This window comes from Amia ocellicauda, chromosome 17, assembly GCF_036373705.1.
Source record: "Amia ocellicauda isolate fAmiCal2 chromosome 17, fAmiCal2.hap1, whole genome shotgun sequence".
In the NCBI taxonomy this organism is placed as follows: Eukaryota; Metazoa; Chordata; class Actinopteri; order Amiiformes; family Amiidae; genus Amia; species Amia ocellicauda.
Genome location: NC_089866.1, coordinates 3,470,514 through 3,600,000, shown reverse-complemented (window position 1 = coordinate 3,600,000; position 129,487 = coordinate 3,470,514). Strand labels below are relative to the sequence as shown.

The 129,487-nt window shown below is 40.9% G+C and overlaps 1 protein-coding gene across 1 annotated transcript; it reads left to right on the top strand.

The window, feature by feature from the left end:
• Positions 1-8,138: 8,138 nt before the first annotated feature.
• On the top strand, positions 8,139-90,975 carry hs3st4 (heparan sulfate (glucosamine) 3-O-sulfotransferase 4). Its single transcript, XM_066689903.1, has 2 exons — positions 8,139-9,253; positions 90,342-90,975. Exons 1-2 carry the CDS (start codon positions 8,592-8,594, stop codon positions 90,973-90,975), a joined length of 1,296 nt encoding a protein of 431 aa, XP_066546000.1. The 5' UTR covers positions 8,139-8,591.
• Positions 90,976-129,487: the final 38,512 nt, after the last annotated feature.

The window sequence follows — 129,487 nt, the reverse complement described above, 5'->3', positions numbered from 1 at the left end:
ATCCTTCATCCTTCATCCAGCGTATTGATATGGGCTAGTGCTGATGGTGATGTCTTCATATATATGTATATCTACATACGTAAGAAGTGCCCATCAAGCCAATCCAACTTGTGGGAGGTGCTTCAGGAAGCATGGGGTGAAATCTCTTCAGATGACTAAAACAAATTCACAACTAGAATGCCAAAGGTCTGCAAGGCTGTAATTGGAGGATTCTTTGACGAAAGCAAAGTTTGAAGGACACAATTATTATTTAAATTAAAAATCATTATTTCTAACCTTGTCAATGACTATATTTCCTATTCATTTTGCTATATTTCCTATTCAAACTCATTCCATGTATGTTTTCATGGAAAACAAGAACATTTCAAAGTGACCCCAAACTTTGTGTGTGTATATATATATATATATAACATTTCTGTTTGGAAAGGCTAGGTTTGTTTATTAACCTCTGTAGAGAAGCTGTTCTTCTTTTCAGGGAGGCACTGGAAAGACTTCTCTGCACCTGGTATCTCACATCTAATCAAAGTGTTCTCTCCTAAAACCAAAACATTAAAACAGACAGAAGTTGGATCAACTCCTAAATCACTGTTGTACTTTGTGTGGCATGTTCCCGCACTAGAGCATCTCCCTTGTTTACACCAGAGATGTGTTTAACCTTGAAACACCTACAGCCAGACGGTTCCCCGCTGCTGTAATGAACTCCGACTGGTTTATTCGGGCTGGATATTGACTGACCATATAGGCTCCGCACATCTCCAGACTTAACTTTAGCAGAATGCCAATAGTTTTAATGCCATTTTGCATCTGTATATGAAACAATGCTGTGCATGGAAAAGGAAGGGGAAAGATATAACAAAGGCAACTACTTTAAAGTTTTTTAAATTACTTACCTGTTAAGAAATCACAATTGGCAATTTTTGTAAATGTGAAACATTACTTTTTGTTGTTTTATCATGTTTTTCTTCAGGAAAAAGGGGGGAAATACGCATTAGATGAATGAATTAACATATTCCACTTTAAATTTCACTGTGCATTTTAGTGCTTTGCAATTATGGTCCATTTGTCAGAACGTATCACATCAGTAAATGTGTTTTAAGAGCAATATACAGGGAATCATGAATTGTGTCTGATATGAAAGCTGTAGTTTGGTTTCTGTGTTCTGGATTTGACCTGAAATATCCTGCATTTGAAGGTGTCACACACAGATGGGTCCCAATCACTTCCTCATTGTGCCTAAGCACATGTTGCTCCAGCTTTTTACGAAACGATCATGTGATTGTTTTGTTTCGCTGTCTACATCCTGACCTGAATGTTTTTCAACTCTGAAGTCCAGCAATGTCCAGGAAATGCAATTATAAGATGTCACCCTGTGCTTGTGCGGAGGTTGTGTTTCTCAAGGCTGCCTTCATTGTATGGTATGATAGAGAGATTGTAGAGACTCTCGTGACCTCAGACACAACGCCTCCTTAAAAATGAATCCCTACACGCGTCTCTCTTAAAGATGGACCTACAGCTTTCGGTGCAAAGTTAGTCACGATCATATTATATTACCTAAACCCTCGAACAACACGGGGTGATGGGGGTAAAGCCACTATCTGTATCACCCTGCTGTGTCTTTGCTAATAGTTACTATTTTCTATTGGCAGTTGAGTGTTCATCGCTAATTTCCTGATACACAATGCGTGGCATTATAATGACTCTGTTCTAGGACATCTAGGTCCTGATAGATGGGATAGTCTTATAGATGTGAGCATCTCTTCAGTGACATTTAATGTATTTCCCCCCCATTCATTTCCTTATAGGACATAATGCTAAACCTTCAGAATATTATTAATTTAGTAAATAATAGAGACTGTCACCCAGCTCTGGAAATATGGCCTCCACCGTCTTCTTACTAATGAGCGTAATTCCAGAACAGAATAAATCATCACAGGAGGGATAGTGACAAAGAACTAGAAACAGTCACCACAATATGCTCTCTGGATATGTACACCTGTTCTTTGCAATTGTAATATAATTAACACCATTTTCCTTTTAAAATCGGAGGTCTAGGGTACATTTTTCCTCTGGATGGTGCGGTCTTTTCAGTGCCGGACAATAGCAGCGGTACAGACCCTGCACCTGCTGTGTTACATGCTTTGACAAACGTGTTATTTGTTTGACTGTGAATAATTATTTTTTCATCAGGATTGTTTCCTTGTTTACTAGAAGATGCTGCAGTGCCTGAAAACCTTTACGTTTGGTAAAATATCACCCCTCTTCAGACGTACCATTTTAATTAAGGTTCTGGAACAGGTTGTGGCTTCTCAGTTGATTAACCAACTTAAATAATTTAATTTGTATGAAACACTCCACTGGGGCCTGTGTGCTGACTATAGATTTGAAACAGCCCTAATGCATGGCGCTAATGACATCCTAACTCGGAGGATGGAGGGGACTTTGCCACTAATGATATTATTATATCTGTATGCAGCCTTATCAGGGCTTGCTGCCTAATTGTCTAGAAATCTTGATTGTTTTTCTTCTTGTGCTGTCCTTTTAGGGTTTAAATGTAATCTTTCTTCTAGAGGAATTGTACACACACGCTGAATTGATTCAGGACGGTTTGTGGAGCCATTGTCAGTTAATGGTTGTATGCAGTCTCTCTGGGTGATTAACCATCCATGACATCCGTCTTTCTTAAAATATAAATCTCTTATGATGCCAACACCTACCTACAGTGTAAGCAGTCATGTAGAAGTCAGACATCTCTGTGTGTAGTTTCAGCTTCTCGGGAGGAAAACAGATCTTTTTCTCCTCTACTAGACTTCGATCAACCAGAGTAAAGCCATGTGCGTCACGTCATCTTCTCTCCCTGTTTCTGGCTCTGGGTCCTGTGGAGACCCTGAACTGAGGTGTTTGGCGTTTCAGAGATGTCTGTGTCAGTTGAGTCTGAGGAAGGAGGCCGTACGCTTCCTTCTGCTCGGTGCGACGGCTGCGTTTTCATCTTGCTGTTGTGTTACATCTCGTATTGATTACTTCTCCTCACAAATAAATAAAAAGGTCTACAGATATATATCTCTAAGTTTAGCATGTCACCACTGTGAAAATAAATAAATAAAGATGATAAACTCTAGACTAGTAGAACGAGAGACTTCTATGAAATTGGACAGTGAGGTTTCTGATCTCTCGGTTGAGTATCACACACTTATTAAATATTGGAATGCAGGTCTTTGCTTGTGCATCATATCAGTCCCTGGAGGCGGGAGTCTGTCTCCTCCCTCATCTCTCAATCCACCTCGCAGTCGGTGCGGATTTCAGTGAGAACCGAAACATTGACTATCACTATAGCACTATAGTTTTCGAGGCAAATGTAGAGGGAAGGTTGTTTCTGTATTGTCTTATTTCCCCCACACCTGTCACTTGCCTTTATTTTCCTCTATCATATAAAGAGAAACTGGAAAGATGTTTGTGAAAATTCAGAGGAAAGGAATTCGGAAATCATTTGGTACAATGTTTGACTTTGGAGGTTCAGCAAAAGGAGGCGGTATATAAAATCCTCTTGGAGATCCTGGATGAATAAACTTTAGAAAAATTGTGTCACCAACTTTATTCTGTAAAGGCTGTGTGATACTGATAAGTAAAAACTTCTGTCTGTTTTTTCTTTCATGTTGTTTGTTTGTCTACAAGAGTCACAAAGAGACAAAGTTTGGGGGATTCACAATGTAGACATTCCTTTAAACCTTCTTTATAGATGAAACATAAATCGTTGAGTTATTATGCCTATAAACTGGCATTGATTTATCTTATTATTCAGTATTGGGAAGAAATTAAACATAAGCATACAACAATTCAACACATTTCAGATTATCACTACCTTAATTCATTCTACTTCATGTGCTTGTATATAGCATGTTTAATCCTTCACTGACTTATTTATTTTTTATAGCAGTCTCGCTGCACGGGCCTGGAATCGTCTGCAGAATCCTCGTGTTATCCCCGAATATTTTTAACGGTTTCAGAAGCTGTTTACAAGAAGATTACCAGTAATCGCAGTTTAAGGAGAGCAAATACTATGGAGCCAGTTTCTCGCATCATAGGAATAACATCTGTATGTTGGCTCTGCGTTGTCAGTGTAGCGCTGGAAATGACAGAAGCGAGTGCACTTGTAAGTCAAGCAAGACATGCCTGTCTGTTGCCTACTTCTGTCAGGGCAGCCCCTTGGATGGCATTCAGCTTTGCCATCCGTCTCCACACGTGGACACGAAGCGAACCTCGCCCCTCTCGTGAAAGAAGCAGCCACGTTGCTGTCATGTTGCGAGAGTGTATTTATGCAGAGAGCGCTTGAAGTATTTGAACAGCCGTCTCCAGCTGCATAAACAAAACTCCCATCGAGTACGGCTTTGTTTGCCCATCACATTAACCCCAGAGGAACTATTCTGTATGGAGAAGGAGGTTGTGCTAATGTGCTCTGAAGCTGCAGCACCAACCCACAGCAGGACTCTGATGTGTGTGTCTGCTAGATTTCCTGTTACTGGAGCTCAGCCAGTTTTTTATGAGCGTTGAAGATCAGTGTTGCTTCTCTGCCCCAGTTAATTACAGCTCTGTCTTCTTTGGGGAGAAGGGGGTTGTGCATGAGGTATTCACTTTTGCTGTCAAGAATCGAGTTCCAGTCAAACTTACAACCAGCATAAATACTGATTTGCATTTAATGGGAGCCCAAATTCACTAATGAAGTCTGGGAATCATCATGAAACCAAAAAGAAAAGTCTTTGAACTTTGATCCATGCATTTATTTCCTTATCATATTTAATTTCATTTACTCAACCCCTTATGCTGAGGAAAGTTAGAAACCTTACCTGTTACTGAGCAGAACTTAGCAACAACAAGGACCGGCGCTTCAGTGCAGATGCTAATGGTGTCTCTCTCAGCCACCCTGCTGCTTTTCTTGAGAAGGGTTAAAATGATGCTTAAAGAAATCCTTGTTTGTAATGGGAGCGTAGCATGGAGCATCTGGTGAGCCACATGCTGGGAACATGGTCGATTGGCGCTCAGTTCCAGCGCAGGTTTGTGTCTGGGGTTGGGGTGTGAAGAGAGAACAGAACCGCTGATCACGTCCTCAAGGGCTCGAAGGGGGGAATCATTGCTGGTTGATTCGAGTCGTCGTCTCGGAGCGACCCCCGTCGAGCAGGCCTGTGAGGAGGCATGTTGATGACCCAGGTGGATGGTAGTGTTTGATGGGAGTGTTTTGACAAAGAAGTCGCAATTGAAGTCAGAAAAGAAAGGTTTTTTTTTTTTTTATCAACGTATATGTATTGTATATATATTGTATTTGTACATTTCGAAAAAGCTCCAGTTTCAAAGTGTTTTGGGGGCACACCACCCCATTGCGCTAGCAGTGTCCTCTGTGAACTGTCCATTGTGAAAGACATACTTCCACTGTAATAACCTGGATTCTGGCATTTGTAAGTTTTACTGTATTCACAAAGCCTGTGTTTTTGTATATTGGCTTCAAATTAGCCCTATGTCTGTTTCTACTATAAAATATCTGGTTGATCATGCCTTCAATAATTCTGTCTTAAACCATTAAGCTGCCGATGTCTTCTCGTTCAATTTTCCTCGATAAAGGGGCTTATTTTAGCTTAAGGCTGCCTTTAAAGTTGTCCTTTTAATTTCCATTGAAAGTGCTGTTAATCTGCACAATTCTTGTCATTGCAACTCTCTCCTGGGTCCCTGTGACTGACTTTGCACAACATCACTGCGACATCAAATTGCTTTCTCATCCTAATGCGTCCACCTGCACCAGGAGCGATTTTCACTACGTCGGCGGATCCCAAACTCTCCCAATGTGGCCCTGTGGTACCTTATACCTGGGGGCCTGTAATGATGTGATACAATTGGTTACAGTGAAGTGTCTCTCCTTTCTGCACTGCAGTGTAGGAGCACAGTTCAGAATTAAGATCTAAAACCTTGATTTAGGTTTGAGGCTGATTAATTGCCATCTGTATTAAGTGAAGTTTTGGATGTTTCACAATTCACAATCAGGAAATGTGCCCAAGCTAAGTTTTAAAACTACTTTAGGAGCCCAGATTGCTGCAGGCCTTATGCTGACAGTAGAGACACAGTGAAGATGTCTTTAATCAAAGGTGAGACAGACAAAAATGCAGTCCTGCTGGCACAACCAAAATTTATTAAATACCATTTGGTGGACCCCGTTGTAAAGCTATCAAAAAGCTATTTTCTAACTTCTTCATTAGATCTGTAAAGGTGGATATTTCATTTCCCTGGATTGATTCTGACCAGCTAATTTCTCATTTTCACCTGAGCAATTCATTTGCTTTAAATGATTATTCCATTTACAAAAAGAAATGCCTTACTGAGAAATATGTGGCTTTACGACCGGAGGCTCTGGGTGAAAATGAGCTCTCAGGCATTCATGCGTGGTATTTCATTATCGCAGATATATGTAACACAGACATGAAAAGGTGATTATAAATGACTCTAAAGTGAATAAACAACTGCAATACATTTATTTACAGGCCCGTATAAAGTGATCTTGTGAAATTTACAGCTGCCTGCAAAGTTATTGAAGCTAATTTATTCATAAATTGCTAATGGTAGGGCATTATGTGGGTTCATTATTATGATATTAGCATCCGGAATACATCTGAATGAACATTAAAGAAAATATGGTAAATTAAAACAAAGCTGCATCCTCGTCCAAGTCTTTGATGCTGAGAGCCTTTAAACAAATAAATCACAGAATAAAAAAGCATGAAATGGTTACCAACCAGTACAGACGTATGTGTTTCTCTGTAGTTTTTCATATGAGAAGTGGGCAACATCAGGTGTTTTATTTTTTATTTTATTTTTTGCAATTAAAGTAAAAAGGGAAGCAGTTTTAATCAGTTTGGCACAAACGGAGAGTAAGTGCTTGCAGTTAATGACGTTGACGAATCTTCACCCAACAGAAGGAATAATAGAATAACTCCACAATGGAAAATGACTGAGGTCAGTATAAACACCCCTGCGCATTGAACGGGGTGCTACAACACCTTCATTATGTGACGAGTCCAGCAGGGCAGCGTGCAGATCTGCATTACGACACTGATGGTGATTCTGCCAGGGCTGCGATGTGTGTCTGCATACATGATTTCATGCTGCTGGGTTGTCTGTTGCACCGGGTTCACGTTCATAATCCTCGGCAACACGAATCTCTTCTGTATCTTGTTGCAGCGTTTGCCGGACAGCAGCAGTAGTTGGCATGGAGATCACAGCGCAGAGAAACCCAGTAGCTGCTGTTCCTGACAAGACCAGCAGAGAGCAGGAGTGAACTTCTGTCAACATCTGGCAGCAAATGCCCCACTATGCAGGGCTGGAAGGTACCCAGCATCGATTACTATGTACCTGTATTATTATTATAATTATTATTAATAATAATGCGGTTATCCTACTCGACTCACGGCCTTTAAAACATTTTTTGTTGAACATCTGTTAAGATTTTTTTTTGTTCATTTGTTTGTAATCGCTTGCAGTTCCTTCCGTGGAGATACTGGAGATGTTCTTGACTAACATTTGCAAACACAGAGCATTGTAGAAACTGTAGATGAGGTATAATCATGCATTTTACACTGGCAAGCTGGTCTTTTTGCACCACAATTCCGGTGCATAATTGATACACCTTCTATAATGCGCTGTTTTTTCTGTAATTAAGTTGGTTAAAGGTAACCAAAAGGGGGTATTGAAAGAGTAAGCCCCCCAGTTCATCGCACTGGGGTTAAGTATAGATTGCGGCGGCGACAGAGACGGGTGAGCCCCGCGGTGAAGGCGCTGTTCACACGGCGGTGGTGCTGATCTGCTGAGCTCACTTTGCTGATGCACGGATCCCATCTACCAATCAACCAGCGGCAACACTCCCAACTAGTGGAGAAGGGCAATGCATATTAATACGGAGGCAGTTCACTTTCATCTGCACAAAGTTAGCAGCTTATCAAAGGCGTAGGGCTGTCAGCGGAGCCGGGTTCATGAAAATCGCATCATCACATGTGGAGATTCTCCGTCGGTCCTTTTCGGATCAGATTCCGTGCGCACGACAGACAGAGGGGCTAATCAGGGCTGCCAGGGACGTGCAGCCGGCGAAGACGTGTCTGCCTCGGCACACCACTTCCCAGACTTTGGCGATTGCTAGGGTTGCCTCTTTACAATGTCAAGACTTGGTCCATCGCGCCGTGTCCAGTGCCAGCGGTGCTGCTCGTTGGGAAGGAGGCAAGATCGCAGCCTCTCTGATCTAAAGCCCTGGAAACTGTGACACAGGCTGTCAGCGTTCAGATCAATCGATATGCAAGAATGCGGAGCGATATTCTTCTAGAATCTTAACCATCGTTCTTTTTTCTTTTTGTGGGTTCTTTTTTTTTGTTTGTTTGTTTTAACTGGCTTGTGCGTATAGGGATTTTTTTTGGGGGGGGGAGGTGAGTGGTCCAGCTATACTTGCCGCTTCAGCAGACACTGTGCTGATACTGTAGAGACAGATTATTATTGCTGAGGGTCCATGCGAGACTTGGGGGGTGAAAACATGTCTGGCCACTTCTCTGTGAGGATCACTGCTATCAGAGATGGCACTTTGGTCCAGCACTTCAGTCTTCACCTCTAAAGTTCCTCGGAAGATCCTCTTCATGTTCACTCTCTCCCTCTCGGTCACCTATCTCTTCTACAGCTTGGTGAGCTGCTACAACTCGCTGCAGTTCCCCTTGCAGGAAAACTATCTGTACCAAGGCAGGCTGGTGACCGAGGAGACAACTTTCGTGGCGCTGAGAGAGAAACTTTACTCCGCCACCTCCCAGGGCTATTTCGGCGAGGACGTGGTCGACAGGACAGCCACGGAGCAGACCTTCGCGGGGTATGCGGCCTCTCCTGTGGACCAGGCAGGGCATGTTGAGCTTGAGCAGAGGGCCACCGAGTGGACGAGGACCCAGCTGGCTCCCACGGAGATGATCACGGGGGGACAGCATGTCATTTTGGAGAGGGAGCACCAGGAATCCAGCACCACGGACGACGAGCTCAGCCGCAGGGGGAATAGCACCCCGGATTACGGGGAGAAGAAATTGCCCCAAGCCATCATCATCGGAGTGAAGAAGGGAGGTACCAGGGCGCTGTTGGAAGCCCTGAGGGTCCACCCGGACGTCAGGGCGGTCGGGGTTGAGCCCCATTTCTTTGACAGGCACTACGAGAAGGGCCTCGATTGGTACAGGTGCGCGCTGTCCCCGTCCTCCTTTACGTGTGTGTGTGTGTGTGTGTGTGTGAGGGGCTGTGTGTGGGTATGTGTGTGTGTGTGTGTGTGCAAGTGCGTGGACTTCATCTGCTCTTATGAACACCGAGATGGACTCGCAATGGTTTGGTTTGACAGGGGTGGTGAGAAGTTGTGGACACTTATCGGAGGGGATGTGTTTCAGCGGTGCAGACAGAAACACATGCACATTTCTCATCTGCTAACATCATAAGGACGCCTTTTTAAAAAGCTGGCTACAATAACTAAAAATGCCTATGGACAAAAAACGAGATTTATTATTATTATTATTATTATTATTATTATTAATAATAATAATAATAATAATAATAATAATAATACATATAAGAAGTTCTGAATAAACTAAGGCACATATCCACATAGAAAACTTTCAGGACTTGTAAAGGCTCGGTGTAAATCGTAATGAACTCTTGCAGTCAGATATCTACCCTATCCATTATAAAGCATTAGATCTCTGTGCAGATAAGTGTCAACTAAGTTATTTGCCACCTTGAACGGGAAATTAAATCGCTGCGACGCCGTATATTCATGATGTGGCCCAGGATTGATGTATGTGCAAGTGGATCTCGCAGTCAATATGTGTCAGGTCTGGAGGCACAGAGAGGAATAATTGGTACAATATAGTCACTGCTTGAGATGCACCTGTGGATGCGTGCCGTCTGCTTCAAATGCGCAGAAACAGGCGGCTGCCGAGTCAATGAGGTTTAAAGTGCACTCAGGACAAATGGAGAATCTCGCTCTATCATTGTGCAGGGAGATGCTTTTGCGTCTTTTTTATTGTATTATTATGATCAACATATTTGTATTATGTATGCATGTGTACATACATACCTACATCACCGTGTTAAACGTGTCACTAAATCCATACAATATCAAATATGAATCGGCAATACGGACGCTTTTGCGGTTGTATTTTGTTTCTGCACAGCACAAGACATGAAGTGAAAATATAATGTATATCTGTAGAACATTAACCTGTTTTTATTTGTAACCGTTTGGGGGTAGATTTTAATACTGATCTAGGTGGGTAAATAATTTAATTTGATATGTTATATACATTTTATCGTTGTTGAGTAAAAATCTATTTATTTTGTGTTTATATATTCTTTCTTATTTAGGAGAATGTAAGTGCTCCAGTCCTGCCTGCGATGAATAGCAACACAGAAAGTCTCATCAGTTCACAGTATATAAAAGCATTTTTATTTGTATAGATTTTTAATAACAAAGGAAGTCGACACCATTTACAGGCACCTGCATCTTCAATACTTTTTCCGTTTCACATTGGTGCAATGCATTAAAACTAATCTGGAATTGTTTAATTAATGGCATTTACCTTTAAGGCTTTCCAAAATGTCTTGACAGGCTGTTCATTGACAGGCATGGAGTAGAACAGAAGTTGTCTTTAAAGCAGGCTGGGGAGAACAGCACCAAGGAGAGCTTTTCCACACTATAAAAGAAGGAAAGGAATATCATTTTGCTCTGATGGGGGCAGATACAATAACCTGAGTCCCACATTTTAACACTTCAATAACACACAGCCTGTGTCTTTTGGATGATGGGACTCAACAGAGTGGGACTCCATACAGAAGTAATTCATGTATCTCCAGCTGCCCTGAAGCCAGGCACGTTGTTTTGAAAGTTGACGCTTCGGGATGTCGTGTGTGGGGCCTGTTTCAGCACAGAGCCCAGTCGGGGGGGTCCCACCTGAATTCCACGCTACGGATCATTGTCATGGGGACGTGTCCCTCCCCTGACTTATTACATCCAGCGTTTCAGCAGGAAAGTTATTGCTTAGGGGCTAAAGGGACTCATGAGACATTTCTCGACACTCCTCGTGTAATACAAAGCGGTGATTTATCTCCTGTGATTTTAGCTCGGGGTATTTCCTGATGTTGGGGGAGTGGGGGCGAGGGTTGCGAAAAGCAATTTATGCACATGTATATTTTGACGCTGAATGATTATACATTATGAGAAGCTCGGTCCCTGTCATGGTGTTGGGTGCCCATAAAAGGAGATTACTTTGCCAAGCAGGAAGCATTGCACTGCTATTTTATGTATTTCAGACCAGTGGGAGATTGAATATAAGAGCTGACCTGTCTGTTCTCGTTGCTTGTTTCGTCACCAGCTCTTCAGATCAGTGTTGAAGGCACAGGCAAAATTAACACGGCAAAGCACTTATCCGGCAGGATATATTGAAACACAGATGGGCCCGACTGTTTAAATCTTCCTCAGGGGTGATGAGCAGGCATATTCAACAACACTGGGAAGGCCAGGATGCTTGTATTGAGCAACCAATAATTTAGAATCAAAATTAAACATGTCTGACTATCTCTCTCTCTCTCTCTCTCTCTCTCTCTCTCTCTCTCTCTCTCTCTGTCTTCCTCTCCATCTTATCAATATAGATGGTTAGATACCTTTCTTATAAAAAAATGTAGAATCTAACATTGGCTAATGAGTTAAGAAATAATACAAGAATATGATGAGTTTTTTATTAAGACTCACTGATGTATTTGTCATAGACATTTAATGATACAGCAACATTTCATATCATTATAATATCAATATAAAATGATCTCTTTCTCTCTCTATATATATATATATCTACAGCTGGGCTGAATGAGGCTTTTTTTGTGTCTTGGTATCCCTGAAAATATCACATTGCCAGCATTTCGACAAAGCTTCTTACGGCAGTTCAGGCATCTGCAGGCACACGATCAGCCTGCAGCCTGAAAGAGAGAGGGGATATTTCAGATGCAATGCAAAGTTATTGAATCAAAGACACTGAATATGTCCTTACCACAGTCACTGAAAGAACACGCGTGGGAGATGCTTTTAGAGACCCTCAGTCTAAATCCATTGTGTGTGTATTTACCATCTTGAAGCATTAATAAAATGTGTTTTATTTTATAGTTTTGTATTTTAGCAAACACATCGAGTGAATAAACATGTCTGAGAATGTCAGTTAGGTTGAAGCTTCATCTAACACATATATTTGGCTTTGTAGTTTTGAGAATTTCCAGTGTTGTAGGAGCCATGTTTACAGACACTGAAACATCAAGGGGATCCGAGGCAGACAGGTCACCCTGACATCTGAGTAACAGCAATCTCACCCCCCTTTGGTTTAGTCCTCAGTCTGTTGCTTCTACCAAATAACACTTGGATTTCCACACTGATCTGTGTCTGAAGTGTGTGTGACCTCTCTGGATATTTAGCAGTGAGCTTTTGTGGCTGAAACTAATCTTTTGCTAATGAAACCTCAGATTAAAATAAGAATTCAGTCAACAAGGCTTTACTGTTCATATCTACCTGCTTAAGTGTCTTCTGAACTATATTCACTAACAATTGTTTTGGTTTACATTTTGTCAAGCATACGTGTTCACCGTAGGTTGTCCAAATTACGTATTCAATGAAAAAAAAGGTAAATTTGGAATATATTTAATACCTGGGTTACATAAAAACATGCACCAACTTGCCAATGGGAAATAAAACACTAAAACTCTAATGAATACAAATATCAAAACATTATTCATTGGCAGTGCTTAAAACCATTGTCAAGTAATTTATTTTCTATTTACCATGTATCAGAGAAATCTTCCCATTTGAATAGCTGATGTCATTCTTATAGAATGTATATTTAAAGTAATGGGCCATCATTTACAGTAATGGGCTCCAGTTCTTAACGACTTAATGTATGAATCCCACGGGATCAACACAGCAACGCCTCCTGCATGTCGATCACATGTAGAAGCCCTAACCTCAAATCTAGTCTGTAAGCCTACCGCTAACCCTGACGTTGTTATACACTCAAAATTCAGATGAAGTGCATAGATATTGTATGTTGTTCCTGCGGTATTCATACACTGTTTCATGAAGAGTGTTCACCCGTTATTCGTAGGTGGGTCCAATGTGTGTCGGAGAGCGTTTTCTCTTCGTATTCACACTTGATCAGGCCCTTTCTGAGCACAAGAAAAGTAAGGTTAAGGTGTCCTTTTCACGGATTTAATCCATCTTGCCGGCTAATTAAAGAAAATCTTGACAGCTCTTAACACTATTTAAGCATGAGCAGTTTTTAGCAGGAAATTACAACCGGCAAGGATCCGTGGGCCAAGATTACGCGGCAGAAGAGAAGCCACTCGAAATGAAAATTCAACTGTGCTGTATCAGTCCTGACACTGGCTCACTCTCCCAGGGTCAGTCATGCTCTGGACATTGTCCTGCCCGTAGCCTGATACCTGTGGACATTAACAGACTTAAGAGTTGGGCTTTGAGTCATTTGGTAAAGTCCCAAACAACTCCTTGCTCATCAGCCAGCATTCTGGTCATTCAGTTGAGCTCAAACACGGCGGCCATGTTGCTGAAAAGTGGTCTGCAAATGACAATACTGAATAAGTCACAATGAGGTTTCCAAGACCCCGTTCTGGGGCACAATGGCCGCAATATTCCACCGAGGGGCTAAAGTTATAGCATCTGCAGTTGGTCATTTGCTTGTTGATGACACGTGCCATTGCAGAAGGCTTTGATGTGCGGTTCTTCATGCTGAAGATGACAGGCTTATATAAATAACACCAGAGAATATTTATGCGGTTTTAAAACCCCTAGAATGAGCAAAATCCCTTAAGCAGTATTTTCTTTATTTATTTAATTTGGGTGTTTTTGGTACGTATTACATTACTTTAACCGCGCAATGACGTCCTGTTGAAATGATTCAAATGGCTTAGTTCCTGTGCATATGGGAACAATATCAAATCCCGTTAATCGCTTTTACCGCAAATTTCAAGTGCGTAGTAATGCTGTATAAAAATATGATACAATTAAATGCTTTCTCCCTGGTGTCGTTAAGCGAATAACAAAATACACAGTGAATGAAATATGAAAAATATACAACCTCGTTTTGTCATCAGTAGAAAACCTGATCTATACAGCAAATGGACACAATTGCCAGGTTTACTGTACCCTTGCAAAGTGCAGTCCTGCGATTGATACGGGATAAGCTTATTTTATACCTTTTAATGTTAATTCAGCTCTCACTCAGAAATCTCATCAGATGACTCAGCTAGGGATTGCGAAAACATTTTACTTGCAGTCTGAAAATAATGCGTGATATATTTAAACCTCAGCAAGATCACTATCAAAATACAACTAAAACCTTGTAATAGATTGTACCTCATGACAGGAATACAGTATTAAGGAACATACAGAATACAGTACAGTTTTCTTTCATTGTTATTAAAAAATCCTTAGTAGCAGAATGCTTATATTGCCACAGTTTAATTTTCTTTAAAAATAAATCAAACTGAAACTCTACTGCAAGAATAGAGTGTTCAAAAATGATTGGCATCTACAGATTTATCTACAGATTATTTAGTATTTCCTGTAACAAAAAGAAACATTCCTCTAACCTGCTTTTAGAGAACCACACATTTAGAGGTGCGTTTTAGAGAAGGCCTAGCCACTTGCCTTTTAAAAATACTTACTGCACTCACAAGAAGCTATCATTAGTTTTTTTGAGAAGCTATAATTTCTTGTTGGCAGATGATTATGCCTCTACAACCATTACATAAATTGCATTAGTGTTGTGAAGTCTCCACTGATGATAGGTACTGCATAAAAATAAAAATAAAGGTGTAACCAGATGTCACACAGTGATGGATTTATCTTATTTATGAAGAATTGTATCATTCAAAACAATACTAGCTGTTTATTATGCCTTTATTATTTTGGCACGGTTTTATTATGTATTGAGACTATCTGAGTTGACAGCTTTGAAGAAGCCCCTGAGAACAGCAAACTCTTGCGTTTACCGTTTAACAATACTCAATCCACTACCTGTCAACAATAAACTAACTTGCATTATGACAATAAATCCTTGTTGAAGGTTTTATTACCTTAACAGAGTCATTTGTGACTGTCCTGCAATTAAACACAAAGTAACCTATGGCCATGTTGGGTTCAAGCTGGTTTAAGGGTTGGGGACTTTTATCTTTGCAGACAGCTGCCGAGATCTTCTCATAGATTAGAGAGGTGTGTGTACAGGACATCAGAAACAGGTACAAATCAAAAACAGACACTGTGGCCCAACCCAGCTTGCTCGGATTGCAAATATTAATTAGGTCCCTGAGCAGCGCCGGCTCTTAAAGCGTGCCAGAGAATCATCTTTGAAAACACTGCTGGAAATCTGTGCCATTGCCATGGATGAGATGAAGGTATTCCAGCAGTACCTTCAGGCACAGACCTCCACCTGCGAAGACCAGCCTCGAATAAATAAACTGTCAAAAAGGCATTTAGTGCAATCTAAAAGAATGGAAGTTTTATGTGATTTGTTGCTTAGTGATATTGTTATTTACTTCTCTAACTTCACAGTTTCCATTAGTGTAATGGGTGCGAAGGGTTCATTATTTCCATGGAATTTTTCCACGTCTTATACTGAACATCTTTCCAGTCTACACAAGTCTGAAAGAAGGGTTTTGCTAACATTGTCCGGTCTTTGATTCCGAAAAAAATGAGTTGAGTGTTGAGTTTTACCATGCAAATGAAGCACAAAGTCCCCTTCTGTATGTAACAAACGTGTCAGGTCCAATATGTACTGCAAATTGGGATAGACTTCCTGTAAAAAATAGACCAGAGGTGATACAAATCAAATCCAGCTGTTAATTAGAAGTCTATAGCGCCAAAGCTGCGTTTAACACCTCTGTTGATTGATTCGAGCAGTATATCACTCCCCGGTACTAAAGCAAAGCTGAGCAAAGAGGACTTGTGCAGTAAGCCTGTATTCTCCTCGCAGGGAGCAAGGCACAGCAGCATTGCACCGCACTACAGCACAACCAATCTGCATGTGCAAGATAAGACCCGGCCGCAGCATGTCTGGATAAAGCTCACGGTGCTTTAAGCCAGCAGAGAAGGGCTGATATATATATATATATATAAGTTTTTTTTGGTGTAAATTAGGATTGAGTTTGGAACGCAGAACTGTGAGAGGTCGGTCTCTGGGTGCCTGTTGCGAATGCCCGACTGTTGCCAGCACCATTATAACTCACTTTTCCAGATCATTAAATTCACAAGCACTAAAAAATAATAATAAAGAATTCCCCAGTATCAAAAGCAGCCGCTTCCGACTATTTTTTTCCCCTTTCTATTTTGACCACATGTCGCTGTGACTTGGCAGCTGACCACAGTTGAAATTCAGCAGCCGCCCCCCCAACCTACACACACACAGAATGGAAGAAAAGAGAAAACATCTGAGACGTCATTTTACAGAAGGGGAGAGTAAATTAAAGTATAAAATATTGGTACACAATCCGCAACTTCAGCTGGCTCTCCTCCGAAATCTGCGTGATGAAAATCCACTTGTAAATGTGCTGAAAATTATGGAGATCCTACACCGGCATCAGGAGGATTTTTCTAATTTGCAAGGCTGGGAGTGAGACACAATACCGGGCATCTGTTTGAGAGCGGGCACAGAATGGGGGAAATGCATCACTTATTGAAGGAGAGTTCACTAATCAGCAAGAATGACCACAATCATGAAAGGCATCGACCACATCAAACCAGAGGAGCTTTTCCAGATCAGCAGGGACACACGCACCCGGGACACAAATGGAAATTGGGCTTCAAGGCATTCAAGACAGAAAACAGGAGACACTTCTTCACACAGAGAGGCGACACAATCTGAACAAACTCCCCAGCGATGTGGCTGAAGCTGAAAGTTTGGAAACATTTGAAAATAGACAGGATAGGATCCTTGGATCACTTAATTAATGGACATCAAACGAGCACGATGGGTTGAATGGCCTCCTCTCGATTCTAAACTTTTTTATGTTCTTATGTTCTTATGAATAAGTACGAAGTCCGGAGGTTGGTACCTCTTAAGAGACCTTGTTCAAATGGACTTGGACACCTTTCTGTCTTCCTCAGAACAGGCAGGACTCAGTATGATGTCCAGTCAGAGTTAAGAAGTGGCTGTTATTATTTCAAAGCTCTGGGTTTTGAAATGTGTTTCAAATTAACAAACGCATCTTCATCCCACTGCAGAGCGAAAGCTTTGCCTTTGAAAAGATTGCCTTGTTGGCCATCTTTCATTTTCCTCAACCGTTTCCATACATAAGCCATAATGTTTTCTCCATATTTCCTTTCACAGACTACAGACCCATCTGCTGCTGGATGGTTAAAACATCGAGTGACTCATTTCGGTAGTTGGAAATAAAGTATCTATTATTAATGAATTAATAATGGAAACGAGTATAATTTATCTGTACAGCTAGGAAAGCTGTATCTTGAATATCATGGGCTATATCCTTTACCAAATTGAAACCTTTGACCATCAGGGTAAAAGGACAACGCATCTTTCCAAACATGTGGCAGAGTGAGGGGCATTATGGGAAGAATTCAGAGTTCTCTCTCACCGATTAAGATGAACCCATTTGAAAGTCAATAGATTCGATAGAAGATTTACAAACTCTTGCTCAAAATAGTATTGGCTTTGTATACGTATTTATACCTGGGTAATTTATTTAGTCTTCGCCCAAAGCAAAATATGAGCTGAAATCCCCCGGAAGTCAAAGACGATCACTATCTCATACGGATTATTTAGCAGCAGCAGCAGCAACATTTTTATGATGTAACTCCAGTCAAGGGGAACACTGGCTCTATTCTGTGAAATGCTGACTTACAGGCATTTTAAATCCCCTGAAATAAGACTGTTGCCAGGCAGAATAAGCGTGTCAGTCATACTTGTCAGAATCCCGGTTCTCTTACAAGTCTCCTTTGACACATATCTTGTCCCGAACGCTTATCTCTCAGGAACACCGGCACGGCTGTTTTGTTTCAAAACAAAATTAAATAACCAACACTATTCATTGCACAACTCCAATGCTGCTACCTATGGCGCCAGGAACACCTGCTTGGCTTACTTTTGTATGGTTTAATGTTTTATATAAATATAATTTTAAACATTATTTTAAAGTATAAGAGAGATTGATCGATGTGTGCTTGAAAAGGCTTCTGTGTTTTATGCAGGGACCCAAAAGAACTGTGAATCTAAAAAATCGACACATAAATTGGATTTGAATTTAAATAATCTCACCAGTGAATTTGTCTTTGCCCCGCATCCAGGAGAAAGCCACTTGCTTATTGATGAACTCGGGCCCGTGTCTGAAATCAGGGGTTTGCCTCATGTGTGACGCATTCTCACCACAAGCCAAACGGCTTAATTCAATTACGGCATCGGGGCTGTATTGTTGTGAGTCCCTGGAGACGTGAGTTAATACTTTAGTTTAGACCACTAAGTCACCCTGTCACAAAACCAAGGCATTAGATGCTTAATGCATTAGCTGGGTTGGAGGAGCTTGTTTGCCACGATTAGGCTATTTGTTTTGTGTTTATTCCATTATTTATTCATGTATGTATGCATTTATTTATTTATTTACGCACTACTGTGGGGTATTCTACTTCCAGGCCTTTCCCAACAGGGTGTCAAGTTCCACTGGTTTTAGCTTAGTGTGGAACGATTCATCAGCATCGTATTAAATGCACACGCAGCGTTCGACCTGCTGCTTTACATAAAGATCTGGCAGGCCTGTATCATGGGGTTTAGGATAAGAAAAACAAGGCAGTCGGGGAGCTCCTAAAGGGCTTAAATTGTGTTAGAAATACAGCCCCACAGTGCGTGTGTTTAGGGTTAAGAGGCATCCTTTGCTCACTCACACAAAAAGGATTTTTCTACTGTTGTGGAACTTGCACAGTACTTGTATATTAGATGAAACTGTAGCATTAGCCGAGCTCCTTGGAGACCGGGGCTAAGCCAATAGGATACATTTGGAGGCTGTTTGTAATTATGCTAATTGGCATAGCTGGAGGTGATAATTTCTTGTTGGATAATTTGGATAACTGGCATTAACAAAGGATTAGGATACAGTTGATGTACTTTGCGACTTGGATAGGATTATTTACACTTCTCGATTGCTCAGGTGCATGTGTTTCATGGGGCCACCTCCAGTTGAACCCCCCCCGCCTCCCCGATTGTCAAAATATTCTCCATTTTGTTTTCACTTTTCAATCCCACATTTGAGGAGTTTCGGATTAAAGTCCATGCATGTATAGAATAAAGGGACGCGGTCGAGCTAGCCTGTGTGGACGCTTAGCTGTGAGTCAGTGTAGAATCAGCAGACGGTATCACAGAACAAATGAATGTCGGGATGCCAGGTTTCAATGCTCTTCTTTTATAAGCATGTGTCTGAAGTTATGGATGAAACACCCAGAGGCTGTTTTCACTTGGATTTGCGAGCCCGGCTTGGTTAATCATGCCATGAATTTTAATTGAGTTCACGATAACCCCAGTAATGATGTCCTCCGCTGCGATGATCAACCTCAAGTTTGTTTTATGTCCATAAGACTAGCAAAGAGAATCTTAAGTATTAATTGATTTTTAAATAAGCATATATTTAGCTCTTAGCACTCTGCAGTATATATTGGGTTGCGTTGTGCTGCAAACAAAGTATTTTAATTGATCCTGCTGATAAATAATGAAGGCAGGCCGTGCTGCAGTTGATTCAAGGTCACCGTTCAATCACTGCTCCTATATGGACTCCTTCAGCCGCTTAAAGGAGCCGCTAAACCTTGAATGAGCAACACAGGAAAGGTGAGAGTCTGTAAGTGCTGTAACTAATGTCTGCATTGCACTTAATTTACTGCACCACTGCTGTATAATAGCAGGAATTGTACTGGAGGAATAAGGCTGAGGTTACTGAGTCATATTTATTTCCCTATTTTACCTATTTTTCACCAAATAAATCTACCCTGGAGGTGCGTTTACGTGCCCTGTCCTGTACTAGCTAAAAAATCAGCAACACATTGGGAGAGACTTATGCCGAACTCGGAATGATTCCAGTGTGATAGGTATCTGTAAATATTTATTAATATAGTTAAAGGGAATCATTTTTCACAGGCCTACAAAATGCGTCGCACCCGGATGCCAAGGGAATATCAGGTTGTTGGTTCTGAAAATTGTGTTTAAACATGTCTGATCAGCTGTGATGGTTCTGTCATTTGACCGCTCCTCAGTGCAGAAACATTAACCCACACACAGACTTTAACTGTGGATGTAACCTTTATCCGATGTAAAGTTTGCATTTATATAATGTGCTCTCTTTGCCTGCAATTTTTAAAAGACAATTGAAGGAAATCTGTTTTGTATCTCTGGTGTGATTTGCCAAATGTAAATTACCAGCAGCACCTCGTTCTGTGTCTCTGTGCCCTTCTTTGAGCCTCCATTTACATCCAGTTTGCAATAAACTCCCTTTTCTGTAAGCCTAAATGTGTACCTGTGGTAAAGTCAGGAAACCCTCAAGATGTTGGCAGGGATTCGGCATATTAATTTGCAGATGAAAGTAACAGGGTTGCAGAAATAGCATCTGCAATACAGATTGTATTCTAGAGGTGTAATTTGATTTCCATTGGCCCTGCCTACACACACTCACACTCACGCACACACACACACACACACACACACACACACACGTAGATATAGAAGGGAAACTAACCCATTTAAATGCTTCAACATTTAAGGTTGTAACACAACAAAAAAAGTCCAAATCAAATGATATAGCACAGTTTGTTTGTTTAGCACATTTCCTGCACTGTGTATGCTCTGATATTACACTGATGTTACATTGATATTACATTGATATTACACAGTTATTACATAACACATATACTTGTCTGTACTCTTCTTTAACCTACGTATGATTATTTCTTGGTCACAATTAAAACAAAGTTACAGATGTTAGTTCTTGATTGCATATTAATGGTCAATGGGGGGAAAAATACATTGACTTTTCTTGGCAGCACAAAAGTAGTTAAATGTTATGTATATTTTTCAGTTTTAAATAATTATTTTTATCTGGACAGCATAAACAGCTGAAAGTTTTGATAAAAACAGTGATCAATCATAACTGACAGCTCCTCTTTTGCAATTAAAATCCATCACTACAAGTGGGAATGCAAATTATTTTTTTAATTGTGTTTTAAGTTTGTTTTAATTGGGTATTAGTTTTTTTTTTAATGAAGTTATGGCAGTAATTAGTTTAATTTTGCATACAACTATATACATAATATACATATACACACGATTCCAAACAGGTGGTGCTTTATAATGCTTTTATTTGTTATGGAAAGAGATCCTGTGTATGTTTGTATAACTACATCTATATATCTATATCTATTTATCTATCTATAACTATGTATTTAACGTTCCATATATTCCTCCTCAACATCATACAAGAAGCAAACATTCTACATATTTAAATTGTATTTGCATTTAGTGTTTTTTGTTTTAAGCTATTATAAATTATAATAAGCTGTGATAAGTTTGTTTCTGTGCTATTTCCTTTTGGAAACTATTTTAAAATGCAGACATTGGGGTTTATCGCTCCAGGCACTCAATTCAGTCCATATTTTAAGAATAGTGTCTGCTTATGGTTCCCTGCTTGGCTGGTTCAGACGCTCTTCCTGACAGCAGTGGAACCGTGTATTTCTGATTCATAGACTGCCTTTTCACGCTGAGTGTAATCTCAGAGTGTTTCACACTGAGTGATGTTGTAACAGGGCCGTGGCAAGAGTGCGCTGACAGAGTCACATTTCATATAGGAAAGCGCAATCAAGTAATCACAGAGTTTCAGAAATAAATTATTTGACTGTAATACATCAGAGATAAAGAACTCAAAATGCTGTAAAGGTCGAAGCATTTGTACAAAGTTTGATACGTTTTGAAGAATTTTTTGAAGGCAAAGTAAGATTGCAGCACAAAACGACTCGGGGTGGCTTAATCGAGGAAAAACAGCGCTAGCCGGGAAGAGGGAGTCATGTGAGATACAAATATCATGAGGCTCTCCTAACATTATATGTCAGAGATGCACAGTGAGAGGGCGATACAGCAGAAGAATGGCCATCCCCCGCAAAACACAACAAAAATCAAAAGAACAAAAGTGACCTAGTTATAGCTCCCAGCTGATGGCTCACAGATTTGGGTAACTCACTCCACTGAGTTTTTTTAAAGTGAAATATGTAAAGCAAAGCGGTTTGGAAATTCAATTCATTTCTTTTTTTCTTTGTTTATTCCTTTGTTCGGCTTCTTAGGCTGAAATATTGTCCCCTCATTTCCGATTTCCATTCATTCTATGTGTATTCGTTTATTTGATTCCCTACACCTCTCTTTTCCGAGATTTCTGTTCTCATTTGAAAGCTGTTTACTTTGTGCACAGTCACCCTGCTCTGTGTGGTAATTCCAGGTATCTGCCAATCTGCCTGCCTGTGAGCAGAAACCTTTCCCTCTGTAATTTTGTGCCTCTGTATTTCTTCTTTATTATTCGTTGAAGTTCTTTGAAAAGTGGCAGTCTGGTTTCTGTACACGTCTTGTGTGTTTTGTCACTAGCCTTCCTCCGTCACGCATTGATTTCCAGAAACAGCCAGGCTTTCATTCCAGGTACTTGCTTTCTTTTGTCGTGGTTCAGTCTTGCAGGCTTGTGATGTCAGAAGAGGAGAAATACATTTTTTGCCAGTTGAGAGCAGAAACAAATTAAAACACAGATTGTCTTTGAAGAGTCCTTCGCCCCCATTGCATTGACTCTCAGAATGAATCCAGACAGCAGCAGGGTTATAGAGAAGTGATGGTGGCAGGAAAGCACTGAGCCCACATAAACATCTCTCCCTATTGATAGGGGTCCTGTTTCATTGCAGCAGGTATATTGGAAGAAATATAAAACGTAGACATACCTGCATATAACTGCAGACTTTCCATTTGATGCCAGCAGGAAGTCTATAGAAAACTGAAAGCATCCTTTAAGCACCGAGATTTGAAATGTGCTGTTGTCAGCTGGGTTGAAGTGCTTTGTCCAAGCTTGGATTAAGTTTGAAGTCTCAAAACGTAAAACAGGCATCTCAATAAAAATAAATTGTTATTGTTGTTTTTGTTGTTGGTGTTAATAGTAATACTTATTATATATATGAATACTACTACTTATTATTATTATTATTATTATTATTATTATTATTATTATTATTATTATTATTATAATAATAATAATAATAATAATAAAGCAATTCCATATTAAAATACAATATTATGAATACATTATGAATATTACTTTTATTACATTTAATATTTGATCAATTGAAATGTGAAATACAGGTTATCATGGAACCACGGCTGTAATTATAGACTTTACTTCAAACAGCGTGGGAATATCGTATTTGAATGTGAGGTTTTGCTCCACAAATCTAAATGAGGACAGAACGAGATTTCTTTTTTTAAGCGTATGTATCAGACAGACAGTTTGGCAGCACTGTTTTCTCTGGGGCTGATACATTTTTAATAAGCTCAGCTTGTGAAAAGGTCATTAAAACAAACTTGCTGCCTTCATAGAAAGAGAGACCTGTCTTCTTGCAAATGTGTTTTTCCCCCTCATCCCCTCTTTACCTTTCAACTTTCTAAAGCGACAGTTAAAAGGAGATGTTACCGATCCTCAGAGATCAGTCATTAGCAGACGTTCCACAATCAAGGGAAACCCGGATTTAAGACGTCAATCCTTTGTTTGTAAGTCTTTAATACAGTCCAACTACAATATATGCAGGATAAAATTAATATTGTATTTTGATACATTATGTAACAGTGTTTCAAAAATACATGAAATACAGTTTCTTCTGCAGAAAATTTCAAATGTATTTTATGTGCCACGGTTTCTCAATGTCCCCGTCTTTCACGGCTGCCTTTTGACTCCTTTTGTAATTACATCTCTCTCATAACACTTCATTAAAAGCATTGTGTTCAGTGCTGGAGAAAACGGCTCCTTTTCTCCACGAAACGCACCGTTAAAAAAATACATGCAATGGAAATTAGCCCTGATTATACTTCAAGACGTTCACCCGACAATGAGGCTCGGCTGCTGGTGCTCCTGCCGTTCCCCGGCCTGGTGGACGGATGAGAAATGTTACAAACGGAATAATGCATACGCAGGAGCGAAACGCAACTGAGGAACCCGCGGAGGAGGTGCGCTCTCTTCAGTGGGCATGATTCTCCGGCATTATCGAGGTCAATCGAGTGAGGCGAATGCATGACGTCCTACTAAGGGGTGTGGTCAGATATATGCCGTTTGTTTTGTGAAGAAATAAATACAAAATAAAAAGTATTATTAGCCCCCTGATCATGTTAGTCATTTTGTTTCCTGCACTGGCCTTTATTTATGTCCATTACTGTGCTTTTGGATGATCTGTACCATGTTTTCTCTCGTCTCAAATCTGTTTAACCTCACCAGAGCCAGCCTGCCTCCTTTCTAATCTCAGACATACTTCACTGGTAGCCTGTCACTTGCACCTCTGTACAACTTGAGCCGGGACCTATTCTCAGAACCAGTGTTGACATAAATTGCGTCCTTTCCCAGAGGAACCTCACCATAGCTTGGGACAGCATCGCTACCTCCATTGACCTTGCGTGAAGAGTCCTGTGAAGGGTGGTCCGCAGCTCCGCGCACGGCCGCTCGCACTTCCTGTTTGTTTTTATCGCGGAAGTGCCCGGAATGGCTCGACGCCAGCTCTCGATATCAGTGGTGCCATAATACCATGATTTAAAGCTCAAGCCGAGAATTAAGTCCTCTCAGAGGTCAGATCTTGTGCAGGCAGGCACAGGACACGTTCCCCCTCTCACTGTCCCATTAATAATCGCAAATAAATCTGAGATGAGCTGTAAATTTCTGCCGTGGCATATTAGAGTTATCCGAGTGTGAAATGTAGACAGTTTTATAATGAAGAAGAAATATCGCACTTATGGTAATGTGAAGTCGGGTTCTTTACATGTTATAAGCATGTGGCGCATGTCACATTATATAAAAGGTTTCCTCTCTGTTGAGCAATAAGCTTTTGGATGTGCATCAACAGCACAGAGACCTTGGGTTATTCTTCTATAGGACAGATGAAAAGCTCTTTGCAACACCCAACCATGCAGTGTGCTAGGAGTACCATTATATATATATATATATATACACTCACCTAAAGGATTATTAGGAACACCTGTTCAATTTCTCATTAATACAATTATCTAACCAACCAATCACATGGCAGTTGCTTCAATGCATTTAGGGGTGTGGTCCTGGTCAAGACAATCTCCTGAACTCCAAACTGAATGTCTGAATGGGAAAGAAAGGTGATTTAAGCAATTTTGAGCGTGGCATGGTTGTTGGTGCCAGACGGGCCGGTCTGAGTATTTCACAATCTGCTCAGTTACTGGGATTTTCACGCACAACAAGTTCTAGGGATAACAAAGAATGGTGTGAAAAGGGAAAAACATCCAGTATGCAGCAGTCCTGTGGGCAAAAATGCCTTGTTGATGCTAGAGGTCAGAGGAGAATGGGCTGACTGATTCAAGCTGATAGAAGAGCAACTTTGACTGAAATAACCACTCGTTACAACCGAGGTATGCAGCAAAGCATTTGTGAAGCCACAACACGTACAACCTTGAGGCGGATGGGCTATAACAGCAGAAGACCCCACCGGGTACCACTCATCTCCACTACAAATAGGAAAAAGAGGCTACAATTTGCACAAGCTCACCAAAATTGGACGGTTGAAGACTGGAAAAATGTTGCCTGGTCTGATGAGTCTCGATTTCTGTTGAGACATTCAGATGGTAGAGTCAGAATTTGGCGTAAACAGAATGAGAACATGGATCCATCATGCCTTGTTACCACTGTGCAGGCTGGTGGTGGTGGTGTAATGGTGTGGGGGATGTTTTCTTGGCACACTTTAGGCCCCTTAGTGCCAATTGGGCATCGTTTAAATGCCACGGCCTACCTGAGCATTGTTTCTGACCATGTCCATCCCTTTATGACCACCATGTACCCATCCTCTGATGGCTACTTCCAGCAGGATAATGCACCATGTCACAAAGGTCGAATCATTTCAAATTGGTTTCTTGAACATGACAATGAGTTCACTGTACTAAACTGGCCCCCACAGTCACCAGATCTCAACCCAATAGAGCATCTTTGGGATGTGGTGGAACGGGAGCTTCGTGCCCTGGATGTGCATCCCACGAATCTCCATCAGCTGCAAGATGCTATCCTATCAATATGGGCCAACATTTCTAAAGAATGCTTTCAGCACCTTGTTGAATCAATGCCACGTAGAATTAAGGCAGTTCTGAAGGCGAAAGGGGGTCAAACACAGTATTAGTATGGTGTTCCTAATAATCCTTTAGGTGAGTGTATATAGGATGTAGTGCCCAAAGAAAGGTAATATTTCAAGTCTATAACCTTGAATCCTATCAGTTGATTCCCTTTCCCAACATAGAAAAATGCAAAGGGCATAATTTAACAGCAGATGCACAGAGGAATATGAGAGAAATCGACAGACCACAGCCCTGCGTGACAAATTCGAACGTGGAATTTGTGTCGCTTTCCATCAGTTCATTGAATTGGATTGTCTTTTCCCTCCATAAGACTCCAGTGTTCCGGTGAGGCATTGTAGTAAAATTGGTTCATGTATTTTACTCTGAGTCTGTAAAAACTCCCACTCTATCAAGATCATTGCATTCACACGAGAGATGAGACATTTGTCAAGCGTACGGGTGAACGAGTAGATGAGAATTGGGGGGCGGGGGGGGGTTTCCATAAGTAGTCTCTCTCGTTGCAGTCATGCTGGAGTGGAGCACGCCGTATCACTCCGGACCACCTGTGGTCGACAGTGAGAATCTGCAGGGGTCCCGCGACTGGCTGGGGCCCGGGCGGGGGGCAGGCTCTGGCAGTACTTTTATCTCTGTGGTGGAGAATTAAAGCAAGCATTTAAAAAGCATTAGGGATTTATAAGGATGGATTATGGAGTTCCACTGACAAGAATTATCCTAAACATGCCCATTATATCAGTTGTTCCAGAACGATCACTGCGGTAAAAAAAAGAACCGTGAACACCTTTTATTGTTCTCCTCACACTTGCAATTTTAGCACAACCTCCTAATGGACACCCTCCGATGATATGGCATCACTGTATTGCACGTGCAGATGTGGCAAAGAGGATTATTTACATTGGTCATGGTCTGATGTGGCTCTGCCATGTTATGGAAAATATTCAGTGCATTTATAGCTTGCCTTAATACTGTGAGGCTATAATTTCACATTTAATCCCTCACATGGAGGTAAATAGTCCACCAGAGACCCTGTGTGAGACCATAGACTAAAACCACAGGCCTTAATTTTTCTTTCTTGGGAGGAATATATAATATCTGGGCCGTGTTTTTAATGGAGATGTCGATTCAATGCAGACGGGCCATTACTGACAGAGGGTAGGGGAGGTCAGAGTATGGGCACATCCTTTAGTGCACTCGATCTGTCGGATTTGCATCACGTGCGTCATATGTGTCTTCACTTTGTGGGTAGAAAGCCTTAGTCATCTGGTACAGAGCTCCAAAACTTTGTCTATCTGATATCCAAGATGAAAAAGACGAAACGCAGAGCTTGAATAAATCATACAGATGAAGTAATGCTTTCTAATGAAGATCAACATCAAAGGTAGGGACAACATTAAGTGGAATCCTCAGAGAGGCCGTGATGGTTTGTGTGGGATAGGAAGGGTTTGTCAGACGGAGGGGGACGCCCGCTTGTCTCCTGTGATTCACAGTTTCTCCCTCTTGAGAGCGCAGCAGAGGGCTGGTCTGTGCCCATTACCCCCGCCTCATTGTGTATTCTGCCTGTCTCCCCTCACAACTGAAACCTAACTTGGCTGCTAAGTCTGCAGCAGGAGACACTTGATCAAAGTTGATTGGTTGTGGCCAATGCAATTATAGGCGTGTGTGTGTGAGGTTGTGTGTTTTGAGGTGGGGGGCTGGTCTTTTACATATAAGCAATTTGAATTATGTAAAACCTGCCTTCTGTAATATTCATGCTATAATGTATCTTTGTGTATTGTGAATATTTTAAAAGCATCAAGCATGATACCTGAATTATTTGCTACACCTCCCTCTGTGCTTCAGATATCCTTAATGCATATAGAAAGGTTATATATGATAACGCCAATGCCTTGAAAAAAAAATCCCTAATATACCGCGCCTTACTGGATATAATCTCTTCTTTTAGAAAATAAAAATCTAAATGATTTTGCAAGTTATTAGAATGGTTTTTCACATAGACACAGGACTTTTAATAATTACATTCTTCTGCAACCAAGGCTGAATTTTAATATGTCCAAGACAACTTCGTACCCTGATAAAAACAAGCCCACATGTTCTTGGTTGCATTGTTGCCCAGGGAGATGATGGGAGTTTAGTTTCAAACAAAACAAAGGGGGGATCCCATCCCCATTATAAGACACTTGACTAATTTGTGTCAGGTTTTGCCATCTGAGCTCTGAGCACAGAAGCTGTCAAATGGAGACTTTTAAGGCCGATTCAGCAAAAGATGATCCTTTGAAGCCGGGTCGTGGCGCTCACACTGGACTGTTCCCGTTATTACTAACTATATCCAATTTGTGCCGCCTCGGGGGAATGTTCCTTTGCTGACCTACTGTATGAGTTAATGAATCCCAGCTCTCTTTAAATTCAATTATTTTACATATCGATCATCTCTTTGCTTACACACCGAGTAAAAATGATTAAGCTTTGTTACTTTTTTTTTTTTAAGTATTAGTGATTCCCAACAGGTTGTTCCTCACATTGATTGAATTCCTCTCCAGGCTTTTATTTAAAAATGTTCCACTCAATAGGGGAAAGGTAAAACATTTTGTTGGGAGGTTTTAAAAATAAATAATTGATCACATAATGAAGAAAGCTTTTGGGCCTAGGGTTCTCAGAGCCTGTAGATTTGAACACATGCAGTTTTTATTTTTGAGTATTTTTGTTTATAATGTCAAAGTTTGACACTGTTTGACTTTTCTTCTTGAGTTTTTCTGTTGAAAGCCAAGACAGATGAGAAAAAATGTCATCTGGTATTTTTTAATCCACCCATTCAGATCAAAATGATCAATGATGTCACTTTACTCTCTCTGATTTGAGTTGGGGGATCCGTCACTTCCCTGAGAGGAGAGCTACTCTGTCGCCCCAGAGTCTACGCGGCGAGCGCCTCTCCCTGACACGAGTGCGGCGTCAAATCCGATGTCTCTTGCCGCCGTCGAACGGGAGCTAAAGTCGGTTAAATGCGCTGCCTTGGGGACGGCCTTGTTTACCCGTAAGGAGTTCAAACCTTTGACATATGTTTTTACTTTGCCTAATAAATCATTGAAGGTCTGATGTACATCAATGAAAATGCAGTGTCAATTTTGATGCTTGATTAGCATTTCTGTCACTTCCCTTTACACTCTACATAACTCCAGCTGGGCTAATCAATTCATCTTGCGCATTGGCATGACAATGAAGCACAATTCCTCAAACTGACAGCCTGTTTTGACAACTTGTCCACTGCGGTGGAATGAAATTGAAATCCCTGCTTGTTCAAAGTGTGCATCTCTGCCACAACACAGACCTTCCCCTGCCTAATTGGGCAAAATCGCGTGTGCTTACTGCGGAGTCGGCATCTTTACTTGCCTCGGTTACGGCGGAATCGCCTTTTTTGAATGCACGTTGTTCTGTCTGTCATGTTGCTCTTATGCAATGTCTCAGTTCATCTATTTTACCATTCACCTGCTAGCTTGTGTTCTGTTTCAATTGGGAGCAATGCATGTGAAGACGTCAGTGGGAAGACAACGCTCTCTTTTGTTGGAGACCACAGTCGTTTATGTTGACGACTGAGATGCGTTTTAAGGATGACACAGGATTCCTGGCGAATATCATGGAATTGATTTATCTTCGTCAGAAAGCGAAAGTAATGTACGACCATGGAAACAGCATTTGTATTGTAATTTTTTTGGAACCGATTAATTCTCTTTCAGTACTGATGGCTTGTGTGGATTGCACATGTGAAGTCAGTCTGCAGGTGGATGGAGCAGCAGAGACTGACATTCATTTTCATTTCAAACATGCTGTGTTCTGCTCCGGCCGCTGGGCAGTTATCGGCATGTGGATGTGCTGTTGATAGGGACCAGGCCAAGTCACTTTTTCAAGTATTGCACAGTGAAGTCTTTTGAACGTTTACTAGGCGAAATCTGCATTTTCCCCACGTTTGTCCTTCTTTCCTTGCCATACTTTTGCATCATGGTTTAATATCCTTCACCGTGATCGCTCTTTTCAACTTTGTGATTATTACCATGATGCTGTTCTTTGTACAATATGAATTTGTTCTCCGAATTGTGGTTATTCTTTATTTATGAAGAAAGAGTAATTAGACAAAATGCTCACAGTACCGCTTTCACATAATCATTACATCAATTGCATCTATTGTCTTTAGTTATTAGTTTCCAATGTGACAAAGAAAGCTTTTCACAATTAAAATCTATTTTCTTTCCTGCGGCATAAACATTACTAACTGGAACATGCATCCCCTTCTATTAGCTAGATTTACTCATGACATTTTCTTTCTGTTATTTACAGTTTGCCAGCTTTATAATGGAAAAAAGAAATATTATGCCATTGACAAGGGCTGGTGTTTTGCCAAATGACCATGAAGGACATACAAGGGATTTCAAGGTAGAGTAAACACCAGCTACAAGACTGTGCTTCACTGTGCGATGTAATGGACTTCGAACTTTCTTTGAAATACGTCAGACATGATGCTTTGGTTTCTCCTTTAGGTTTTATCCAGTCAACACCAAAACCACTAGTGCCACAGAAACAAAGCAGCAATCTGTGTGTTCTGAACTTTGCAACTTTTCATAAGTGTAAAAAAAAACGGACAAAACTAAAATGGTCAACATGGTGAAAGGCGAGTATTCTTGTTTGACTACTCTGGGCTTTACAGAGATGAATAGAAGTTATCAAAGCAGCCAAAGTCCGTCCCCTGAGCTTTACGCAGTCGTGCCGGCCCCCGCAGGACAGCTGGAGTGCGATTACACCGGGGTATATGACCTCTCACTTTGAGACTGCTGACCTACATTGTGTCGAATGAGGAGAATCCTCTTTTTTGTCTTTTCTTCTCCTGGGTTCTGCTGTCGGAAAATAAACATTTTTTGACAGGATAGCCCTAGGGTACTCCACGGTCATTCCTCAACAAAGACTGACTTGTGTACCAACTCCTTAATGCTAGCACATCAATTATGAATGTGTCTCGGCACATCCATACAAATTAAACTTTCAAATGGAATATTGTTCTTCGCAGGTCTTTCTTTTCCTCTGAAGCTCCTTATGTCTCTGCTGTCACTGTTTCATAATTACATGTCTCTTCCTTTATTCTAATTCCTTTTTATTATTTGTTATTGTTTTCCCAGTTTACAAATAGCTGTTTTTAAAAGCGCATTCCAAACGGGGCTTATATCTTGAGATTGAGAAGTGACAGGTAGTTGTTTAGGTTTACTTTTCTCGCTTTTTTATTTCACTGGTATGTAATAGTCAAAACTGGTATTTTAGTGGTCAAACAGGACCCAGCTGTACCACGCTTGATATTACTGAACTTGCTCTCGAAAACATCTTAATGACAACCAACTGCTTAAAAAATGAGAAGACCTTTATGTGATGGCATTCTTGGCATGCTTTAAAGGTCTGTGTCGAACAAAAGATCATCAGAGATTCACAACTTGAGCATAATTAAAACTTCTCTGACCTAACTAACCTGTGCAGTGATTCTGACTAATTGCATGTCAAAAATAGGCCCACTGACAGTAGACTACTGTACCAGAATGCAAAGGATGCAAATTAATAAGAATAGGACTGTGAAGATGGAATTGAATAATAATGTAAAGCCATATCCTTTTGATTGTGTGATATTAGCTTAGCTTCTATTAGTGCCAACAGGACAGGCGGGTTAAACTCTATAACTTTGGACTCGGTCGCTGCTCATTCTGAGATAAGGCGTTTACCGAATAATCTTTTAGCAGGCAGAATTGAGTATTCAGCAACTCCGGGACTGGACTCGAGGGTAGAGAACTTTGCAGGAGAAGCTGGGTTCCAGGGGGGTGAATGTTGATAAGGTGTTTAGTTTGCATTCCTCGTGGTGTTCAGTGCTTTAATTTCACGGCAGCGCCAGTCACAGCCTCTACGAACTGACAGCTGTAGCTCCACTACTCTGTTAGAGACGCTGGCAGCTCCATTATCTGGTGTGAGGAGGGAGTTTGCAATGCAAATCCCTCCAGCTCTCGCCTGGTTCTCAGGTTGAGCTTACAGCTGCTCGGGAGGAGCCGAGCGAGGCGTCTGGACCAAGGTGGGAGAGAAGAGGCTATTTCTAGCACAGTGGCACGAACATTGATGGTCATTTTATCTTTCCTACACTGATCTGTCAACCAGTTAGCCGGTACACAGGCAAGACCGACTGTGACCCAAAGCCATTAGTCATGATCTGTGCTCAATAATATTAGAACATTTCATACATTTCTGTACATTCTGTTCTAGTTTAAATGTTTAAACTATTACCGTCAGTGGATCCTGTGGGCTCAGGTGTATTTCCACTGTTGATGATTCAAATTTGAATACACACTCGTATCCCCAGCTAGATCATCTCGTGCAGAAGAGTTTCGTGACTTTTCAGTTTAACACCCTCACAGAGAGGCCATTGCCTTCCTTCCTTAAACACATCTCTGCTTCCATCGTTTATAACAGAATGATTTGTTCAGTGTTTTCAGATCCCAAAGAAGCTTGTTGTCATTGCTGACAGGCAGTTTAAGGTAGATTATCGCATTTCAGCTTGTCTCTGGACTCTCACTGGACCAGAAGAGGGCTCTCTACTGTATCACCCAGAAAGTACAGCCTAAACCTAGTGCAACTGGTCGTGTCCAGTTAAACAGACACATAAATGAAATAAAACTAACCGAACTAACGCACACTCCTCCCTGCCGAGATGGTCGTCCCCCGAAGGATTGGCAGGGGTCCCCCGATGAAAGGGCAGGGAAGCCGCTGGTGTCTGCCCCTATCCTGCTGTCTCGTGTGTGGGTGAACGCCGCTGTTCTGCCGGGTTCACACTTCCTCGTTTTAAAAAAAGAAATGAGTTGCACTACCCACACGCTAGAGGAACAACACGCCCGATATAGAGCAAAAGATGTTAATTTCTGCGCCAGCTCCCCGCGCTGCCTTCACATTCTCAAGCTGTCTTTATTTTTTATTTTTTTTTCCCTCTCTCTCTCGCCGCAATCAAATCCATTACGGCATACTTTTGTGTTAACATTGCGAGCTGAATTTTTTATAAATGTGCCGTTGAAGCAGCCTGTGAACGTCAGACTTTAGGCACAATCATGGAGGGGTTTCTGATTTCCCCGTGCACCTCAGACAGGGGGTCCGTGTGGAGAGGGAGGTCAGAGAAGTGTCCACATTTATACTTCCTATCTAATTAAGTGCACACACACACCCACACCCACACACATATATATACATACACTTGTAGGAATGTACAGACACATTGTCTTGTTAATTAACCATCCAAACTGGAAGTTCAAAGGAAGTTCACAGGCAGGAAGATGGAGCTAATGGCACCGGGCATGGGGATTAACAACTAACCTTCAGAGTCTGCTATTTATTTCCAGTCTTTTATTAGCAAGGTCTTTGCTCCTCGGAGTTAGAAAGTACCCGATGCAGACATGCAGAACAGATTTGGGACGGAGGGGATCTTGGGAGGCTTCCCAGTCTGAACAATAAGTACTCTGGGCTCGTGTCTGGTCTTTATGACGATTGTTAGCAAAGATGGACAGTATTTGGAGCTGTTGGTCCCAAAATTCATTCTGTTTTAGGTCAGTCGTGTAAACTGGTTATCCCTGTAGTGGAGGAATGGGTGCTGTGGCTTTTGGGTGTTTTTCTTTATTGCTCATTAAATTTGCAAAGGAGAAGATGATACTTGGAGCTTTTATAGATGTTGGGAGCACATGTGAGAGATGCAAAACTTTTGGTGATCAAGGTGATGCTTTTATGGGAGCGTAGCCAAAGCAGAAGCCAAATCTCAGATATTACAGTCAAAAGAAACGATTAACTATGAAGCTCATTTCAATGAATAATTGAATAAGGATGTCTTGCAAGATGTGTGTTAACATGAAATCTTGAGTTGGTAACGCTTTATGTTACACTGTCATTAATAAATGATTCGTAAATAGTTAATAAAACAGTTACGAACCATTATTAATCCCTGTATAAATGATCAATAAGATGTGATTTATCATTCATAAATTAGAAACACAATAGTGTCTTTAGGAGCTGCCAAAACACTAATTTGTTTCAAATCTATATTATGGGTGATAAATCTTAAAAAGGTTTATTGATCATTTATACATGGGGATAATAATGTTTTATAACCTATTTACCCATTTTTTTAATTAATAAGACTGTAATATACCCTTACATTTTATTGACCACTGACCAATTAAATGTGTTCAGTGGAATAAATTTCAAAGGCATTTAAAGCAGACTATAACTATCAAACTTCCTGTTGCCTGTCCTCGATCACATGCAGTGTTGAATGAAAACTAGACTTTGTGAATGGGAGGAAAACTGAAGAGAGCAACTTTTTCTTAATGTCTGAAAACATCCCCAAAAAAGTGTTTTTTAACAAATCTGCTGTAATGAAGAACGGGGAGGGGGGGGTAGAGTAGACAACATCTGTATGCTTTTGGTTGCACGTCTTAATAAGTCTCTTCCAGTCAGACAAGCTGTCCTGAATACTGAGGCTCAGTCAGCTGCTCGCGATGGTTAAATGGGAGAAACAGCTGCGGGCCTGAGACAAATCAGAATGCAGACTAATTTACTGGCTTCTTTGTATGCACTGATTAGCAGGTGTGTGTGTGCCATTCTGTAGACTGATTGACAGTCGGTCGCCGGGTCGTGTGTCTTGGCGCACCTTGTTCAGAGCGAGAGCGCCAACAGAACAGTTGATTCTTTCTGCCGCTGAAAGAGACCAGCGGGCCGGCGATATCCTTGGAGAGAAGATTCGGCTGCTCTCAAGGAGGGAGAGAAAAGCCCATTCTCATGCAGTATCATCCCTCATCTTAATGAAGACTTAAAATTCGCTAATCAGAATTCTGAATTCCTTTTCCTCTTTTAATCACACGGGCGCCAGGCGAGCCGTTGGAGTCAAGTGTCAGCATGAATGGCTCCTCTTCTGACTCAATAGTAATAGACAATGTTTAAAGCCTTATCAGTTAAAAGTGGTAGAAGGTAAAAGGAATTAAGGAATTTTGCGGTTTATTTTTATACGACCCATGTGGTTATATTTTTTGACGTTGCTCTGCTCTGGATGAGCCAGTAGATTTACTGTCCGATAGCAGTCCTACTTGATAGTCCAGATTTTTACAATATCAGTAACATTTTTTGGGCTGTGTGAATTTAGTTTCATCTTTGTTTCATCGAGTGCTGTTTGAAAGCATCCTCTTAATATCTGGATGGACTTATATCTGAAAGACAACTTTTTGAACAAGTTGCCCTCAGTCCAGATTTGACTCTTTGTCAGCTATAAAAATTATGTTGCCTGGCATACAAATCTGAAGAAAATACTAACTGCTGTTGTATGCTTTATGGAAATGTGTTGAATAAATTCAATAATAATAATAACTCTACAGCTCTCAACAATAGTCTACAGTAAAGTTTGTATTCAGCAGTATTTGAGTAAATATTTGCTGTCTTTTCTTGCCACCCCCTGTGGGCACGGTGTGGCTGTTTTGAATTGAGTTTCATGGTGTTTTATTTCCGTTCCTTGTGTTGTTTGTAGCTGAGCTTCCGGCCGCCTGCTCGGCACACGGGATCTCACGGCACCGGCGCTTGCACCTCCTGCGACTCTCACCGATTGGAAACGCAATGCTTGTTTCCGGTTTCTTATTATTTGTTTTTGTCCCCTGTCCAAATTCCTCCGCTCCTCCTCCTCCACCTTCTCTTCAGCAGACAAACCCCCTCTCCTCCCGGGGTGATGAATTATAAACCTCTCACCGTGCCATACTCCAGCTTTGACCTTGATACACTCAGTCCCGTTGCCAGTATTTAGCGCCAGCCCGCTCCTCCATCATTGTCAGATCGCAGCCTAATGAGCACAAGAGGCGAAGAAAGTCAATGGCTAAATTGATTCGCCTAATGAGAAGCATTCACCGCTAGCTACCAACTTATGGAGTGGTAAAATGTGCTTTCTCTGCGTTGACCCATCCCTGCCTTTCACTGGGGGTTGTGTGCCTGTGTTTTTTATCATGTCACTGTGCTTTCTGTGACCCTATTAACACAGACAATCCATGAAGCATATGGGATGCACTTCTCTCTCTCTCTCTCTCTCTCTCTCTCTCTCTCTCTCTCTCTCTCTCTCTTCCCCCCTCCTCCAAGCCCACGACTTCTGTGGCCTTTTGATGACTTTGTTCTCTTGCTGTCTCTGCTGTAACCCCTTGTTAGCCAAGCATGGGTACCATTTTCATCTCAGTCCCAGGTTGTGCTTTTTGATTTCTTGTATTATTGTTATTATTTGAACATTAAAATGGTGGCAGGGGGAGGAGGGGCAACAACCAGCCACTGGTTTATGGTAAGAGATGTAAGGAGACTACTATTAGAGTCAGTTACTCTACATGATGGAGCTAAACGAAGAATACATACTTAGAGTAGACCAGTACTTTCGGTTGCTTTGCTGCTCTAACCAGGTGGGGCTGCCATTTGAATGACCAGGTATAAACAGCACAGCGTTAGGCTTATGCCCGGTTGGTTGCCGTTCCTTCACAGAAGCTGCCAGTGAAACAAAGGCAGAGCGAGATTGAAATGGCCTCCCCGGCGATGCCACTCTGCTCCTCCAGTAGGTACCAGATTAATGTTTCCAGGCTAATTTACATATAATTACACAGCAGTTGCTAACAAAGTAGAGGGGCCATCTGTAATTGCCTAACTTTTACCTTGTAATTACAGAGCAATTTGTTCGCTATAATCTTAAATGCTACCAAAATTAATGTGTTAAAATATAATTCAAGGCGAAGGGTGGGAGTCATCTCAGCGCTGATTTCCTTCTGATTTGTATTGCTGGTCCCTGATTTTACTGTAGATTAAGGACTTCCAATGTAATATATATTTTTTTTATATGTGAGTAGGCAAGTAGGGGAATCTTTTTGTCTTTTTATAAATTTGTGCCAGTTTATTGAACCCTGTTTTAAAGATGTGGATATACAGTTTCACTTTGTGTACTTGCTGCGGCTGCAGACTCCTTAATGATTATTGTAGCTGAGTAGAGGGAAAATAAAGTAAATTCAAATATAAAGACATAACATAAGCAGCTATGGCTTTAAAAGGAGATCTGTAATAACATTTGGACAAAGCAGGATTTAAATACATGGCACTTTTCCGTTTGTGTATTTGCTGACACAAGTATTGTTTCCGTGCTCTGTACAGTTTATACCACGGTATAATTCAATAACTATAAACTGGAGAGGTTTAATCCCACTCTGAATGTGTAAATCTAAGGGATAAATACACAGTTTAAGGGCAATATTGTCAAGATCAATAAAACAAGCCTGTTCGTGCTCACTGGAAGTTAATTATTTTCTCTGTCAAAGCGCCTTGTGTTTTAATTAGACAAATATATGTTTGTGCACATGCAGGATGTCTAACCTGACCAGTCGGATATCTTTTTCGACTCCTTACTGAAAACGGAAAGATAAATGATCCTTAAAAGGGTCAGATTACTTCAGTTAAACGATAAGATCAAGAATATTGTACATTGTAATTCCACAGTGGGTGTTGAATTTGTTAATTTCCAAACTAAATTAGCAGAATGGGGTAATTGTGGAGAAATGTATTCTTAATATTATATAAAATACCACTTTATACAGCTTTAATGAATGAAATAGTTGGATAAGTTCCCTGTGATTCATAAGATTAGCATTTTTGCAATTTTAATAGGTAAAATTAATAACACAACTAATGATATGGAGTTTTTTTTTTTTATTTATCAACTGTGACTTGATGATTACATTGTGTGGCCTGTAAGTAACCATTAGATTACATTTTATCCAATTCATTTCCATATTAACTTCAGGCACAAATGAAAACCTAACTAACGAACCGCGTGGTATAATTGTTGTTTCCGTCCTCCGGCCCGAAAGACGTTTCTCAGAGAGTGCGTTATCAGCCAGTCACTTCCCTCACTTATCTCCATCTCCCTTTCAACTCGCTGAAAGCACTACCCACCTGTTGACCACGTTAATCTCCTGAAATTAATTATATATTTAACATATCGGCGCAGGGCTGAGCAGCTGCAGTTCAGAGACGCGTGCCTTATCTCCCGTCACTCAGCCGCCTCTCCCACAGTCACGTCTGCCTGCTGCGGCCCCTGCGCAGGAGCCCAGGGGCCCCACTGTGCGGAGAGGAGCTCTGCTTTCTCATTCCAGACACAGACCCGCTGCTGTGCTCTGGCTTCCCCCCCATCCCTGTCTGACTCTTAATAGTGGTATTGGCAGCTCTCGGGAAGATTGGCAGGAGGTGCAATCAATCTAGCCTTCCCAGAACCTGCCGTCATTGCCAAGGAGCCGCGGTGCGATCCAGGGGCTGGAAGGATGCACACAACTATTCAGGGCAGCAAAGCCGGTGGACCGGGTCTGCAGTGTTGTTGTTTGTTTTAATCTGCCGTTTTTAATGATGATATAATTACTTTATTTCTTGTAACCTTTCACTGTCATTCCAATGAAGTCTCCAGGACAGGGAGTGATTTGCTCTGTACGACTGAGTTCCCGCCAGGATAATTACATCAGAAGTTACCTTGGCATACTGGATATGGGGGGATAGCATTGCTCAGCAGCGCGTCCATCACAACAAACAATAGTGGGAGTCTGTTGTTCTTCCTGTGGACCATAGCTACCCTGCCCAGCCTGGCACCTGTAGTTTTGGGGAGAGGGCACAGACCAGATCGGTGACTTGTTTCTTACTTAGGGTGTTACCTGAGGGACAGACACAATTGTTTGTGTTCGTTAAACCATGAACGAGGCCCTGGTGTTTTTGATAGTGTTTTGATTTGTTCTTGTTGTTATTAACAAGAATCAGACAACCTTTTTTCTTTAAACACTTAAACTATGAAACACAATTACAAAGGCAACATGTATGGGTAAGCTGTTGTTTGATGCCCGCGGGGATGTGTATGAGTATAAAAACACGCCGCCGCCGTCGTCGTTGCTGTTGTTGTTTTTGCAGCGGCACACAGAATGGCGTGCTGTCTGTTTGTGCCGCCTCGCCGCGCCGCAGGTGTGCGCTGTGTTGTGAAGAGCTCTGGGGCTCGTGCTGCTATGGCGGATAACGAGAGTCTTGTTTTCCACCCGGGACTATCTAATGCAAAGTGCCGAAACAATGTCAGCATTAATAGGGAAGGCCTCCTCGGCTTCGAAACAGTGTCTGTCCCTGTTGGAGGGGTGAGGGTTGGCTGGGGGGGCAGGCGTTTGCGTGGGCGCCGTGCCAGGGAGCTCACAGAGGTGACATTTACAGTGTTCAGTCTGATGAGGAGCACAGCACGATTAACAATCATGTGACCCAGGTGAAGACCTCAACAAGGACTCTGGGTTTTTAGCTGGGTAAACACATTAGGGTCCTGTCAGAGAGGCCCTGTGATTTGCCTGTTTTCCATTCTGTTTTAAGAGATCGAATTTACAGTCTTTGATAAACAACTATTCACACGGACAGATAACCAATGCATGAAAAGACAGGCTAATGTTTCCCAGCATTTATTCTGTATGCTGAAACACAAAACAAAACAAAACAAACCCACTCATTCTCGAGAGCTGGTATCTAATTTCACTGTAATTCCATTATTTGATGCGTACCCAAGTTCCTCTGAAGGGATTATATCCCAGGTGAAATGATGAGATGATAAAATGGCATGCGAGGATCACAACACGAGATGAATCATAATCATAATGTTGATAAGATGAAGAAGAATTATGAGCTGTGCCCCTTTATTATTATTATCATAAGGAGCGGATTTCTACGGGTTAAAGCGAGATTAAAAGGTTGGTGGCTTTGCTCAGTTCTTTAATATCGCGGAACTGCTTGAACCAGTTAAGTGAAGTAATGAGCAGAGTAGGAAAAAAGGAGATTATATTTAGAAAATCACCTACCATGGTAAACATATTATTTTCTTTGCTGAGGTAATTAGTGTTTGTGAATATTAACAAGGCAATTATTTGTGTGTGTAAACACCAAGAGTCTCAAATCTATTAGGCCCGCTGCGTGCGTCGCTTACCTGACTCTGCGGGAAAGGAGCTAAAAAATATAAACACCTCTGCAAAAAGGCAGGCGGGCTTTAACTGAGGGGCCTTGATTGACACTGCGATAACCCTGGCATGCTCTGCTGTTTAGTGGGACTGCGCTGCCAAAACACAGCAGCAACAACAACAGCAGAAATGGACAACATAATTCCCTTTTTCTGTTTCTTTGGTGGTGTGCAGGCCAACTCTTTTAAATCCACGTGGCTGCTGTTATTGAATTTGTTAAAACCTAGGGTTGTTACTTCGAACACCATCTCATTAAGAAATTCAGTTGCGAATTAAATTAATTTCCATCCTCTTTTTTTATTGTGTTTGTGTCTTCATTGAGGCCCAGAGCAGCCCCCACGTTCCTGGCTCATCCCTCCTTTTCTGTTCACAAAAGCCAACGTTTCATGAGCTTTTTGCTTCCCCCTAACATTCAGTTTGACATTTGAATATATGGAATTTAACATTCATCTCGAATAAAGAAATGAAAGGCAAGAACAACGTGGGGACCATCACAGGCTTTTGTGTGTCCCGAAGTCATCCATCGCAACTAAAACTAGCTCACTGCCATCATTCATTGTCGATTCATCTAATATAACATCTCGCCAACCACACCAGAATGCTAATTTAAAGCTCGTCTCCCCCTGGATTGTGCTCCCTACCTTTGTTAGAACAATAACTAATTATGCACAATGAACTGCTGAAGCCACTTTAAAAAACACAGATGAATCTAAATTACCCCAAAAGCTTTAAAATTAAATCTGATCCAGTTAATTAAAAAAACAAAACTCTGTTAGACTTTAATATTCTATTATAATTAAGAGGAACCCTTCTTCTTCTGTTATCTTTTGTTGTAGGCTGGTGTTGAAAGAAGATAAGTTGCACGTCCAAAAGCGATTAATTAAGTTCCAAAGCGAGACGGGTAGAGGTCATCTTTAAAAGGAGGCTAACCTTTCATATTTAACTCCCTAGTTAGAATGTTAAATTGAGCTTCACTCAATTAGGTTTCATCAACTTACCAGGTGACATTTGCAGAATGTGTCTTTAGTGTGTCACCCACCATTACTTCACCCATTCTACCTGCAACAGGTTTTTGTTTGCAGTGTCTGAGCATGGCAGTTGAAACCAGTCTGATTCACACGAGTGTTTTATTGCCAAGATACGAGTTTGGACGCCTGCAGCCATAGCAGCTCCTGTTTGCATTGCTCTTGGTGTTAAACAGATTGAATGAACACACAGCTTTTACCAAGACGCATAATAACAGCATTTCCTACTTTTAAGTGATAGAGAAATCTATATCACTCCATATCAAGCCGTTAATAAACATTATTTCGTCTACTTTACCAGCTACGCTAAGAAAAATTCCTTGTTTATGATGTTTGTGTCCAAATTATGTTTATACGTGGAGTCCATCGGTTTGGGATTTTTGAAAAGGTGTAATTTTTGAAAAGGTAATTTTGTGATCCGGGGCGAAGCATCCCGATGTATCCGAACCCGGCTGTGCTTGGCCTGGTTGTTAGTCAATTTAAAAGCAGAAAGAGAGTTGAATGTAACTCGGCCAATATTGCATTGCAGCAAAACGGTAAAAGCCATGAAGTTATAAAGACACTCAAATTAATCTTAAGCCTGACCTGTGCTCAGCCAGTGCAGTTGGGACTGGGCCAGATGCTGTTTTGCTATGGATAGGCAAATTGTCCTTCCCCATCAGCTTTGCAGCTCGGCACCAAATGCTAACATAAGCAAGTCCTGATGCGCGGGGCAGGGTGGTTGTTTCTTTCGATTTATTAGTTTTTAGTTGGGCTCGAAGGTCGACGTTTACTGTATGTTTCCTGTAAACAATGTTGAGTGTCCACTTTAAAAGATAAATTGAGTGGGAAAATACAAAAAAAAAGAGAGAGAACACACTGGCTCCCTTCCCAAACGTTCTTAAAAGGGAGCACAGTTATATCTTTCTTCAATGAATTCGCTGAAAAACACCGGAAAACTTCAGAGGAATTCAATAACTTGTGATAATTTAGTTGACCCACTTTGAAGTGGCAATTTAAAAGACTGTGAAACTGCATTTAATTGTACCTCAGTGCCAAACTTAGTAACACTACACTGGTCCATTAGAGATCTTTATCTTTTTTTCTTTACTAAAATAATATAAATTGCAGGGTAAGCCAGTTTCGGTGTCGAATAATTAAGCTAATGCCTATTCTACCTGGATTCGCAAATATCTGGGCTACAGGGGGCTGAGTGACCTCTCACCGCTGGGCTTCCTTCATTACCACAAACACAGTAAATGAGCCTTCATATCCCCGATCGTGGCAGAGAGCGAGATCAGAAATGATGAGCGCAGTGCAGAAATGTGAGAAACGAGGCCAGGCTGTCGATAGCTTTGGAGTGCTTTCTTCTTTTTGATATCCTGTTGGCAGATTTCATATTGAATGTGACTGTTGACATTTCAGTAATTTCTCTTCGCGCACACACTCCCCCCCAAAAAAATCACAGTAAACAAAAGCAAGTTTTCTCCTGTATGAGACGGCTCCCGCGAGAGCAGGCAGGCTCCGCAGTCTCCGTACATTCACTTCACAGGAGTCTAGGCACTTCAAATATTCAGAGGAGCCCCGAGGCCATTCTGAACAGGTTTAGCTGGAGTGCATCACCTGTCAAGCAGCATCGATTCAGCCTCTGACTCAACTGAAATAAAAACAGACCTGATCGTGTACTTAAGAGAAGCTACACTCCACCGGCACGCTAGGCCTGCCGCGCGAGGGAAGCGCTTGCAGTGTGCTCAAGTCATTTACTCTGCTCATAAAACGTCTGCCTGGCTTTTTTTTTTGTATTCCTTGCTTTAGCACACAGATTCACTTTTCGGGGAATGAAAGCACGGCTGCGTGTATGCGGTGAGGGGCGAGGGACCCGAACCGTGTCGACAGCTGCGGCCAGGCAACCCGAAAGTACAGGTCCGCGGAAAGGTCTCGGTAATACAGAGATCACTGCGAAGTCATTCCTGACAGGGTCCTCTGCCAAAAGGCACTGTTCCAGGCGGCTGGTACCACTGGATAACTTTCCACTTCATGTTCCCTGAAAGAGAAGCTTTCTGATTTACTAGAAACAGTCTACTTACCTCTTAATAAGTATTACAAAAGCCATTGACATTCAGGGAATCTGCTACTGCTATTTCCGTATATATATGAAGCCATTTAATTTATGTACTGTGACGCTACTGCCCTTCTCTATTTATGAAATGGCAACCATTGACTTTCCTGGTCAGGAATACAATCAAGCAAGGGCAGAAAAGGCAGCAGAACAGAAATCTGATGTGTCGTGACCTCCAGGTAACCTGCACCACATTATGTATATATTTGAAATCCTGTACTCTCTTCCTATTCCTTAGTCTAGATATGGCATACGTTATAGAAATGAAGACTACACAGGCAGCTTCATTGATTTGATCAAGGGGTGGGGTGGACTATATTGGGTGGATGACCTGTGCCTGATTAAATAAAATGTTGTGACCCACTTGCTAATGGTAACTACAGACCTGAGCTGGGTAGTGGAAGTGGAAGAAAGGAACATCTGACCACACCACCGAGTTAAGGTTTGTAGTCAATCACATGCTCCCTCAAAACCTGAGAATTGAAATCCATAGATTGGAGCCCAAAAAATGTATTTCATTCGACTGATTTCCTTATGAACTGAAACTCTGTGAAATCTTTTTAATTGTCGCATGTTCTGTTTACATTTTTACTCATAGACACCCAGTTCCGATGACACGGGAGCCATCAAGTATCGCATGACACTATATCTAAAATCCCATTAGACTGAAATATTTATTAGCAATTGAATTTCGTGATAGCGGCATCTTAATGACTGCAATCATTATTTTTTATTGCGAATTTGCATTTTTGACCAGCACTTCACAGGGAAGATGGACTGCTTTGAAGAACAAAGTGATTTAAAAAAAGTCTTTTTTTAAATTATTTATTTATTTATCATTATTATCCGCAAGAATTGGAATTTACATAAGAAGCGAGAGAGTGCAAAGCGAGGCTGTTTACTGTGCAGATGAGAGTCCCGTGGAAATCCCAGGAGTGAGTTATTAAAATTAGGCAATGAAATGGATCTGACAACAAATAAAGTGAAACACCGCACACGCTTTATTTCTAACAAATTATGTTTTATGCCACTTTAAAAATGACTCGACGTGTTGAAGGAATTTAACTATTTGGGTTTCTTATACACCTCCGTTGACACCTCATAACAGTCCCTCTGTTTGGGCTGCATCCAGCCACAGATGAGTCAAAACATGCCAGAGAAATAATATTTAACTGACAACTGTTTGTCTTTTATAATAATAATACTTATTAATAATAAAATCTGTAATCTCTCACCCAGATCAAACTATCAAACGAAAACAGAGCAAGCTCTTAAAATAGCTTGTTTTGGTTCTTGGCAAATCATATTTCAGTGACACGTCGTAGGTTTGATTTCTCTGCAACAATCTCCTCTCTTGCAGAGGATCTTTTTTTATTCTTGAAGGGCTGTCACTGTTCATTTTCCTACCTTTTTTTTACCTTTTGAACCGTGTTATCACCTGTCATGGTGTTTGGTTAGTTGAAGTTATTGTTCTTGATGTGTTCTTTATTATTTTTACAATCTCCAGGTAGTAATGAAGCCTCCAGTTTGAGATTTCTGCATGGTTGTCAATATCTTTTGAAGCTCTGTAGAAAGAGAATAGAAAGCAGATCCATTCGATAGCTTCCTTTGTCCACCTTTGGTCTGTTCTTGCAATGTGTTCAGCCCATTGCCATCTTCCATTTTAGTATTTGTACTCTCTCAATGAGGTCACAATATTATTTGCATGTATGTGTTATATGTTTATAATACAATTAACACATATAAACATACATATAAACATAGTTTTCCATATGGGTATGTGGTAATATATCTAAAATATACAGAGAAACAAATTGTCTGGACATCAGTGATTGTTAACTGAGGCAATTAAAATTATTCCATGAAAACAATAGAGGATAATTCTCTCAAGCCTTCATTAGCACTTCATCTTTAAGAGACAAATGCCCTTTGATGTTCCAAGAGGAAAAAAAGAGACGCAATAATAGAGAGATGCCTCATTTTTTGAAAAATCAATAATAATTGTATTCATTTTTACATTTATACGTTATTTTCCATGCTGATTTTAGATCACCCTGTAAACCCTGGCTGACGGCTAAGCCATGCCTGGTCTGAGCAGGCCAATAAGATAGCTTGAATTCAGACCCGCAATATCTGACCTGTAGAGTTCAATTTCACCCGCTCTGGGGCCCCTATGCACCTATTTATTATAGTTTTAAATATTCATAAACTATGTTCTATCATTCAAAGGGGACACTTTTCAGTGAATTAACCTTTGTTCTTGGTGCTATAGAAGCATGAAGGAGCATCAGGCAGATATGGTTAAACCCTGTGATTAAAAGCCTCTCCGCACAGACTGATACCCCAGACAGAGTCGACCTGACACCCGCTCCCCTCCAGACTCCAGACTGTGTGCATTTTTAACAAGCTTTAAGTTGCCAATGCAGTGTGTCGGTGGAGGGGGGCTTTTGCTCTCTCCCTTTCCTGATTTATTTATTTATTTCCCAGTAAGTTGCTGTGTTTGCATTTAGAACAACCGAATGATGAATTTCAAGCAGCTCAACTTGTTCCCCCTCGCCGATAACCTTTTGGGTCTCATCCCTGCTTTCTCTCTCTTTGGGATTTGCGATAAAGGCCCCAGAAAGGGAATGTGTGCTTTTCTTCCAATCCTTACTTCCCTTCTACCCCCCCCACCACCTGAGAAAACATCTATTACTCCGACGCATTATCTTCTGTGCTGTTTTTCATCCACTAGGTCTTTTCTTGAGCCAACACACCACTTTAGCTTTTAGCTCTTCTTTACCTGAGGCACATTGCTTACAAGGTGGAAATGTAGTACATTTGTAAAAAATGCTGAAGGTATATTTCAGCTTTTATTCCGAGTGCCTTCTTTAAAGCCACTATGGCGGCTTTAGCTATATATATATATATGTCAATAAATACATTCTGTTCTTCAGTTTATACTAAAAACAGAGTGAAATCTAGCCTGTTCTCTCAAGGTGTCTCTATAAACGTGAGACTTGCCATCTGCATGAGACAGCTATGTAACACAAAACAGGCCGAAGTGCCGATCTGCTGAGCAGTCCTGACAGATGCAGGTTTTGTTCTTGTTTGTGAGTAAGTGCACGGGAGACAGCGACGCTGGGGGGCCAAACACTATATAGACGCCAGGGCAAGCACAGACGACACCGCAAAGACGCCGTAAAGTTGAGTGAAAAGATAAGGGTCGAGGCTTCTGAGAAAAGAGGCCAGTTAACTGGACCATTAGTGACAGGTTGGGGGAAATGTCAGTGTGCCGGTGCTTTGGATATTTTGAAATGAAACCAGATGGATTATTACCCTGGGGACGCGTGGAGAAAGATGACACAGGAACTGAGGCAAGGTGAAGGTGAACCACTGTGCGATGCGAGCGCTCGCTGTGAGAGGCAATCTCGCCAAGAACACCCAAGGTTTATACGATGTAATTGCTCTCTGATTACACAAGTTTGAGGAGACTCTTGCAGGAGGCGGGTGAAGGCTGCAGCACTTTGTTTTAGGCCGGTTCGCTGTTTTTCCATTAGGCCTTCTTGTCCCACATGGATTATGGGGAAATCCATTTGCCATAAGCAATTTTTAAATGGGCAATACATCAGTGGGAGCCTCTATATCTCCAGGAAGAAAAGGCGATTCCTCCCAAACAGTCCGGTAGGATATTAAAGAAATGTTGGGTCTGCTACTTTACAGATAATTAAAGAGTGGAAGAAAAAAAAAACATCATCCTGTGGGGTTTCATTAACAGCTGCGCTCAGATGTTTTGGATTTAATCTAAATTCTTATAATACCAAAGGTCAGCTTGTTCAATTTTTTTTCCCATTTTTGTGGTACGTGTAAATTTGACTCAGTTCTGTCTCTTCCTGCCCATCAGACGGCTTCGTCTCTTCAAGGTCGGCACCACAAAAGTTATGATGGCTGCCAACGTGCTTCTCAACAGGACCAGTCTAATCTCATTTACAGCACAGCTATGGCGTGCGCCGAATCAAAGAATAAAAGATGCCATTGAGGGGACGGGGGATAAATAAACTGAGCTGACACCTGGTTATTAATGTTTTTAGAGTTGATAATTTGTCATTGTGCACCAGCTGATTGGAGCCGTTTGATCCTCTGGAAGGGGTTTAATGACGCTGCTTCGGAGCAATCTTTACTCCAGTTGAATAATAGATACATTATACGCACTGAAAGCAGCGTATTAATATAATAATAAATACAATCAAACACGGTAATGATAACCACTTCCAGACATCATCTTCCACAATGATTCTTGGACACAAACAAATAATGCTGTTTGATACTGTGCATATTTTAATGTGGAACATAGTGGTGACATGTTTGTTATAATGGAAATTGACGCGTCCCACCAAACCAGTACCATTATCTGAGTCAAATTTAATATACTGGATGCTTACACAGATGCCAGGAGGACTCAGGAACTTGGTCTGAGGAACGTAAAATGACATGTGGTGAACCTAGTTGGAATTCACGAACTACGTGGTTCTTCCTCTGAGCTTCTAATCTGTGTCAAATGGAATCAATTGCTCAACTTTTTTATCTCATGTGGAGGTATAAGAACATAAGACAGTGTTCAATTGAGAGGAGGCCATTCACCCCATCGTGCTCGTTTGGTGTCCATTAATAACTAAGTGATCCAAGGATCCTCTCCAGTCTGTTTTTGAATTTTCCCAAATTGTCTCTTCAGCCACATCGCTGGGGAGTTTGTTCAGATTGTGACGCCTCTCTGTGTGAAGAAGTGTCTCCTGTTTTCTGTCTTGAATGCCTTGAAGCCCAATTTCCATCTGTGTCCCCGGGTGCGTGTGTCCCTGCTGATCTGGAAAAGCTCCTCTGGTTGATGTGGTCGATGCCTTTCATAATTTTGAAGACTTCATTTGGCCAAAAGCAAGATAGATAAAGAAGAATAATCATGTTGAGAAGTTCTCCCAGTGACTGATTTTAATAATTCGGATTGTTAGCCACTCTTAAATGAACAGTGGTTGGGGTGTGAACAGTTTAAGGTTAATTTAAACTGTGAACGAGTTTGCCGGCACCTTTAAACACTGACGAGAGGAAAGATTATGGTGCTGTCTGCGTTTATTCCTTCTTGCTGCAGTGCAGCACCTTCTGTTCACACGAATACCAGGTGTCACAACTGCCAGGATACACAAGAACATCCCGAGTCTCTCTCTTAATGGAGATCCTCTCGCAGGGCCACGCTGGGTCGAGGGGAATCTGTGAAACCAAGTGCTGTGACATTAGGCCATCTTCCTCTTCAAACGGGAAGACGTAAAAAAATTTTTCCCTGAAGTGAATGTGAAGAGGAGTCAAACTGTGTTAACACGGCTTCAAGATACTTTGTGCCTTTGATAGAACTGAGTAAGCAGCCACAGTCACACCCCACGCATGCCGGCGCTCTTTGGTTGAATTTATTTTAGTTTTTATTCCAACAGAAGCTGTAGCGCTACCCTGCCTCTGCAAGAGAAAGAGCACAACCACAGCTGCAGGGTACACTGTGGAAAGCTTACACCACAGATGTCTTTATTTGGAGAGAGTTGGGAAGTACACCAAGTTATGAGCCTCACTTACTTTACATAAACACAACGTTCTGGTGGAATGATCTAGAATGGCCTTCACCCCTGTGCTAAGTGAGTAGTTTCAGCAGTCAAAATGCACGGGAGTAGGGAAAATAAGCTTCACTGTCAAGGGCTGAGATCTTCTGAAGTGACAGCTCATGCTATTTCGTTAGAGTTGCACGAAGCCTGGAGATTCTTGACAAAAGTTAATTATAAGAAGAAGAAAAAAGTCCATCAATGCAATGAAATGCTTTATCAATCTCAAATGCCATTAACATTCCTGTGACCTTTATGTTCTTCCAGGGTAACGTTTTTATCTCTGTGGTTGCCTGATAGTCTTGTTCAGACTTGCATGCTTCACCCCGAGAAATCTGATTCTCTCGATGAGGTCGGAGCCAGTGACATTACAGCCGACCGCCCTGTTTCTCAGAGAACAGAAAATGAACTGTTATGTGCTACTGGTTTTCGTGTAATGCAGTGATTTGCAAGTCGTTTAACCCTTTGTGCAGCACACTAAAGACTTCCACTCCCTCCCTCCCGTTAAAACAAATAGAGTTGTGTCGTTCTGGTAGGAATTATGTATTGAACATTTATTTTTTATACTTTTTTTTTCTGAAATTCAATTTGACAAGGCTTCGTCTCGGGCAGTTTTGGGAACACAGCTTTGAGCTTTCAACCCCTGAAACTACAATGTGACGCATTATTCGCCACTGGAATACACCAGAGCTTTTCTCTGCACAACACACTACATTTCGGAGGTCTATTATCTATAATGTATGCATATAAATAAAACAGATTTGATTCTCTGTATTAGCCAAGTGGTAAGGCTCTTAATGAATAAAATGCATCATTTGAAAGCAAGGTGTAGACTGCCTCAGAGATTGAATTTGCATTAAGGAAGAGCTGCAGTTCCTATCAATTATATTTACATATGCTGGCCTTAAGTTTTAACTCCAGGAAGCCAGTCTGTTGATTTGTTTTACAGAACCAAAGCCCCAGAGAGGGGCGGATAAATGTTGTGGCTGATAATCAGAGACGGATGGATATACGGACACAACCTGCCGTCGGTTTTTGTCCTTATTAATGTGTTCTTGTATTTATAGTGTCGAATTGGCAATTACCTACTGTATATCAGTGAAGACCGTCCCAGGAGTGTCAATCGTATCTGGAATTTCATGTCAGGAGAAATGTTACACAGTACACACATCCATAAGCAATAGCTAGGAAGATTAGTGCCTATGTTGTGCTAGCTAACAATAATCTGGAAATCCATCCCACATTCATTAAATGAGAGTAAATTTCCCCCCCCCCCCCCAATATACATGTACTTTTAAAATGCTGTTAGGAAATCGTGTCCAGGTGGATGATACTAATTGTCCTATTCTTGTTGTTCGGCACACACCAGATATCAGTTTTATTTTTACAGTTATTCTTCTGCAGTATTAATCAGATAGTTTTGTCTTTTTCTTTTTTTTTTTGTTGTTGTTGTTAAGCAAAGGAATTAAAGTTGCCTTTATCTGATAGAATAAAACTATAAAACAAATAGTTAATATTTGTTGCAGATCTTCTTTATCCATCAGAAATTATGTTGAAAGATAATGAATAGAACGTGAATGCGACAGCGGCTCCAATAGTTATCTGTGTATCAAATTGAATTATGTAAGGAAATAAGATCAATAACAAACCAGAGGATGTCATCTGGCCCTTCGTGTGTCGGCGGTAGATAATCAGCGTCTGTTTCCTGAAGGATCCCTTTGGCCACTTTGACAACACGGTTGTGTCTTTGTTTCTCTGTGTGAAGATGTGTGCAGTTTTCACTCTCCCTGACCTCCACTTAACACAACATCTAGACCTCAGCGCTTCAGTTTGTCAGATATTGTTTTAATTATTAATTTAGCTGCCATGGGTTTACACCCTCTGACCCTCTCGATAGTGGCTCGGGTAAGTGTTCGAACACTTGACACCTGAGACACACAGACACAAGGCCCCTGTGTTTCTCTGATGACAGAAGCTTTCACATTTTCAAGGAGGTGTTTAGTCATACTTCATTTGGTTTGAAAATGCTCATCATGTTCAATTAATTAGGCTACCTTTTGATGTCATTCTTTTTATATATATAATTATTCAGCGTTGTTTAGGCTCAGATCACTTAATTAGCTTCTTCAGTTGAACATGGATTTTGCTCTAACCAAACTGTTGTTGTGTACATAAAATTACATCTGTACATTTTGCATATTTGTAGAACTGACATTTTATCAAAAAAACATGACTTCCTTAAAGATTGTGTTAACCTGTTGTTTTTGTGCCTGTGGTTGCCGTTAGTGTGTCAGCAGTATATTTTCTGGTGTTGTTGTAGAGTGTAAGTAGTGGAAAAATAGGCTAAACGGTTCATGGGAGACTCACTATATATATATATGCCCCTAATCTGGGATGACCTAGAGCCGATACAGCTGTGGTCTCTCGGCATCTCAAAGGGCTGCAGTCGTGACAGTTAACTTCTTGGTGTTTATGGGCACAAAGTCGTTCCAATAACTCTGATTCAATGTTGTCAAGCAGCCATGAATCAACATTACCAATGTGGCTGGTAACACTTGCCTTAACGTTATTAGGTTACTGCAGAAAAAACATTACATTTTATATTTACAAAAAACCATTGTTGGCTATAAACTGTACACCCCCCCCACCTTGTGTTACTCATTACTTGTGTTTTTGTTACTGTTGAATATATTTAAAGCCAGGATTTACTGAGCATTTTTAGATTTCTTGGCTTTTTTCTTTTCTTCTTCTCTTCTTTTCTGTTTCTTTGTGTGGTCGTTTGTTTTGTTGGTACAAGAATCACTTTCAGCTTTCTTGGACTACAGATAAAGTTGACGCATTATCATATAAATGAGCCATAAGAGATGAATTATCAAATTATTTTCTGTTGCTTTCAGCAAAAATATGTACTCTGCTTGAGTGCTTTATTTATGAAACTGTCACAATTATCAGGGAAACAATCCCGCATCTAAAGCTTATTAAAATTCCTAATAAATGCAATTAGTTTTAGCTGCCAAGAGAAGAGACGTGAGCTTTGATTAGAAACAAGGTTATAGATACTTTGCATTGTTTGCAGACATGTGACTCCAATAACCATCCGATTTCAGAACTGGTTAGATTAACATTTTCCCCAGATTAAAACATGATTGAATAATCACTAATTTGTCAGATATGCTTCATAATTTGAGAAAATGTAATATCTTTCCATCGCCGGGGGCTTCAATTTCAAACATGCCACTGGTTAATTGAAGCATAATTTTTTATGAGATGGAAGCCGACCCGTGATCTGCAGTACAGTGACCCGCATTTGTCGATATATTAAACTACAAACAGAGAGCATGGCGCAGGTACTGAGAATTAAATCATTCACCCTTTGAACTGTTTGTTTTGACAGCTGTAATATCATATGCGCTGATATAATTATATGTGCCTCTGAGGGGTTTGAATTTACTCGGCTCGTATCTTGTCTTATTATAGAATCATCATGAAAGAAAAAATATATTGTGCGAGATATGTATGAAAATATATACTTATACATTCAAATATATACATCTTTTGGTTTGGTTTGGATTATTATTAAAAATGTGAAATAATTGTGGAAAAAAACATTTAAAAAGTGTCAAAACAGCAAAACAGCAAAACAGCAAATCCTAGATGACCAGTGTAATTAGCACAAGCCTGTCCCCTGCTCTTCCAATGTCAAGAGACTGTTTACCCAATTAGAGAAGTGCGGCTACTTAAATATAGTTCCGGTCCCTACTTTGACTAGTTAGTTCAATATTGTAATGAGTTCTGTTTTGCAGGTTTCTTTCTTTAATGGCAAAATCAATGTGTGTATTTAGCGCCGGGCACTAGCTCAGCACAAACTGACAACAGATAAGTAGACTTACAGTGCGTTAATTGGCTCGTGCTTTGCATTTCTGCACTAATGAGGAAAACGGGGAACATTGGGGGCACTCAGAGTCGTGGCAGTTGTGGTTAAACAAAGTAGATGCTGTTTGTAAAGTTGAGTGATGTGTTCAGCTACTTGCTCTCCTGATTAGCGTTTGTCAAGTAGGATTTGGTTTTCTTGGCCTTCATGTACAGCGCAGTGTTTATTAGGATGTGGTCAACTTCGCTGGCCTTAGAAATGTGCTGCTATGTCTTTCAGCTTCACACGTATTCTGTTATGGTAACTTATCCATCTGGGCTTCGCCGACTCACTGCATTGATATCATAAATACAGTATTGTAAATAAAATAAATATCATAAGACTTCCAGAAACTACAAGAGGAGGGCTACCACGTCAACCATATAGTTTTTTACGGGGAAATCGAACAAGATGAGGACTAGACTCTTAACCTGTCTATCCACAGAAACAACTTTTGGCTTTTCAGTTACGGACTGTGTTTCCTATCCAGACACATTTCAGACGGAAAGGAGCTGATCAGGATTTTCATTAGTACGAAGCTACTGATCTTAATTTGTTTGTTTTCTTGAAGGAGGAGACATTTTTTCTCTTGAAAGCCATTCCTCTACTTTCTCCTTACTTTTTTGATATACAGTTCCCCCCCATCATCTTTAATGAGAAGAGAAAAGAAAACGAGATAAACCTGGCCTCCAAAACATCAGGCTATTCTCTGCTTTTGACACCTACAAGTCCAAAAGCCGACATATAGCCACAGAAGCTGCTGTTGTTCAGATAACTCGGATCCGCCTGACCCTTGGTGGCACTTGGCCCGGTTGTGAGTCGTCCCCGGGGAGTTCCCGGTCACAGCTGGCCAATGTGACGGCACAGACTTCAGCCGGCAATCTCTGGATTACAGACACCCAACCCACGATTTCTCTGATCGAGCCACTCAGGAGTTCTCATGGGTTATAAATTGAAGGAGTTGTTTTTTTTCCTCTCTCTCTCTCTTTGTAAATTTCAAGTACCCAACTTCACCCACACACGGAAAGTGCCAGAGTAAAGCGATTCATTTGATTGAAGATGATTGATTTAATTTCTAAATGAAAACAGCAGCTCGCTCTTTCCCATGGTTTTGTGGTCACATTTGGGCGTCCCTTATTAAGTTACACCAATTTCCTAGCTGCTTTTTGCCTTTTTTTTGTCAGTATAGATGCTCTGACGTCAGCCTCCTTCATTGTTACCTTGGTTACCACGTAGAATAGATGAAAGTTTTTAGAGAAGCTTCTGCATGCAGCCCCGTCTGTCTCAGGCAGGTGACATATATGCACAAAGACTGTACATATATTGTTATTTTTTAATATTATCTCTAAGGCCACAGTTCTCAGGTGAAGCTTTTAATTCTACACCTCCACTTCTTTTGTGGCAACCAATTTTTATCATTATGTAATGTTTTATCTTTTTATTATCATTAATTTTGATCACATTTGATTATACACTCACCTAAAGGATTATTAGGAACACCATACTAATACTGTGTTTGACCCCCTTTGGCCTTCAGAACTGCCTTAATTCTACGTGGCATTGATTCAACAAGGTGCTGAAAGCATTCTTTAGAAATATTGGCCCATATTGATACGATAGCATCTTGCAGTTGATGGAGATTTGTGGGATGCACATCCAGGGCACGAAGCTCCCGTTCCACCACATCCCAAAGATGCTCTATTGGGTTGAGATCTGGTGACTGTGGGGGCCAGTTTAGTACAGTGAACTCATTGTCATGTTCAAGAAACCAATTTGAAATGATTCGACCTTTGTGACATGGTGCATTATCCTGCTGGAAGTAGCCATCAGAGGATGGGTACATGGTGGTCATAAAGGGATGGACATGGTCAGAAACAATGCTCAGGTAGGCCGTGGCATTTAAACGATGCCCAATTGGCACTAAGGGGCCTAAAGTGTGCCAAGAAAACATCCCCCACACCATTACACCACCACCACCAGCCTGCACAGTGGTAACAAGGCATGATGGATCCATGTTCTCATTCTGTTTACGCCAAATTCTGACTCTACCATCTGAATGTCTCAACAGAAATCGAGACTCATCAGACCAGGCAACATTTTTCCAGTCTTCAACTGTCCAATTTTGGTGAGCTTGTGCAAATTGTAGCCTCTTTTTCCTATTTGTAGTGGAGATGAGTGGTACCCGGTGGGGTCTTCTGCTGTTGTAGCCCATCCGCCTCAAGGTTGTACGTGTTGTGGCTTCACAAATGCTTTGCTGCATACCTCGGTTGTAACGAGTGGTTATTTCAGTCAAAGTTGCTCTTCTATCAGCTTGAATCAGTCGGCCCATTCTCCTCTGACCTCTAGCATCAACAAGGCATTCTCGCCCACAGGACTGCCGCATACGGGATGTTTTTCCCTTTTCACGCCATTCTTTGTAAACCCTAGAAATGGTTGTGCGTGAAAATCCCAGTAACTGAGCAGATTGTGAAATACTCAGACCGGCCCGTCTGGCACCAACAACCATGCCACGCTCAAAATTGCTTAAATCACCTTTCTTTCCCATTCAGACATTCAGTTTGGAGTTCAGGAGATTGTCTTGACCAGGACCACACCCCTAAATGCATTGAAGCAACTGCCATGTGATTGGTTGGTTAGATAATTGCATTAATGAGAAATTGAACAGGTGTTCCTAATAATCCTTTAGGTGAGTGTATATACACTACCGTTCAAAAGTTTGGGGTCACTTTGAAATTTCCTAGTTTTCCATGAAAACATGCATGAAATAAATTTAAATAGGAAATATAGTCATTGGCAAGGTTAGAAAAATGATTTTTAATTTAAATAATAATTGTGTCCTTCAAACTTTGCTTTCGTCAAAGAATCCTCCATTTGCAGCAATTACAGCCTTGCAGACCTTCGGAATTCTAGTTGTCAATTTGTTGAGGTAATCTGAAGAGATTTCACCCCTTGCTTCCTGAAGCACCTCCCACAAGTTGGATTGACTTGATGGGCTCTTCTTACGTATCATACGGTCAAGCTGCTCCCACAACAGCTCAATAGGGTTGAGATCTGGTGACTGTGCTGGCCACTCCATTATAGACAGAATACCAGCTGACTGCTTCTTCCATAAATAGTTTGGAGCTGTGCTTTGGGTCATTGTCCTGTTGTAGGAAGAAATTGGCTCTAATCAAGTGTCATCCACAGGGTATGGCATGGCGTTGCAAAATGGAGTGATATCCTTCCTTCTTCAAGATCCCTTTTACCTTGTACAAAAATCCCACTTTACCACCACCAACGCACCCCCAGACCATCACATTGCCTCCTCCATGCTTGACAGATGGCGTCAAGCACTCCTCCAGCATCTTTTCATTTGGTCTGCGTCTCACGAATGTTCTTCTTTGTGATCCGAACACCTCAAACTTAGAGTTGTCTGTCCATAACACTTTTTTCCAGTCTTCCTCTGTGCAGTGTCTGTGTTCTTTTGCCCATCTTAATCGTTTCTTTTTATTGGCCAGTCTGATGTTTTCTTTGCATCAAAGAGTCGCCTCTTCACTGTTGACGTTGAGACTGGTGTTTTGCGGGTACTATTTAATGAAGTTGCCAGTTGAGGACCTGTGAGGCATCTGTTTCTCAAACTAGACACTCTAATGTATTTGTCCTCTTGCTCAGTTGTGCATCGGGGCCTCCCACTCCTCTTTCTATTCTGGTTAGAGCCAGTCTGCGCTGTTCTTTGAAGGGAGTAGGACACAGCGTTGTACGAGATCTTCAGTTTCTTGGCAATTTCTCGCATGGAATAGCCTTCATTTCTCAGAACAAGAATAGACTGACAAGTTTCAGAAGAAAGTTCTTTGTTTCTTTGTAATCGAACCCACAATTGCTGATGCTGCAGATACTCAACTAGTCTAAAGAAGGCCAGTTTTATTGCTTCTTTAATCAGCACAACAGTTTTCAGCTGTGCTAACATATTTGCAAATGGGTTTTCTAATGATCAGTTATCCTTTTAAAATGATAAACTTGAATTAGCAAACACAACGTGCCATTGGAACACAATGTCTACACTGTATTTCTGATCAATTTGATGTTATTTTAAAGGACAAAAAATTTGCTTTTCTTTCGAAAACAAGGACATTTCTACGTGACCCCAAACTTTTGAACGGTAGTGTATATACAAAACGTGTTGCATTTAAGGATAATAATGGCTCTTTTATTATGAGAACATTAAATCATAATCGTAAAGGTTAAATTAGAAAAGCAAACATCCAGATTCAGTAGCTTTTCTTGAGTGCATAATACATTTATAATCAATTTCTAAATGTAGAAATTAAACCACAAATATTGACTGTATAAAAAGTCAGGATAGACAACATCCTAAAAGGAGTTGACTCTCCATTGCCTTTGAAGTTCTTTTAAACAGTGTTTTATTGGTGAAATATGTCTTGTTGTCACCATTGCTTGTTGCTCGCTTCAGTATTAATCACTATCATTTGAAGGGAACGGGATGAGAAACATGTTTGTCCTGTTGAGTGTGGTTTCATTTTGTGAACTAATGACAATAATAACAACAACACAAGTTTGAAAGCCTCAGCCAGAGAGTGTAGCATTATATCCTGAGCTGCTGTAGAAATGCTCCTTTTGAACGTATTCTTGCATGCAATGTCTGACTCATTCTCCACACAAAAGAGATCTGAATGGTGTGTCATTCATATCAGGCCTCCGCTGTAGCCATCGCACTGCTGTTTACAACCCCCCGCCCCCCGCCCGTCTTTTGTCATGGGACACACACCAATGCATTTTATATTCGGTCTCGCGTATTAATATTTCATCAAATGCACCATTTCACTAAAATTAAACCATAAATATAATTCGAAAGCAGAGATATAAATTGTAAAATGGTGCGCGTTATCTACCGGGCCCGGGTTTGCTAATTATATTTATGAATGCATGTATTAATTTTGCCGATGAACTGCAGGGAGAGATCTTCTGTTCACTGAACCGGAGACCCAATTTATGTAAAAGCTCTCAGACGTATTTTACACCTCCAGCCAATTTTCATTTCCGTGTCTCTAGGTAAAAACAACCAGCTTGTTTGTTAGGGAGAAGAATTACGCAGTAGTCACGGGTGTGCAGCTATGTGCAGAGGAATAATTTGGTATCTTGTTACAGTTCTTTGCATCCTCTCCCCGTTTAATCAGCGGCGAGACGGGCCACCCAGGCGTCTAAAGTATGATGTCACTGCAGCGCCCTTACCTCACAGATCTGACTGGAGGTGTCACTCGGCTTACTCAATAATTTGTCAGGGATAGCAACAGCAAAGTACCCATGTGCTCTTATTGTTGAATATGTACACATGGAGTAAACAGCTGGATTTCCTCTAGGTGAGAGGGAAATCTTTTATAAGGCTGTATAAACACTGACTGTAGAGTGCATCTGATTGGCTGAGCCGGTGTTCTTCAGCCGCGGTCCTGAATCGCCACAGGGTGTCGGGGTATTAATTCCAACAGGGTGCTGATTAATACTTGCTTAATTACTCTGGATTAAGGAAATATGTAGACACTGATTGAAGACCATGATACAGCCAGAGGACAGGGTCTCTCTGCTGGACCACTGGGCTGCTATGTATCCTTGATTTAGCAAATACGGCACAGTGTTTTAATAGGTATGAGGGTTTGTGCACCGTTACAATTAAAGTGCCTGCAGTTGCTCTGGTTTAAGGGCTTTGCGTCTCACCCTTAATTAATAGGAGGAAATAGAATTGGTGCAAATGATCACTGCCCACAGGAAACACACATTGAAAGACAATAATAATGATCGATTCAAAGGCAGTCTGTTCTCGTCCTTCTGGTGTCCAAGCCCATAAAGATGAGGTCACCCATATTTGTTGTGGATCAGTTTTAATCAAGGGGCTAAATTGTTCAGAGCTAAGACAGTTAATATATAAATGTTCCCATCTATTGACTTTCATGGCAACATTGAATGACACTGAGTTAATATCTGCGTTTCTAAACCATTGGGGCTGTGCAAGTCCTATGCTTGATGGGCCTGTATTTTTGGGTATTTCAACACTGTGCTTCCTAATGAATAGTGTCGGGGAAGGGGAGTCATCTTAAGAAAATCTGTGATGGAAAACACATTCTCAACCTTCTGTTGTGTGCAGTGGAATGGGGTGGCATTGTCCTCTCAGTAACCACGTTGCGTCTCCGTACAGGGAAAGCTCTGATGTCACAGGGATTTGGATTCTGTGACACGTGAGAGGGTCGGGGTGAAGGTGTCAGCTCTTGAAGTCTCAGTCTACATCATTAGCCGGGTCCCGGTCTCAGACGCTGGTCTGGTTCCACGGCTTGCTTCGCTGCACATGCCTCTGTGTTGCACAGGTTTGATCGGGTCTCCGGGGTTCGTGGCACTTCTGTCGTCTCCCGCGAGGCTTTTAAAATAAAGTCAATGTGAAATGTGGCACTCTGTGTTGCTGAGAGGTGACAAACTGTATCTGTGTGTGTGTGTGTGTGTGTGTGTATGTGCGTGTGTGCGTGTGTGTATGTGTGTGTGTAGGTGTGTCTGTGTGTGGAAACACCTTTTCTGAATGATTAAGGCAAGCTGGATATCCCCATGGTTTTCTGTGCTGGTGTCTGTGTCCATACAGGACCTGCCAGCTGAACTGAAGCCATGTCCTTTTCAAGAGAAATGTGTTACAATCCTGATGTAACGCAGAAGGGAATCAATCCGGATAAAGTATTTAGATTTAGCATTAACTGGAAACGTTAGTTTGTCACACATTATAGCATAGGATGGTGTGTGGCTGTGTTGTTAAGGTCTCTGCATTATTGTCTCACCAATTAAGAAGGCAATTATCAGGGTTGTTTACATGATCTTTAAGCAAAACGACTGGACCGTTCACTCCAGCTCATGCTTTCTCCAACCACAACAGGCCTGTCAACACACTTTGTGCTTCACGTGTCACAGTTGTGTCTGAAGTATTTCTTTGGTTGGCTTCCCAGCCAGTTGGGTTTCTGCTTCACAGTAGCGCCAAAGTCAATTAACATTATTTAATCCTACCCGCATTCAGCACAGACAGAGAAACAGAGAGTGAAAAAAAGAAAAACGAAAAAAAGTGTTTATGCATTGTCTCACTCGCAAACATCCTCGACTGCATTTGCATTGTGTCACTGTCTCGCTGGCTGCGGCTGGGGAGTGATCAATTGGAGTTCATAATTCAGACGTTTATTGTATGAAGTCTCGGTGCGCGGAGCCCGTGTCTCTCTCTCTCTCTTTCTCTCTCTCTCTCTCTCTCTCTCTCTCTCTCTCTCTGTCTCTCTGTCTCTGGGCGTCAGAGATATAAAGCACTCCCAGAGGCGGGCGGAAACGAAGCATTAGTCTGCAAAAACAATTGACTGTTTTCCTGTTAAGTGAAAGTCCTGAAAATTAAATGCATGTTTCCAGTCTACCGACGCTGATCAGTGAGAGAACAACAGTGCCTTGTCATTTGCTTTTGTTTTTTTGTTTTTATCGGACTGGTGTGAGTCGAAGTTCTGGTGGAACACACGAAAACACAAACTAAAAATCTGATTTAACCGTTATTCAGGAGATTTTTTCATATGGGTGAGACACAGTTTTAAGTGTCGTTTACACAGTGAGTACTAAACAGTCACGTACACTATTTAAGATGCTGTGATGTACAATACACAGTTGTCGTCTTTAGCCTTTGTTGATCCACTGCTGGATGGAGGCCTCCTTCGGGAACCTCTGTCTTCAGCTCTGCATACCAGATTTCTAGGATAGAGACAGACAGAGACATATAACAACAGAAAGAGTCTGACATTGTAGCATCTTCTGTTGCCTGGACTGCATCTCCAGTTAATAGTATGGAAAGATTCCCTGAAGCAGTTTATCCACGTATCTCTGTAAAACTCTAATATTAATACTCTGATATAATGCTCTAATATCCCGTGTAACTGTATTAGATCAGCCGGTGAGAGCGATGAGATTGCTTTCTCTTGCTCGTGTTTGCATTCTCTGTTCTGTCTCCTGAGTTTCAGTCTTTCCATATTTCTTTGAAAACATGATTCAGTGTACTACCATCAATATTTCATGATTTTCTTTCTTCGGCATAACTCTCCCTGTTCCAGAGCTGAATTAGCCTTAATTGCAAGAGTAAGTGCCTTTTCTTCCATCGTGCAATCCGTATGATTTTTCCATCTGAGCAGTTGCTAATCTTGACTCTGAGCTTTTGTTCTGCTAGCGCTTAGATGGCTGGGGTGACTGGAAAAGCGCAAGACAATTACAAAATAGTAATTAATGTGGCACACAAATAAAGAAATGTAACCCACACACACAAGTCGATACACCGCAGGAACCGCACTGAAAGGTCACTATGGCATTGTGGGTCTGTGTTTTCTCTGGAAATAATACATCCTGGTTTTGTCGAAGGGCAGTGGTTGAAAAAAGGGATCGCGTTTAGATTTGTAAGTTGTTTCTGGTCGTTATTCATATTATTCACAGGAGATATGATGCCCAGTGAAAATGAACTACCTCAGCAATATCATCAGACGTTCTTCTTTTCTTAATTTGTATTTATTTTCTGTAGCGAATGGGTGATGGGGCTGGTTTTTGTTTGAATTTTGTCTCTGCGCCGCTCTCTCTATTTTCAGCTGACATTTCACTGGCGTTCATTCACTTTATTGTGCATAAGATATTACATGTCTGTCCTGGAAAAACATCAAAACACTTCTGCTTCTGTGGATAACGCCATTTTTTTATGATCACCAGAAATGCCTGTGCTGTGGAGCGTGCTGTAGTCATTTGTGACAGACATTAGGCAAAGAAAACATGGCACCAAGGTTACGATGATAAAAGCAAATCAATGAGGTTACTCTCCTACCAAGAGGTAGTTCTGATGCACATCAGACGCTACAAAAGAAATACATATGCAACAATGGCATCGCTTTAGAAAAATAGGCTGTTATCTCAGAGCACTCCCAAACTCTACCGACATCCTAGAACCGCAACATATACGTTTATCGGTTCTCATTCGTACAGTATTGAAGACAATTTCTTGGTTCGTCTTGTACCTCTGCTCTTCTCTTGCAGATCTATTTAGAATTGTGAAATAAGCCCTATAGGAACATAAGAAAGTTTACAGTCGAGAGGAGGCCATTCGCCCCATTGTCATGGTTTGTTGTCCGTTAATAACTAAGTGATCCAAGGATCCTATCCAGTCTGTTTGTGAATGTTCCCAAATTGTCTCTTCAGCCACATCACTGGGGAGTTTGTTCAGATTGTGACGCCTCTCTGTGTGAAGAAGTGTCTCCTGTTTTCTGTCTTGAATGCCTTGAAGCCCAATTTCCATTTGTGTCCCCGGGTGCGTGTGTCCCTGCTGATCTGGAAAAGCTCCTCTGGTTTGATGTGGTCGATGCCATTCATGATTTTGAAGACTTGAATCAAGTCCCCACATAGTCTTCTCTTAGAAGTTGGGTAATGTTTTTATTGACGTGGTAATGGAGGTATAACGGGGCTTATAGTGTATATCATTTCACTGTGTCGGGAGACTGGTCTTTTGGCATAGTGGGTTTGTCGCTCTGCTGGCAAGGCTCAGAGGTGTGCTTGAGAGACAGTGGTCAGCTCTGACCGTGCCGGCTACGGAGACGGTGAATAAATTTCCATTTTTGCTTGGTGCAGTATGTGTGTGTGTCTTTATGTGGATGAGGCACAAAGACTCCAAAGGCAGTTATGCTGAGGTTATGCTCATTCCACTGATTTTGTGAGCGACAGGGTTTGGACAAGACTGCTGTACGGCCGTTACAGTGAACGCCTCATTCTTTCATCTCCCCCCTCCCTCCCTATATAAGTAACTACAATTTCTTCTGAGGAGAGCTAGCCTTCTGTGTCACGATCGTAATGGTGACAGGCAGATGCAAGCTAACAGTTCTGTGAATGTGTTAGCTGTTTTGGATGGAAGCCCATCCCCAGACGATACAGAGGGACTTCTTCAAGTGCAATCATTTATACAGGAGCAGAGCGCGGGGGGAATTCTCACGGGGGACGATCAGGCTTCCTCACCATTGTTATGGGTCCTGACCTGTGAGTTCATTCGCAGGGCAAGGTGTGCGAAGAGAAAATTGTTTTTCATCTCGCTGCTGGTGAGCTCCCCTGTGCTCCAGGACCTGGACATCTCAGTCCTACTAAAGACGAAATCACATCACAGGCTGCGCTCAAGCGGTGGTCAATTCTTCAGTGTTTTATTCAATTTTGAGGAAGCGTTGGACTTAATTTACCTCTTGCCTCTTGGTAGGTCATTGCCGGGGCAGGACTAAAAAGAGACTCAACCCCCACCCCCTGTCTTTTCTAACAGTTGCTTCCCTCATTAGTGATTTTCACTGAAGTATGCTGTTTGATTGGAATAATGTATCATTAACTTGAAGTCAGTGGATTTCATAGTATAAGGTGAACTTATATGAAAAGAGAAGTGTAATTCCTCAAAGTCTAAATAGTTAAAAGTGTTGTAACAATCGTGACTTCCTCTCCTGGTGAATACATTATTTCCGGCACGGTATAAAAGAAGCTCCCATTATGTTAGCTTCCATAAAGTTAGCTCAAAAGTGTGATGAGTTGTGACGGGTAATGTCTCCTTTGAGCAACTATACTAATTCAATTATTGAAGCTCTAGATTTCGCTCTCGAGGCTGTCGTGAAAACAATTAAGATTGTATCACAAATAGCATCTAGTATATGTTCTGTAATCCAGTGCGGTTTCTCCTTTTTCGGCTGGTTGTTTCCGTCTGACACTGACCTTGCAATATGATTGCATTTTGTGTTTTTCTATACGTGCAATTATGCTCTTTGAATTACATGACTGCATTCCTTTTTTCTCCCACTCTCTCTGTTTTCAATCTGAAAGCATTAAGGACAAGTAATGCCAAAGACGGGGTTCTGTACTCTCCGCAGAGTAGCTAATAGCGAGGTATTTGTGCTCCTCTTCAGTTGTGTGCCTTGTTCCGGGAGGCTGTCAATCTCTTGTGTTGTGTGTCATTTCAATAAAAGAAGAGCCACCCCCCCGCTGTGCTTGCATCTTCCTGGGTGCGGTGATGTTTTCGGAGCATCAGACAGACTATGGATTTTCTTTTATTGACTTGAAGTGTATTTTCTTCAGGGTCCCCAATTGTTTCAAATCATCTTGCCTGGAAAAGAAAAAAGAAAGGAAGGGAAAAACCAGATAGCTCAATTTGGTTTCAAAGCCAGCCCAGATTAGACTGGGGCCCCGTGGTGGTGTTTAGTGTAATAACATTATGCAGAGGTTCAGGCTTAATTGAAAGCATCACACTCTTAAACACCCTATTAGGACTTCGCTAAGAGGAATCATTTCCATACCACGTGTGACACAGCAGAGGCGTCTCGTTAGGATGGGGCTGAACTTCGAGGAGAGATCCGTAAGGGCCGTAAGAAAATGATCTTGATTGAATTGTTCACGTTCCCATTGTTCTCCTATTGGTTTTGATATATTAATAAATATATAGCTGCAGAATTTATGAGGAAAATGCATTTTAATCGCCATATGACTGTAGCGAGTTACAACTCAATAATTATAGCTAAAGAACAGGAACATCCAAACATAAACGCCTCACCATAAAACGCACAATAAGCACAATCCATTTCAGGAGACATAATTTAACACATTGTCCGAAAGCCAGCAGGATAGTCAATGAAAATATAACTTTTATTTTGATAATATTTTTTATGGTGTGCTTCCTGAGTTTGTCCATTATATCCGTGTGTGTTTGATAATATCATATATATGACACAAAAAAACAGTTGAAATAAAATGTTCCTGGAAAGAGCTTTAATTAAACACTTATGAGTACTGAGGGGGTGTAATCAATTTAATGATTTCAGACATAGGGAATATATGTATTTGTGCAGCTATTAATATAGATAGTAATTTATAGCAACGTCTCATCTTGCGAGAATGCATCAATAGGCAATAAGGAAAATTAAGCACCAAATTTATTGACATATGGTTAGATTAAACTTCACAGTTAAGCTGAGAGAACATTAATCACGAGCCGGGGAGGGGTCTGTTATAGGAGGAAATGCTCTCGCTTCCAGCAGCATTAGCAAAATCACTTTGTAATCGTGGCATTCGACATGTAATTCTGATTCCCAACAGATTCCTTCCCCTCTGTTTCAATACTGTAGGCCTTTCTTAATGTAGCACTAATAGTTTGGAACGTACACCTCTACTGTAATTAAAGAAAGGAGATACAATTTAACCATTGTAGAACATATTTATTTATGTGTATATAACGTGGTAGAGATATTTATCAATCCCTTTTTTGAAACTTTAGGTTACAGGTCATCCCAGAAATAGTGATCAACTTTAAAACCCCATCTGCATCACCGAATGAATGCATCTGTGCGACACCACTACACAATGTTAACAGTTCAGTTCATATGTCACACTGCTGCACAACTGACAGTGGAATTGCACATTTCATAACTAGATCACACATCGTTCTCTATCAAGACAACAGCGAGTCGTTGCCGTCAATTGTCTTTATGACCGTTTTTGCATAAACGTGAATTATGCATTTCACCTCGGCCCTGTGTAAAACCCCTGCGAACCATATATTACATAAAAGAACGCACCACACCATGGGAAGACATGGAAGAATATGACCTTGCAGTCCTCATCAAAGCCTTAAAGACGGCTCAGCCCTGTTTCAGTAAAACAACTGCCAATGCCAAACGCTTTGATGACAACATGAAGGCCGTGAGTGTATATATTATTCAATACATTATACGATAGGTTGATTTAGAATACTAAAAAACACTCCCCGAACATAATTTCACTCCACTTTTTCTTGACAAGAGAAAAGTTTTTTAATTAAGTAAAATTAAGCAAAAGATGCCCCTCTGTCTATATGGGTATCTGTATGTAGGACATGGCTGATCAATTTCTGTGACAGCTTTCACCTGCAAAATAAGTGTGTCTGTGTGGTCCTTCATGTGAACATATTACTCGTTTCAGTACCTAGTCCATGCACAATGTTTGTTTATTGCATGACATGTATGTAGTGCTCCCTGTTACACCTCAAGTAGTGAAAGTAGTAATATCTGTCAAACAGGGAGTTAACAAAACACATTTTTTTATAGCTCAGTTATAAGGAATGTGATGTTTTTGTTTGGTTGATTGTTTTCCTTTTTTCTGTGAACGCTTGCCTTTAGGCAGATTCTCCTGATGAGAGTATTTTCCTGCTATTTCATCTTGTGGAAATTGCAGATGCTCTTGGAAATGTTCAGTGAATTGGTCTCTGGAAACCGATAAATAGAAATTAATAAAATAAAATAAATTAACGCACCGAAGATGATCCGCCTGAAACGGAAACGTTAAACGGTTCGAACACATGGCGGATATACTGCTCGAGTGTCTCAGGGAATTAGTGTATTTTAAGCCATACCTACTTGGAAATGTATAGGAAAGCATGCATGTGTGATATAGGTCAGCTGAAGCGAAGCAAGATCCACATGTTGGGAATGGGACGAGCTAATCTGACACTGGAGTAAAATAAGCTTCAAAGATGGCAGTCACAAGCACCTGATCTTTTGCAGACTTTCAGGGCACATTAGCTCTCACGGTGTTTAAACATTTACCATACTATATTAACCGTGCTGTTGGGGATCTTTGTCTTAGTGTGTGCAGGGAGTTCAGACTTTATTTCTCTTTCCTGTGGTCAAACATACGGAAGCCGTGCCAAGTGAGAGCTGCGATATCCTTGCAAACCATATGAAATAACTTACATTACTACCTCGATGATAATGCATGTTGTGGTACAATTTAAGCCACTGGTGAAGTATTCCCTGTATATCTTGTCTTCGCACACGGATTATCGGCGGTCCTTAAGCCCCCTAATTCCCTTATCCTGCGGTGCGATGTTATTCAGATTCACTATCCACACAACAAAAGCCAAGTTGAAAGGGGAGGAGAAATAATCTGAGCGTTCATTCGGTTGTAGATAGTGAAGTTTACGGTGTAGTTTGAGATAAAGAACAGAGCTGACAACTCTACTGTGCCGAGGAATCTGTGTGGAAACGTGTGCTCGGGAGGGAAGCGCGGGCAATAGAAAATGGGCTTCAGTCACAAACTCCTGGAGTCCTTGTTTCTACCGATATACTGATCTATCTCAGCTGGCTGTCAGAAAGTATTTTAAATTACAGAAACGTCCAGGAGATCCAACTCCAGTCTTTTTTTTCTTAACACATCTTCTCCATTATAAAAAGTGACCACAAATAACCCCAAACATGTACCAAACGTCTCCAAAGACATCTGTTTTCATGTCAATTACAAGCCAGTTGCCTCAGGCCGTCGTTTTTCCCCCCACAAGCCCATCACCCAGCCTGTAAAACCACTGACATTAGTCTGGGAAATGATTGACCGTGAAACAATTATAAATAAAACAAAGACATAAATAAGTGAAAGCGCATGTCGTTCGACAGAATTAAAACATTGTTTTGGTGGGGGGGGCAGCATTGTTTTCAACACGCATATCGTCTTTCCTGCACACCAGTGAGATGTTTAAATGTGCAGGATGTACGGGCTGGGAGCGCCGGCCTGTCAGAGAGAGACAGAGGTATTTTCCTTCCAGAGTTATTCTCTGCTGTTGATGGAGCTGAATTTCAGGAAGGATGAAACCTGGAGGGCCATTGTTCAAAACTCGAGCTCGCGGTGAGACAAGTGTTGCTGTAAAAGCTGAAACAAATCATCACCAAAGCCTGACAGACATGTTCCCACTGAAAAACCTGGTTCCCGCAGCGGAGAGTTTCTCAGGGAACAAGCAGAACAGTTGTATAAATACATGTTCATCTTTTGGTCACACAGATTTACCACATCCCCTATTATTATTTGTAGTAGTAGTGGTATATATTTATTAGTAACTGTAGTAGATATAGTATTTATTGGCTTTATTTCTGTGTGGCACCTTTCATGATCAAATTACTAAAATGCCCTTCACAACAATACAAATGTAAAGCAGGTATAAACAAGGTATACATTTAAATAAATGAACTTAAGACATGCCATACTAAGAGCCCATTATAAATAAATAATTCATAAAAACATAATACATTAGCTATAAAGTGGACTATATACTAATAATATATGCTAATAATATGACAGGCCTGCTGGTCTGTGGTTTATAGTTGCTGACACAGCGTGATCTGAATGTACGACTGGAAACTTCAGAGGTTAGCATGTCGTTTGAATAGGAGGTGACTGGGCCATCAAAAGCCTATAAACGAGATTTTTTTTTTTTTTTTAATAAATCTGAGATCCGACAGCAACTCAATATGAAGATGTGTGTTCTCCAGTTCTGTGTTTTCTTTCCATTTGTTAACAACACAAAATGTTATGCTAAACCTTCTGAGACAATGGACAGGGCATATCTTTGATTTAATGAAGTCTGCGATTTTGTTCCCACGTTATACTGTAAATCTAGTACAATGCTGTGTGTGCCAGCCTGGCCGATTGTATAATCCAGTCTTATGGTGAAGAAACGGATGGTGAAAAATAAGAAGAACTGAAAGGCACTGAGGAAAATCCGGTTCTTACATTTCTCTTGATTACAAGTTATTTGATAACTGAAGAACAGTACCAGGGCCAACATTAACTAAACTGGAAACATTGATACAAGCTTAGAATAATAGCTGTGGGGAGAGAAACAACAGCTTGATTTCACAAAACGAGTTCACATGAGGATGTGGGTCTTAATTCAGACGATCTATACCATGCATTTGTTCTGCACTACAGCCAAGGAGCCTTTTCTTTCAGATACCGTTAATGTTTCCATTCTGGGGGAGAAAACAACAGGGTTTCACAGCAACTGTCTCAGATTGAGCCAGTCATGAGATTTAACTGAAACATCTCACCTCTGAAACATACTGTGCTCGAACGCCGTGATGTTGCACTTCATAGAGCATTTTCCTTAAAAACAATGACGACTAAACTGTGATTGTACTGTAGAAAGCTCGTGCTTTAGGCTTCCCAAGCTCAGGGGCAGAGAATTGAAGAAAATAGGTCCTGGATCTGGGTTAACCCTCCCCCACTTTCATTAAGATTGTCCTATTTGAAATAACATCTGTTTAGGATTCCTCGCCTGAGAGGAGACACCGGGATCCCACCCTGTAGTCCGCTGAGGGAAATCTAGTCTTCAGAAGCTGTAATGTAATGTTGACAAACACAATGCATTAAAGATGGCTACCTGACTATTCCCCAGCTAAAAACTCTCACACCCCCCCGACTGCCTCCAACCCTCCGACTGTATATCTTACAGGGAATAAGCATTTCATTTCACAACCTCATGACTAATTGATGTGTGTGGCGTATTTTGAATTCTTGTTTTTCACCTCTTGGTTCACTTCCCATTCCCCAGTAGGTGCTTCAGTCAGTCATGGTTAAGGAAGTGCCAAACATGATGTTTTTAAATTAATACCGGTTACCAACTGAAGATGATGCAAATTGGAAGTAACATTTAATCATTTCAGGATTTTACTTTTTGCTAGTGACTAGTTTCTGACATTACTGCTATGTTTTCATGTATCAGAGTTTAATAATCTGATCTGGTTTGTATACATAGTGTGTGTGTGTGTTTAGAATACTAGTAATAATACAAACACAACAAATAAATAACTTGTAATGCTTCATAAGATATTATTCATGCACAGCAGGGTATTTCATAAGCAGATTTGCCTGTTTTTATTTTTATTTCACCTCATGTTTTCCTTACTTTGCTCGTCTCAGTATAGCGCCATAGTGAGTCTCCGAGGGGTCGTTGTGGCTCCTGAATGACAGCCCTGTCACAGAGACGTGCACTGCGTCACAGACAGAGCTGCGAAGGGCAGAGGGAACGTGCCAGGTTGTGTTCCCTCATTAAAAGTGCCACAGTGGCTTGTTTACCGGGCACGCCTGCTGTGATTTTTCTAGCCGGGGACAAATTGGGCACAAATTTTTCTCATACAGAAGGTCTAATGAGTTAGAGCTTTCTGTAAGCTCAGTCGTTGTTAGTAAATTAGGTCCTGTTACTGTTTTTTCTGAGATGTGTGTCTGAGAAGAAAGAGACAGCCAGGTTTAACCCTTCGATTGGCAGTGGAGAGATTTATGGATGACCTCAGGCGGCGCATATTCCTCCAGCAGATCTGGGTTTAAGAGCTTTTTTGAAACAGCTGTTTTTTACTGCTGGGTCTGCCTCATCCTGGTGCTCCAGACGGAGCGTGTGCATATAGGAGAGCCCCTGTAACAGCTCCAATGATATCACTTTGAACTGCACCAGTTTCTTACAGCTGCGCATGTCTGGCATCGATCTATCTTTGGACACTTTCACACGTTGTTGTTTTTTTTTGAGTCAGTGTTTGACATGTTCTCTCACAGTCACAGTAGTGGATCGCGGTGTTGGGCTCTGACCTATTTCTCCAAAGTCACTCTCAGGAAAGAAAAAATTACTGGCATCTGCAGACCGGCCCACCCCTTGCACCCCTGTTTGTATGCAAACCGGCCCACCCCTCCTACCCCTGTTTGTCCGCTGTCCACCACACTCACAGCGCTCCGGTTGATTCCTGAAGAAGCAGCAGTTGTCAGAGAAATGAACGAGCGCCATCCTGCCCGGTCGCCGGCAGCACAGCCCCCCGGGACCTGGGATGAATCTGCTCTTGGCAGGGGACACCGTGGAGCAGTGCAACAATGCGGGCCGACTCGAGGGCCACAGATGACTCCACAGATCATTTTGCTGCTGCGCGGCATCCTCTCGTTCACCCGGACAACAAGATATAAACCTTCAGACGCCAGGTGTTATCGTGAAACATGGTCTCCTCCTTTACAACTTCAAGATAAAGTTGCCATTAAAGCCACCACTGTTCCCCCACTCAGAGCCAATCCACACGCAGGAGAGCAACAGAAAGGTAGAGATTGCAGTTTAAGTGATGGGGAGGGTGAATGAAATTGACACCTAAAAGACCTATTAAAAATAAAAAACAGAGAAAAATACTTTTTTTACTTCCTATTCATGCCATGCTTTTGTAACTAGAAAATCATTTATCTTCTGCCAGTGGCTACAGAGAGGAGTGTTTCCGATCTGTTCTCTGATATGGCGCGGACGGCGCAGGGCCGAGGGAGAGCCGAGCGGGATGCTGTGCTCTGAACCCAGTTGCGTTTTACGAGCAAAAAACGTTATTTGAGATAGGATTCAGGGTCTAATTGAGTTTTCTGCGATTCCAAAAATCCAGGTTAATTACACAGCAGTGGATTTAACTTTGACGAAGGGAAGCTGCCTCTTCTCTCGCCAAAGATAACAAAAACTGGGTCACGATATGGTTGTTTAGGGGAGAGAGTGTTTAATGTGGCTGATGGATGCATAATTGAGGATGAAAATAAATAAATATGGGATTAGATAGAATTCATCAACATTTATTAAAGACGCCGGCTTTATCCTTACGTTGAATGATGCCAAGAGCAATAATTTAATTACCGTGTAGTATAGCGGAGATTACATTCTTTTGGGTTTTTATTATTTATTCATTAAATGTGTCTTATTTGGAGAGGAGAATAACAGCAGTAAAAGACTGTATCTTCAGCACATTTTGTTCTCTAATTTTAGAAACGTTTCCTTTTTTGTTAAAGATAGACACAACAAGCAGGCGCTCTCTTAACAAGTACAGCGAAAGAGCTCCTGCAGACTCTTTCGGTTAAAGCCCTGCGGTATTCGTGTGATGAAACCTTTTTGTTTTCATTGTTGAGGAAAACAGCTGCACAGTGGAAAGTCTTGTGAACGCAGCTCGTTGTAGCTGATGCTAGTATTAATACTGACACCCCACGTTTCACGCTGAAAAGAAAGAGAGAAATACTAAAACTCAGACTTTACTGCAAACTAGTTGTACGGAGTTAGAAATCGTGATCAGGGGGAGGTTAATATTTTCTACAACAGCAACTGTTTTTAATCCACCACAGAAATCAAGCTTCATATTACATCCGTTACGATCTGTATATTGATTGTGATCTGTGATCTTCCTGTCAGGTGTTGTGTCGTATCCTTTATCCTTACCCACCTCTCGTTTGAAAACACATTCAGAGGATGTGAGGGTTTCTCCTTAAAAGCAGCACCTTTATTGAAAAGCACCAGAGAAGCAGCTGCAGAATACAAAATTAAAAAGAGAAAAAAGCCTGACAACACAATGTGGAGACTTCTGAATTGGTAAAGGTTCAGTTGGCCGCGGAAGAACAAATGAAAGAATCGGTTCCTTAACTGTACACACCAGAGCGGGAAAGAAGGTGAACAATGTCTCAATAAATCACAGCGGTGCAGATTCTCGGGCCTCCGAACCGCGAGACGCGCCAGCCTCCTCCGTATGCGCCGTGACAGAGTTCATCTCATCAGCAGCAGGACTGTTAGATAGTAGGCCGTGCCGAGGAAGTCTGAGATGAGCAGACAATGTGTCACCTTCTCTTGGGGGAAAATCAGGACTGCATTTCAGAGAGGGGCTGCATGTCTGCCAAGGCCTCGCTCTCCCTCAGTGTGGAGATGTCCCGTCCCAAGCAACATCGCTCTGTAAGACTCCCTGACGCCGATCGATATCTCTGTTCAGTCAGAAAGCTGTGGGAGCAGAAAAACTGAACGTTTGGTTGACCAGGAGGGAGACTTGGCCCTATTTCTGGGACACATCCAATGTTAGTCTATAAACCCTGGAAGCCACTAATCTCCTGCAAGAGGGACTTTTTCCTCAACTGTCCCTCCCTGCGACCAATTCTTCAGAGGTTTGTTTACACGGCCGAGGCGCGGATGGCAACAATGCTTAGGAATATAATTTTTCATTCCCCTCATCTGACGACTAAATTAAGCCTTCTCAAGGTTGGATGTACAGCATGGGACTGAAGGAGGACAGGAGCATCCATCAGTGCCTGGGAATATATCTTATTTCCAGCTAAGGAAATGCAGCACGAGAGGCGAGCTTTTTCAATCCTCCTCAGCTGACCCTGCCGAACCCAGCCTAGTTAGGGAGTTTTTGTGCAACATCCCTACGTTCTGTGTACCAGGTGATCAGCCTCAGACTCAGAGAGGGGCATGTGTGGATTTACGAGAAGAAAAACAATACTCTTGTCTGTGGAGCAGAGGATGAGAAAATCTACTTATTTTTAAAAAAATCTTTGTGTGTTTGGCATTCTTGTAGTCCTGTAGGACAATGTTGATGATCATAAGCAAAACAGATCAGGATAAGTCAGGATAGATATTCTAGCTTTTTTTTTCCGGGTGCTTCTTTTTTTATTAGATTTTTTGCCTTCAATTCTACCTTAAGCAGGGAATGTTTCAGCTCAGGTTCGTGTAAAACAACCCCGCCTTGCATGCCACGTGTATCGCAGTGTCTCAGTCTGCCTGGTGCTGTGTGCGTTGCTCTTGCTTGTGTATCTGTACTGTGACGCACAACTCCAGAGGGTCTTATATATTGTGATGAAAGTGCTAAGAGGGCAGTGCTACTGGAGGAGAGGTAATCCCAGTAGGATAGAGAATTAGACCGCTGATGATTGTGTTTGTGTGTGTGTGTGTGTGTGTGTGTGTGTGTGTGTGTGTGTGTGTGTATTTATTTATTTATATATTTTAGCCCATGAAGCTTGACACTTACGCTTAGGCTTCCCTTTGGCAGTACGGATTATATTAGTTAATCTGTATATCTGTATTACATTATCTGGCATTTGCTAAGTGTGTTCACGTTACATTTTTGCACAGCCAGAGACTGCCCCCTCTGGGGAGCTGGGGGAGAAGGAGGGAGGGAGAGAATTTCCACTGGGTACCCGGACACTTCGTACACAACAACAGCACTGCTATACATTTTTTTTTAAATTAAATTCTGAATAGGAGCACGCTCCGTTGACAGCATCAAGTACTTCTATTTAACATTTCTCTAGTATCGAGCTGTAAGTGTTGAAATACAAGTTTATAAAGTATTGCTTTCTCTATTTATTATAAATATTTGTCTTTCAGTAACATCAGTACATCAGCTGTGTTTGGCCACAGGTAGAAAAGAAAAAACATAAATATATCAATGACATCTCAATCTTTCTCATTTGTGCTTCTGCTTGGGTGTGAGGGGAGAGAGACGGGGACACAGTGGGGCGGGCCTGGTGTGATACCGAGTGAATTGTTAGGTTACAAAGCTTTCATGTTGTTGTACGGCGAAAAAAATAAATTAATTAAAAAAGCTGTTTATGGGCAGATGACTCCGCAGATGTTGAAAGTCTCTGGCTCTGCGCAGAGGTCTTAATTGAATAGTTGATTACTGTATTGAGTTTATGCAGTCTGTTGCTTAAAGATATCAGCCGCAGTTTCACACCGCCGTGCGTATCGAGCGCCGGAGTTGTGCGACTCCACTGCAGGCAATGAATTCTGAGCCCTGTGCCATTCGCTGTTATTTATAACGTGCTCACAAGTTGTACATCGCGGTCCGGTGAAATTGGCTTGTCACATTCGCTGCTGTGATCTTAAGGATCAAGAAAAAATAAATGAAAATTGAAAAAAGTAAAAAAAAAAATAGAAAAGTTTCTGGTTGGCGAACCTTATCCGTGATGAAGAAAGACATTTAATGAAGTGACATCTAGCTCAGCCTTATGAAACTGCTTTTGGAACCCATTTTTCTCCAGGGTTGCAATTTTGACAGAACTGTTAACCTCTTTGCCCCTCTTGCAAGGGCACATGGGTCCTTTTCCCAACCCTCCCCCCGTGCGTCTTACTTTCTGTGACTCTAAACAGGTAGATCGACACCAAGAGAAGTTTCTGAGAGAGAGACATTGGTTTTCCAGACTGAATATCGCAGGCTTGTGCTGTGAAAGAGAAAAATCTCATAAAATGCCAAGGGAACTTTTCACTTATGCTCTAAATAAGGTTATGTAGGAAGTGAATGTATTGAAATATATTACTTACTGGAAAAGAACTGAAGAAAACACATTTTCTTTTAAACGAGTGCTGCACATTACTGGAACCGAGCAGGGCCTATCTGACAATTTGTCTTTGCCGAACAATTTCTCTTCCCGGAGAGGGAATACACAGTCGAGAGAGATGACAAGATGTTGCCGGCATGGACAAAAAATATGAAAACAGACACCCGGACTGCCTCGGCAAAGGTGATTTAAATAAATGGAACCAAATTTGCGAAGAAATGTAAGCCAGGTACTTTATCGCCATGTACGTTAAGTGCCGAGGGATAAAGTGCACAATGTGTGCCAGCTAAAGCAGCACGGGATTAGTATAGGTTCTACAGCGAGCTGGGCTTAGGCCTTAATGGACCAGCTTATGCTGTCTGTACGTGATTATAACATTCTTAGCAGCCTATTTCACAGCAGCCAGATGGTCCCGAATAAAATCAGGGTATATTTATGTTTCTTTTCACTCTCTAGCCCGGAGCTGGGGAGAAAGTGTGAGGAGAGAGTGTGTTTCTCTTCGGCTGAGACAGACCTGTAGGTATAGGGGTTGAATATATGCAAACAGTTACAGTAGTTAAGCATGTGTTTAGTTTTTCTCACTGCAGTCGCTTTGTGCCGTTTCCTTTGAGAAGATTAACTTTCTTCCTTAAACATCACGGTTATACGGGTTCCCCAGTTATGTTAAACGAGATTCATTGCTTATTTGATTGACACAAAGCCCTTCAGTAACCATTATGCTAACTACCTGAGTCAAATAATAATAATTATAAAAATAATAATAAAATATATATAAATACCTGCCCCCCAAGCTTTGAAGTTCCTGCACGAGTCTCTGTGTGGTGCGTTTCATTAAATTAGCTCTACCGCAGCCGAAAAACATACAGTTCATTTCATGTCTGAGCTACCCTGGCCGGGAAATCATCTTGGATGCTCATAGCAAATAGATTTTGTTCTTAATGAGTAATTTCAACCTTTCCCAACACTTGTTTACACCAATTGTCTGGATGAGTGAGTTTCTAAAAGGTCACAGACGAGAGCTCAAGCAATTACAAACGTGCAACATGCTGATGATATGAAAAGAATAAGTTACAGCAAATGAAAAGGCGGTACAGGGAATTATCGCGGCAGATCTCGGATCGAGCAGGAAGCCCACAAGGATATTCTGTGTTCATTCATGGAGGCTACAAAGGATTCCTCGTGCTGAATAAGTCATCGAGGGGTCGGACGCACTCTGTTCTTTCTCTTTATCCCTCTCTCACCACGGGCTCCCTTGTATCTCGGCATCTCGGAACAGATTAGTGCCTCTTCCAATACAAGCAAGACATTTTAATAAGAAAGAAAGACTAAAATGGCATTTCTATTTAAATCTCCAGCCATTTAGCTGCAGCCCTGAGAAGTTTCTGCTTCTACTGTAGAATTGACTGTCAGAGATAATGCTTGGGTCGGATTTTACAGCCTCGGCGAGAGTCTTCTGCCGTCACCGTGCCGTCCGGGAGCACGTCTGATCTTGTGGGCACTGCAGGGCGCTCACCGGGAAATGTATGCAGCAGGCATTGTTATCCAGACAATGGTTTTAAACAGACAGAGCAGATTATATGCCGGCGCTCAGCACAGCTCCTTACAAGATCATCTTTGACCTTTGACCTTGTGAAGTCTATCACTCGGCCCTGTTGCTTTCTTAACCCAGAGCCTTCCCGGCAGCTTACAGCAGAGCAAGATAACCAAACCCAATTTAAATGTGACCCCGGACTCCATTACAAGCGAAGGTCAAGCGAGATAATTGATCCCATCTATTAATCCACTCCAGCCCCCGTTTCATTACACCCACATTATTTATTAAATGGGCAGCATTTAAACACGGCTCGTTCATTGGTATGCAAAGGGCTGGACACCAGAAAACACTTTATAATTATAATTGCACTCGGAAGCCAAAGCCCCACATACTGTGACTCCGCTCGAACCCCAGATCTGCTGGATTGGATCTCACTCCTGCCCTGGACATTGCCATCAAGAAATAATTACCCTGGAGGTGTGGTACACCTTTAGCATTAATTATTTGTTCCTTCGTTTGAAGGCATTGAATGATTCCAAGGGACCATGCGGTGTTTCAGCTAAACAATCTTCCATCAACGCAAATACCTGTTTTCACCTTCTTCCTCTTGTTATGTGTTATTACTTGTTTTTCTTTTTTCATAATGTAAAGGTGATTCAATTATCGGAGGTAAACTGCAAAGCTGTCACCTTCCCAAGAGACAGATTCCCAACCGCAATGCGTTTTGTCCTTAAACTGGAGTAGAGATGCGAGGAGTGAGTGCGACAGAGGGGAGAAAACAACTCCCTTCCCTTATCAGTTTTATCTCTTTTTATTATTCTCATATCACTTCTATGAAATTAGAAGAGAATGCCTTTGATTAGACAATGCATGGCTGGCTCTGAGTGAGAAATGAACAAACAAACGAAATACGTTCAAATTATTTTTTATTTTAAATGAAAATTAATTAAAAACAATTGGCCGTATTATTTGATATGCCTCGCTCAAATAATACAAAATCCATTCCTGCCAAGCTTGTGCTGCTTTAATGTAACGGTTTAAAGTAATCCGGAGAAAAAACTGTCACACCAAGAAGTTAAATGTCTTGGATTTCCCGCTGTGTGTGTTGGTGCTCGCATCGCAGATGAGAAATAAATTGAATCTGAGACCTATTTGAACAATTTGGGGGAAAACTCTTCTTATACCTTTGGAAAGAGATAAACATGCAATGTCAGTCTCGTTAGGCTGTGATGTAAGGCACAAGGTATGACTTACGTGTCATAAACATGCTGCCCAAAACGAACAATTTCCATCCCATTATGTACAGTATGATGTGTTTGTGAACAGAAACGATACATGTTTTCTTCAATCTACACCAGAGTTCCTTTGCTTCTTTGATAAATGAGTGTGTGTCGGAAGATTTGTTCTTAAAATTTACTTATTTTACCCTTAATCATCTGTTGTGAAATTAAGTGTGGTTGTACCCTTTTACTCGTGCCTGAGGTTGGCAAGGCAGGCCACAGCCGGTACTGATAAGAAACTATCCCTGCATGGAGGCTGGGAAATAAACAGTGGACAAATTATTTTAAAATGTCACAAAAAATGCCCACTGATACAATATTCTCCAGATAAATATCGTACTTTGTGCATGTCTAAAATACATCTATGAATCAGTGCACTGTTATCAGTACATTGCTTTAATACATTTTTAAAACCTGTTCTTTGTGCAAGGGGTGCAGAGCAGACCATCGGAGTCTAGATTTAGATTCCTCATTTTCTAATTTTCTTTTTCTTTGTTTCTTTCTTCCCTTCTTTTTTCTACCACAGTGTATTGAATATCAAAGGACATCCGTGATCCATCACAGCAAACTTATATGTACCAATAAGCGCGTATTTGCTAAGCCCAATAAGTCTGCATATGGAAAAACTGAAAAAGCTTAAAATAAACACAGCTGAGACAAAGTAGAGAACTCAATATATCTGTCAAACAACACTCAATGCACGCTATGTCAGAAGAGACACAAACAATAATACGAATACCCATCAATCTATAATAAGGCTTCAAATAAACCTGTCACTTTTGAACATTACTTGATGTGCACCGTTAAGGTAAGATTACCTGTCTGGAGTCACACCGTGCTGATAAAACTGCAGAAACTGACCTGGAACTTCCTAGTCGAGCGTTTGAATGAGACAACGTCCTGTGTAAAGTGCAACAATACTGTTATTTATTGTCAGCATGACCGGGCGCAGCACATGTCAAACACGTGTTTGCACAGAGCTGTCATAAATACGTGCGCTGTCCAAATGGAAACCCACACTGTTGACTAAAGCAAATATCAGGGCCCTGAGGGAGAGCTCAGAGGTACTGTTGGGGGTCAAAGGAAAATAAGTGGCTGAAACTCGTAGGGTTTGTAGAATGTGGAAGGTGTTCATATCACTTGTACAGCTATCTGGTGACTGTGGAAATAAACGGTGCAACCAAAGCCATATCAAGATTTGGTGTTGGTGTGGAAAGTATATTTTCAGTTACAGTTGCTATAGGAAGTATTAACACCTCTTGGACATTTTCACAATTTGTTGTGTTTCAGACTGAAATGTGGACGTGGCAAAAGATTCTGTGGTCTGATGAATCACAATTTGAACTATTAGGCCTAAATGCTAAGCGATAAGTCTGGCGCAAACCCAACACAGCACATCACCCAGGCAACACATCCTTCTGTTAAGCATGGTGGTGGATGCATCATGATATGGGGATGCTTTGCAGTGGTGTGGACTGGCAAAGTCTGTCAGGGTAGAGGGCAAAATGGATGGAGCTCCTTCAGGATAACCTACTTTGATTTGGTCTGCTAAAGACCTACGACTGGCCCGGAGATTCACCTTTCAGCAGGACAATGACCAAATCAACACTGGATTAAAAACAAGACAGTGAATGTCCTACAGTGGTTCAGTCAAATCCTGGACTTTAATCTGATCTAGAATCTGTGCCAAACTTTAAGATTTCTGTCCACCAACGAGGCCCATCCATCTTGACAGAGCTTGAATGATTTTGCCAAGAACAATTGATGAATATTGCACAATCCAGATGTGCAAACCTGGTAGAGACTTACCCCAAAAGCTGTAATTAGTACCTAAGCTGGTTATACCAAGTATTGACAGTATTTATTTAACAGTTGTTTCACAATCAAAATTCTCTTAAAATTGTTGAGTAGGTTGTGTAAATCAAAGGGGAAAATATCCCATTTAAATGCATCAAAATGTCATTGTAACCTAACAGAATGTGAAAAAGTGCAAGTCCAATGCTTCCTATAGTCACTGTATTCACATTTTAACAGCGTGACCACCCTCCACCCCCCCCCCCCACACACACAAGACATCCACATATTATGATTCTATATTTTCCTGAACTTAATCAAGCCATGGTTTCCGAGTCTAGAGTGTGCCACTGCACCAGCTATCTGCGCTTCTCCTTCAACCTCGTGCTGCCGTCCTTTCTTGAACTGCAGGGCACGGTCCTGTGGGCACGTGTTCACATCTTTGCATCTAAATATCCTGCAGCTGTACGGTTTGCTGCACATCACAAACATCAACACTCACCTAAACAATATCTTGTGTCTCTCTTGGAGACACAAGCAGACGGCTCACTGTAGAGATACAGGTCAGTTCTGTGCGTCAATAGAGAAATTTCTGGGGGCAAGCTAGCTGGACCATAAGCTACATATTTATCAGCATATTATTCTTTATGGCCTTGTTGATGAAACAATTGCAATTGTGAAAAAAGTAATACCTTCACCGCCCCGGCCGCATGCTATCACTCAAGAGGAGTGCCAGCCACATGGGGTTGAATGGATTCGGTGGAAAGTGCTCGAGCATAAAATTCACAAATGGATTCCATGAATACAAAATTCAAGAAATCTGACAAACTGCTACCTGAAGCACCTTGACCTGCTCTCCAAAAACGAGGGAAGCTGGCCTTCATTATTTTGTAGGCACTGTCAATAACTACATGCTCTCCTCTCTTAAAGGGCGCGTCGCAACGTTGCCAGCACACTTCATTAGACACCTGCTCACATCAAAGTAAACTTCTCCATTGGGCTCCATTTATCTTTCAGGGGAGGACAAAATTAGATGTTTGTTTTCCTCACCCTGCTAGCATGGCTGGTGACGCTAATCTGGTGCTTTTCATATTTTCCTACTGTGTGGTATTACTTCTAATCTGATGTACCATAAATGTCACATATTCCAGCTATCTGAAATCGAGATACAAATAGAGTATCTATTTTTTTAACAGCACGGCCTCAGAGATGAGAGTGTTAATTACAGTGATATCACAGTGTACTTTTCTAATCATTTTCCATCCAGGTCTGTACATCTATTTGTGGTAATGTAAATTGGGTTTATATATTTCCAAAGGTGTATTATAAGGTTTTCTTATCTGATTCAAAAATCATATTCATCACATTGTCCTTCTACTTTTGTGCATCGGCATTGTGTGAGCTTTTTAGCTCCATTAAAAATAATCTGAATTTTAACGAGTATAAACACGACAAAAGCAAAGTGCCTGAGAGATTTGCCGATTATGGGTATTTACACTGCACTGGTTTTGCATATCATTTCTCAGAGAATAGTTACACAAGCAGTTATCTTTCTTATTCAGTTTAAATGTATAGTCTTCATGTTTTTTTTTCCTGTTATGTTTTAGTAAAAAGCAACCAGTGACGTGACAGTTCCAGATGAATTCATATATTTTTGGCTTTCACACCTAAAACACATTGCACCAAAAACTTCATTGAACCAAAGCCTGAGAAATACACACCTTTAAAACAAACAATTTGCTGCTGCTGAAGTATGTTTTCTTCAAGTCAAAAACAAAAAAAGGAATAATGTACTTCATGCATTTTAATGCTTGAAGATTTCTGGCAGAGATCAGATGTTTAAATATAATTTGAGAAGCAGGTCAGGCAGGAGAAAAACAAACACAACCCTGGAGAAGACAAAATAAAAATACAACTGAGCTTTTTTGTTTTTTGGCAGCATATGTGTTTTTGTGATATGTGATTTTTTTTAAAGGAAATTACTTTTACCTACAGACTGTTTTGATTTCTACTTGGAGATTAACATCTTGTTTTGGCAAATCAAAAAAAAAAAAACAGCTGTGCAAGGCAGAGATTTTTATTTAATTGCTTCAAACACAAGCAAATCTATACACACAGCCTCCTAAATGTGTTTATAAGCTGCAAGAATTTATTTCCACTGCATTGTCTCAGTATAAAGGAGGCTGCTGAGTTTTCATGCTATAAAACAAGGAGTTTTTGAATTTCAAGGATGTCTGCTATTGTAACTTTAAACTCGATTCTGCATTGAGATTACATATAATACTTACTGCCTTCGTTAGACATTTCTTTAAAGCATCATACAACTATATTGGTTAATTGAATGGAAATATATACATTGCCAATTAATGTACTACTTTCACCGTGTTTGAAAATAATCCACATGAATATAAAGATATTGTGTTATACTGGGGGATGGATTAAATCAAAACTTTGAGCCATCCGCTAATAGGAAACTATAAACCTGTACATCATAGCGGTTACATTTATGATTAGAAGAAAGTGGCATCTAACAAAAAATGAAGACACAACTGAGTACAGTTCTGTAGTTTTCTATTAGAGGGTGGGTTCAAGTTTTGATTTAGCAAAGACTAATCTATTTAGTAATACATTATAATTAGTTGTTTTGTTTTTCTGATATCCCTTTTCACTGTAAAAGGTGCCTTTTAAAACTGCTGCTTATGAAAGCACTTTCTGAAAAATAGTTTTGAAATGTTTTCTGCACCTTAATTTAATTAATTCAATTATTTGAATTTGAAGTCAATTATTTTATGCAGCTACAGTTTGTGCAACATAGTATATTGGAATACATAATAATAATAGTCAAAAGTCACCTTAGACAAAGGCTTTGCTTCATAACATAATCATAATCCTTAACCTGTGAGAAAAAAGAAACAGTTTGTGGCCTTGTTGTCTTACACTATTGATTTCACAGCAGTGCTCCAGATAGATCTCACAAAGTGCCCCTCGAAGGGATGATGGGTGTTTCGCTCGGGCTGACCTTGAACAAAGCGCCTGTATTTCCGGGGCCGTGGTTGATGCACGTGACGGCGTACAGCGACACATTTAACGGCCCTCTAATGGATGCTTCCCCATCCCTGACACCCTCACACTTGCTAGGGCCTTTGCAGCGTGGTTTTGGCAGGTTCACGCACGGTCACCGGCTGAAGCTCCAAAGTGGCCAGTTGAGAGCTTTTAGCTGTTTTCCCCTCCTATGAAATCTATCACGTCTGCTCTGTCATATTAATCGGTTCTGCTCAACTGCATCAGAGCCGCTAAAAACGCTGTGTATGAATTTGAGCTTTTGCCTCCAATGTACTCAGCTGTGGCTGGCGATTACTGTACTGCGTCTTTCTGCCAATAATTTTCCACTGACTATATTGGATAAAGAGAACGAATTACCTTGGAAAAGACAACAGCTGTGGTTTCTCGCCATTCCTGTGGGTTTGTTTTCGTCTCTAGAATGGCAGCCCTGTCATACAAGTTCCGCAGCGGTCTGCCTGTTTGTAGGATTACAAAACTCCCACCACACACATTTGTAGAGTGTTTATTTAATTAAAATGTCAAAGTTGTGAAGCACAGATGAGTGTACTTGTTCTAAAGTGTCATAATAAACATGGTTGCGTAAGCGGCAGACATTTGTGACAACGTAAATATTTAAATTTGTCACAATTTAATCTAATAGCCCCATGATTGCCAAGACAGATACACTTCATGTCTAATAAACAATTAGCTACGTGGATGGATGTTGGTCCTCGGGGGCGATGCTGATGCTGTCGGGTCAATTTAAAGGACTCAAACCCAGGGGGATATACTAGCATTTAAAAATGGGAACATTCAATTGCAATTGAAGTGAGAACAAAATTGATCTCAAAGGTGTTTTTAGCCATTTTCACACAGGTTTTATTTTGATTCTCCACAAATGAGTATATATTTATTTTAATGATGTAAACCTAAACCTGCTGGAGCTTTCTTTATGTTCATTTTCCAATGGAAGGTACATTAACGGCCAGTGGCACTCGTTTGACTCATTTGAGACATTTCTTAACATCTTGACATTTAGTTTTAAGACTGTTTACATAAGATGTAATTCGATGATACACACTGTTCAGCATGCGATCCATATGGTTATGGCCTAGGCCACCTTAGATGCATTTTTAAATCATCAGCTTGAATTATCATTTAATCTCCATCAAATAACCATTATACTTTATCCAATTTCATGGTATAAAATGTATCTACGCTGCAATCCCAGTATAGTGCTTTAGTAACCTTTTTTCCCCACTGGTTGACTGTTTCATTTGCCTTATCTCTTGGAGAGAGACAGAAGAACAGACTTTCCACAGGACTCATTAGCAGTGCCATCCTGAACTTGCTAGAACTCGCAGATTGCTGACTAAGGATGTGAACCGGGTGCACAGCGCGGCACTAAGCCTAGGTAGAACAAAGGTTTGCCCCCCGGGGAACCTACGCTTACTGTACCTTTACATATTTCTACTCAGGAAATATTCTGCACAGGAAGAATGTCTTGAGGGGAATTGACCAGCGTTGCAGAAACTCAGCACTGCAATTAGGACCAGCTGTCAATTCAACACTCTGTTTTTGTAAACATCCGGCACGGTGGAAACACCTGACTGATTTACAAGAAGGTCCGTTATTTTCCAGCAGATGAAGCCTGCATTGGAAAGGGTTTATTAAATTAAACTTGCACTCCAGCAAGAGCCATTCACTGAGTTACTGTACAAAGTGAAAATACAGCTCTTCAGAACTGGGAGACAAATTGGTGCTTTTTATGGAAATTATAGACATCTAGAGAATCTATTATTGGAATATATATTACTCCCTGAACCGAGCTCTCACAGATGTTTTCCAAAATGCTTTATTCAATTCAATCAACTTTTCATTATATATATATATATATATACATACACACACACACACACACACACACACACACACACACACACACACACACGATTTAACATATCTTAAGGGTGAAACTGCATCAGAGAAAATGTGTTCTTAATGTCTTTGGGATTGTTTTCTTTAATTAAGCTTTTTCTTCTCTCTAGTGCGGACGTGGAAAATGAAACATTGTCTGAGCGTTACTTCCATTGTGCTCTGACGAGACTTATGCTCGGTAATTAATAACTGCAGCAGAAAAGACTGAACCCACACTTTTGTCTTGGCGTTGCCAAAATGAAGAGCTCAGGCTTCAGGGGTCTGTCGGATGAGCTTTCAGAGTCCACAGACACCGGCCCGGGGGGGGGGGGGGGGGATAGGCATTTATTACATCGCCAATGTTTATGCAAAAACAATTTGCCCTGTCAAATGCTTGGTTACCACGCCGCCTGCAGCAGCTGGGCCTGTGAGGAGCGGAGAGGTGAATTAACAGGATCAGTCATCTCATAAAGCCTCCGCTGATGATTGCCCTCTTACAGTTGTGACAGGCCTGCAATGAAGATCGGTAAATGGGCAGATCGATAGGTGAGATGGGCAAACGGTTAGAGATGTGCCAAAGTCAGACTGAAAGGTAGTGAGGGTGGTACATACATTAAAAATAAAGTTCCTATATAGATAGTCTACATCCCCTTAATAAAAACTTTTAAATGCATGAAACTCTGAGCCAAATTAGTGCTTTTTATGGAAATTATAGGCATCTAGTGAATCTATTATTGGAATATATATTACTCCCTGAACCGAGCTCTCACAGATGATTTCCAAAATGCTTTATTCAATTCAATCAACTTTCAATCAACCGACACAACAAGATGTGAAAAATGTTCAGGAGGATGTCAACTTTTTCTCGGCACTAGGTATTTTAAACCTGTCAGTTTTACTCGTGGTATTTACGAAGTGTGAAATAAATCCCAGGGGTTTTCCTTTATTTCATCTTAACAGTAACGTGTAGCACACCAAATAAAACCATGTCAGGTGTATCACTGACTCATAAAAGCAGAAGCCCAGACCATCTCACATCTGTAAGAGTCTGTCTAATGACCTACATCACAGGATTGTGCCACGTTTAGTGTAAACAGTCCTAAAAAAGATCATTGGGATTTAAATAATACTTATACCTTTATTTCAAATGCATTATGTACAGTTTTCACAGGTTAGAATGAAGATCTCAGTACATGATATCACCTTCAGCTGGAAACCAAAATAACGTTATGCTCACACCTGCTGAGAGATGTGCATCAAATGCACATTATCACATTTACAAGTGAGCTCCTAGCAAATACACCTTCAAGGGGCTACATTATTATTGGAGAATGCTAAGCACCCACTAAAATCATTTACTATTCACTGAACGTTCAGCATGCGTATAAGGAAGACAACACTGAGATACGTTTGAGGCAAAAAAAGGCTAGTAACTTACCATAAACAGAGCATGGGAAGTAAGAGTGAGTGGGAAGATGCCTCTGAGTGCGTTGTGTGGCCGGTGTGAGGAGCTGTTTTATCGTGTGTGCAGTGAGACCTAATTAGGTAAACAGCAACGGATGGCGAGCTGCACTTTTAAGTATTGTGCCGTATATTTAACAACCTACCCAGGAATGACCTGTGATTAGCTGAAAAGGTGGTGTTTGAGGGAAATTAAATTTAACCATTGGTACCTGTTTACTCCAGAAGAGTGTGTTTATCACAAGCCGCCAGAATGAAAAGCCATAACCGTCACCCATGGCCTAGAACAAATGGGCTTGTTTTTCAGCGGTAAATCACAATATTTTCTCCTGCTCCTTCTCCCTGACATTTTAAATGTGCTCTCCGAGATCCGCGGCTGATTTAATTCACAGCCGGAGTAATGAGTTTGGGCTCAATCAAAGCCGAATGTATTAATAATGTATATTCTACCTATTTTGGTAATCACACACGCATAATGAGACGGGTTGCCGCTGATTAGGATGAAACTTTTGACACTCTTTTCATCAGGAAACCACTGACTTTGTGTGGAAGTTGGAGGATTGCCGAGTCATCGCATGACGTGGAAATTGCTGTTGCTTTTTCCGTTTCCTGTAAACACAGATCGTAAACACTATTTCCCACCCAAGTAAAAACTATTATATATCTATTTCTGTATGTGTTATAATTCTAGCTGGGGTGCTTCTCATAATTGCTTCTGAAAATATTTTAGTCTCACTTGCTGCAGGTCAGAGTGTGGCTCGCTGTGAAATGCGTTACAATTTTCGTTTCAGACACCAGGCTTTGTAATCCCAGATCTCAGTATCATTAGTGACAGGTACCTACAGTAACAGTAAGATGAGTAACTTTGGAAGCATGCTGAGCGTATGATTGAGACATCCAACGTCTACAACAAAGAGTCATTTAGAGTGAGCACCGGGGCTGCTTTAGTTTAGATATCTACCTCACATTCGCCAAGAGCCAAATTAGCCCTTAAAAGCCCTACACAATTATTTCACTTTTCTGCTCTCTCTCTCGCCTGTTGGCTCGAGCGCTCGGCAGCAGCTCCACATCTGGACTGAGCTTCACACCTTTTCCAGGCGGGCCGGTGCTGCTGTCAGTCCTGGTTTCTGCAGCCGTATCGATGTGATCCATGGAGGCATCTCCCCCGGGTGCCACGGAATCTCTGTCTCTCTATCACTCGTCTCACCCATCTCTCCCAAGCTCTGCATGCGTCCCTAATGGTTTGAGTCTCAGCCAATGAGGATTAGCAGAGAATTGAATCCAGTTATTTTTAGCTGCTGCTTATTTTATATATATACACTCACCTAAAGGATTATTAGGAACACCTGTTCAATTTCTCATTAATGCAATTATCTAATCAACCAATCACATGGCAGTTGCTTCAATGCATTTAGGGGTGTGGTCCTGGTCAAGACAATCTCCTGAACTCTAAACTGAATGTCTGAATGGGAAAGAAAGGTGATTTAAGCAATTTTGAGCGTGGCATGGTTGTTGGTTCCAGACGGGCCGGTCTGAGTATTTCACAATCTGCTCAGTTACTTGGATTTTCACGCACAACCATTTCTAGGGTTTACAAAGAATGGTGTGAAAAGGGAAAAACATCCAGTATGCGGCAGTCCTGTGGGCGAAAATGCCTTGTTGATGCTAGAGGTCAGAGGAGAATGGGCCGACTGATTCAAGCTGATAGAAGAGCAACTTTGACTGAAATAACCACTCGTTACAACCGAGGTATGCAGCAAAGCATTTGTGAAGCCACAACACGTACAACCTTGAGGCGGATGGGCTACAACAGCAGAAGACCCCACCGGGTACCACTCATCTCCACTACAAATAGGAAAAAGAGGCTACAATTTGCACAAGCTCACCAAAATTGGACAGTTGAAGACTGGAAAAATGTTGCCTGGTCTGATGAGTCTCGATTTCTGTTGAGACATTCAGATGGTAGAGTCAGAATTTGGCGTAAACAGAATGAGAACATGGATCCATCATGCCTTGTTACCACTGTGCAGGCTGGTGGTGGTGGTGTAATGGTGTGGGGGATGTTTTCTTGGCACACTTTAGGCCCCTTAGTGCCAATTGGGCATCGTTTAAATGCCACGGCCTACCTGAGCATTGTTTCTGACCATGTCCATCCCTTTATGACCACCATGTACCCATCCTCTGATGGCTACTTCCAGCAGGATAATGCACCATGTCACAAAGGTCAAATCATTTCAAATTGCTTTCTTGAGTTCACTGTACTAAACTGGCCCCCACAGTCACCAGATCTCAACCCAATAGAGCATCTTTGGGATGTGGTGGAACGGGAGCTTCGTGCCCTGGATGTGCATCCCACAAATCTCCATCAACTGCAAGATACTATCCTATCAATATGGGCCAACATTTCTAAAGAATGCTTTCAGCACCTTGTTGAATCAATGCCACGTAGAATTAAGGCAGTTCTGAAGGCGAAAGGGGGTCAAACACAGTATTAGTGTGGTGTTCCTAATAATCCTTTAGGTGAGTGTATATATGTTTTGCACTCCTACAAAGAGAGAGACTTTTCTGGACACTGTACAAGCGGTCAAACACTGGAGATGAACCACTCAAGAGGCTTCAGCTTGAGCGCCGTCCATTTTGTCCAGCTTCCTGTCCCTTTCTGTTTCTATCGCGTGTGGTGAATGTTGTGACACCAGCCAGGGGATCTGATATGTGTCAGAGGTGGCTTTGAATAGCCGACCAACGACCTTCAAGGGTAACAAAAAAAGCTTTGGAAATTAATTATTTCTACACAGACGTACAGAGCAGAGATGTAGTGTAAATGAAAACAAAGTCTTTCCAGTCTTTACTCTGGACCATTGAGAGAGAAACATCTGGGGGACATTTGCTCAACCAGTGTTCAAAGACTGCTGACCCAGACAGGATCGACAGATGACCACGGTCCAGATGATGAGACCTTTGTCGACACCTTTTTTATCTGGTCACAAAACTATAATGAGAGGAGAACTAGTACATGAGCTGATACCCTGAGCAATAGATCCTTGGTTTTAGTCCACTTTTGACCAATTAAGTAAAGAGTCAGGTTTGTTAGCCACTAGCTATTGGATCTTAATGTTGGACATAACCATTGTTCACCACACAGTAGTGCAAGGCATGCAACCTGTGCTGTTAGTTCCTGGGTTTTATTTCTTAAAGCAGATTACTTTATCCAGGACACAGTTTGTGAGATTATTACCATAATGAGAGGGAGGCCTGGGGGGGATGTGTAGATGTTCAGATGTTTCAGACCAGGAGAAAAGTGTCCCTCATTCACCATCAATCTGCTCTCACAGGCCGCTGCGTTACTACATCTGGGCTCTGTTCCCAAAAAACTTTCAAAACCGTGCATCCCACATCTGCAGAGTGTTTATCTGTGACTTCAGAGAGATGATCTGTAGTTGAGTTAATCAGTGTATTCCCACTGTGAAAGTCATGCGCAGGCACAGGCTGGTGCTCTGATTGTTAATTGCGGAGTCTGGGGGGGATGTGTGGAGGTACAGTAGCGCCCGTGGCAGCAGGGGATTAACGCTATATAGCGACCGAATCACTGGAACTCAGAGACGTCTCCCGAGTCACGCTTGGTGGAGTCGGTGATTTGAGTTTTACTGTTTCATACAAATTTTTTATTCAGTATATATATCACAATGAATATTCTATCTCATGTATATTTAGAAGAAAATATACATAAAAAATGTATGTTCAATTCCTTTGGCTGTACATGCATTCCTGGTTGTATATTTTACATCCGTATCCTCTTAATGTTTATTTTATATTCCACTAAACAATAATTTTATTCCACGACAAAGACATGTTACTTTTCTGAAAGTGTTAGATTTAGACAAATTGTTCAGGTGTCTCTTGGTGTTCAGTCACGCAGTGCAGCATGACACATGACACATGACATATATATATATATATATATATATATATATATATATATATATATATATATATATATACACTATACATGAGCTGGTATCAGGTTTGTGCAGATTGACTTTGCTTGAAGCCTTTCTTTTTTCTTTCTTTCCTTATCCAATTTATTTTTGGATAGTATTTTAAAACATAAGTGTGCTTTTGACATAACAGACCATTTATACAAACCAATACTGAAAAAACTGTGTTAAATATCATGTCAATGCTAACTTCCTTGTCTCCCCAGGGACCTGATGCCCTCGACGCTAGAGGGGCAGATCACGATGGAGAAGACGCCCAGCTACTTTGTGACCAACGACGCCCCGAAGCGCATCCACTCCATGGCCCGGGACACCAAGCTGATCGTGGTGGTGCGCAACCCCGTGACCAGGGCCATCTCGGACTACACCCAGACGCTGTCCAAGAAGCCTGAGATCCCCACCTTCGAGGTGCTGGCCTTCAAGAACCGGACCCTGGGGCTGATCGACGCGTCCTGGAGTGCTCTGCGCATCGGGATCTACGCGCTGCACCTGGAGAGCTGGCTGCAGTACTTCCCGCTCTCCCAGATGCATTTCGTGAGTGGCGAGCGGCTCATCGTCGACCCGGCCGGCGAGATGGCCAAAGTGCAGGACTTTCTGGGACTCAAGCGGATCGTGACGGATAAACATTTCTATTTCAATAAGACCAAGGGATTTCCCTGCTTGAAGAAGCCCGAGGACAGCAGCGCGCCACGGTGCCTGGGCAAGTCCAAGGGCAGAACTCATCCCAAAATAGACCCTGACGTCATTCACAGACTGCGAAAATTTTACAAGCCCTTTAATGTGATGTTTTACCAAATGACGGGGCAGAACTTCCAGTGGGAGCAGGAGGAGAGGCGGTGACTTGGGCACCGGTCGGCCGAACCACAGCTGGACACCAGTGGTTGGGGGGGAGTCGCCAGCCATTTCTGAATGGAGAATCGAGTCCGACTACTGTTGTTTCAGAGGACAAACTAGCTCAGAGGCAAATCCATCACGGCTTTATTTGCAAAGTGTCTGTTTCCATATCAAGATTCAACCATGGGTTTTGCATTATACGGTGGTGGTGGCAATGGAGGCCATGACTATATATATATACGATATATGTGTGTGTGTGTGTGTGTATAGAAAGAGAGAATTGTAAATGGGGCATGATTTTATTTGGTTCTTTATTTTAAAGGATATCTAAAAAATCAAGGCTAAGTCTGCAACAATTCAAGACAAGTGTCCTTAATAAGTGATTCTCTGATACAAACACATCGTTCACACACGTAGAGTAAATGTTGCACTACTCCCGACAAAACAAGAACACAAGTCCAGCGAGAGTTCTCCAGAGGTTCTCCAGCACGTCAAGCATTAATTAATTAATTGCAGTTATTTGTAACATATTCTTATATTTTTCATACCTAGTGGTTTTACAGCAGGCAATCGATAGATAAATCCATCAGATATTTTATAAATTTTAAGAGCGTGCAGCACCGGCCTGTGTCTCTGCATAGCGTCGCAGTGAGACAATCAATCTAACGTGCGTTTGTCCGTTATCCGCACCCGTGTGGCTGGCATCCTGCGCCGGTCCTTCTGTGGAATATCTCCCCGCCACGCAAGAGTGGTTTAATTCTCTCGGCCCCTGTGGCTGTCCTTCCCAGGGGGAGCGGAGAGGGGGGTCCGCAGCTCTCGGAGTAATCGGATCAGTCGGCATGAGCGCAGCGTCACCCCGTTGAGAACCCTAAACGCACGACACAAAGCGCTCACGCCAAGCATGTGCCAGAGACGCAGCCCAGGAAGCACCCGGAGAGAGAAACAGAGATAGTGCTTATTAATCTTGTTAGGACGCCCCCCCGTGTATCGTCCGCACTTCAGACAGCACAGACGGACTCTCGAACAGTTAACGCGGCTGCTGCATCAGTAGGTGAGAGATAATGACACAGTAATTAAGCGCCGCCGTGGAGCCCATTGTCTTGAAACACCATGTTACTCATTCAAACAACATGTGAAGTGGGATCCCATTATTCAAGGCTTTTGTTTTGCTTTTACCAGTATCTGGTTTGCCAAATATAATTGCTAATTACTGTACTTATGCAATTAACGCTGCAACTCTGGGCGACAGAAATCTGGAGGACGCCTGTGTTTTGATCACAAGCACCCAAAAAGCGGGCGTCCGGCTGCAGACCACTCTAAGTCACATGCGATGTCAGCCATGTTTTGTGTTTTGAGTGCAATTTGGCAACTCTGGGCCAACTTTGGGCCTTGCTTATCCTAGCAACTCACACAGGTAGAGACACCTTGCGTTTCATTTTAAATCCTCATGCCCCAGTAACTCCTCCTAAACCAGTGTCTAATTTAAGAGTCAGGCTAAAATTAACCTGCCTGCACAGCTGGCTTAAACAGCTCATCAGAGTAGGGGAACAGGAATGGATATTATGGAGATTCATGGTATTCATCTTGCAACGGGAGGATTGGGGAATTGTGCGTTTGAGTTGGGAAAGTCAGCATCCTGTTGCCACAGCTTGAGATAAAAGTCTTCACGCTAATAAACAGCCACCAACATGTCTCTCATCTCCATTTTATAAGCCTGATAACTCAGATGGTTAATTAAAGGGCTATATAGGGAACCTAGATCTGACATTTATTATTTATAACATGTTATTTTGTATGCCAAAAAGAAAAAGACAATTTTGTGTTAACTCCTTTGGTACAGCTGGGCCTTCGTTACTGTTCATTTCTTTTTCTGTGACTCGGCACCGAGATAATCAATTAGAAGAAACCATCATATGAAAGATCTGTAACTTGGGTACAGCTGCAATAATCTCAAGAACGCAAAAAGCCTGATCGACAACCAAACGGCTGGATGCCATTCTTCTTTCGAGGGATGGAGAGATGGATCTCGAACAGCATTGACATGCCGATGTCTCCTGTTTGCAGGGGACTTTTTTCCTTGCTCGCTCTGTGCTTTTTTTTCCTGTGTGTAATGCTGGTACGATGCCTCGATGTGCGAGAAATGAGAACACAGAGAGATGAGGAATGAAAAGAGAGCATTTATCAAAATGAGTTTCAACAGACCCTCATTCTCACATTCAGTGTGATGCAAATTAGCACTAAATGAGCCTTTTCCACTTACATGTAGCCATAATGTGTTTAAATCATATCTCCTACTGTTACCCATTCAAAAAAATGGCTACCCTGCCTACATCTCCTAGACTTAAATAATTAAGTTTATATATATATAGGCAGAGAGAGGGAGAGAGAGAGAGAGAGAGAGAGAGAGAGGGAGGGAGAGAGAGAGAGGGAGGGAGGGAGGGAGAGGGGAGGGAGGGTCTAATTTGCTTTACTTATATTTCCGTGTCACATTATTAAGGATATTATATTTGAAGTGTTGCACCACTGTTCCGCACTAATTGAGTTAACATTTCAGAATTCAATAGGGAATTGGAACCGTTTCCTGAAAGCGTGTCTTGTGCTTCTGGTCTTGTTTACAGCGATACTCCTATCGGTGCACCGTGGCCCCCGGCGGCCCTCCTCCCAGCGCTGTTGTTCCTCATGTGTTAAACCTTTATCAACACAGAACTCTGCGGATTAAAGGTTGGACTTAAGGAGATGGTAATTCATGTCTAATCACATTAACTGGATAGAGGACGGGGCACGTCAGGGTGTTTTACTCGATCAGAAGGGTTTCCTGTCAATTAATTCTCACTGACCGTGTTCTTCATTTGTCACTGGTTGGCGTGGTGGTGTGATTATCATTTTATATTGTTACAGTGTGACTACATCTGATGAGCGGCCTTACAGCAAAACCCTGTAGAAAATCTTCCTCAGTAGAGGGGAAGGCAAGGGTCAAGCCCGGCAGACCAAAGGAACTGTGTTTAGTTATAATATTACACAAATTAACCCTCTGAGGACTTCAGATTCTCTACTTTTCAGTGGATACAAATAATGTTTTGCATAGTTTTGTAATATATGACTTAAAAATATATCAGAATATATTTATTATCTCTTCATGAGCAGCATTCTTCATGTGTACATTTTATTTATTGACACAAAGGCAGAGTGGTGTTGTATATGTCTCTGGGAAGATGTGACAGCTATATCGAGTTTATTTTATTTTTTCACACAACCGACAATCCTAAAATATATATATATATATGTTTGTTCTTTTAACGATGAAATGGCCAAAAGCCTTATGCGGTAGGTGACAGTCTCTTTCTAGAGCCCGCGTTTATTAAGGATTTTACACACAAAAGTCTTACTGTATTTTTAATGTTTTCCTGAAATGAAAAGTATATCAATGAAATCACAGAATGCAAACTAATCAATAAATCAACTGGCCATCCAACCTGATTAACTGGTCTTGAAGTGTTTAAAACATTCAGCAGTCAAATGTGTTTCTCCGTGCAACGCAGACAGTGTTATTAGACTTAAAGAATAAACATCAACATCTGCTCAGAGGGGATATTGATGTGAATTTGATACCACGATGGTAACACTAATGGAGTTGTATTGCATTACTATTACCACCCCAATGGCATTTCAGAGCCGAGGGGAGGTTCCACAGTTGATTCAGCCCTTCACTCATCTTTTTTTCCATAAATTTGTATTTGTATAGTGCCCTTCGTGGGGAAGCCACAGAGCGAAGTAAAGGGGAGGTTCCACAGTAGAGCGCTTTATAACAAGCAACAGTATATACTGAACAAATCACAAATGACTAAGGATTGGAACACCCATGTAACAACAGTATCTTTCAAACTTCTGGAATTTCTAAACTATTTTGTTTCATTCTTGCTTATTCTTTATCCGTGGTATTTTTTATTATACGATATAGAAAAATGTCCTCCTGGGGTTCATACACTCGTGGCAAGCTATCGTTCATGTATCATTACCAAGGGAGGCACACGTTGTGCTGGGTTTGTTTACACTAAGCTGGCGATTCATCATGCACTTATGAGAAGCCGGTGCTGTGCTTCGGTGTTCAGGAGTGGACAGTGAGGGCACATCTTTTTCTGAGCCACAGTTGCTTGACTGCCATTTTCCCTGGAATGCTCAAATTTATGTTTATTACCCTGTACCTTCAAAAAGAAAAGAACAAGAAAAAAAAGCAAGTGGAATTCCGCAGCTGACATTTGCAGTACTACTCAATAAAACATATTTGCAGCAGAAAACTGTGGTGGACTTCTTATTTCCTGTTCACCTGACTGAAAGAGTTGAGAATTTTTAAAAACTCACAGCCAGAACCTGTATTTGCTTTAAAATCTCTCCACGGCCACTTGGAAATACAGAAATAAATGTGAGGATTGCATTACAGTACAGAATTGATCGATCTGAGGTTTAATAATTTGTACAATAAATGCTGTGTCCTATTCTGTGTGTCAAGGCTTTTTTAACTACCCTGAAGCTGTGTGGGCTCCTGAGATAACTGAGAATAAGGCAGTAAGTGCAATTAGGCACACCTCCTGAACTAACACTAGTTTGTGGCACACCCATGTTTGTTTACTTCTGACAGGAATGTATTGGATTTAAATAACTTTTGCACACTGGTTTGGAAAACGCTGCTCCAGGTGGCTGCTTCGAACCAGGGCACTGCTACTCACTCGCCAGTACTGTCCTAAACATCGGGGAGAAGGTGAGCACATGGCCACATTTTGCTGGAGTCTGCTGGTCAACATTAGGTTACTGGGCTGAGAGCACAGACAGTTCCCGAGCCCCTGGGTGGAAACAATCCAGGGGTGTCCACAGCTCCCACAGTCTTCCATACGCCTGTGAACTCCTTTGCTCCACCTTTCCTGCTTGTTTGGTCAATTAAGTTAACACAATTTTTTGTAACCAAGATGTGAGACTGGTGGATAATTAACTGGTTTTAGGTGAATAACCAGATACAGACAGGTACCAAAGACCAACTCTTCATATTCTCAAATAAGAGAGCTTTTGGTGTCACAATGTACTTTGGATCCCCAGCTGAAAGCCAACACATCACAACGAAGGGCCGTGTAGTGCCTGGTGACTCTCAGGTGGCCTTGAGAATTACTCCAGAGGTAAGAAACACACTAGATACACAATAGCAAACTAGCCACCTAGTCAGAGGTGATACTTTAACCATAGTAAATACATATACCAAAAGATAAACTGAACATTATCTTTGAAATTCTTAATATTTCATAATATGTATTATACTAATATAGTAAAAGCTTTGTTCCCCTACATTTTAAAAAGACAGAAACAAACAAAAAAAACATCCGCGCCGGACAATCCAAGACTAATGGCGTGGATGTGCTAATCTCTACACAACTAAGACAGGAGGGAGGTGGGAGCTGTGGCACATTAAATTAAATTACATCAGCCCGAATACATGCATATGATTCCTGTTCTCAAAGCTGCTCACTTAAATGCATTCTCTTTTCATTTTACAAACGACTTAAAGACTTGTATGTACACTGTGTGTGTGTGTGTGTGTGTGTGTGTGTTTCTGGTATTAATGAATCGGTAATATTTGCATACAATCTGTACACTCCTCCAACTCCAGATAACATGAGCAGTAAAGCTGGAGTTTCAATTTTCCGAATCATGGACTGGGTTCCTGATACTCAAAGGGGGCATCAGAGGGGAAAGCTATACATAACCAAGAACAAAAACCCATTTCCGATGTCTCCTCTGATAGAACTTTATAAACATACTCCACTATCCAAACCCATCAATATTAACATATTAAGCTGTGGAATAATGTGGGCTTATCTGAATTTAAACAGTATAGAGGTTGTGCACTTTGTAGCAGATTATTGAAATAATGCTGGCAGACGGGATATGCTAGACATAGATATGATAGTTTTAGCATATTTCTCAGTCCAAAGCTGTTGGTACACACAGGTGACAGATCACAAACAGATCATATCACTTTAACAAAACAGAAACAAGCCTTAGTGATGACCTGCAGATAGCATGGGAAACGAGTACAGTCACAGTTGTGCTAAACGCATTCAACTTCATACAGTGATCCTGCCATTGTAATGCAAAATAATAACTAACATTCAAACCCAGTCCCTGAAAAATAATCGCCCTAAGACACGACATATAATTACATTTTCTAACCTACACAATATCATTTATACCTGCTGTGCACCTGCTATACTACACTTACACGTGCTTTTATAAATTAGTGGAATTACTGATTACTACTAGTACTACTAAAAATATCATGCAGGCAAATACCTCCAGATACCTTTCAGTATCTTCTTACTTTATTTCTTGTTGTCTTTCTCAAAGGCTTGAACGCACAGTATGTGTATACGATGTGCATATACTTTGCAACTGTAAGCAGGACCCTTGAGGAACCAGCGATATGGGGACGTGTATTATTGTTTTATTAGTAGTAGTATTGCTGCCGCTAATTTAAGCTATATAAAAAAAAAAAACAATTAAACAAACGGTGCTACAATTACAATTACACATTCAAAGCAGATGTCAGATGTTTCCAGCACAGCAACAGGTCCAATTCAAGCCCATTGCCATTGAAGCACAAACACAAACAGTCAGCTGTAAATGTGCATTCGTCATCCAAACAAACAAGCCTGTGCTAGAAACTGAACACATGTAAAGGACCCTACGGTTGAAATGTATTTATACACGCATGTGAATAGCAAAGGATTATTATTATTGTTGTTTTGCTGTAGCTCAGAGTGCACACATGCAATTACAGCTCAGGGTCCTCAAGTGCATCTTCTCGAGTACCTGTGTTATTGACTGCACAATGAGGCCTCTCCCTCTTGGACATTAAACATGAGGATCCGCTCCAGTGACTGCCATGACCCCCGCTGTACCCAAACCAGCTGTTTGCATTGCAGGCTCTACAGGCCTCCTAGGGACCCCACACACATCTGGGCGGAAGGAAGATGCAAAGGGCGCCCCCGTCTTTACGGAAACTGACCTTCAGAAGCTCTTCATGGGGGACACCAGGCAGAGAGGTAAGGCAGATGTGTGTGACAGCTGAGAAACTGCGGTTAATGTGGTTAAACATGGAGGAGTGACAGGCTGCGAGCGGCGGCGCTTTCAGGATTGCTCAGAGGGGGGCAGTTTGAGGCGCATCCTGGCTGCTCTGGCCAGCGATTGACAGTGCAATGGGGGGGCAGCAGCATCTGTCAGAAGCACAAACAGTTATTGCCTGTGTCACCCTCTGTTAGTGCCTCACATTCATAAACACGTATTTACCAGGGCTTATCCGTAATTATTGTGCTGTGTGGTGGGTGGTGCACCCCCGCATGGCCTGCACTCACAACTGATATTGTGGCTGGTGGGGGGGCTTACACACCTGGGTTGATATGACAGAGAATGACCCCTGTAATGTATTGTTCTGTATTCTTGACTGTTTTTTACTGCTGACAAGCACAACACAGGTACATTAGTTGCATTGAGCTTATATACAGCTCTGGAAAAAATGAAGAGACCACTGCAAATGTTTCTTAAATCAGCATCTCTACACGTATGGCAGCCATTCCATTCCAGTGTCTGTTGAATTCCTACACAGGCACAGCTCATTGTACTGAATGAGGTACTGATTAGGTGATCACCTGAACAAAACCTTACTTAACGAGGAAAAGTATAAAAACCACTGCTGTGATCATCACTATCCTCTTGCAATAGGACCAGCTGGATGGCAAAAGCAGTGCTAGCAGTACTTGGAATCAAAAAATAACTATTCACCCTGGATAAGAGCGTCTGCCAAGAAATAAAAAAATAAAAATAATAACTATTGACTATGCCAAAAGAGTTGAAAAGTCGAAACTGATCATTTTGCAGTGGTCTCTTAATTTTTTCCAGAGCTATATATATATATAGATGTGTGTATGCATATTTGTATTCATGTTTGCCTTCTATTATCTTTGAATAGAGACTTTTCTCCCCTTTCTCTGAGGCTCACTGTAGCGTGTTCACTCCTAGACTGAGGAGAGTTTGAATTCAGTTTTGGGTATTTCTTGTTTTTTATTTGGTGAAGTTTTGGACTGGACAGAATACACTCTCAATGCATGTATCCCCCCCAACAAACGAACAACAAAATAACTTTTATGTTTTGCTTTTGTCAGGAAACATTACTTGTCTCTTCCACTGAAATGTATTTCTTTCGAATTGGAAATGGAAGTGGAGCAAGTGATTTGTTTACATCACTTGTGCTGTAGTCGTCCATAATCTACTAGTAACATAAGTGGATATTGTAGGAAATTGTCTAGTATATCTGTACCATAAGATTTTAATGTCATGAAAGAAAATATAGCTTTTCCACTGTTTAGTAGTTTGTGTAAGAAGGTCACAAAATTGTGTATCAAGTACTATTGTACATTTTTTTTTCTTTTACTTAACAAGGGAAAACACTGTGGACACAGTCAATATGTGCCCATGATCCTTCTGAACTATTTAATTACATGTGCACACCCACCAGACACATATATCATTTTTGTGTTGTTTTATAAAGTGCACAACTGTGTCTTAGTAAGTTGCTTAAAAACAAAGAGAATCTGTTCCTGTGTCTTGCCTGAGCTGAATAACAACCGCCTAGCCGAAAGGTAACATAACCGGGTGTTATTGCCGAGGATCATCTTCTCTATTTATATCTTCAAGAATGAAAGCCGATTTGTAGGGGGGGGACCTTTTTATAAGGAAATTGTCAATTTGAGTGTCATCTCGGGCAGCTTTCGGAATAGAAATCGCAGTTTATGGGAAATTGCATCATTGCACAAGTACCCCTGTGAGGCGACGGAATAGCAGCCGAGTGAATAAAACAACACATTTTTTTTAATCGATCTTTGTGTCCAAAATTAACCTCCTTCCCGAAGTGACTCGTTTCTTTATCAATCATGGCCGGTCCTGCTCAGATTAATGCACTGCTGATTTCCTTTCTAAGGTGATAACGTAATGCATGTTAACCTTTTGCTAGAAAACGTTTGTTAAAGTCCCGAAAGCAGACTCCTTTGGGATGTCTGTGTCATGTCTGAATGGGATGTCGTCGGTAGTTAGTCTTAGTGGTAAAGTGGCAGTGTAATAGTTCCTGTTTGCCGTGCCTTCATTCTGTCCAATGTACAGTAAGTTAGTGCGACACGGAATTAACAATGTGCAAGAAAAGCTTTTATAATCGCAACACAATTGTACCTGTCCACCTGTCCCTTTGCTATAATTCAGTATGCCTCTACTGATACGTCCGTCAATGTCTGTTCTATTGACAGCCTTCTCAGGCCATTTAAATTACACCTGCCTTAATTTAAGTCAAGATACAGCCCTTGCAGAACCGTTGGCGTGTGAATTATTCTGTGTGGAGGAATAATTACAGGAGGAGAGGAGCAGAAATGATCGTGGTTGGTAAGGGTGGTATCCTGTTTCTGCAGGATTGCCTGTCTAAGTGGTTCGTGTGAAGAAAACTGAATCATATGTGTTCTTACAATTGGTGCCAGTAATCTGACGTTTACACCCGAAGATATGATAAACAATGAGTGCAAATGAAATGAGAGATCATGCCTGCGAGGAGGTATAGGAGTGGCAGAGGTATTATCCTTGGTTTAATTTAAGCCCTAACGATCTCAGAATAGCTGTGTGAAAATAAATAAAGTCATGAAGGAATAGTGTCAGGTGATACACTGAAGAGGCGTGCTAAACTGTTTACAATTAATCAAAGCTTAATCCTGTTTTCAATATCCATATGCTGTCCAAGGTTATTTTCGGATTCAGTGCATCTAACTTAGGGGGGCAGGAAACAGATGTCACCATACAGATGTTTGGATCTGCCCCTTTTATTTCAACTCTCAGGGCATCTGGCACAAAGTCTAGTGCTGCTAGTCGGCATCCACCGGTGGATTGACAAGCTGTTGTGTAAATAGTGTCTACAGGTAATTAGATATTTTTTCAATTAATTAAATACAATGACACAAATCTTTAGCACATCACAAACCGCTCTTGAGTAAAATGTGTAGGGTAAGAGTTTCTCTACCAATCAATGTCTGGAAGAGCTAAAGAGACTCTTACCCGAGGTACTGGCGTTTTTCTTTTTTTTTTATGTAATTCGCACTCATGGGAGCAACCAGGGCTTTGATAATAAACAAAACTTTAATTTGGCTATGCGATTTAATACATTGTGACAAATCTTTTCAATCACAGCAGGGATCTGTAGATGGCAATCCAGGCTTTTTTGCTTTATTAATGCTTTCTCGAGAGTGTTCTTCAAACTAGGTTAATAAATCATTGTTTCAGTTTAAAGAAAAGGAACGAAAAAGAAAAATGTTTGCAGGCATGATGGAAAATTCATATAGTTGTGGCCTTAAGTGCCCAGTGAATCAAACACTTATTCCTTTACTGTCATGATATAAATTATCATGTAGAATCCCTATACATCTGTTCAACCACGGAAATAAATCAACTGATTTACATGCTGCTGACATTTTTCATTTGATGAAACTTACAGTAACACACTGTTTCTGAATTAAAAGCCATCTGGAAAATGTAGTTGTTATTTCTCTCCAAGGTTTCGGTACTAATGGCTTTCTCAAGATGAATATATTTTTTTATTGATTATTTCTACATAGCATGTATCGTGACCTTCTAAAACATATTGTACATTATAAAATGGACAACCATTATTTGACTTAATTTCTATACTCTGTTCCAATGGCTTTGAAATGTAATGACAGTAACAGAACTGTTTTCTTTTTCATGTCTCACAATTAATGGTAGAAATTGTTGAAGTGCACCTTGAAATTGTTTTTTCATCGTGATATACAGTCATAATTAATTATTAAAATGTGCATTTTACATCTGAATTACAAAGAAGGGACTAAGTTTGACTTGGCTTTGATCAGATCTAAACATTCACTGACCAATAATTTGCAAATTGGAAACTTGTACCCAATCGTGGTTTAATGTATTTATTGGTTTAAACCATGTTCCACTACTTATAAACATTACATTTTAATTTGCGATTCATGGGTATATCAAAGCTATTATTTGGTCTAGGCCTGTGTGTAATATTTTCTAATATTAAGGCCTTTGTTATTTTTGGGGTGCATATGTCACCGAAGAAAGTATTTTAGTAGTTTATTTTCAGATAAAATCTTTCCTTGGAAAATCAGCCGGTCCACAGTTCCCGTTTTAATGAGCCGTATCTCAAATGGTTAAATAACATCAGACACTAATTACACACAACATTAACCACTGTTTATGTTGTGTATATTTCGTAAACAATGCATTCATCAATCATTAGCTGAAGTGCCCCAGTTTACTTTGTGCCGTTCCAAAGAAATAAATATATTGCCGTGAATGTGAAGCAGAGAGGTTGTTATCTGACCGAAACGAGTTTATAACACTGAGGGACAAAACAAGTTTTAATTATGTGTTTGCAAATATAACCAACTTTAGAAAAAAAATGAAAGTAATTTATGTAGCTTTAATAAGCAAGGCTATATATAGACTGTGTAAGTACTTTTTTCTTCGTCAAAAAAGCAGGCCAAACATGATTAGTAAACCGTCTGCCCCAGCACTAGTGCACTGCATTTCGAGATGTTTATTTATGGTGAATGTCATATTGTGAAATATTTTTCCTGAAATGTATGTTTTAGGTGAGGTGTTTGCTTTGACAAAGTATATTCTTCAATCTTTTTATTGTGCGTGTAAAATATGAGATAAAAGGGCCATTTAGGTACTAAACACAGATATTAGTATAGATATACACATTTTGGGGAGGCCTTCATCCAGCAGTGGATTGCTTTAGGCATGATGATGATGATGATGAGTTAAAGACGTGCTCCACAAAAAAAGAATTCACAATTTCCTATGAAATAACTTGAAACTGACAAAAGTAATTTGGATCCACCATTGTTTATTCCATATTCAATAGAAATCAGGCTTTGCTTTTAATTTTGTTTTTCAACATAATATTGTAAATAATAAAACTAATGAAAATGGCATGGACAAAAATGATGGGACACTCAACCTAATATATTGATGCACAACCTTTAGAGGCAATCACTGCAATCCAACATTTTCTGTAGCTCTCAATGACACTTTTGCACCTGTTAACAGGTAGTTTGGCCCAGCTGTCTCAGTTTGTTTGATGGGTGCCTTCTCCAGACTGCAAGTTTCAGCTCTTTCCATAGATGTTCGATAGGATTCAGATCAGGACTCATAGAAGGCCACTTCAGGACAGTCCGCTGTTTTGTCCTTATCCATTCTTGGGTGCCGTTAACTGTGTGTTTTCGGTCATTATCCTGTTGGAGGACCCATGACCTGTGACCGAGACGGAGCTTTCTGACACTGGGCAGTACGTTTCGCTCCAGAATGCCTTCATAGTCTTGAGATTTCATTATGCCCTGCACAGATTCAAGGCACCCTGTGCCAGGCGCAGCAAAGCAGCCCCAAAACATAACCGAGCCTCCTCCATGTTTCACTGTAGGTATGGTGCTCTTTTCTTTGAAAGCTTCATTTTTTCATCTGCAAACATAGCTGATGATGATGTAGAGCTGATGTGGCCAAAAAACTCCAGTTTTGACTCATCTGTCCAAAGGACATCCTCCCAGAAGGATTGTGGCTTGTCAATATGCATTTTAGCAAATTCCAGTCTGGTTTTTTTATGTTTTTCTTTCAAAAGAGGCCACTTTCGCTCAAAAAGCGGCAGATGGTGCTATCAGAAACTGACGTACCTTCATCTTGGAGTTCAGTTTGTATCTCTTTGGCAGTTATCCTTGGTTCTTTTTCTGCCATTCACCACTATCCTTTTGTTCAATCTGGGGTTGATTTTCCCCTTGTGGCCGCGCCCAGGGAGGTTGGCTACAGTTCCATGGACCTTGAACTTCTTAATAGTATTTGCAACTGTTGTCACAGGAACATCAAGCTGCTTGGAGATGGTCTTGGAGATTTACCTTTACCATGCTTGTCTATTATTTTCTTTCTGATCTCCTCAGATAACTCTCTCCTTTGCTTTCTCTGGTCCATGTTCAGTGTGGTGTACACAATGATACCAAACGGCACAGTGACTACTTTCCTCCATTTAAATACACTGAATGACTGATTGGAGATGTGTGATACTAATTAAATAAACTAATTAGTTTGGAATATCGATATAATCCAATCATTTATTATCTTTTCTAAGGGGTACCAACAAATGCGTCCAGGCCTTTTTAGAATATCTTGTAGAATGAGCAATAATTAATCTCTTTTCACATCTTCTTCGCTTAATTCTACGATATACCAAAGGCATGCAAGTATACATGATGCAATAGCTTTTAATTTAATCACTTTGCAGGAGGAATTAAGCATTATTTCAATGAGCTGTAAGGCTAGCAACAAATTTGAGCACGTCTGTATGTATATTGTGGCTTTATGGTCTGATCTTTGTAAAACAGTTTATCAGAAAAAATTGTTCTTGCTAATGACTGAAATCCACATTGGTGCTGTTTCAGAGTTGATCGCTATGCAGGACTGACTTGCCTGCTTCCAGCAGAGCAAGACACATGCTCATAAATACTGAAAACGTAGAAGCATATTGTGACTTTTGAATGTATTAATTTTTTAATTCTTTGTTACCATGGAGCTGTAACAGACTTGTATTACACACTGTCACTTTTACCAGGGGTAATCGCATTATGAATGGGAAGAAACGAGGCCTGTCATGTATATGTTTCATGTGGATAACCTATCTGAGCCTTCACGAAGATGTGCTTTGCAGAATGTCTCTCGTATCAGCGAAACAGGTTTTTCTAATTAGGATTAACCAAACGAAAATGGTGCCTCATTATATAACAACCTTCTTTTATTTAATTCCATTGTATAAGCCAAGCAAATATGTAATTTGATTCTAATTAACTGAATAAATTACATATACCGTGGATGTTGTCATTTGGCTCAGGATGGATGTTTTTTTTTTTTGTCGTTTCTTTCAAAAATTAAAATTGTTTTTCTCCTCGCAGGCAATGCCAACCATGCATAAAATCTTTTTAACGCTCCTACTCTTTTAGTAAGTGTGTCTTTAACCAGCCATCCATGGGCTAAGCCTGTCACCACTAACAAGACATTAACTATTCTTTACACATTCATGCCCCAGGTATCGATCCAGAGCGGAAGATATGCCATTTTATGGGAATGAGCTGCATGATATTTGATAGTGCGTGAAATATTGGCCTGGGAAAAAAGTAAAAAAAAAATACATTTTTATTTTTATTTTATCTTTACTATAATTTAAAGTATGGTAAAGAATATTTTAACTGTTAGTTTGCCATAACAGTGCTGTGTAGCTGTTCCTCACTGTTTATAAATCCCAGCAATATAACATTGCCTCTGGTCCCTGAGAACAATCATGTCTCTGTTGGGTGATTTTTAAAAATCATAATTCTCTGTGTAACCCTGTTCTGCTGCTGCTGAAAACAAGTTGAAATGTCAATTCATTGCCTCTCAGAGTATCTATTTGTTTAGACAACAGAAACCTAGGTGGAAGCGTTGTAGCCAAGATGTGAACTGCCGGGCTATTACCTTCCTGAAGATAGACTTTCTAGCTATTCCTTCAGGTTGATTTTGCCCCTTGATAACAGACGAGCACCACCGATCTCTCTCTGTTGTTCAGACTGATGCTGCCTTCATTGGTATACCAACCGTGCCCTGTTGCACTTGCCATTTGCAGTGGATTGTGGTGTTGCATATTTAAACTGCCAGTCGTTGAGAAGCGAGACCTGTTCACTGCCGTAATGTCCGTAAATCATCTTAACACTTTAAACCAAACTGGACCTCATGCAGTCCACATGATGTTGATTTCAGAAACAGAATTGTCGATCCCTGTTTCCGTGTCTTCGTGTTACCCCTTTTGTTTCTTGCATGGGTGCTTATAAGGACAGACTGAAATAACACATCTGACTGGACGTACTCCACAGATATTGTTTCTCTCTGTTCATACTTGGCTGCAGTGTACAGATATTATTTTTTGCCCTTTTTTTATCCTGAAAGGCATGAAAAGAGGAAAAGTTATTTAAGCAGCTTTTGCACTTTTAAAAAAACGAATAAGGGCCCATTGTGACCGCTGTAATTACAAGAAGTGTATTGCTCAGAGCTTTCTAACTCTGTGACATCTAATAAGCCGGGGTCTTGCAACAAAGGCTAAGAATGTCACTACACACTTCTACAGACTTGCCTCTGAAGTGAATCATCAATCTAATTATGAATCCGTTTTCTTCGTCTTTTTTGTTATATTTAATCGAAAAACACACTGTGCTCTACAGCTGTTATGAAATGGAATTAAGTGGAAGTTGTCTCTTAATTTAGGACCTTACCTAGCAGAGATACATTTTTGAGTGAGCTCTACTTCAGCCTAATAATAGGGAGGTCAAATTATCCTTAACAGCATTTGTCATTGAATATATACACACACTCCATAAAGAGGGTTTATTTAAAACAATCAGCCACTTTATTATATTTGTATGAATTGTATCAAGTTTAAAAACACAAAAGTAATAATTTTAAACAGAATGTCTCCTGATTTGTATTAATACAGATTGCAGTACTTTTGATCTTGTACGGTGAAACCTGCTCCGTGTCCCAAGCTTAAATACGTACATTTTCAAAATACTGTTAAGAAAAATGGTACGGAGATTAAAAATTAAGAATTACATAAAGCTGTGGGTCTAAACCTAAGGGATTATTTTCTGCATATTGATGAGAAACACTCCTTGACATCTTGAGTGACAGTGTTCAGCAATGTTGCACCAAGTTCATTTACATTAAGGCATTCAGCTATCTGTGGAAGTGGGTCAGTGACGAATAAGGATTTTAAAATGGTAACAAAAATGCGCTTTCTACTTTCAGTAGAATGATATGCATATATTTCAAAAAGTTTTATTTCTGAAAATAATCATTTATACTTTTTTATTATAAAACATATGATTTCTAATATCAGAAATGTCATACCGGATAACAATGATAGATTTGCAAGTTATTTGACTTTAGTTTTTTGTCAGCACAGAGTGGGTTATAAGTATTCATAGTTTGATCTCAACAAACATATTCAGCCCAGAAAAAAATCACAATTAATCTCACAAATTTGGGCTTTTCTATTGACACCGGCGCATTGTTTGAAATTAGTCACCCAAAACATAGTGCTGAATAGTGAAAAATGCTGGGAAATGCTTTCTAGTAAAAAATATATGATTACTGTTCTATCCTTATCTCAAGGACACTGACTTATGTACTTTTATAAGAAAAATCTGTGTTTTTTTTTAATTAACAGTGACTGCTCACTTCTGATTATTTACTTTGATGTAAGACAATTCCACTCCAGAAATAGGCTTTGATAAGACAGTAGAAGTAAAACATTTTAAGATTTAAAAACATTACATATTTTCAGGTTATACAGGAAACATGTAAACATATGCCATTTAAAAAAAAAAAAAAGTAAACGTAACAACAATGTTGCAGCTCATTTATGGCATGAAGTCAATTCAATTCAGTTCATTAACATTTCAAAAGTTTAAAAAATATATTGAATGTTTTGTTATCATAACATTTTAAATATATAGGAATTATGCTGTTTTTGAACTTGGATTTAAATATTCTCTTAAAACTTACAAATGGCTTCAAGGCATAAACATAAATTAAAACAAAACAATAATAACCATGTTGCCATTTCGTTTGTTATTTAAGGACATCCACACAGACAAAAATTGCATTAAAACTACCAAAATTGTTATAAACATGTTATTGTGTTGTTAAAACAACATGACAATGTAAATGTGATGCCTATACACTTAAAAAAAAAATCCTAAAAAAAATAAAAGTATAAGCAAGTCACTCCAGATAATGAGTGACATTGTTGGATAACAGATGTGATCGTCTTCCGGTATGACACAATACAAGTTTTATCTTGGGAATCAGGCAATTACTTAACCATTTATATAAATGTATTACTTTGACCTACAACTATTCAATGTCATCTTTCACATTAAATACACATTAAAACAACAACATTAAAAATTCTTTTTAAATGTTGTCCAGTATGACGCACAATTTTGTACCCTAGTGCAACAGTGATCGAAAAGGTAAAATTTCAAAATTTTAGGAGAGACTGACTAACCTTTGTGCACAGCCTGGGGTCCTTAATGATCTTCTGAACGATGCAATGTCCGTAACATGGCGAACAAAATGTAGTCTGATAAAAATGCTCCTGAATGTCTGTTTGTCCGAAAGAATATTGGAAGAAATCCCAATATGGGGACACAAGTTTTTTTCATGTAAAAATGAAATTGAGTCTTTGCAATATTTTTATACATTAATACAAACACTCACACCATTATGCCCAGCTGTTAGATCTAAGGTTTTATAGTTTTTTGTAACATTTTTGAATTTCCATTTTAGGTGTGGACACTTATCCGGTATTACATTTTGGATGATTGGAGATTAATAGCTCCTACAATTTTAAATGCTCATGAAAAATACTATCAGTGAATAAAGATAGGAGTGTTGAGACATTATGCAGTTTTAATAAGTAATAAATACATGTAATATTTGTAATATGCTTGGGACACCAAAATGCATGCGTCACGTCATTGACCCAAATACACAATTTTCATTTGATTGCATTAATGTGAATTAGGAATGGGGAGACACAAGTTTTCAAAACATGTTACTAAATCTAACTGTCGCTGTTGTCTCCATGAGGAATCACCTGTAATATATTATCAAGGTCCTGTATGCTAATGATTGCACTGATGATACACATTCTTCCTTTTTACATCTTTCTATGCTTGGTTAGACATCAGTTAAATTGTTTCCATCACAAGTACAGAATGTAATACGATCGCTGAGTAATTTTAACATTACCATTGCTTAATCAAAACGAGTCTTTTCATTTAATTGTTCCAACTGCTTGCAAAACTGTGGATTTCCAGCATTTTAAGTGCAGAATAAATCCACAGATGAAATACTGACTTCAGACATGTTTTAATGACACAGCATTTTTGCCTTTTCAGTCATTTATGTTCTGACTGTCTTGTGCTCCATCAGTGACTCTCTCTCTGTCGGTGATATATAACTGAGAAGCAGTACCTTCTAAAGAGAGAGACAGACAGGAGGAGCCGACTGTTAAAAGTCAGGCCGCTGATCTGCATTCTGATGGTCCGTCGGAATTCCTTGTGACAGGAGAGTATTTCAGTAGTCAATCTTACAATAACCTTAACTTAAATATTGAGCTTGGCACGCTCCAGCAACGTCCCAGACTGGCCTTTTCACAGACTGATTTCATTCAGATCAAACAAGACTGCTTACACTCGATCTGTAAATTCCTTGACTCTCTCAGAAGTGGTCACTTAGACATTCATTGATTCTCTCTCTCTCTCCAGCCACGCGTGACCTTTTGGGGGCAATTAATGTGCCTCAAGAAGCCATATTTTTCAAGTCAGAAGTGTCAGGGAAAATCTTTGCAAACCGTGTACCGCAGTAGCATGACCAAATCTTTCCCCCTTACTTACTCTGTCGAGGCTTAGACGTGTTTTCCCATCATCTGCAATCTGTTCTTGGACCAAATTGCTGCCTGTTTCCTGGGTTTGTCCCATGGGATCTTTTCTCAGAGGCAAAAGGCTAATGCAAAGCCCACGTAAAGTTTTTCGATCAAAGGACATATGTTAATGAGGAGCCCACGCAGCAGATGAGCCTACCGCTGCTGCTGCTGCGATCTGGTTAGCAGTCAATCACATGGCTTACTTTAAACATGGATATAAACAGCCTACTTCACTTATCTTCACTCAACAAGCACCTTAGAGCAAACTGCAGATATTTAACATAATGCTTTTGAACAATTTAGAAATTGTAATGTAAGATTTGTGCACTCTCAGTTTTACAAAAAGCATTTGCCATGCACACCGGTGAAAGCCTACGCTAATTGCCGGAACGCAAGCATTTTAGGACAGATAGATAGGGTATGTTCTCAACTTAACCTTGTACCCTGCACTTTTAGCAGAAGAGAAATGTTAGAAAAACAGAAGCGGTCCTTTTTAAGCCCGGTAATTGGTGCCTCTCATCTCCTGCAGCAAACTGCGAGATGTAACTGGGCAGTAGATGTTTCGCAATGTAAGGGTTTACGGATGTTAATCAAAACATCACCTCATATGAAATACCCAGGCTTTGATACGTGTTCTAATACCTGGTGATCTACACCGAGTGGACATTTTATTAGATGCACCGACTTATTGTGAGTTTCTCCCCCATTTGCCCTCAGAATAGCCTGACTGCATGGGGGGCCAACTTAACAAGGTGTTGACAGTGCACCACAGGGATGCTGGCCCATGTCCACTGCATTGCTTCCCATAGCTGTTGATAATTGGCTTGGGGTGGATCTCTACTTCAAATAGCTCGTTCCATCTCATCCCCCATATGCTCAATTGGATTGAGATCTGATGACTGGGGAGGCCAACAAGAAGCTGAATTCACTGTCATGTTCCCAGAACCATTCCTGGACAATCCTTGTGGCATGTGGAATTATCCTGCCGAAAGAACCCATTCGCAGATGGATACACCGCTGCCATGAAGGGATGCACCTGATTGGCAACGATGTTCAGGTATCCTGTGGCTTTCACACGTGTTGCTCCACTCATATGAAGCATAGTCTGAATGTGTGATGCAGCCGCTGACTTCACCATCTATTTAGTGGAAAGGGGAGGTGTACCTAATAAAGAGAGGCCACTCAGTGTGTTTTTCAGGGAAGCTACTGTAAGAAATAGAACAATAATTTATTGCACCACAAACCAACTTTGTGGATAAATTCAAGAGCATATTTTACGTGGAGTAATATTACTTTTAAGGTTAAACATTATTCAGAAACTGATAGAAGAATTGTGGAACTGAGTTCAGTAGCAGCTATTCTATGCTTCTCAAGTTGAAGTTATTGATCATTAAAGATTATTTTGCGTTTTTGAATAAATAAGTGATCTAAATTATTTGAAGAGGGCCGTCTGGGGGGTTCCTAATGAACAAATATCTGCTTATTCGATGATTCATTCCTTTTTGTTTTGCATATAAACTGTGATTACAAAACTGGAAGGGCAAAGCACTAAGTGTGGTTGAAGGCTGCAGAAAATAAGTATGTATTGTGCAATGGTTTGCGAACTTCATGTTTGTGTTTGTGTGCAAGAGCCTTTTCGATTCAAGAGAGACTTCTAAACACTTGTTCTTCTCCATAAAGTATATTGGAGTAGTTTTCCAAATAGTACTGATTTCCCTTGCATTTTTAAAATTGCGTAAATCGTTTTCTAAAAACAGTGCAATGTCAGAGTCAGGCCTAGGCTTATACAGTTTGTAAGACACCTCGGCTGGAAGGCTGTTTTTTTTTTGTGCCTACATCTTGTGTATTTATGGTGGGGGTAATCAAAGACATGCCAAGAATGTACTTCTCAAACTTTTGTAAACCTTGTCATGTGATGATTTTGTGCATAACCATTTTATAATCAGTCCAATTGAGGACATCAGACGTTTATTTTTCTTTTATTACATCTATTATTTGCGGTTACTTGCAGTGTGATTATCTTTGCTGGGGTGATTCGAGAGTCTGTTAAGTATGCATCAGTACATACATATTAAACCAATTCTATTCACAAACAGTAAATTAAAATTCAAAGGAATGCTTTGCCTTTTGTCAAACACCATGGGCTTTTTAGAAGAAGCTTTTCCGACTAGATTAATTACTGTTATCTGTGCCCCACTGGGGCCCAGTCCACCTGTCTCTCCCACCCTCAACTGAGGATCTTGTAAAGAATTTCTTTGCCTTGCTATTTTATCTTACAAGCCATTTAATTTTGCTGTAATCTGCATATTAGCATCAGTGCAAAGTCGTACACAATATCGTTTGACAAACGATGCCTATTAACGGATTCTGCCTGCTCCTCTTTCACCGCCTTCTAATTTGGAGCTGCATTACAAACTTGCATCAATAGACAAGAAATATTATGTTAACAGTGTGATAAAACGTTGCCGTGCGAGGAGTGGCCCTACCAAAATGGAAATTTCCACTGCAGAAAGCGTCTCGTTTACTGAGTCCGATCTCAGGTGCTGCTCAGGTTTGATGAAGTCTGCTATTGTGGGGATGCGTGATGTATGTTTCCCTTTCTTTGCCCGGATAATACATTTAAAATGATTTATGAACCCTAAAATATTAAATAATCTCCTGTCCCACTTTTGAAAGTGTAACTTAAAACAAAGATTGATAGTTGGAAAACGAACGGCCATTAAGGCGTATTTTAAAGTGCTAACACTGCGCTTTGTTGCGGTTTACCAGACTGGAACATTTGTGAAGAACGCACCAGCCGAGCAGATTGTTAGCTTCTCTCGCACAACATTGCTGGCATGCTTACTGTAAATAATTGTCCTTATTTTGTAAATAATTAGGAGTAATAAGTTCAAGGGGTTGTCACAGTAATGAGGCAGGCATGGCTTTGCTTTGGTAGAAGAGTTGTCATTAGTTGGCAATTACATTGAGACTTTACAGATAGTCTGAAATGTCACTGACTGTAAAAATATGTCTAATAATAGTATGTGCGCATTAATTTAATCTTGAAATGTGTCATTCCCAGACATGCATCTTCATACGTTTAATCCATGTAAAAATAACTTTTCAAGTCAATATTAAAAGTAGAAATAATTGTTTTGTGCATCATGAAAGCAAGATTAATATAGAGAATATTTTTATTTTAGGTTAGTCCCCTCAATGGATCTCCCCCTGGTTACAGGAAACCCTTGAAATGTTGAATAAGTTAAGCACTGAATGGTGGCGCCTTTTCCATTCAACTAGTATATTGTATATTGTGTGTGAATTGTGTACCAAACTCCATAAACACTTCAACTATGTAACTGTGGGGGATTGTAATTGTATGCCACTGGATCTGAATCTTGAATTCCTGGATAATCCCAGCAGCCGTTGTTGTTCATAGCCCTTTCTTCGAACCTGAGAGCATAAAACCCTTTTCGAATAATACAGAAAGATATGATTCACCCGTTCTCGGCTCAATTATGTGAATGCAACACAATGGATCAATCGTAGTTGCTCTTGGCAGGCAAAGCGATTTAACTATGAGCCCAAGATATCAAAATGACCTGTTTTCCCACAATCAAATGAATGAGCACAAGTGGCAAGTGTGTCGGATTTATCACCGGTCTTTTCTGAAGACGGCTTTACTGGAAGATCTGTGCTGATATTTCCTGATGAGATGCTTTCAGAAAACATGATTGGTAGAAAAAAAAATAATCACAGTGACAGTTAGATGGACTGTCTGGATGTGATCATGAAACAAGTCTCTTTATAATAATGAAACATTATGGTGGGGAAGATGGGAAATTACACGGGGTGATCTGGGCAGCTGTGGTCTCACTGAAGAGGAATAACCATATCGTAATGTTCCTGATTTATGTATCGGGTCACCAACCTATCCTGTGTCTGTACTATTCCTGCATTTTACTAAACCTGATGCATTTGTGCTCATCGACGAGCACTTTCTCCATAAACAAACAAGGCAATACACAACCCAACGAATGCATACACACAAATGGACTGTCTGTAAACTCTCAAAACTGTGCCTTGGAAGAGCACTGCCGCTACGCTGCCTGGCATTGATCGGGAGAGAAGGCATGGCCAGGCCCCAGCTCTTACACGGCGTCTTGTTTTGATCTCGTCGTTGTGCTGCCACAGCTGCCAGTGAGGCTCCGTACGTGATAATCTCCTCCGGGCAGAGGATACGGGGCGCCTTGGCAGGACTTCTCTGTAATCAGCTGCACACAGCGACATCACACAAGTGCCAGCAGCAGGCTGTGCACCCAGGGCTATGTGGCTGCCTGCTGACAGACTGGAGGTGAAATAGTGGCGCTCCTTGCAGAAGAATCACACTTAAACCCGAGCGGTATTTCCAGTGATATCTTGGAGAACACTTTGAACACTGACCTACAGCAGCTGCCTGTGGCGGTGACTGGTGACAGTGCTGAGCAGTAAAACTTGTTGGGAAATAAATATGAGTTGATGGCTGTTCATATTTTCTGAATAGTTACAGTTTTTAAGATCAGTCCATGAATGGGAAAAGTGATCGCATACGATTCTCTGACAAATGAGTGATTTGGTGTGCCTTGGAGACTTTAAAATATGAATTACCCTTAAGTAACTAGTAACGTGTGTTCCAGCACAGTTCGGTGTGTAGCGTGCATGTGAAGACTAAATCCATAGCACTTTAAACATAAATGGCTGACATCAGTGGTAATCTGAGTCTGTGATTTCAGCTGTCTGTGCGTGACCTCCATTTGCAATAGATTTTCTTGTAAATAAAGTATACTTTAAGATGAGTTCAACAAACCTGAACTGTTGTTGAACATTGAAACCCATTATGAGATGTTCTGTAATTTATTTAGGTATTTGGTTCCTCTCTATCTGCCTGCTGCTTAAGTGCAAGAATTATGTCCGTATTGCAATGTGAACTTGAGCTATCCATAATGTGTATGCAGAGATTAAGTGTGTGCAGTCGATGCATATTGTCACTCGACAGAGCGGTATTATGATCTTCACGGGCAGTTAACTAGCTATGGTGGCTGAAAAATTCCAGGACTCCCGGCACGTCACTTATCAACTATGAGTGTCCTCGAGTTAAGGAGCGCTATCTTAGCTGCATAAGCGAAAGAGCGATCAGTGACAGTACGCCTGAGAGGGGGGAAATATCAAGAGTCTATACCATGGGAGGAGCTGATGTAAGGGGATTTGGGGAACGTCCACATCCAAAAAGAAACATCTGGAACTAACTAAGCTGCAGACTGAGAACGGGAGAGGATCGACAAATAATGTGCATGGTTTGCTTTGCATTTCTTGACCAAACTATTCTTGCATTTCATGGTAATGTTTTCATATGTAATCTGACTGAATTACAGTGTTGTTTTTACCTAAATAAGGCAGAGTGTGTGTGTGTGTGTGTGTGTATCAGTAAGTCACAACTGAGGTGGGGGGTATAGGTGAAACAATGCATGAATGTGTGTCACAGCCCAGTTGTATTTTGTGGGAAGAGCGCATATCTCTGCCACAAGCCAGTTTAGACGCAGATGCACTATGGTATTGTCGGGTTTAGAGAAAAAATAAAATAGCTGTTAGCAATATAAATGTACTACCTCTATGGCAGGAGGTTGCGATGGACATTTATATTCTCTCTTTTGCTTTTGCTTTTAATAAAAAGCTCTAAAGCTATCAATCCATCCATCCAAAGGCGTTCATCATAATTATGTAGTGAATATCCTTTGCTTTTCCAGGTTGTGCTTCAGAAGAATTCGGCGATCAGGATACCAATCAATATCAATACCAACCGACCACTTACCATAACCCTGAAAGCAAACAAACTAACTTAACATATGCAAACCAAATCTCATAAATGTGACACGTCTTAAATGTATTATACTGCTATAATAAAATGTGTCCTTTTGACCATGTTTGTTTCATAATTTTTACATATAATAGTTCCATTGAATGAATTATAGCTATTTTTATGTCTGTGAATCCTGATTTTATTAGCCACAGTCAACGTAGGTCATGGAAAAATGCAAGCTGTTGGTTGGTATTATTGCTTTTACATATTCATGTATAAAACCTTCACTAAAAATAGTTTTTAGTGGGCTGTTGTAGATTAACAATTTTTCCACTGTAGGAACCATGCGTTAGATGCGTTCCATTATTTAAATCATTACAACGGAAATACTTCCAGTGATTTAACGTTAGAACCCAATAGATTAGTCCCATTGATGAGAATCTTTAATTATCTAAAGAAATCATAATCCTGTTTAACACCTGTACCTACATTGATCTGTAATTAAATTGAATATGTATATAGCTTTGTCACAGATAGCGGGGTGTGTATTAGATGATTTAATAGAACGATACACTTAGGCGTGTTATCTCTTGTAATTTAGAAAGTAATCTCTTAAAAATACAGCAGGCAATTAACCGGAGAGCGTAATCCTAATTAACAGTTTTGAGTTTTGGATTATTCACATTTTTACATGCTGTTTTACTGAACAATTAGTAACTGTTCACTTGTAAAGCAAACACAATAAGAGGAAGAAAAGAAATAGGGAAGGTGCGATAGGCATGAAAAACCTGTCGCGGTTTAGAAGCGAGATCAGTGTCGACTCTCGCGTCTTACTGTTGAAGAGTATCTGTGTGTCGATTTTTGCTAGAACAAAAGTACAGGGGAAACCGGTGCCATTTCATAAATGTAAGAAGCGCTGTTGCAAATGCATGTGGGCTTGAGGTGGGATTAGGCCGCTGTGATGCCGAGGCTGGGAGGGAGCCCGCTGGCCCGGTGCAGCCGGACTTAAAGGCATTGCTCTGAGCCTCCTATTAGATCTCATCATAATTCAGCTTTAAAGGCCAAGCGCGTAATCTCAGGACCGGCGCCCAGGAGGCCAGGGCTATTCTCTGGAGGTCTCGCAGACCAGTGGACTTGAACAGCAGTGACACTGGGCTTTGTGCACTGATACCTTCGCTTGGCAACAGACAAATTGTAGAAGATTGGCTGTAAGTGCAATCGTGTGAAGAGAGGTATAGGTCACAGAAACCTTTTTTAAACAGTTTTTCATCTCTCTGTTTATAACAACATGCCTACCTGTGGGGGTGCTTCCAGGAACAGTGGACATCCATCACAAAATGTGACAGTATACTTTGGCCAGGGCGCTATTAACATTAGGTGTTAGACAATCCTCAAAATGAATGTGGTGAGGGATGCTACTGTGATTGTTTTTATATATTATAAGTCTGCTTTAGACAGATTACTTTACCAAAGGTTACATATTTTGATAGTTAGGAAAACTGAACTGTGAAAAGAGAAGCCACAGCAGATAAGACTGTAGTTTAGAAGACACTGTTGCTCATTGTCCAAAGGCATGCCAGTCCAGGCCTGTGAAAAAGTTTGTCTCTTGGACGGTATAAACAGTAGATACATGGAAGAGTCTCCCAGTTCCCATGTGGGGATTCTCTGGGTTTCCATCAGCAGACCGGTTAAGTAAGATTGTATTTTTATTTTTATTCTTGCAACACTTGCTCAGGGTAAGCGAGAATCCAAACCAATAAATAATTAAACAAACAAACATGAAGACGAGATTTTCTCTCCACTTACCGCAGTGATTGCCACGTCTCCAAGACGGCACCGATGCTGTGAAGTAAAACGAATGCCTCTTGGACCGCACTCGTCTCGGCACACGCTGCACCTTGCTGTGCACATCCCGATGGAGCGAGCCTGTGGGAAAGCTGTAATTGTCTTCCTCTGGATGTTTTTGAAAAGAGCAAAGGCTTGGAGGGATTAGTACATTTGTCACAATATCCCCTGGTCTTCACCTCAGGGTTAGGGTTTTTAACTTTGCCCTGTTTGAAGTGGCAGAAGGTGGGGAAGCAAGCTAAAAATATTGATTGTCCATCTTTAAGTGAAGCAAAACATCACTGGCCTACAATCAAGTTTTAAGGAACACTGTGTCTGCAATCTGTTTCCACAATAATACGACTCGCCGGGTGAAAAACAAAATGAGCCAGAATTGAAGCTATCAGATTGTGTAGTATGTGGGTTGTAATTAAGTCTCATGTTACAGCACACATTATTTCAGTTGTGTGCTGTATGTTTTACGATTTAATATGATTTGTTTTTCTTCCATGTAATGATATTCTAAAACCAGAAAGAATGAAAGTATGTGAAGACGTGGGAGATCGGTAGACAAAAGCACCCTGAAATGTTTATTTCCTTCTTTCCGATAGCCATGTTTTCTCTAAAATGACAAATATTCCAGTAGCGTTCTCCTACTTCACCGGTAGCCCTTCAGTTTTACACTGCCTGCTTACCTTCTCCACACATGTGTCGATGGTTTTAGCTTCATTGAAGGGAAATGTCAGGCTGTGCTGTTTTGATGCTGATCTGAAATGGGTGACAATCATTTTGACATTTGTTGCTAATGAGATCTTGGCTCAGTCTTCATTCTTCAGTTTCAATGTCCATCTGAGGCCACAAACAGCACCCATTTGACATTAAATCAACACACAACATACACAAAATGGCAATGGTTTACAGTACAAGTGGACCCAAGGTCAAATTCTTGAAAATAAAGCTGGCATTCCCGATACTGAATTACATTGGCTCCAAATGGTATAAAATGCTGCAGATAGGATTGGTTTAGGGGCCTCCATTGCCTTTGGGGATCATTACTTGTCTGGGACGGCCCAGATATCAACAAAGCCGAACATCGTATAGTTAGAAATGTAATTAATTATCTTGGACAGATGTTGTTGTTGTTATTGTCATCATTAAGGCATTCCGCAAATGCTAACGAACTTCGGCCTTTGTACTGGGACTTGATTGTGGATTGAGAGTTGGAATGTTTGTTGTATGTCTTTTCGTTTATTAGTTATATGTGAGGCAAGGGACCTGTTTACATGTTTAGGTTGAATATGAAGAGTCATAAGAAACATAAGAAAGTGTACAATCGAGAGGAGGCCATTCGACCCATCATGCTGACTTGGTGTCCATTAATAACTAAGTGATGCAAGGCTCCTATCCAGTCTATTTTTGAATGTCCTCAAATTTTCAGGTTCAACCACATCGCTGGGGAATTTGTTCAGATTGTGACGCCTGTCTGTGTGAAGAAGAGCCTCCTGTTTTCCGTGTTGCCTTGAAGCCCAATTTCCATTTGTGTCCCGGGTGCGTGTGTCCCTGCTGATCTGGAAAAGCTCCTCTGGTTTGATGTGGTCGATGCCTTTCATGATTTTGGAGACTTGAATCAAGTCCCCACATAGTCTCCTCTGTTCCAGGATGTAAAGATTCAGTTCTCTCAGTCTCTCCGAGTAGCCCATTCATCAGGCTAGGTTAGCAGTCAGGTTAGGTTTTTTTCTCACTCTTCCACTGCGGCACACCTCCCGGGACAATCAGGAAAGCTGTAAAAGTTAGGTGCTTCCCCAGAATGAGTCTTGCCCCATGGCTGCAGGTGGATGTAGTGCCACCTGGGGCAGCAGTCGCTAGCCCTGCCCAACGTTGTTTCCAAACTGCTCATTTTTGCTCTTCCCAGTTTGTTGTTCCTTTCCGACCTCATTTACTTTCATCTCTCCCTGTCTCGGGCAGAGCAGCCCACCGAAACCTCCCCATCTCTCAGCCAGCGCATGTAAATGTGTCTTGACAATTTAAATAAACATGCTTCCATCCACTCCTGCCTATACTAAACATATTACATTTGGCAGTAAGTAAGACTACAGTGCTCAGCCCTCCTATCAGTTTCAATTGGATAAATGGCACTTTTAGTGTTTATTTCAGATTGCACCAGTATTGTGCGGAGCAGACTGACAGCTTCCTCTCGGCAGCCCTAATAGGATGTGACAAACTACATTCGTTTTTTTCTCTCTCCTTTTTTTTGGCTCGGCTGAATAGTCGTGCCACTGTATATCTGGTATAGAGACTCAAGTCATGCAGAAAAAGAAAAATCTGAAACCTGGATTTAAATTGATTTACTCTTGTTTCCCCCCCCCTGACTTCTTGAATAGTTGGATAGCTCTGTACCAACACACTGGCATCCTGGTGAAGACCTTTGTCTTCCTTAAAGTGTATTGTCTCCTCTTTAGAACATGTGAAAGGGGTATTTTATTATCCAGAGGTCTACGCAAGGCAGTAGAAAGACATATCGGAGGCTAGCGAAAAACAATAGTGTATTGGAAGAAAATATAGGAAGAATAGTTGTGTGAGATGTGTGAGTCTTTTTTGGGGCTGCTAGCATGAGGAAGGTGAAGTGTGAGGCTCTCAAATGGCTCATCCAGGAGAAGCAATGTTCATTTTGAAGCTGATGGTTCACAGATTTGCTAGGTTGAAAATGTAATTAGCCAACTGTGACTGTACTGCTCTAGGTGAGGCAGGTGTGTTTCTTAAACACCCCACCATACGACGGTGAGGTGCTAAAATATTTACTTCTTACAGACACTTGAGACACCATCAATGCGAGCGGATGAATGTAACATGAAGCATGAAGAGAGTCTGCAGCGAGATGTGCGGCAAGACAGCATCTCTAAATTATATATCTGCTCCTCCTTTAAAAAAGGGGAAAGAGAATAGTTGATCGTGGTATCCTAGATTTATTTTCTGTGTACACGTTCCCCTAGTTGTTAGGAATTGCATTATCTTGTGTGTCATGGAAGTGCGTCTCATAAGAACAAAGAATTTAGTTGACACATTACTTAAGCCAATCCTCGGGAGATGAACAGTAAATGGCTGTAGTGCCACATAGTGTATAGTAACCCCAAATAATGGAATAATTAAAGTGACTTCAAACATTCATATCCCTGCCCCGAAGAAAGAAAAAATACCACCTTGTAACAATTGCTCTACACAATTAAAAGACTAGAGCGAACAGGTTGGACAGTTCATTGTTGACAACGGACTGCGTCTCCCGTGTGATGTGTTTGTGCTTGGTCTCGTGAGGTTTCCATAGCATATTTAAAGAAAGATATCGCTGCTCTAGAGGCAGTTCAGAGGAGAGCAACCAGACTTATTCCAGGTCTGAAGGGAAAGTCCTACTGAGAGACTGAGGACCTGAACCTTTTCACCCTAGAACAGAGGAGACTACATGGGGACTTGATCCAAGTCTTCAAAATCATGAAAGGCATCGACCACATCAAACCAGAGGAGCTTTTCCAGATCAGCAGGGACACACGGACCCGGGACACAAATGGAAATTGGGCTTCAAGACATTCAAGACAGAAAACAGGAGACACTTCTTCACACAGAGAGACGTCACAATCTGAACAAACTCCCCAGCGATGTGGTTGAAGCTGAAAACTTGGGAACATTCAAAAATAGACTGGATAGGATCCTTGGATCAAACGAGCATGATGGGGCGAATGTCCTCCTCTCGTTTGTAAACTTTATTTTCTTCTGTAACATCCACAGTAAAACATGACTCAAATGAGCACGTGTCACCGAGTAACACTCTAATGTATACTGTTGTCTGTCTTTTCTGCTCTTGGGAGAGCAAATTAATACATTAGATACAGAATGTTCTCCCTAATATTACCTCTAAAATTAATATGAGGGATTAATGTCACGTTCGTGTCAAATCAGATCTATTAAACAACGTAACACTGAGCTAATTAATCACATAATGGCTGATAGGGTTGAAGTAATGAGGATCATAACAAATGCTTACTCTTCCGTGACATTTTACGTTTTTTCTGACATGGATAGTTTGAGTAGTAACTCGGAGGTGTTAGTCAATCTCGTCCGGCGTGCATCCATCATACAATATCGCACGGAACCAGAAACGAGCGTATCAAGTCAGATCTAGGCTCATTAAACAGGTTGTTAAAGTATAGAAATAGCGCATTCACTCGGCGCATTTCTAATGCTCAGTCCACTATACAATGTATTTCTTTCCTCTTGTTTTACAAGTGCGTCTGAGCTATGACAGCGCAGGTTACTATAGGTGTAATTTGTCCTTGTCACCGGCTTATCTGCAAATTTAATTTAGGTGTCTTGGTTTCACATGACTTCTCTGGAGCATTGCATTGTATATTTCTGGATGACATATAGCACTTAGTTATGTGTAAAACCAATTCTTCCCAATGCGGTATGGAGGGGGAGGAGGGGGCAATGTAGTGAAGTACAGTATCAAGATAAATGTGTGTACCACTCTCGTTCCTTTATTGTGCTTTTCTAATATCTATTTCCAATCCCACGGAAATATTCTCCCCTGTTTTGAGTTGTGTGTCGCGGTGTAGTTTGTTGTGATGGAGTGCGATGTGTTGCAGAGCTTTCAACGCCTCTAAAGAGTCAGTTGCAAATGATCAAGTCTCGTTAATTACCTGCCGACGATGTGAATGGCAGAATCGATGGAATCTGACACTCACCACTGAGAGCGATATCAGTGAATACAGAGTTGTCTGGGGTCCCTTTTCAATGCAAGGCAGCGAGCATTTCTTAGATCCTCCGTAAGACAATAGGAAAGGGGTTTAATTCTGCAGTACATCTGTGGTCTCAGATTAATATGAACATGTGATTCACACTAAACAGTCAGTGTAATGTACTCTGGCTCCTCGTCTCAGTCATTTGAGTGTCAAAATGGATTCCATAAAGTCTTTACGAAACTTAGATCATTCCACAGTAGGATTAGAAAAATAAATGTTAACGCTTCATATCTGGTCATCAAATAAAAAGTACACTAACCTTGGTATGAAATGTAATATATAGCTGATATCTGTATGCAGGACTTTTTATTGCAGTTTACTAACTTTTAAAAACACCACTACTGTGCAATTTTAAAAATGGTTAGGCTGTCTTTATGCCTCAGGGTGCAATTTATTAAATTGACACATCAAATAAAGCAGTCCCTGGTGCTGAGTAAAGAGTATATGACTCATTTAATCTGCTCTTGGTTCCCTTTGTTTTAAAGCTGAATACAAATGTTATGCTCCTATTCTTGACTTACTTAATTCAACATTACTGGCGCTAAATATAACGGGACGCACATGTTAATTTATGACAACGGGTGTTTTATATAACTGGCATGTTTAAATGAAGGGTTTTTCTGTTATTATTTGGGGGGGAATGTATAAAACTCAATTGCATCCTTCACAGTGTTTGGAGCAGTCGGTAAAGCCAGGCAGCATTTGAAATATAGTTCTTTCAAAGGATATTATAATTGTTTTTGTAGAAACCAAAAAATCCTGTATTTTTCCCCTCCCTCCTTCCCCCCAACTGGGAAAAGCCTATTCTTATTCAGAACGTCAACATTTAATCATGACAGTCTGTAGGCCTGTACTTTTACTTTTTCTTGTTTATCTAGAAGTAACTCTACAGCAGATTGCTTGAGATGTAAGGAGGTCGGTGTCGTGTAAAAGAAGGTGTAAATTCGATAAAGAACGGGTGAATATAACATTATTGAATTATCACCTGAGGGGTGCAGGGAAATCTGCTTTCAAGTCGGCAGCACAACACAAAACACGCTGCTGCTGAGAGAGATTCTTCGCTCATATATATATAATAGTTTGTATTACGTTTTGATGTTGGCCTGCTTTGAGGTAAATGTTGACGGGTAAATATCAGATTGAGGTTCTCATGCAAATGCCAAGCTGTTTTTGCGTGTTGGGCTTAATTTTTTAAGGAAAATGTGAATTAATTACAGTAGAGAGTTTTATTTATTTTTTTAAGATTAAACACCAGTATTTAAATATTAGCATCTGGCACACTGGTACAGAATTAAATCCAATAATGGTAATACAGTTTAAAGATTAGAAAACTAATGATGGCATTTCAACACAATTTGTAGGGACAACGTGCTTCTGCGGAAGTTTTATGCAAATATATTCCACCCCTTGAAGCCGGTGATGGAAAACCACCCCGGCTAAACGCAGAGACGTCCGCGGAGGACAGCTGTATGGGGTTACTCTTTCTGTGGTTTGCCGCCAATTTGGCAGAGGCCTTCCAGCGTCCGAGTGTATGTCCCTGGTGTGTCCCAAACTGGCATGGCTCCTGTCATGAGGGGCCACCGGATTATAAATGCAAACACGGAAATGTAGATTCTACTAGTTAATGTGCTTTCAGCAAGTTAAGTTAAAGATGCATTAAATTACCCAGCAGTGTCCTGAGGTTCCGGCTTAAACAGTACATAATAAAAGTATAATTAGCAAATTGACAAACTAATTTATGAAGTCTCGTACCTTCCAGTGTCCACAGCTACGGTTTTAATTTGTTTATCCTTTTAATATTTACTCTTACATATGTCCTTGGTCTATTTATGGTAATTAAAGCAGCACCGGTGTGCGGTGCATGCATATATATACATAAAAGATGCACGCACACAGCCTTCTTTTGGTTATTTTTTAGTTAAAGAACTGATTCTGATTCTGATTCATTTTGGTATAATCAGGCAGGAGTCTGGCACGAGTCCATCCGACACCCCAGGAACGCAACTTCCTTGAGCTGGGATTTGCATGCGGTGGACGGAGGCGCGGGCGTTAGGCCTCAGAAGATCACCCCCTCCAAATCACGCGGTGCTATGTGGGTCAAATGTCATTTTCAATCAAATTGTGGCACAGGCAAAGGACATAAATGGATAAAATTAAGCATCTCTAGTTTAGCACGTTAAAACAAGACGTGAAAGAAGTCCCAACATTCAGTAGCAAAACGGATGAGTTTTTAGTTCTTTCCTGAACATGATTCATTTTGTGGTTGATTCATTGTGTGCTGCTACGATAGGAGTTTCTGGAAAAGATATCAAAAGTATAGTGTAGAAAGATTCAATAGCCAAGTGCAGTAGGAAAGGGGAATTGAATCTGCCAGTGCTGCTTCCCTCCATTTCCATCAGGCCGTTTTAGTAAACCGCATTAAGGTTCCTGACTCCCAGTCGTGAGCAATCCTGTATGTCCAGATTCGCCCCAACTGCTGACACGCGTTACCGTAATGGCCAGACTGCTGTCGGAAGTGGGGTACGCTGGCAGAGCCGAATAAAAGGCTGATTTAACCGTGTTAAATCGGGATGCGAATGTTACTCGTTTGAGAATAACCTAATAAATCAAGCCATTCACAGGTGGTACATCAAAGCTGAATTTATAAAAGCTAATAATAAAACGGATAATTAAATCGGCCCATGTGCAACACATTTCTAAAGCGGGCCAACTCGGCTGGCACCGTGCGGAGAACTGCCACCTGCTGTGTCTCCCCTGCAAGTCACTTCAATAAATCAGTGTAACGTCCGTGCGTGCTTTAGGATACACACACCGGCACGATGCTCTGAGAGGACGTGTGTGCGATGTGTGGGGTTCCGTGGCACTGTGACGTGGCTTTCTCTTGCCTACACAAACATACCCCAGGTCATGGGTGCTTCACCAAATAGGCTTATGTATTTTATTTCTGTATTTGTTAGCTGTGACTGTGAGCTCTCTTTGGGTAACTCCCTCTGGGACAGATATTGGCGCATACCACTTAATTATTTAATTTAACATTGAAATGCAATACTGCTGCTGCTCAGAGGAGCTCAAACTGCAGAGTGGCACCATGTTTGTGTTTTTCCCTCCACTTCCCCACGGGTATGAGAGCTGAACAACGTTTCGCATTCAGAGTCTCGGTGGGATTATATGGCTGATGGCATCCGTTCCCATCTCAGCAAACGCTGTGAAGGCAAACTTTTTTTCTGTTTTTCCCCCAGAGCTTTTTATTTTATTTTTTATTTTTTTTTCACAGCAAAGAAGGTTTTGTCTCTTCTTTGGGTCCCAAAGCCCTCCTTCCACTTGACATCTTACAAAGGTGTCTTGCACTATTTCTCGACGGATTCTTAAAGGGAGCTCTGTGAAATCACAATACATGTCTTCTTATAGGAATGCTAATTTAATATTTTGAGTGTGTTTCAAGCACAGATTTCTAGCTGAATGCCGGTGAGAGTCATACTTATGTGGAGGACAGAGACAAGACACTTCCCTGCTCTCCTGAGAACAAGCCGAGATGAAAGTGGCTCCAGTAAAGCGATCCCAGTGCACATTACTAGCTGAAGGCAAGATTACTGGGATGCACTGGTTGACTTTACCAGATTCAAGGAGTCCTCTGTCGGAAGAAAACTTTTTTGACCAGAATATTAGAACAACATTGTTTAAATATCTAGTACGACGAAGACAAGGGCCAGAATGTGTTCGTGCAGCCGTTAAATGAAGGCTGAACATTTTGTATACAACTCCCGAGATTTCTTTTCAAGCAGTAGCACGACGCTGACCTGGGATGGCTTCAAAATACTGTTTTGATAAGAAACTTCCCTCAACTCCGCCCGTGTCAGATTCTCTTGGAAAACAAAGAATGACAGATCTGAACTGCAGTCAAGAGCTGCTCCTTCGTGAATGCGTGTCTCTTTCGGTGTGAGAGTTGCCATCTTGTGATCAACAGTGCTAATTATAGCTTACCCCATGTGAATAGCAAACAGCCTTTGTTCATTCTAGGGGGCAAAATATTTCTGTCATCGCTACACATAACCATAGAGAGAAATTAAAAAGAAAAAAGAACTGACTCCACAGATCTGCATAATTAGCCCAGAGTTGATAATGTTTAAAATGAAAGGGGGGGGGGCGAATATGTCTGGAATATATTGTTCTGCATTTTTAGGATTATATATTTGTATATTTAATCACTGTGCAGTTTGCTTTAAACCTGGTGACACACTCATGTTTTCTAAGAATGATTGTCGCGCTATGGTCACGCTATGATGTCAACTGCATGTCTTTCTGTGGATAGACTTGCTTAGCCGATCATATGGATTTTCATTGCTATCTCACTAAGCCTTTTCCCTTCCCTGCAGAGTGGTTCTCTCTGCTTTCCCAGCATGCAAAACATTTCAAACCATTTTGGGAAGACTTTCCGAAGTAATGGGTGTGTTTCTGCAACAGTTGAACAAATGTTCTGTAGCCATCGGCCACGGGGACACAGTGTAACCTACGAGGAAGGACAGATGAATTATACATCAAAGTTTTTTTTTTTTATTAGACACATACTTTTTAGGGATTAATCAGTGTTCTTTCTCCATGCGACTGATTCATAAATCCTTCAAAGTCATTCTTCAGACATGGCTCACTTCAAATCCTTGCTTTCTACCGAGAAGCCACCCCAATCTCTTGCATTTTAAGTTTGACATTTTTTGGAAAACACCTCAATTCTTGCAGCTTCATCGCATGTATTTTATTAATGCTGTTTTTCCTCATTTTCTAGCCTCTGTGCTAAAGGAGCAAAATCTTGCAAAATTTTGCAAAGTCAAAGCAAACAACTCCACAGAGGAAGAGATTTGCAAGAAGAATGCCGCATAATTGTTCTTCAATTTGTTTACTGTGTGTTTTAGACAATCTGAATTAATAACCATTTATATACCAAATAAATAATCCTCATTCTCTTAATTTGCATTAGCATAATCCTTTTTTTATTTATAATGTGTGTGATTACAGTGAGAACAATACATAAGTATTTTTTAAAATCTGAAACAGGCTTAGGATTTTTTCAGAACACAATAAAAACTCTTGCGAATTTCCTCCTGAATCACAGGGTGTCCTTGAACTTCTCTTTGCTGTGCGGTTTCTTGTTTTCTGTAATTGTGAACTGTTAATCTTCTCAATTCTAATCCGGTGAAACTAGAATGGGCCTCATTGTTCGAGTAAAGTTCAATTATGCAGAAATCAAATTGTTTTATATGTCGGAAAACTCCCATGGAAAATGCTTTTGAAGGAGCGCCCCTTGGGTCGCACTGAGAAGTTAACATGCAGCGTTAGAATAGCGGTCTGTGTATATAATTAGAATCTGCACATATTTTTCCTCTTTCATACCCCAACACTAGATGGATAACTGGCACTCTTCCATATTTACCGTTGACCCCCGCAGTGTCGCTCGAGAACAGTAGACCCTCGTGGCTTCGAAGAGCTGATTAGCTGCGATATCTGTTTGTGGTCATGTTGCGATTCCAAGACTGGCACAGTGGAGCTCGTGTACAAACCAGAGAACAGACAGTCCACTCTGTGTGCAACCAAGACCTGCAAGAGCCCGGCTGGCACAGGGGCCCTCTGTTGGATGGTTATGCCGAAGCTCCACTAGCAAGCCCGACATTTCCACACCTTTTCCAAGCAGGGGTTCTCGCACTGATGGGTCGCATTCTCCATTGGCCTGGCAAGCAACGTACCATTAAGCACCACATCAGTTTTTTGATTTAACAAAATAATTACCTTACACATAAACGATCAGAAATAGAACCCAAAGTGCCAATCTGTATCACGAGGTTTGACCTGAGGCAAGTGTGCGCCTGCAACGGAGAATAAATACCTGGTGAGAAATATCATCTCCAAACAGACCGCAGAAATTCACAGGAGCACATCAAGATTAATATTCATAAAGCCAATGGCGGTTCATTCTCAATTATTAAAAGCCACAGTGAAAGGGAACAAGTGGAGCATTAAAACGTAACTCGGTAGAATGCAAAACTGTCAGGGGAAAATAGTCGGGGGAAATGAATGCTAACAAAATGCAGTTGGATCTGCAACATGCGAAGCCAAATTGATTTTCAACAAGTTACACAATGCAAAACAAAAGATTGATTCTCTTCTGTTCTGCAGCACACGGACCTGCGACACCAGATAGCAGGAGTGAATAACCTGATGCCATGGTTATGCTTTTTCTAAAATCTCAAATCAATACTGTCTTCAACAAGGCAACCACATAAAAAAAAAAAAAAAACGTGCAATATCAAATGTCAAAGAGCAGACTTACTCTCAATCCCCAGTTCAGTACAGGAGAGCAGCACTGATTTTGTTGTGTGGCACAATTTTTCAGGTCCGGTAATCGCTTTTCAAACCTGTGCAGATCATTCAAGTTTTGACCTTCTCTTTAGAACCAGCGAGATCTTGATCTAATCACGCTTGGCCAGGCCTAGAGCATGCCTTACTATTGTCAGCTTGAAAGAAATGTAATGCCTTCTTTATGTGTGCAGAATGAAATATAATTGTGTGTGTGTGCGTGCCTGTGTGTGTGTTTTAATAGAGTAACGTTTGAACGTAACTCGTGACGTTTGAAGTTACACTAAGAAATAAGCAGGAAGCCCCAACTAAGCATTTTTGAAAGCTCTATATTTGGGGTCCCCAGTCCAATTGACATCTTTGAGGTTCCAGTAAAATGATATCTGAGTCAATGTGTGCTTGTTTCAGAGATACTGTATAGTGTATCTGCATGGAGGTGGCTGTGCCTGGTTCAGCTCATTAAATCGCGTATAATCGATAAGCGTTTCATTTTACTGAGCGTCTCTCTGACTCAATGGGTGAAAATACTTTTTGAAAAGTGCAGGTGTGTTTTTGAGTACTCGAGGTTTGATACTTTGTGTTGTTGTTATATATAGTGTTATATATAACAATGCAAGTGTAGGTCACATTTGGCTGAAAAAAAAGTAATGTTTATCATTCCATTCCAACGAAAATAGGTATTGCTGGAAATCCCCCCTGCTGTCTCCTGCAGATTGCTGCTGGACCCGTGGCAGGTGAAGCCAATTGATTTTTTAACAAGTCACACCAATAAGAGGATAACTCTCCGCCATCCATTTTCTCCGCTTAAATGTGTGTCAGCTTTTGGCTTTTAACTGCCCAGAGTGCACCTCTTCTCTCTCCCTCTGACTGTGACATAATGTAATTACTAACATGATGTTATCGGGCTGGGTGCTGCATTGTTTGTAGTCATCGGTAGCTTAGTCAGTCCCTTCACATGCAAATCAGCACAGCACAATTTAAATGTCACTGCTGTTTTTTTGCATATTTGTTTCACTGAAGTCTCTGAGAGTTCAATCCAGTCTTGGTACCATTGTGTCGAATGACAATAAGAGCAATGTATTGTTTTTGAAAACATGTACTTTGATTAAA

Excerpts from the sequence above, each read along its gene's own strand:
- hs3st4 (XM_066689903.1), top strand. The coding sequence starts at position 8,592 with ATGGCACTTTGGTCCAGCACTTCAGTCTTCACCTCTAAAGTTCCTCGG. Across the intron at positions 9,254-90,341 it reads CTGTCCCCGTCCTCCTTTAC|GGACCTGATGCCCTCGACGC; the intron begins GTGTGTGTGTGT and ends TTGTCTCCCCAG.